Here is a 144,179-nt window from a genome sequence, read left to right as displayed (position 1 = left end):
TGGAGAAACTAGGGGAACTAAGATCCCGCAAGCCCCGCAGGAAAAAAAAAAAAAAATCCTCATATCAGAAAATTTGCATTAAACATGTTCTTCCTAAGACTTTAATTTTTTTCCTAATATACTGGGTTTTTCTTTTAACTTCCAATCCAAATCTTAATGAAAAAAAATGAGACAAATCCAGCAAGTTTATAAAATTTATCTTATTTGCCCCTTCAACCAGATCCTCTTTCTGACCCCTTTACTTGTATTATGCCATTGCTGGCATTATTCTCCTAATCAAGGTAAAGACTTCAGAGTAACAGTATTCTTGTCTTTTCCTGTCTCTTATACCTTTACTCCAAGTTTTACGACTTACTGATGGATTTTGCCTAGGGCTTCAAATACCGAACTATTCCTCTGTTCAATAGGCCAAGTATTTTTCTAAAATAGTGTGGATGGGCTGCTCTGAGCCTTCCACATTCTTCTTCCCTCTCTTTCTTTTTTACTAGATTAAAGATTTAGTCCATAACCTCAAAACAAAGATTTACTTAAGCCCTGTCTGTATACCTTTGATGAATGAAGCTGGGATATTCCTCACTGAGTATTTACATTGAGATAAAAAAGAGACCCACTTGGGGCTTCCCTGGTGGTGCAGTGGTTAAGAATCTGCCTGCCGGGCTTCCCTGGTGGCGCAGTGGTTGAGAGTCCGCCTGCTGATGCAGGGGACGCGGGTTCGTGCCCCAGTCCGGGAAGATCCCACATGCCGCGGAGCATCTGGGCCCGTGAGCCGTGGCCGCTGAGGCTGCGCGTCCAGAGCCTGTGCTCCTCAACGAGAGAGGCCACAACAGTGAGAGGCCCGCATACCGAAAAAAAAAAAAAAAAGAATACGCCTGCCAATGCAGGGGACATGGGTTCGAGCCCTGGTCTGGGAAGATCCCACATGCCTCGGAGCAGCTAAGCCCGTGTGCCACAACTACTGAGCCTGTGCTCTAGAGCCCACGAGCCACAACTACTGAAGCCTGCGCACCTAGAGCCTGTGCTCTGCAATGAGAGACGCCATCGCAATGAGAAGCCCTCGCACCGCAACGAAGACCCAACACAGCCCCAAAAAATAATTAATTAATTAAATAATTAGGAAGAAAAAAAAGAGACCCACTTACGCCAGAATGTATAATGGAATGTTCAACCTCCACCCCCTTCTTCCTCCAAAATTAGTTGTAGAATATAGATAAAACACCCACCTATTTTCCCCTGACTCAAACTGTGGGATAAAGGAATGGATGCAGAGACAAACCATCTTAAGAGAACAGAAAAGAAAAAAAAAAAATTCATCTGGAAGAAAGTGGTTCTATCCTTGCAGTCCTTGATTTATTAACTCAAATATACAGAACCTTATATCTGAAAGAAGGCACTTCATTACTCAACCTGAGTAGTGAGCCTCTGTCCCAAACTTAAAGTGAAAAAACAAGGCAATTGACCAGATAATTAATTCAATTTCCTCTCCAATTCTCTTCAATTGCTAATACAGACATATCTTTACCTTATTTAATTCTGTTCATGTTAATGCTATTTAAACTTTTATATGTTGTTCATAAGTATGTAATATCATTTATATATCTAAAGACTGCTTACAAACTTTTCAAGGACACAGACTCCCTTCATTTCAATCATAGTAAATCCCGCTGACATTAACAGGAATTCCACATAAGTAGGGAAAGGATGAAAGAGCTCTTAAAACTTATACTGCTATAAAATACACTGCTTGTTGGGCTCCTTTATTCACAGAGTTCAGTAAAAAACTGTATCCAAAATGTGGATCTAAGTTAAATAAAGATATAAAACACAAGGCCAACTTGAGATAATTTTCTGAAGATCAGATTTATCTAATAAATTTATATTCTGGCCAAATGTGGCTTGAAACATCCCTATTAAGTCAGTTAAAAACAATTTCACAAGAGCAAGTAAGAGAGATCTGGACCAGTCTTGGGAAAAACCATGGTATTACTTTTCAATTATTTTCTACATCATTATGCCTTTCCCCTGCCTCCTAGCTGGCCCTCTGATCAACCAGGGCTCCTCTGTGGAGACTCGTTGGAGCTTAGCACTAGTACAGGCTCCAGGACTGCACTCAAGTATAGTTATAGTAAAGGATTTTAGAGCTGGAAGGAGATAAAAGTCTCAATTCCAAATACAATTCTGAAGCTTGAATAACCAGAGGACAGAAAATTCAAAGATTTTTCCAGAAATCACAAATAAGCTAACACTAATACCAAATCTATGGTTCATTTTTTCGTACTCAGGTCTAAGACTCATTTTGGAAAGTCCTCTTTTCTGGTTCTGAAGTAGCAAACTAATCTGACCTGAGATAATAATGGTGGTTTAACTCACATTGCCCTGTGTGAGTTAACATGCGTATATGTGTATAATCTATACTCTGAGTAAGAAACCAGTTAAAGGAGGTTAACAATGCAACTTTAGGGCTTCCCTGGTGGTGCAGTGGTTGAGAGTCCGCCTGCCCATGCAGGGGACACGGGTTCATGCCCCGGTCTGGGAAGATCCCACATGCCGCGGAGCGGCTGGGCCCGTGAGCCTGCGCGTCCGGAGCCTGCACGTCCGGAGCCTGTGCTCCGCAATGGGAGAGGCCACAACAGTGAGAGGCCCGTGTACCGCAAAAAAATATATATATATATATTTTGGTTACTTATTATAGCTGTTTATGTCAAGCCAAAGCAGTTTAAAATAACACTTTGATTCCTATCGGTTTGTATTAACATAGCGGAGAAACTGGAAAAAGCATGGAGAAAAAACTAGTGTTCCAAGTAGACTACGTCCAGGAAGTTAGCCTCCCCAGGTACAAATTACACAGCTGGCCATAAAAGCAGACGGTCAGAGCATCTTCTTGACAGTGGAGCCAGGGTAGTGAGAGAAAGAAGGTTGGCACAACAGAGAATTCTGATTTGGTAGGTCTAATGTGGGTTCCAGGCAGGCAAAATTTGAAAGGTCCCCCTTTTGCTTCTGGTACTAACCCTTTGTTCATAATCCTTGTTGATAGGCAAATAAAGAAAAATCTCTGGAATTATGAAAATACTCTGCAATTCAAAAGTAAGATACCACCTAGGAAAATGGTCAACAAACGTTTTCTATAAAGGGCCAGATAGTAAATATCTTAGCTTCTGCAGGCCATACAGTCTGTGGCAACTAGACAGAGTGGTATTGTAGCAGGAAAGCAGCGATTGTAGCCTTTATAATGCAACAGCAGCCCTAGACACTATGTAAATAGAGGGGCGAGGCTGTATTACAATAAAACTGTTTTCAAAAACAGGCACCTGAGAGCTGTAGTTTGACCACCCCTGATCTAGAATGATCAGAGGAATGGATCCCTCTAAAATAAATTTAATAGAAAAACAAGAAAAGTCTAGAAAATTTTCTGATTCTTTTTCTCAATAAGATCGAAGAATTGATTGTTTATGAGAACAAAATAAGCATTCATGAAAATGAAACACTTTGAGAATAGAAAAGATTGGATTTAAAATTGCATTGAAGACAGTACACAACAAAGTTAGAAGCAGAATTAGTAAAGCCCGAGGCAAACTTAGAAATTTAACCAAAATAAAGAGATAAAGGATAAAGGAAAGAAAAATATGAGAATAAGGTTTAAAGAAGTGAAGGAAACAGTTGTTGATTACGAATTCCTAAAAGGGAGAGTAAAATATGCAAAAGAAGGACTAATCAATTAAATGAAAAAAATCTTTCTGAGCTGATAATTTAGCATTAGTGGGAGTAAAGCATATATCAGATGAAACAAGAAAGGCCATCTGTTGGTAATTGTTGAAGCCAAATTATGACTAATTTTCTTTCTATGTTTGCAAAATGAGGTCTAGTTTTTTCTATTTTTGTAATGGTATAAAGTAACCAGATGAGGCCCAAGCTGGAGTCGCTCATGCTAAGCCCCATGTCAGCAAAACAAAACTTCACTACTTTTCTATGCTTGGCTCTCCCAAGAAAGGAAGTCCTAGGTCAACCAATCAGTACTTGCCTGCTCAGCACAAGTTACCCGACCTGCTCCAAGATGCTCTTTTGCTCCATATAAGGAAAGTAACTTTGCTTTAATCAACCAGCTAATGCCCAGTATAACTTCCTTGTTCCCCTCACTTTAGTCTATAAAAATCTCTCATCTTGTGCAGTTATTCAGAGCTCCTCTCTATCTGTTAGTTTGAATGCTGCCTGATTCATGAATCGTTGACCAAAAGCCTACTAAATCAGTAAATAGTCTGTGGAAATGTTTCTTTTAACAGTAAATTTCCATTTTAAAAAACCCAGAAATTTAAGTTATTACGGGTTCTTCTTAATTATGAAATAATACATGTCAATTTTTTTAATGTCAAAATAAAGCACAAAGAAATCAAACTTACATTCCCACTACACTTATTAGTGTTTTGGGGTTTTTTGGGGTTCTTTTTTGTTTTGGGGTCTTCGTTGCTGCGTGCGGGCTTTCTCTAGTTGTGGCGAGCGGGGGCTACTCTTCGCTGTGGTGTGTGGCTTTCTCACTGTGGTGGATTCTCTTGTTGTGGAGCACGTGCTCTAGGCATGTGAGCTTCAGTAGTCGCGGCAGATGGGCTCAGTAGTTGTGGCTCGCGGGCTTAGTTTCTCTGTGGCATGTGGGATCTTCCCAGACCAGGGATTGAACCCATGTCCCCTGCATTGGCAGGCAGATTCTTAACCACTGCACCACAAGGGAAGTCTGAGTGTTTTTATTCCCTATTCTTCCAGTACTTTTTTCTATTCACCAATATGTGTATAAAATTGAGAATATTTTATACATTCTGCTTTGTATCTTGCTTTTCCTTGCTCGATATAATGGAAATATTTTCAATCTATAATTCTATTTTAACTTTATTGATTAGGTCCAATAAAAAATATGTGGTTGACATTATCCTAAATGCTATATACAAAGGCTTATGATTTTGCAGCTAGACTTCAACTAATATAGCAGAGAAATTTTTTTAATTTAGTGCAAAATTTAAATATCCTAAGTATACAGGACAACTTAGTGATTAAAATATGATCCCTTTGGGACTTCTCTGGCCGTCCAGTGGTTAAGACTCTGTGCTTCCACTGCAGGTTTGACCCCTGGTTGGGGAACTAAGATCCTGCATGCCATGCGGTGCAGCAAAAAAAAAAAAAATCATGTCTTCAAAAGCAGTTAGATTAAGAAAATCTGTGCTCTTGTGTGCAAGTAATTGAAATCAACTCTGGCTAACATAAGCAGAAGAGGAATTTATTGGAAGGGCATTGGGCAGCTCACAAAATCAATGAGAAACCTGGAGGAGGAGATTCAGAAAATGGGCAGAAGCCAAGGAAGCTTCATCATCAGGAACCAGAACCCAGATAACACCAGAGGAATCACCTGGCTAGGACGCTGGGAGAGGTCACACCACAGAACACGATTGACAGCAGACACATAACACCGTTGTAGATTCTGGCTGTCTTTGCTAGTATGTACAAGTAATTCTTAATTGTTTCTGCATCTGTGCGTTACTCCCTCAAGATTCAAGGCCCTGACCAAAAAAGTACATGAAAAGATGCTCAACATTGCTAATTATTAGAGAAATGCAAATCAAAACTAAAATGAGGTATCACCTCACAACAGTCAGAATGGCCATCATCAAAAAGTCTACAAATAGGGCTTCCCTGGTGGTGCAGTGGTTGAGAGTCCGCCTGCCGATGCAGGGGACGCAGGTTCGTGCCCCAGTCCGGGAGGATCCCACGTGCTGCAGAGCGGCTGGGCCCATGGGCCGTGGTCGCTGGGCCTGTGCGTCCGGAGCCTGTGCTCCGCAGCGGGAGAGGCCACAGCAGTGAGGGGCCCGCATACCACAAAAAGAAAAAAAAAGAAAGAAAACAAATTTATGGTTACCAAAGGGGAAAGGTGGGGGAGGGATAAATTAGGAGGTTGGGATTAACATATATACACTATTATGTGTAAAATAGATAATCAACAAGGGCCTACTGTACACAGAAAACTCTACTCAGTATTCTGTTATAACTTATATGGGAAAAGAATCTGAAAAAATATATATATATGTATAACTGAATCACTTTGCTGTACACCTGAAACTAACACAACATTGTAAATCAACTATAATGTAAAATAAAAATTAAGAAAAGATAAAAGGGGACTTCCCTGGTGGCTCAGTGGTTAAGAATCCTCCTGCCAATGCAGGCGACGCGGGTTCAAGCCCTGGTCCGGGAAGATCCCACATGCCGCAGAGCAACTAAGCCCGTGTGCCACAACTACTAAACCTGCGCACTGGAGCCCACGAGCCACAATTCCTGAGCCCTCATGCCACAGCTACTGCAGACTGTGTGCCTAGAGCCTGTGCTCCGCAACAAGAGAAGCCACCTCAATGAGAAGCCCGTGCACCGCAACAAAGAGCGGCCCCTGCTCGCTGCAACTAGAGAAAGCCCGCGCACAGCAACGAAGACCCAACGCAGTCAAAAAATAATAATAATAAATTAATTAATTAATTATTTTTAAAAAAGATAAAGATTCAAGGCCCTGAACTAGAATGTCCAAATCCTATATTCTGGATAATGTGCCCTTACTCTGGCTGCCCCAAGCCAGGGAGAGGGGATATCACTGCCCTTTGGTTTCAGTAGTGGAAGGCAGATCCCTGCATCCCACTAGGGTTGTGAATGGTAGGGAATTTCCCCTAAATAGGAAGTGGGTGGGGGAGGAAAAAAATATATATATATATATAGAGAGAGAGATCTAATCTTAATGTTCATGACAAAAATTACTGTATGATCATGACCTATGATCATTGACTTTTCATATTCTCCTCTAAGTTATGAGAACAATACTTCTCCTACTAGCTTCACTGATATGTTATAAAGATAAATGATTTAATACCTGCTAACTACACTGAACACCTTAGGAAAATAAGGCATTATAGATACAAGTTACTTTAATTAGGAAAATTATAATTAGTAAAGATCATAATATCTGCTGTGCTTCAGACACAGAAGATAATAAATGCTATAAAGTCAAAGATACTGGAAACTGTCTGCAGGTATTTTGCTCTAACTACAGTACTATATATAAACTTAAGTTTGAAAAGACATTCGTTTTTAGTTAACTATTTAAACTTTGTTTATATAAAATATAGTTCCCAGGCTTGGAATGGGAGAGGGGAAGAAAGATGCATAGACCGTTCAGTTGGTTGAATCTGTTACATTAATTTCACAATCTGTGAAGGAGTGGATTGCCCCTTGAATGGTAATGGAAAATTAGTTTCTTTATTTCTTCATTAAGACTGTGGGAGGAAAATTAATACTCTCTTCTGCTTTTCCAAATTAATAGAATATATCTTTATTAAAATGATGAATTTTAATGAATTAAAATGATGAACATGCCTACTTTCTTTTTGGTTGAGAGGCTCTCTAACTCACAGAATGACTGAAGTTAAAGCTGAGCCTTAGAAATAATCTTGCTAAGGAAACTGAGATTCAGGGAGACAAAATTCGTTACCCTAGGTCACACAATTAATTAGGACAGAGCAAAACTAGAAACTTGGTTCTCTGACTCTTAATCCAGGGCTCTTTCAAATTTATCAAGCCATTTAAAGGGGAAAAAAGGAAATTCCTTTATTGTACTTTTCACATTGTTAATGTATGTAATGTTTGCAGTTCCTATGCCCTGAGGGGTAGTCATCTCTTATGCAAAATAATTTTTTTAAATGTACATTTTCCCAATTCTTTGTGACATTAAGGTGTAAAGAAGTAGAATCCTTATCTTGGAAAAGGCCAACCTTAGGCAAAACTGTGAAGTGAAGACTTTCTTCAATACCTCCCTTCCGCATTTTATACTCCTACACAAACCCAGGTTCCCAATTAACCCATTCCTCTCCCCACTACCCTTCTTCATGAAAACTTCTCTGAGATTTTATTATACTACTTCATACATAAACAGCATGTGTATACACACACACACACACACATACACATCCCATTTGTATACGACTTCTTCTTTATCCCTTCTTGACTGCATCTTTTCTCCCATGCTCAGAAGTAACTGTCACTTCTTTTCTACTATTTCTTTGCTTTTCTTTATAGTTTTACTACATGTGAATGTTCCCCTAATCAATACACTATTTAGCTTGTGCATGCTTTCAAACTTAATAGAATTGGCATAAATGTAAATATGTTCCTATAACTTTCTTTTTTCACTCATTTCATTTGTTAAAAATTTTTATACGTTGCCTTAAAGTATTGTTTTCAGTGCTGTATTGCTTGTCATTAGATGAATACACCAAAATGTATTTTTTAAAATTTATTTATTTAATTTTATTTATTTTTGGCTGCATTGGGTCTTTGTTGCTGCGTGTGGGCTTCCTCTAGTTGCAGCGAGAGGGGGCTACTCTTCCTTGAGGTGTGTGGGCTTCTCATCGCGGTGGCTTCTCTTGCTGCGGAGCACAGGCTGTAGGCGCGTGGGCTTCAGTAGTTGTGGCACACGGCCTCAGTAGTTATGGCTTACGGGCTCTAGAGCGCAAGCTCAATAGTTGTGGCACACGGGCTTAGTTGCTCCGCAGCATATGGGATCTTCCCGGACCAAGGCTTGAACCCGTGTCCCCTGCATTGGCAGGCGGATTCTTAACCACTGTGCCACCAGGGAAGACGGCCAAAATGCATTTATGCATTCTTTGGTTGATGACCAACCCAATTTTTTTATTACAAACAATACTGCCAAGAATATTGTTGTACCTCTATCCTGTTTCATGGACGCAAGAGTACTCCAGCAGTGGAATTGCTGAGTGGTAAGGTATGGGCATCTTCAAATCTGAGAAAATGCTAAATTACTTTCTGGAGTTATTTTTACCAATTTCACTCTACGTAGCAGTAATTATGAGTTTCCATTGATTGATATCCTTTCTAACACCTGGAAGTGTCAGATGTTTTTATTTCTTCCAATCAGGTACTAGTTTTATTTTACATCTCTCTGATTAATAATGATATTGAACATGTCATATATTCACTGGCCATTCTGATTTCTCCTTTGCACATTTTTTATTGGGTTGTTTGTCTTTGTCTTATTGACTTGAAAGAGGTTTTTAAAAATATATTCTGAATACCAATTTTTTGTCAATTATGTGTTTTGAAAATATTTCTTCTTGTTCGTAAATTGTCCTGTCACATTTTTTCATTATGTCTTCTTGCTGAAAATTATTTTATTTCACTTACCTATATTCTTCTCTGAGGATGTGCTTTTTTTGTGCGTTTTGCTTAAGAAATCCTTTCCTTCCTTGATGTTGTATATTCTTTGATATTTGTTCTTAAATATTTTAAACTTTTGCTTTTTACATGTAGGTCTTTAAACAGCCTAAAATTTATTTTTGTATATCATATGAGGACTGAATTTTTTTGCCACATGGATAACAAATTGTTTCAGCACCCTTTATTGAAGAGTCCTTTTATCCTTATGATTTGTAATGCCAGATTTCTTCACATACTAAGTCATGTGTTAATCTGGTAGGGCAACTCTCCCACCACCATATTTTTCTTCAGGAGTGTTTTAGTTTTTCTTGGCCTTTTGCTTTTCCAAATCAATTTTAGAATTATTTTGTCAAGTTTCCACAAAGAAGCCTGTCAGAATTTTTATCATATTGCACTGAAATAGATTATATTAGGGAGAATTAAATCTTTCTATCCTTGAACATATTATTTCTCTTCATTTATTTAGGTCTCCTTTGATTTCTTTCAGTAAAGTTTTATAATTTTCCCCATGAAGTTTAGGTACCTCCTCTATTTCTATGTGTAGTATATTATATTTTGCTCTGAGAGTCAGTATTCACAATTAAGTTATGCCAAATGGCTTTAACCAGGACCTGAAAGATCAATTATCTATGGAGACAAGTAAAAACGAACAACGTGGAAAGCGACCCAAGTGTAAGACAGTAGAAGATGATGAAGACTGGAGAGTCTCTACTCAGCTCCAGCCAATTGCTGCCCAGTATTACCAGAACTTCCAAATATTCTAGACTTTCTAGAAATGTCTTGATTTTTAAAACACTGTGTAGACTGCCAATTTCAATCATCCTCAGATGATTTAAAATAAAGAATGATAAGTGAAATATCAGGTTTCAGCCAGCAAATTAGATAGGACTTCAGAGGGAGGAAAGGAAAGGAAGGCACTAGCATGGCTGTAAAAACAAAAACAAAAACAAAAAAACAGAAAATGACAAGTGTTGGCAAAAAAATGTGGAAAAATTGTAATCTGTTGTTAGGGGGAATGTAAAATGGTGGGCCACTTTGGAAAGTAGTTTGGCAGTCCCACAAAAAAGTTAAACACAGAGTTACCATATGACCCAGCAAGTCCATTTCTAAATATACACCCAAGAGAAGTGAAAACATACATCCACACAAAAACTTGTAAACAAATGTTCATTGCAACATTATTCATCATAGTCAAAAAGTGGAAACAACCCAAATGCCCATCAAGTGATAAATGGATGGATAAAATGTGGTATATCCACACGATGGAATATTATTTGACCATATAAAGGGATGAAGTACTGATACATGCTACAACATGGATGGACTTTGGAAGCATGATGCTAAGTGAAAGAAGCCAGTCACAGAGGGCTACATATTGTATGATTTTGTGTACATGAGCTATCCTGAATAGGCCAATCCATAGGGACAGAAAGTAGATTAGTAATTCCCAAGGGCTATAAAGAGGGAGAATCGGGAATCAGTGCTAGTGGGTCTGGGGTTTATTTTGGAGGTGATAAAAATGTTCAGGAATTAGTTGTGACAGTTTCACAACCTTGTGAAGATACTAAAAACATTGAATCATAAATGTTAAAAAGGTGAATTTTATGGTATATGAATTACATCTTTATTTCAAATTTTTTAATATAAAGAAAGAAAGAGAGAGAGAGAAAAGAAAGTATGTATTGGGCCTTCCTCCAAAGTCAAAATCTGCCAATATAAAACTACTTCTGACTTTGAGATTAAACAAATTCACTCATGACTAAGAAAGAACATTTATGTTTGTATTATTTTTCCTTTTCTAATAACTGCTTTTAATAGTAACACCTTTGATATTGTACATTTAGCAAAACCTATCCTTCCAGATGGGATGGCAACAGTTTTGTAACATCTCTTTGCTTATTAAAAGACTGTGACTGGGGCTTCCCTGGTGGTGCAGTGGTTAAGAATCCACCTGCCAATGCAGGGGACACAGGTTTGAGCCCTGGTGCGGGAAGATCCCCCATGCCACAGAGCAACTAAGCCCGTGTGCCACAAGTACTGAGCCTACACTCTAGAGCCCGGGAGCCACAACTACTGAGCCCGCGAGCCACAGCTACTGAAGCCTGCGTGCCACAACTACTGAAGCCCGTGTGCCTAGAGCCTGGGCTCCACAGCAGGAGAGGCCACCGCAATGAGAAGCCCGTGCACCGCCTCGAAGAGTAGCCCCTGCTCACCGCAACTAGAGAAAGCCTACACGCAGCAACGAAGACCCAATGCAGCCTAAAATAAATAAATAAATTTATTTAAAAAGAAAAAAAACTGCTTCTCTGTGTGCTCTTCCACTTGTTGTTGTGCTATGTCTCTAATAACAAACATTGTACCTGTTTAAAAAAAAAAAAAGACTGACTTATGTTGCCTTGTTGGTATGATTTTTTTCTTTACTAATATTTCTAAAAAAAGATGGCCTGAGTGTTTCCTCCAGGTCCCTGCTTAGGTCCTCACCCCAACCTGCTTGCTGCCTTTGCTCTGAATCCCATCCTCTCCCACTTCTGCAAGGACATCCTTTCCAGCATCTCTTTAAAACCACATGGACCTACCACCCTAATGTACCTGCAGTTTCCTCAGACAATCCAGTCCTCTTAGGTCTCTGTGCCTTTACACATCATGTACTCTCTGCATGGAAACTTCTGGTGTGGGCGTAGCAGTGGATATAAAAAGAGATTGATGGCATTCTTTTGGAGGCAGTACTCAATGGACTTGCAAGTAAATTGGATATGGGGTAGGAAAGAAGGAAGGAATTAAGAATCAAGATTGTCTACTAAGCTTCTAACTTGAGTAACTTTTCAGATGGCACAGCCATTTTCCAAGTTTAGGAAGACCAGGATCAGGGAGGACCAGGTTTAACATAGCAACTCTGAGCCGTCTATGAGACATCAAGTAGAGATACCAACTATACATATGTTAGTCTGGAGTGAGATAATATGTGTCCGGAACACAGAGGAAAGATTTGTGCTAGAGGTATAAAACTGGGAGTTGTCAGCACATAAGTAATGTTTAAAACCGTGGAAATGAATACACCTAGGGAGAAAATGTTTCCAAAGAGTGATCACTCGATAAGTGTTAGGTAGTAACAAGCTGTGCCATAATTTATTCAACAAATCCCTCCTATTTTTTTAACATATGTTTCCCAATGTTTTGTGTAATTCATAAGTAATTTTTATATCCTCCATAAATAGTTATGATACTTTTTTTTTCTAATAGAAACCAGCTTTTAAAAAAAGAGGCCCACTTGCAATAGACTTTGATTCCCAAAATCAAGCAGAAGAAGTAATTTGGAACGGTAAAAGAGAGGAGGGGCAGCAGGGCTAAGTTCTGTGTAGGGAAGGGGCAGAGCGATGAGGCTCCCTGCTCAGCACTGCGGAGGAAGCAGAAATGTCTAAGGAACATTTATCAAGTTTACTGAATTTTTGAAAAATTTATTTATTTTATTTATTTATTTTTGGCTGCGTTGGGTCTTCATTGCTGCGCATGGGCTTTCTCTAGTTGCAACGAGCGGGGGCCGCTCTTAGTTGCAGCGCGCGGTCTTTTCATTGCGGTGGCTCTTGTTGTGGAGCACGGGCTATAGGTACGCGGGGTTCAGTAGTTGTGGCACTCAGGCTCAGTAGTTGTGGCTCTTGGGCTCTAGAGCGCAGGCTCAGTAGTTGTGGCGCACGGGCTTAGCTGCTCCGCGGCATGTGGGATCTTCCCGGACCAGGGATCGAACCCGTGTCCCCTGCATTGGCAGGTGGATTCTTAACCACCGTGCCACCAGGGAAGCCCCCTACTGAATGTTTTTCCATTTTTTTTAAAGCCTTTTTTCCATCTCCCCTACATAATCTTCAGTAAACTCAACATTGCTAACTAAATGTTTTTCATGCAGTGTGTTCTCCACGGTGAATTAAATGCCAAGTCCTGACTCATATGGGCTGGTGACAAGAGAAACTGCCAGCCAGTAACTGGGCTACATTTGTTTTCTAAAATGGCAATGCAATGAACACCTTTGGAGCTACATCTCTGCATATGTTCAGAATTACTCCCTTGGCATAAATTTACAGATACTGAATTAAAAAGAATAAACCATTATTAAGGCTTTTTATACACATTGCCAAAATGTCCTCCAGAAAAGTTGAACCAATGTATCACCAGCAGAGTATTAGAGTGTTCATTTCCTCACACCTACATTTTCAGCTTTAAGGAATTAATGGGGGAAAAAAGGGTAGTTCCCTGTTTTAACATGACTTTATCACCATCTACTAAATTTTTTTAACATTACCCTAACTGGTCTCCTTGTTTCTAACCTTTCTCCATGTCAATGCATTCTGTATGCCACCAGATTAATCTTCTTATAGTAGGGTTCCTATGCCAATATTCCCCTGTTCGAAAATCTTCAGTGACTCTCATTTTCTACTGAATTAAGTACAAACTCATCAGCCTGTCATCTAAAACACTGTGCAATATGGCCTCATCACATATTTCCAATCTTATTTTGGCCTCCACTTTCTTACACATACCCTATGATCCAGTCAAAATCATATAGTCATTGTTTTCCAGAACATGACCCATAATTTCTCATCTCCATAGCATAATAGTCCAGCGATGAAAATTCATATCACGAGGTCTTCAAATCTCCCCTCCCTCACCCATGGCAGATTTTGCTAATTACTCATCATACTCTTTCCCACTGAGCTGGCATACAGTGCTATAGACAGTCACTACCACTGAACTGGAATTGGCACTTGATATAAAACTAACTTGCAGTCCCTGTAATAGTCCTTTCACCTAGTTGGCTTTCACCCCAGCTCCTCTTATTGAACTTGTTCCCATAAATTAAGGTTCCCTTCAAATATTCCCTTTAGAAAGCCTTTCCTGAATCTACTCTGCACCTCTATAATCCTCTTAACACATTACAGGGGACTTATACTTCTTACTTCATTTCACCTTGTTTCATTATTGTGAGCTATCTTCTGCCCATTCGAACCATATGTGTCAAGGCAATAAGTAGTAAAGAGTTCAGATTCTGTCACCAGACTGCCATAGTTCAAATCCTGGATCTGTCCCAACTAGCTGTGGGTCCTTGAGCAAGTTTTTTAACATCTCTGAGTTGCCCTCTTTTGTAAAATGGACATAATAATTGGACCAACCACAGAAAGTTGTGAGGATTCAATGAGAAAATGCAAGTCAAGTGCATACTAAGTGTCACACACATATTGTCTTCAGAAATGTTATGTATCTCTCAAAAATTTAAACATAGAGTTACCATATGTCTTAGCAATTCCAATTCTAGGTTTAAATCCAAGAGAATTTTGTTCACATATGTTCACACAAAAACGTATACAGTACATGAATGTTCATAGCAGCATTATTTATGAGTCAAAAAATAGAAGCAGCCCAAATGTCCATCAGCTGATAAATAAATAAAATGTGGTATATCCACACAATGGAATATTATTCAGCCATGAAATTGAATGAGGTGCTGATGCATACTACAACATGCATGAACCTTGAAAATATGCTAAGTGAAAGAAGTCAGACACAAAAGACCATTATATGAAATATTCAGAATAAGCAAATCCATAGACTCAGAAGTAGATTAGTGGTTGCCAGGGGTGAGGATGAGGGGGAGTGGAGAGTGATTGATTAAGGGGTATGAGGCTTCTTTTTTGAGTGATGAAAATGTTCTAGAATTCGTTAGTGGTGATGATTGTACAATATTGTGAATATACTAAAACCCACTGAATTGTGCATTTTAACATGGTTAAAATGATAAATTTTATGTTACGTGACTATTATCTCAATTTTTAAAAATGTTATTTATATTACTATTCATCTCTGTATCCCCTAGAGTGCCTAAAGAGACATCATTAAGAAAGTGTGCTTTTTTTTTAAGGGAGAAAGATTTAATATGACCTTAAATGCAAAGGTGAAATGATTTGAGCAACTTCTATAAATTACAGTGATTACAATTTGCATGTAGAACAAATCATAGATAAAAGGTAATTTATTGATCTGTAGAAATTCCAAGAATCGACTGGGCCCAACTAAAACAAAACAGTTCCAACAATCTTGGGATTGCACTTGGCTAGAATACAATCCAGCAAAAAATATTAATAGGGAACTCAAAAAAGAAGATCTATAAATATCCACTGAGTATGTTAAAAAAAAAAAACTAATTAAAACAGAAAGGCTATTTTTAAACCATTTAAAAATCATTTTTAAAAACGTTAATATCCACTGTTGACAAGGGAAAATTATGATCTTGCTTGTCATTTCCCACTGCATGTAGGTGGGCATATACATTTATAAGCTTTCTGGAGGTTAATTTGACAATATGTATACTACATACATATATTTATGGCTAGAAAAAGGTCTAAGAATTATGTCCTCCAAGTGGTACACTTGGAGGTGGAATAAGGCAACTTTCTCCCTTGTCTTTATCCCCTACATTTTTCTACAGTAAACATAAATATTGCTTTTGTAACAGAAAACAATAGAAGTATTTCTTAAATTTTTGAAAAGTAATGGAGGCAGGAGAAATCAGTTCACTTTGTTGAAGTCAACTTGTTAATTTTTTTAAACTGTTATGAATAAACTAGAACTTTATTGAGGTTGTTAGTGATATACCTAGAAAATGATAAATAGGTAAAATATAGAAATAACTGAGGAGACATTAGTCTACAATTAGATAGATGACCCATGAGATATTATCTTTACAAACCATCAGTACAAAAGTGCAATAGTTAGTTTGATGAAAATGGACATGGCAATAATCTCTCATGATGTTTAAGAGCAGAATCTCCACATTAATTGAATTGCTAAATTGCCTTCTAAAATGGATATTTCAGTAGTGAACAAAGAATGTCCTTTTTACCACACCCTTCTCAGTACAGGATGTAACTAACAAAAAAGGAATCTCACTTACTTTTCATCTCTTCAATTATTAGTGAAACTGAACATTTTCTAAGGTTTATTTATTGGCTATTCATATTTCTTCTTCTGTGAGTTGTCTGCTCATGTGTCATGTGTATTTTTTAAGATTTTTTTAAAGCCTTTTTTGAATTTGTTACAATACTGCTTCTGTTTTATGGTGCTTTTGTTTTGTTTTGTTTTGGTTTGGTTTTTGGTTTTTTGGCCATGAGGCATGTATGTGGGATCTTAGATCCCCAACCAGGAATCGAACCAGCACCACCTGCACTGGAAGGTGAAGTCTTAATCGCTGGACTGCCAGGGAAGTCCTGTCATCTCTGTTTTTAGGTGATCTTTTTTTTTTTTTTTTTAATTTTATTTATTTATTTATTTTGGCTGCGTTGGGTCTTCATTGCTGCACGCGGGCTTTCTCTAGTTGTGGTGAACAGGGGCTACTCTTCGTTGCACTGTGCGGGCTTCTCATTGTGGTGGCTTCTCTTGTTGCGGAGCACGGGCTCTAGGTGCACGGGCTTCAGTAGTTGCAGCACGTGGGCTCAGTAGTTGTGGCTCACAGGCTTAGTTGCTCCATGGCATGCGGGATCTTCTTGGACCAGGGACTGAACGTGTGTCCCCTGCATTGGCAGGCAGATTCTTAACCACTGTGCCATGAGGGAAGTCCCGATCTTTTTTTTTTTAATATAAATTTATTTGTTTTTATTTATCTAGTTTTGGCTACGTTGGATCTTCCTTGCTGCGTGCGGGTTTTCTCTAGTTGCGGCGAGCGGCGGCTACTCTTCATTGCAGTGCGCGGGCTTCTCATTGCAGTGGCTTCTCTTGTTGCAGAGCACAGACTCTAGGTGCACAGGCTTCAGTAGTTGTGGCTTGCGGGCTCTAGAGCTCAGGCTCAGTAGTTGTGGTGCACGGGCTTAATTGCTCTGCAGCATGTGCGATCTTCCCGGACCAGGACTCGAACCCGTGTCCCCTGCATTGGCAGGCAGATTCTTAACCATTGCACCACCAGGGAAGCCCGATCTTTTTTCTTGTTGATTTGTTACAGTACTTTAAAGGGTAAAGATCTTAACTCCTTGTCTGTCATGTATGTTTCAAATATTTTTCCCAGTTTGTCATTTGCTTTTTAACTTTAATGGTGTCTTATAATGTCTAAAAATGTTTAATTTTTATGAGGTCAAACATATCAGTCTTTTCCTTTATCATTTTTCCTTTTGCTTTTGCTTTTATTATTAGACAGTTCTTCACTCTAGGAGAAGATATTCTCCACCTGTATTTTCTTCCAATTCTTTTATGGGGTCATTTTTTTTCATTTCATTCTTAAAGCCATCTGGAGTTTATTTTGGAATAAGATGTGAGAGAGACAACTCTTAAAAACACATTTTTAAAACATTACACATTATAAAAGAGTCTGTGCAAAGAAAATATTTGCAGTATTAAATGTGCCCAAGGAGTCACCACTTAACATAAAAAAAATTTCCCATGACATAGCATTTAAACAGTTCTTCAGAGTTCACTAAAAAAGGATTGGGCTGTGTTGAAACCTACTTTAACAGTTTTCTTTTGGAGCAGTTGTCTTTTTACTAATTAACTTTTATATTATTTGAATGTTTCACAAAGCGTACATATTGCTTTCTTAAAAAAGAAAGAAAAAGTATGCGCTTCATTGCATGAGAGGTTGATGCCACATGTCAGAGACAGATCTTGAATTTCACATTTTCATGACTAAAAGAAAACAAAAGAAACTCTTCATGATTCCTAGGGCATGAATCATAAATGAAATTACTGAATGATTAAGTAAGTCTAATGACAACGGAGTAAAGTGGAAATCCTATTGTGTAGAAACCACAAACCCGAGTTTCAATGTGCCCCCTGATTCACTTGCTAAATTTCCTTAGATAAATTTCTTAAAATATCTGCACCTGTTCGTCAGTGCACGAAACAAAGATCTTAGTTGTCAGAAAAGATGGGCTTATGAGTTAACATATTAAAGTATTAAAAGCATCTTGAACTAAATATCTTCATGAACAGGGTCAGCAATTCTAGTCATCAGCAACTCAGGAAACCTAAAAATTTCCTCATTTAATGTCTCCTCTTCAAGGCTCAGCTGTTCTTTCAGTGTGCGTAAATTCTCAAAGGCTCACTGAGGGTAGCAGAATATCAGAGGTGAATGTTTTGGGAATAACAGATATTTCATGTTACTGCTAATGAGGCTGAAATAGTATTTTAAGAAATCTAACCTTCCTTTCTATTTCTGCTACTTCTCTTTTAACAGATTTCAGCTTTTTGAGATGCTAATCATATTCATGTCCACAAAAGTTCACAAGAAGACACATGCTCCAGAAATTTATGCTTACTAACATTCATGCAAATATGTATATAATACCACAGATGTGGGTAACCACATTCTTGTTCATAAGCATATCCTCAGGTTTACCTTGAGCACATTAATGAAAAGAACTAAGAAGACCAGGTAATGAGTAAATCAGTAAGATTATTGATGATTAAAAATTTCTGAGTCCACAACTGGTAAAGAGTTCTCTGCTTAATGTTATCCAGGCCCTCAGAGAAACCAGTGAAAAGAATTTATTTATTAATTCATTCAACAAATATTAATTGAGCATCTGCCAAGCACTGTGCTAAGCACTGAGGAAAACTATTAGGTTGAACCACATGAAATTGCTGATAGTCAAGCATTTTTTTAACATACAGCAATGGCAATTTCATGTAGTTCAACCTAAGAAAATTACAGAAATTCCTTAGAGAGGGAAAGAAGACAGAGTTGAAAATCATGAGAAAAAACAAAATTTTCCAAAATAGCAACTTAGAAGAAATAAGAGGGAATAAAAGGAAAAAGAAAAAAATAGGATTGGGAAACGGGGAAAAGGGAACATATAAACAAAAATAGAATAGAACAATAAAAACATATGGAGGGCTTCCCTGGTGGCACAGTGGTTAAGAATCTGCAGGGGACATGGGTTCAAGCCCTGGTCCAGGAAGATCCCACATGCCACAGAGAAATGAAGCCCATGTGCCACAACTAGTGAGCCTGTGCTCTAGAGCCCGCGTGCCACAACTACTGAAGCCCACGTGCCTAGAGCCTACGCTCCGCAACAAAAGAAGCCACCACCATGAGAAGCCCGAGCACCACAATGAAGAGTAGCCCCCACTCGTTGCAACTAGAGAAAGCCCATGCACGGCAACAAAGACCCAACCCAGCCAAAAATAAATAAATAAATAAATAAATAAATTTATTAAAAAATATATGGCAATAAAAACTAATAAATTATTTTTTAATTTTTTAGATTGAAATATAATTGACATACAACAATTAGTTTCAGGTATACAACATAATGATTCAGTATTTTATATACTGTTGTGAAATGATTACCATGATAAGTCTAGTGAACATCCATTGCCATACATATTTACAGAAAAAATTTTTTTCCTTATGATGAGGACTTTTAAGATCTACTCAGCAATTTTCAAATTTGCAATACAGTATTATTAGCTATAGTCACCATGCTGTACGTTACATCCCCAGGACTTATTTATTTTAGAACTGGAAGTTTGCACCTTTTGACCCCCTTCACCCATTTCACCTACTCCCCACCCACTACCTCTGGCAACCACCAAACTGTTCCCTGTATCTATGAGCTTAGGTTTCTGTCTGTTTGTTGAAAACTAATAAATTCTGTTTCTTTCTTTCTTTCTTTCTTTCGTTATCTTTGGCTACATTGGGTCTTCGTTTCTGTGTGTGGGCTTTCTCTAGTTGTGGTGAGCGGGGCTACTCTTCGTTTTGTGGTGCGCGGGCTTCTCATTGCAGTGGCTTCTCTTGTTGCAGAGTACGGGCTCTAGGTACGCGGGCTTCAGTAGTTGTGGCACATAGGCTTAAGTAGTTGTGGTTTGCGGGCTCTAGAGCGCAGGCTCAGTAGTTGTGGCACACGGGCTTAGTTTCTCCGCGGCATGTGGGATCTTCCTGGTCCAGGGCTCGAACGTGTGTCCCCTGCATTGGCAGGTGGATTCTTAACCACTGCGACACCAGGGAAGCCCAATAAACTTGAAATAATTTAATTCATCCAATGTATATTGTGTCCAACACTATATAGATAATCTCATGGTAGGCACAACGTGTACCTCAAAAGAAAGAGAAAGCATTATTCTCCTTAGAGAAGAAAGACAGATCAATGTGCCCCATATTTTAAAATTCTAAATTCTAATGATACAAGAGAAAATGAAAAAAATATTGAGGCAGTTGGAGAGCCAAAGCAGGGAAAATGATAGTAGAAATACCAAAAAAATAGATATAAATTCAATATAAATCCAAGAAAAAGCAAAGTTGGAAAGAAATAAAATAGGAGTCCTGATAATAGGAAAAAGATTCTGCAGCAATGTCTCCTGATAACACAAGAACGAAAAGTGTAAATCAAGTTATCAGAGAAGCCAAAGAAAGTAAATTTAAAAAGGTTTTACTATCTCTTTTGCCACATAGAAAATTATATTAACTTCCCATTTTGTACAATTAAGGGTGAACAAATAATAAAATAGGTAATTTGTGTATATAGATAAATTCCAAATTTTATATTTTGATATAATGGCTTTATTTGAAATAACATAAATTATATAAAAGCAAATAATCCAAAACTATCCAGACAGGAAAGAAGAAATTAGAAAATTACTTAAATAGAGCCCTCTTTATACTTTCATGATTAAGAATGGTCAAAGACCCATACAATTTTAGCATAAGAAGGAGTCTTAGAGTTCATTCACACCAAACCCTCAGTGTCTCAGAAGAGGCAGAGAGAGTGATGAGAAGTGATTTGTTCAAAGGTAGAGAGAAGCAGACTTAGGACTAGAACTTATTTCTTCTTTCATTCACTTAGTGGTCAGGAAATCCTGCCATGTGCCCTACAAGGTACAAAAACTGGTGAACTTTGTTCCTGGCTCTCAAGTTGCTGTCAGAGTGGCAGTGTTGAGGGTGGGTAAAAGAGACCCATAAACTCTACTAAAGCCATTAGTGTACATCAGTAAAATAAACAGTGCTTTAAAACCCACATTTTATATGTCAAAACTCAGTCATTGAGAACTCTCATTTTGAGAGCTTCAAACCAGGGTGGTACATAAAATAACAAAGAAGAATCCTTCACCAAAGAAGGATAAACAGGATCCTAGGCTGTAGATTTCCTAACAGGTCTTCCATATAATGTATGTCTTTAATCAGTACCAGCAACATCAGCACTCCGTTATTACCCTTCTTTGATGCAGAATAAGTGAATGATTCTCTTTTAAAAAAATATTTATTTATATATTTGGCCATACTGGGTCTTGGTTGTGGCACACGGGCTCTTAGTTTCGGCGTGCAGGATCTAGTTCCCCGACCAAGGATCGGACTCGGGCTCCCTGCATTTGGAGTGCAGAGTCTTAACCACTGGACCACCAGGGAAGTCCCTGAATGATTCTTAAACACTGTCAGCTGTGTAGCTAAAAATACATGATTTATCTAAACTCTCTTTTCAGACATTGTGCATGAAAGTATGGTTTTGCAACTGATGCCAAATAAACTTGTGTATGAAAAACAACAACAACTGTTTACTTAGCACATTATTATCTGAACTTGGGTTTACAAAAAAGAGGCCCCAAAAAATTGTGTGGCAATCAGAGAGTAAGATTATGATGATAAAATGAGTCCAGTGAGTGAAAGAACTAATCATAGCTGTAAAAACGCCAAGGTCTGAACAAAGAGTGAGAGTTTTGTGACCAGCTATGACACAGGTCCTTGTCACAGGGCCCAGAGGGCATCTCAGAACCACACTGATTCAGGTTCCTATGTGCCCTGTAAGGACTCTAAGGATTACTATTTTTTTTAACATGACATGTAATTCTTGTTACTAACCACAGTATGACATAAAATCAGGTGACCAGGAAACCAGATAACCTCTCACACTGTTTTTTATTTTATTTTGTTATTAACAATCATTGTTCTTAAATGATAGAATTAAATGTGAGCTATAGTCAAAAGTTCCTTTAGAGGGCTTTAAGCAAATGATTAAAATAAAATCTTTAACCCCTCTGCCTATTTGTTGAATCTGAAAATACTTGCATAGAGATATATAATCAGCCTTGAACAGTAGGAGTCTTTCATTTTCCATCTACTGATTTTACGGGGATAAATTAAAACAGCAAACAACCAACGTTGAAATGTCAAGGCTAAAATGTCACAGAAACATAAGTTCAGTAAAGTAGCATCTTCTGTTCTGAGTAGTCTGATGACACAGCTAACGCTGTGCCTTTAAGGATGTGGATGTGACCTTAACATCGCTGAGCTTCATGGCTGCAACCTTAACATTTCCTGTCACAGTCTTTGAGTCAATTCTCATGCCCACACAATAGAGCGAGTTTCCATTTCATTCTTGAGTTCACACAGGTAAGTGGGTGGGTATGTGCTCAAACTCAGAGATGCATTATCATACTAATCCAAGTCCATTAATCTCATTGCTCTGATTTTTTTTTCTTTTGAAATTAAATAATTCTTTACCTCCTGCCCTCCACTGCTTGGTAATAACTCAAAAAAGCACTGGAAAGAGTCAAGAGCTGGGCTACTACTTGACCAATGACTCTCCAAGATCGTTTACTTCTTCATGCTTCAGTATCTTTTGTAGAATGAGATTCATAATATCTGGCCCAATTCCACAGATGGCCAGAATAAAAGCATTTAAAATGTTTTGGGAGAAAAGCATAAGAATACTGTGACTTTAAAAAAGCAAATGATACAAAATAAGAAGATGAATACAGCAAATAAATAACAGAAGAAATTGACAATCTTGAACAATGTTGTTACTGACTAGTCTCTTCTCTCTTTGCTACCTAATCACAAAATATCTTGCAGCTCCATAGTGGCTGAAGTTTGTGTTCATACTGCCAAATGCTATAAGTCATTATAGGTGGTGGACCCCAAAGAGCTTTTACTTATGTGAATTCTATCTAATGGTATTTATCATATTACCTGATAAACTGAGAAAATTTCAAAATATTATTTCAAATCAAGACAACAAAGTGTACTTAGTTTTTGTTGTCTTCCTGCCTAGGCTCAAAGAAAAGCTCAAGATTTCAGATGATTACTTGTTTGAAAAAATGATGTTATAGCTATCCTGCCAGGTATGACTAAAGATAGCGAATAACAGTACAGAAAGCACTAAGAACAAGCAAATTTTATTAATCTCTTTGAATCTCTATAAAAATGTACATATTGATACTTAAACCTACTACCATAGAAAATACTGGAAAACACAATACACATGCAGGCGCCCTGTTAACTGAGTGATGACATCATTACACGTCAAACAGCCTCTGGAAATTTCCGCTGTATATTCATGAGAGAATGAAAGTGAAAAAGGCAAATCATGTCTTTGTACCATAAAGGAAATCATTTTGACCTCGGAGACCCCTTGAAAGGATCTTGGAGATGACCCAGACCTGGGGGACCACGATTTGAGAACCAGCATAATCGATTAATTTTAAGGTCACTTCCCAGTTCATAGTACTGCTCCGATGAATGTTTTGCTCTCCTTCGCGGACCACCCTTTGAGACCTAAGGTCTCAAGACAGAGCCCCTAGCCTAGTGGAACCCAAAGCAAAAAGCCCCGGCCGCTCCGGGGGACGCTCTGCTTAGCTACTGGGAGCCGAACACGCTCCCCTGAGTCGGCGGAGGACGCAGGATCTAGAAACCAGTCCCAAACCTGCCCCCCGAGCGCCAAGGCGGGGCCAGAACTGGCTGCGGGCGGCCAGGCTAGCCCAGGGCTCAGGGCAGGAGCGGCGGCGGCGACAGCGACAGCGAGGGACGGCTCCCCGGACACGCCTGCCAACTGCCCGCCCGCCGCAGGTGAGCCGGCCCCCGGGAGGAGGAGCGCGGCCAGGTACTCCCAAGGAGCTGCTTCCTCCTTTCCCACAGCTCCGCGGCCTCCCGGGATCAAGGCTGGACCTGCTCCGCGCGTCCCCGTGCCGGCCAGGGCGGCGCTCCGCTGACCCCAGGCGCTTCCTCGAGCGTGCGGGCCACTCCGGCCCTGCGGAGAGCAAGGCGAGGGTTTTGGGGGCGCCGAGACGGAGGGTCTGGCGGCCGCAGGGACTACCCAAGCACGGGGCTCCGGCCCGGGAGCTGCTGGAACATGCGCCCGGAGCTGCAGGTGCGGGGCCCGGCGGCTCGGCCCCGACGGGGAATGGGCGACTCGGAGGGGGCCACCTCGGCGGACCGGGCTCGATACCAACGGAAAGCAGAGGGCGGCCGCGGCGATAGGTGCCCGCTCTGCCGTCGGCAGAGCCCGGAGGGTGGGGTGGGGAGGCGAGGGGTAGGGCGGAGGCGGCATTTGTCCCCGGGCACGCTCTCGGGGCCGCTTTCCGGGCGCGGGTCGGACGCCGGCGACCGAAACCGCGCGCGGGGCGCAGTCGCGCGGTGGCTTTGAGCACAACAGGTAGGTGACTCAGTTCCCACAGGAACTCAAAGTGCTGAGCCGGGGCCTTTTTTGACGTGTTTTTTGTTGGTTGGTTGCTTATTTTGTTTGTTTCGGTTTGTCTGACAGTTGCCAGACTATGTTTACACTCCTGGTGCTACTCAGCCAACTGCGCATACTTACCTTCGCGTTCCCTCATCGCACAAGAAGTCCAGAGGAGTCTAGGCATGCGGGAGAAGAAGGTAAGCCTGGCTTCCGGCTCCAAGTAAACCCTCCTGGAAACCCGACTCGGATTACAGAGCTCAAACCAGAAAGTGCAGTCTTTGAAACTACATGCCCCCATCAATCATAGAAGCACTAAAATGTCCTTTAATTTGTGGTTTATTTGGTAATGTTGTGGTTTGTTATGTTAAGTGCAATTTATACACATTCATTTCTGTGAGTTACTTTTGCTAAGTATATATTTAAGACCAGGTTGGTGGTTAACTGAATGGAAAACCTATTTCAACTTCTGAAAATCAGTGAGTGCCATTTTTCTAGATGAAGCTATGTGGTAATTATAATGAGCATAATTCTTCCAGTTCTTCCTGGAAAGATGGACAGGGAGACCAGGATCTAGTCCAGATGTGTTAGGAGACTCTGGGCAATTTACTTAACCCCTTTCAGCTTGTAAAATGATGCGGGATGGGGAGTGGAATGATCTCTGAGGTCCTTTTTTACTTTTAAATGCCTGGTTATCTGAAGGTATGAGAAGATTAGGTTTGGGGCTTGCTAACCTAGAATTTCATACCTTGTGGACTCCAGGTCTTAGACTGATTCCTGCCCATATTTTGAAAGCCTAACCAGGAAAAACAGAAAAGAAAAAAAAAATTGGCTTTCATTTCTCCCTGCGTAGTCATTGTGCTTCCCTACCCAGTGCCAGTGCTTTGGATCTACCTCTCCACACATTCCTGTCCCTTATTCATTCTCATCAGATCCTACTCTCGTTTCCTTTTGGGAAGGATCTGTTACACTAATACTCCTGGATGACTTATTAATGATTAATACAGCTTAGTGTCTCAAACCTTCTAGGAGTGTGTGTGTGTGTGTGTGTGTGTGTGTGTGTGTGTTAAGATAGGGCAATATCTTAACCTGAAGGAATCAAACACTGATGGCAGAATTTTAGGCAATTGGATAGGCTAGCCAGTGGGATGGGGGAGATTTGGAAGGAAATCCTTCTTGGTGCCTCCCAAGTTGCACCATATATGTAAGTCCAATCATATATAAGGTGGATGATCCATACTCAGCAGGACCAGATGCTGATCTCCAGAATGCTTGTGAGTGTATTCATTCATTCACACGATACAGCATAAAAGACAGTCTCAAGGACATCACAAACTATGGAAGGAATTTAGAGATCATACTTGAGTGCAGAAGGCTGGAGATATCTGTGGGAAGTGTAAATGAAGAATCCTGTATATTTAAAAAGCTGATTTGTTCCGTAATAACCTCTTTATTAACATATACTATGTGCCAAGCCCTCTGCTAGGCACTGGAGATGTAGAAATGAAAGACTGTAATCCTGACCGGGAGGACTACTTCATCTAGTGGGAGAGGCAGGGTGTAAAATGATAATCTCCATAAACTCTATGACAGAAGTTAAAACAGAGTTTCAAGAGCAGAGGAAAGCGTGAGTTAGCAGTAACTCTGTCTCCGGAGAGTCGTATGGCACAGAAGCCAGTGCTCTCTATCTGCAAATGCGATATAATAAATGTAGATATGAAAAGTAATTAGGAAAATAAAGGACCTTCAGCTGCATTCTGATAAAGCCCAAAGGTGGGGTTGAAATGACCTAAAAAGAATTTATTTAGAAAGCATGGGGAGACAGGAGAGAGGAGGAAAATGGAATATCTCAGTTGGTGGGCTTAAAATAGGGGAATGCACAGGTAACTTCCTAGGATGGTCTAAGACAGGAGACATGGAGATGGAAAGACAATCTGAGGAGGCAGATACCAAAGTGCAAAGGCCAGTGCATCCTTCAGCAATGGCCAGAGGGAAAATAGGAACTCTTGCTGGAAGTTCGGGATGCTCCAGGGGCAAGGAAGTTTGCCTCTTTCAATTAAAAGCAAATCCAGGACCACTTAGAACCCAAATAACAAAGGACAGTGTTTCTCCTAAGATCATAAGGGAGGCAGGAAGATGTTTGATAAGGCACTGAAAGTCTAAGGTCAACCACGGACTGAATCAGAACTTTCACACTCAGGGAAGTGGTAAACAGCAGCCCCTCCTGGAGGGCATGTTTTATACATCAGTGAAGACTTTCGTTGGCATAAATATCATTTCAGGAGCAATACAAATATTTATGACTCGCTTTTTTATTTTCCTTTTAAGTTGAAAGTCCCCTTTGGAGGGCAGGGTCAGTTTATAACTCAGATAACTGACTTGAATAGGAGACCAACAATGAGAAATTTGGCACTGCTTTTCTAGCCAATAAAATGTAAAGATCTGGGCATATCTGAGAAGTGGCAATACAGAGGCAGATTCTAATTCTCCATTCTGAAATTAGATTTCATGTAGTAAGTACAATATAGCTAAGTTAGGCAGGCTCAGAGTTACTTCATTACTGGTTTAATATTTTAAACCTATGCCAAGCTGAGTAACGGACTATATCTCTGAATTGCTTCAACTGGTAGAATTTAGGTCCAAGAGTTCCTTCCTGCTACAGGAAAGTCAAGTTCATTCATTTATTTTTGTAAGTAACTTTTTTGGCATCTCTATGTGTCAACATCCCTTGCTTTAATGGAACTTTCCTTCTAGCTAGGGGAACAGAGTGGTAACAAGTAAGTAAAGCATACGAACACCAGATGGTGATAAGTGCTATGAAGAAAAACAAAGTATAGTAGGAGATGGGGATTGCCAGAGGTGGGTGAGTGGGGATGGGGATCAAGGTAACGTTGAACAAAATCCTGAAGGAAGTGAGAGAGCAGAGTGAAAGAATAAAGTTCTATTTAGAGGAAACAGCAAGTTCAAAGGCAGGAGAGAACCAGGCACACTGGAAACCAGTGTAGCTGTAGGGGACAAGGAGAGCCCTTAGAGCAGCCGTCCCCAACCTTTTTGGCACCAGCGACCGGTTTCGTGGAAGACAGTTTTTCCACGGATGTTGCGGTGGATGGCTCAGGCAGTAATGCCAGTGATGGGGAGCGGAGCGGCAGATGAAGCTTCGCTCGCTGGCCCGCTGCCCACCTCCTGCTGTGCTGCCCGGATCCTAAGAGGCCTCAGACCGATAGTGGTCTGTGGCCCGGGAGTTGGGGACCCCTGCCTTAGAGGGCCATTGCAAGAATCCCAATGAGAGATGATGGAGACTTGGAAAATTTTGCATTCTGTCTCCATTAGGTGGTAGTGTAAAATCTACAAGAAGACGAAGAAGAACAAAAATATTTTATCACACTGATCTACCTTTTAGAATATTTCTCAAAACACCTATCACCAATGATCCCATTCTGGCTTCCCCCTTGGTTCAAATAGCTCATATGTGTTTTTTCTAACATAGAAATGAATACACTAGAATAGCACTGGCCGAGAAAAATAAAATACGAACCACATAAAAAATTAAAAATTTTCTAGAGCCATATTTTAAAAAGCAAAAAAAAGTGAAATTAATTTTAATTATGTAGTTAATTTAACTTAATATATCCAAAATATTTAACCCAGTATTTCCAAATATAAGCAATAGAAAGCACTGAGATATTTCATATTTTTTTAAACCATGTCTTTGAAGTCCCCTGTGTATTTACACTTACAGCACATCTCAATTCACACTAGCCACATTGCAAGTGCTCAATAGCCATATGTGGCTAGTGGCTACTGTATTGGACAAATCCAGCTCTGTTAAGATTCAGACCTGCTTGGAAAAGTGATTGATTAGTAGGGAAAATATCTTGGCCAAGGTGTGACTGGTCTCAAAGGCTAAGAATAAATGGCCAACCTGAGGTCACTCTCAAATCAGTATTAGTCTTCCAGACCATGCACTGTCGTCAGTCTTTTATTTTTTGGCTGCATTGGGTCTTATTTTTGGCTGCACGTGGGCTTTCTCTAGTTGCGGTGAGCGGGGGCTACTCTTCATTGCAGTGTGCAGGATTCTCATTGCAGTGGTTTCTTTTGTTGCACAGCCCGGGCTCTAGGCGCGTGGGCTTCAGTAGTTGTGATGCGTGGGCTCAGTAATTGTGGCTCGTGGGCTCTAGAACACAGGCTCTGTAGTTGTGGCACAGGCTTAGTTACTCTGCGGCACGTGGAATCTTCCCAGACCAGGGATCAAACCCATGTCCCCTGAATTGGCAGGCGGATTCTTAACCACTGCGCCACCAGGGAAGTCCCTGTCATCAGTCTTGATCCATCTTTCAGTTGCCCACTTTAATATATTCTTCCTTTAGTATTGGTTAGCAGTGAGAAATACCAACACTTTTAAATTCTTATAAGCAGTTGGGGTAGTTCTCAGAGAGTTTCTGAATTCCAGTCTCAGTAATATGATCTGGAGCAAGATCGCTTCAGCTTTGTGTGACACCAGAACAAGTTTGAAGTTTTCAGGTTTTGAAAATACTGCCTTGGTAGGATATTTTGGTTTTGTGTCAACCTGTGCTTAGCTATGGTGTTTACTTACCATTTACCTTCCCTACATGCACATGTAGACGGAGTCTTATAAAACTTTGTAGACACATGTTTAGGGGCTGATGGGAGGGAGCTACTCCTTTGGGAGGGACTGAATGGCTTTTAATTAATCTTATAAGTAACATGATTTTATTAGCTTAGAAGTTTAAAAATTTTTGGTATAAACCTGATAGAACAATTTTAATATAAATGTATGAATTATAATTTTAAAACATAAAGAGATCTTAGTTATAATTTAGTTCATATTCCCATTTTCCAAATGAGGAAATGGCAACCCAGGGACTTCCCTGGAGGTCGAGTGGTTAAGACTCCGTACTCCCAGTGCAGGGGACATGGGTTCGACCCCTGGTCAGGGAATTAAGATCCCACATGCCACACAGTGTGGCCAAAAAAAACCCAAAAAGTGTTTCAGGAAATGGCAACCCAGAGATATAAGTGACTTATCCCAGGATATAGCTGATAGCTAAGCCAAATCAAAAAGAAGAGTCTCTGTCTTCTAACTCTTAGTCCAGTACTCTGTCCATTACACCAGACTAATTTTTCTCAGTCAAGATAATAGGAAACCAATGCTTTAGAAATAGAATAGTCTGGCCTGTCATTTATTGGAAAAATAATTGTCTAGAGGGAAAAGTGATACTCAAATAATTTTTATTTATGCTGATAATTTTGGACATAATCTACTCAAGTATGTTCTGGAATTTTGTTAGTATCTGTATTTCATATTTAGCAGGAATTATTTTTACTGATGATATTTCTTTTTGTCAGATTTTAAAACCACACAAGAAAGTTTGGTATAATTTAACCACATCAAAAGAACTATATGCTTTTACCATAATTAAAACAGGAATTTTCTGCCTTATTTTTTATCAGTGTTTGAAATCTTTCTATTTTTTTGCTAGTTTTTACATCAAAAGAAGAAGCAAACTTGTTCATACGTAGACACCTCCTATATAATAGATTTGATTTGGAGCTCTTCACTCCCGGTGACCTAGAAAGAGAATGCAGAGAAGAACTTTGTAATTATGAGGAAGCCAGAGAAATTTTTGTGGATGAAGATAAAACGGTAATTTGGTTGATGATGTTAATTGGCTAGACATCTATTAAATTGTACTTAAGAAAGTGGCACTTTCAGTCAGTAGAGATTATGTGCCTTAAATAAAATTCAGATTGTATACCTGTTATCTCTTTCTACTTTCTTATATTGTAATTAGCCCATTTAGACTTGGCTTTATACTTAACTGGGCTTATAGTAATTAGCAAATTATCAATTATGTTGTGATTTTCTGTGTTTAACATTATGATATTCAAAGACAATCACGAAGCAGAGTGAATTAAACTTCAGGATATTATCTGAGTTGGTTCTCTGACTCAGGCTTCAATCATTCAAGACTCAGAGCAATTTTTTCTATTAGGACTTACCATTTTTGATTACTGTATTTATATTTCAAGTACTTATTGATGACCCACTATGTGCCAAGTGCTCTGTTAGAGACTGAAGATAAGATATATGGTCCCTGCATTCAGGATTTTATTGCTTGGCAATAAACCTTTAGACGTTCTCCCTTAAAATATAATTAAATCCTATCTGTTAATCCTGAAAAGGTACAAAACAAACAGCCAGCACTGTCCCTGTTATAATCTGGCATATTCTTTAAGAATGACAAGTGACCCAGATTTTGCACTTTTGTAGATTAAATAACCCCAGCTCCTTTTCCCCTTCCTCAAGAATCCCATTTTACTCTTTGGTCAATAAGAACCTCTCTAGGTATCCTTTAAATGCAGGTGCTATTGAAACTTAGTTCTTTTTTCTTCCAAAATTGTGCCCAGATTCCATTCCCTGCTATTATCTGCTGCATCTATTAGAGAAGGGAAAGAAAGTCTACTCTGCGTTGTAGTTGTGCCTGTTGAAATTCTATTGTTTTTCACAAACCCGTTTTCTAATTTTATCACAGTTCCTTAAAAATGGCTTCCATTCTCTCAAGTAACACTGAACTTAAACAGTCTCAGGAATGTCTTTCCAAATCAATAAATAACTTTCAATAACATTTCCTAGGAAACTGAGGGCTCACCTAATGTAGAAAAAAATCAGACTCCTTTTCAAACATGATAATGAGTCCCCTGCTTCAACTTCCACCTCTGCTACTTTCATCGACTCTCTAATGCGATAGTGTCCCCTGATGCCTGAGCGAGAGCTCTGGGCAGGTAAAGGGAGACTATCAGCACACAGTAGTGGAGAGCTAGCACTGGCAATAATCCCCTGGCCAATTCCAGAGTTGGAAGAAACAGTGGTGGATGGCAGTACTTTATTAGAGTGAGTCACACCCTCCAGCATGAATGAACTGGTATCCTACCTGTGGCACATGCCAAGCGTTTACCACCCCTAGTCTAGGTCATTGAGACCAAATGAAATGATAATAAGGAAATTAAATAAACTTGGAAATTTTACCTTTCTCTTAGATGACATTTTGGCAAGAATATTCAATTAAAGGACCAACCACAAAATCAGGTAAGGCAAGAACTGATCAATTTTCATGTTTTTTCCCACCCTCTATCAGAGTACATTTTTAGTTTCATTGTTTGAGTTTGGTTGTTGCGCAACATACATACCTTGTAAAGCCAAGGAAGATTTCTCAGTTATACACTGGGCTATCTAAGACAGAGAAGGCCACATTCATCTATTTACACACTGAAAATCAAGTTTGGTGAGACAGTAGGGAAATGAGATAATAGGCTTAATGCTATTTTAAACAGTTCAGCTAAGTCAAGACTTGCACAGAATAAAAGTAGAACTCTATTAGTTTCAAATAGTAAACTATTTTAATTTTTTTTTCTTTTTTACCATTACAAGTAAATGGAATACTTATGCTACTAGGTAAATTAGGATTGTTAGGGAGAATTAAGTAACTCCTAGAGAGGGGAGATCCTTTATTTTATCTACATTTATCATCTCTAGCTGCTTTTTAGTCAGGTTTGTTTTATTTTGTTTTGTTTGTGTTTGCCAGCTCTTTTTTTCATTCCCCCTAGGTAGGGCCCCAGCTATAGGGAGACTGTATTACATAGCTACACCGGAATTGCTTACTTCATTTATCTTAGTAGTTAATACCAAAATGTGTATAGTTGAACAAAGAACATGTTTATCCCACTTAGTCTTGACTTTCATTCAGTTAATATAACATTTAAAATAAATGAAGCTGGGCTTCCCTGGTGGCGCAGTGGTTGAGAGTCCGCCTGCTGATGCAGGGGACATGGGTTCATGCCCCGGTCCAGGAAGATCCCACATGCCATGGAGCGGCTGGGCCCGTGAGCCATGGCCGCTGAGCCTGCGCGTCCGGAGCCTGTGCTCCGCAATGGGAGAGGCCACAACAGTGAGAGGCCTGCGTACCGCAAAAATAAATAAATAAATAAATAAATAAAAAATAAATAAAATGAAGCTAATAAATAAATAAATAAAATAAAATGAAGCTAAGGACTTCCCTGGCGGTCCAGTGGTTAAGACTCCATGCTTCCAGTGCAGAGGACGCATGTTTGATCCCTGGTTGGGGATCCTGCATGCCGCACAGTGTGGTCAAAAACTTAAAAAAAATTAAAAATAAATGAAGTCAGAACTAGGGCTTTTAGGAAGTGTATCTAAATGTTTTCTGGTCATGTCTGTAGCACAGACTTGTAAAAGTAATCAGTATTAATTATTAGATGCTTAATAGCATGCTTACACCCAGCCTTGAATTTATTGAAATCATAGGTGGTGCTTTTCAGTTGTTATATTCATGTTATTTTAATGATTTATCTTAAGATGCTAACAGAGAGAAAATCGATGTTATGGGCCTTCTGACTGGACTAATTGCTGCTGGAGTATTTTTGGTTATTTTTGGATTACTTGGTTACTATCTTTGTATCACTAAGTGTAACAGGCAACAACATCCAGGGTAAGTACCAAATAAAAATATTTAATTCACTATTATACATTCTATACTGTCATTTTTAAATGGCTAAAAAAAATGGCTGCCTTTTTTTAAAAATACACTTTTGATTTTGGAATAATTTTAGATACACAGGAAAGTTACAAAGATAGCACAGAGAGTTCCCTTATATCCTTCACACAGCTCCCTCATTGCTAACATCTTATGTTACCATAGTACATTTGTAAAACTAACAAACCAACATTGGTACATTACTATTAACTGAGTTCCAGCACATTAGTAAAGCTTCATAAAGGCCATAATTGTTTGCATAATAGAATCTCAACATCCTTATTAGAATAAAAAGTTATTATCTTCTCTATTATCTTATCTGTAAGTAGAGATGAGAAAGTGAAGAGCTAACCTTGTTCAGCAAAAAGTACCACATGCGAAGTAGGCTATCGAAATTAATGCTTATATATCCCTATTTACACTTTCAAATTCTATGGGGAAGCTAATGATGGTAACCAGGTGATAAAATGATTATGGAAATAAATAGTGGTGATGGTTGTACAACATTGTGAATATAATTAATACCATTGAATTGTACACTTGAAAATGGTTATAACGACAAATTTTATGTTACACGTACTTTACCATAATAAAAACTTTTTCTTTATTGTTAAGGTAAGAGTTTAGGGCAACAGATATGGAATTTAGATAAATCCATTGGAGGATAAAAGCTGAAGCCATGAGAGTAGGCAAGTTCTCTGAGTGTGATGCAAGGACAGAAGGCAAGTGACGGAGTCTTAAAAGATGCCCACAGTAAGCGTGCAGAGGAGGACATGCCAGCAAAGGGGGCAGAGGACAGGGGCAAAGTATAGTGTAATTCTATCCCCAGGCTGGAATTCCTCAACAACTCCCTGAGGCATTAATGTGATCATGGGCAGGGACTAAGGAGATTGTCTGAGACTTCTGTAAATCCTATAAAATTTTGAAAAGTGAGAGAAGATAAGGAAAATTTTGTGCAATTTTTCTTGAGCCACTATGTTTTAAGCTGAGAGGCTTCCCTTACTTAACAGACAGGAAATGAGCAAGTTCTTCCTGCTTTCTAGGGCTTTTGACTAAGATTTTATTCAATATGTCCTTCTCCACAAGCTGCAGCATACCCGGAAACTCACAGGTTAATGAAGAAATCGGAAAATATGCCTTCAAAGACTCTCCTTTTATCTTTCCTTCTTTTCCACCCCATTTATAGTATTTTCCCCAAAAAGTCCCTGTGTGCCCTCACATTTAATAATTTCCCTCAAGGTCTGTGAGCACAACCATTGTTCAGTGTCCTCATGCTCGACATTGTCTTCTCTCTTCTTTCTGGTTTTTCTTCATTTTTCTACTTTTCTGCACCACTACACCTTCTTACCTTATGCCTTTTTTCTCTGAAACCTTCTAGCTTCTTTCCTGCATGAGGTTAGAAGCAGAATTCAAAGACACAGGGAATAAAGAGGTGCCATTATTATGCATATTTTCTATGTATGTTATTATAAAATTTTGAAAACCTGGATATCTCTTATTTTAAAAGTTTAGTTATACTTAATGTTAGTACAGTATAATGCTGTACTGTTTACAGGTCATTTTTACATCTGCTGTCTCACTTTGATTCTCACAGAAACCCTTTATAGGGGACATTTCAAACTAGGTTAACCAGACATTCACTTGTGTTAAGATTAACTTTTAAATACTTAGTGAGTACCGTTCATCAATTGTCCCAAGAAATTCTTGCAGCAGAGTTATGTGTTCTCTTTCTACATTTTGCAAGTCTGGAAGTGGGGGAAGGGTGAGGAATATTTGAAAAAGAAAAGAGTAAAAAATAAGATCATTGTTAGAATAGTTTGTCTCATTCCTCTGTAAAAACATGCCAAGAAATGGGAAACAAGATCTTTTCATTTCTTAGTCCCTATATTTTATGGAGGAAAATAGGCATAATATAATGCTGTCAGCTTATTTGAGATGTTCCTGGTGCATACTTTCTGATTTCAATCATGTAAGAAATCACTGTGGAGACACTTAATGACTTTAATATAATTATACTGTTCCTGTAACTTAAATTTTGAAGGTCAACATGGAAAAATTCATTTCTTCAAATAAAACATCTGTCTCTCCTGTTTCCTATAAACAAACAAGTAGAACTTTTCGTCACAAGCTAATGAATGTGGCAAGTGACAAGCCTCCCATGAATACATTCCAGATTTCTGACAGAGGAGGAATTGTGTTGACTCCTCTAAGTAAACTTCTGAGGCTATCAGTCACCTCTCAACTATTGAAGGGCTGATTATCCAGTTCCTAGATTTACACAGATTTTTTTCTTCTCTTCTCTCTGCAATTTTCCTCTGTCCTTCCATCCAATTCCAGATCTCATTATAACCTCCAAAGGAAAAGGCATTCTAAGGGGCAAATTGATTGATTTAGTTTGCAGTATATTGGGTCTGCTAAGCTGTCTCTTATTGGGAAGAATACTGTAAATATTGACTAGATGTTGGGGATTACCTATACATTTTAATTATCTTATTAGTCATAACTATAATAGGTTAATTTATGCCTAGATGCTTCATAGGCAGCCAACTTCACAGTCTAAACAGATCAATTTACTAATGTCTGAATTTTAATTTGTAATTCACAAGTGAGAAGGGAAAATGTAGTTTCAAAACACCAGACCTGTGTTGCCTTTCAAATTTCATTGGCTGGTGGTGTAGGTGACAGAGTTTTGTGAAAACAGTGGCCATATTGAACTAGGCCATGTTTTTTTTTTAATTAAAAAAATTTTTTTTGTAATTGTTGGACTTAAATCAATGGAGATCAATGGGGAAAAGATAATAATCTGAGAAAGGGAACAGTACAGGTGAAACCACAGAGATAGACCAGAGAATTCATTGCACATACAGAGGAGAGTAAAGAGGCTACCTTGGCAAGAGCAGAGAGCTATAAAATAAAGTGAGGCCAGAATAAGGGAGGCTTTGAAAAGGAGGCACAGGAGTTAGAACTTGATTCGGTAGAAAGTAGGCTGCAGGTTAGACTTTTGCGGAGAAGAATGATATGATAGAAGTCCTGTTTAGGAGGGATGGCCCAGGCAGCAGGGATTCAGTGGGGAACAGAGGAGAGAGAGACGGGCATCCCTGTTGTGATTATCTCTGTGGCATCAATTTCCTAGGCTTGGAGTTATGCTGCCTTTCAACAAAGCCTGGATTTGGTTTCACACCATACTTTGAGAAAATTTTAATTCAGGAGCAGGAGAAAAAGGGAATTCACGTGTTTTGACAACAGAATAAAAGTAGGACTTGCCAAGGACTTGTTACAGTGTTCCAGACATTGCTTAGATGCTTTACGTAAGGCATCTTTCTCAATCCACACAAAACATCTCTGTTGAGGTAGCTATTGTCATCCCCATTGTGTAGAGGAGGAAAGCTGAGTTAGGTTACCTTGCCTCTGGTCACATAGCTATGAAATGACAAGATCCTGTTTCTTACCCATGACTGACTTCAAAGTTCTTGATCTTTCCATTATATCAAGATTCTTTCAGAGTTTATGGGTAAAATAAAACTGTTGTTATATTAATAAGTCAGGTTCAGGGACTTCCCTGGTGGTCTGGTGGTTAGGATTCAGTGCTTTCACTGCCATGGACCGGGTTCAGTTCCTGGTTGGGGAACTGAGATCCCACAAGCCACGCAGCACGGCCAAAAAAATTAAAACAATAAAAATAAATTGGGTTCACCTTTATCAAAATGGTTGGATTTTTTAATATTGCCATCTTAACCTAAAAATGCTGCCTTTCCTAGACCTCAATGCTGTCTCTGTTTAGTTCTTCAGCCACCTACGCAAGAAGCGGCAGACACACTCCCTCCATCATTTTCAGAAGACCTGAGGAGGCTGTCTTGTCTCCATTGCCACCTTCAGTGGAGGACACAGGGTTACCTTCTTATGAACAGGCAATGGCACTGACCAGAAAACACAATGTTTCACCGCCACCACCATATCCTGGGCCAGCAAAAGGGTTTAGGGTATTTAAAAAATCTATGTCACTCCCATCTCACTAAGCCCACCTTGTTGTCTTGGTGATATAGGACATTCACATTATTTAAATGGTTTGTTTTCCCTGAACCAAAAAGACATGTCAATTCAGCCCTTTATGACAAACTGCAGAGAGTAAAGGAGGAATAAACACGTGTACTATGCCACTGGAGATCTGTTAGCATCCTGGACCTGAACTTGATCATAATCAGCTGGATAAGGAACTTTGTATCTTTGCAGTTAAGAAGAGAGCACTTTTTGGTTCCTTTTAATGGTTCAAAAAATCTGTTATGGATGTCACAGCTACAACTGGGATATCTGTATCCTCTGTACAGAAAAAGTTTGTAGATTTCTTGTATTGAATACTAAAAAGGTAAGAATTTCTAATTGTTAGATTATCCCAAGTCATAATATTTGACTTACTCTTTTTTTAGGATTTCTTTTTGGTTGGAAATACTTCACAGAATTTGGCATTTAAATATAAATTGGTGGCCTTTATATAATCACTTGTTTTTTTATTTTAAATTATTGCATAGCATTCACCATATTTTGCACATTTTTATTGTGAACTCTTGCTATCAGTCATGTTTTATTATGGGGAGTGGGGTCAATAGTTTTCTTTAAAAACAAAACAAAACAAACACTTGCTAGAGAGTTAGTTCTTCAGAGGGAACAGGGTTGCAATGTTACGGATTTGCAAGGGTTGTTATACCACCAAATAAAGATACAGGCCTCAAATCTAGGAGTGACAACTTGATAAGTTGTGCATATTAATGATGAGTAGACACACCCATTTTCATTGCTACGTTATCTGTATCTGACTATAACTATTAATCTGGAAAATTTGTTGAATTTTATAAATAATAGTTTGAGAACCTGGAAGAAGTAACTTACTTTTCTGCTATCAAAATAATATTGATTAAAGTTACCAGCAACCCCCTGTATCTCTTAATGTCTAGACACAGAACACCATAGGTAATCATTTTGACCTATATTTTGTATTTTCTTCTAATTGTATATATGACCAATCTCCCCTTAAGAACATAGTGGAGTATAAGCTATAAACTTCTGGAATGAATGTTTGTGCACAAATTTATTTGAGTGGGTGTGTACGTATATGTGAATTTGTTTCCTCTTTGCAGGAGCTCAAAAAAAAAACATACTCCTGAGAAATAGAAAATTCTGTTCTTTATGTTTTTTGCCAGGCGTTGCTTTTTTCCTATTTAAGACCATTTATAAAATTGTATTTTGTTTTATAATTTTTACAGAGGTGAGATTAAAACTCACATGCATTTGATAATTCCTTCCAAATTAAATGTTTAGAAAATATAAATCATATTATACTGTGTGTTTGGGTGTATGTCTCTCTTTTAAGACAGCATGATCTTAATGCAGATAAAAGAAAGATCTTAATCATTATAGACTGCTACAGACTTTACCTTTTATATTTTCAGAGTCTCTTTGGTTGCGTGTTACAAAGAAATCATCTGGCAACATTTAGATATAATTAGGAAGAAGTCTTTTTAAAGTCACCTACATTACCTATAAAAATTTTACTATTTGTCATACCTTGGCTTACATAAGCACTTTTCCTCATGTAACTTTGCACTTTGCCCTATTTTAATCCTCTTTAAAAGGTCGGAGGCAAACTCTATTCACTTTAGCAATCACACTGAGGCATAGAAGGATAGCTTGACCAAAATCTAACATGTTGATGAGAGCTAGGTTTAGAATGAGCAAGCACACTTTTCTAGGCCCATCTCATACCTATAGAATTACACTGTCTCAAATTATGAAATTATAAAATAGAGACAATTCTAAGTCTGTATGAGAAATGTATAAACATTTGTCATATATACATAAATGTATATAGGTGCATATATTACATATCTGTATATGTATTCTCACACATGTGTTTCTTAGGATGAATAAAAATATAAGATATGATATATCTTTTATTGAATCACAATTTGAAATATTCCATGAACTTGTTTACTCCCATTGACTCACAAGAATCTAACTGCAAATCTAGCTTCAGAGCCTGTGACAACTCCTGTCACCCCAGCAGTAGCCTACATTTGTCATGTGCCATCATTAAGTGTGAAACTGTTGCTCTGACTTGAACAAATCTAGAATTTATCATTAAGATAATGAAATAACTGGTATTTGTAGAGCATCCAATGTTGAGCTCATAATACTTTAAATATAAAAAAGAAAATGTGATAGAACCATAATCAACAAATACTTATAATAATTAAAAGGAAAATATCAATATAAAATTATTGACACATATTTCTGTCCCATTCAAGCTTTTCTATTCCTTGTATACTTTTGGTGGTGGGTTTTCTGGTTTGATTAATTTGTTTTGTTTGTGCTTCTTCCCTGGGTAACTGATTAGTGTTAACCATTAAATCTATTTTTGACACAAAGCTTTCTAGTTAGGTAGATCAGTTTTCCCCTCTATCACAATCAGGAAATGAATGTAATATGGGTATGAAAAGGGAATAAACCTAGAAAAAGACAAATACACATTAATAGGGTTATGCCTTCAGTAGGCTAGATAATTCTACACAGAATATTCTCTTTTCAAGATGAAAAAAATCAAAGAGAGCACAAATTATGACTGTGTCAAAGTTTTGCACCTGTTAATATTGTGCCCTCTGAGTGATTATACAGAGCTGGGTGATAATTCTCAGAACAATTAAAAACTAGAGCAACAGCGTCCTCTGTGTCTGGTTTCCCGTTTGCCTGTAAAATTCTAATCATTTTTTCCTATTTCTCAGATAAGTTATGTATGTGTGTACTTTTCCTATATGTACAAGAGAATTTTTTAGTGAGAAAAAGTTTGTTAGTGCTGTTTAAAAGCTTAATTTCATATTATTCATTTTCCTTTTGTTCTAACTGAATGTGAAATAAATTAGTTACCAGTTTGATTTGAAATGTTGTATGTGACATTTATACTACTAGAAGAGTGTCTAGAATTTCTGTAATTTTTTAAAAAACTAGATTCTTTTGTAGATCCTGCCTGTGTAGCATTTGGAACACTATGACATATAATGATGCCTTCAATCTTCTGTATTGTGTGTTTCCTTCAACATTTTTTGTTGTTTACAGATGTTTCCCTAACAGTTCAAGAGTTTAAGGCAATTCAGTACAAACTTATCAGCATTTTCATTATCTGGAAAAAGCAACCCATTTTTTGAATACATATTTTTCCTACAGGTTTGATTATATTTTGGTTTTAACGGATTTGTTATCACAGACACTGTTTATACATGTGAATAAACTTTATGCTAAGTAAATATTTGTTGTTTGTTTCAATTAAATATTCTTCTTCATATAGTGGCATATAATTATATGAGTTAAATGTGAACAACATGTTGCATGTTTTCAAAACAATGTTTACAGCATGGTATTGCTGTATGTATCTTTCACCCAGTGGTGCTAGCTTTCTATTTAAACAGTTTAGTTGCAGTTGTGAAAGTGCAATATTCCTTAACACTGTTTTAATATTTAATATATTGTTTGAGGCAAATTTATAATATATTACTCCTTAAAACTGAATTTACTTCTGTGACCTATATCTATGCATAAATCAAAAATCAAAAATATATAGTAATGTTATACTAAATTATAGGAGTAATAGTACCCCCAACTTAAGAGAAACACAAGTAATACTATGTATCATACACATAAATAAACTGATTATTATTAAACATAACTTCATGTTCAACATTTAGACCACCTTAAATTTTTTTATCCAATTGAATAATCCATAAATGTTAATACTTATACTCCTTAAAATTACTTTAATCAAGGAAATGAGAAAACAAGGTAGTGACTAGGAGAAAACATTTGCAAAAGACACATCTGATAAAGGACTGTTATCCAAATTATACAAAGAAGTCTCAAAATTCAACAGTAAGAAAAGCAACAACCCGATTTAAAAAATGGGCAGAAGACTTGAACAAATACCTCACCAAAAAAGATATTTAGGGGCTTCCCTGGTGGCGCAGTGGTTGGGAGTCTGCCTGCCGATGCAGGGGACGCGGGTTCGTGCCCCGGTCTGGGAGGATCCCGCATGCTGCGGAGAGGCTGGGCCCGTGAGCCATGGCCGCTGGGCCTGCGCATCTGGAGCCTGTGCTCTGCGGCGGGAGAGGCCACGGCGGTGAGAGGCCCGCGTATCACACACACAAAAATATTTAGGTGACAAGTAAGCATATGAAAACACGTCCAACAGTGTGTCATTGGAGAATTGCAAATCAAAACAACAAAGAGATACACACCTATTAAAATGGCCAAAATCCAGAACTGACAACATTAAATGTTGGTGAGGATGTGGAGCAAAATTAACTCTCATTCACTGCTGGTTGGAATGCAAAATGGTACAGCCACTTTGGAAGACAGTTTGGCAATTTCTTATAAAACTAAACATACTTTTACCATTTGATCCAGCAATGATGCTCCCTGGTACTGACCCAAATGGGTTGAAAACTTATGTCCACACAGAAACCTGCATATGGATGTTTATAACAGCCTTACTTATAATTGCCAGAACTTGAAAGCAACCAAGTTGTCCTTCAGTAGGTGAATAAACTGTGGTACATTCAGATAATGGAATATTATTCATTGCTAAAAAGAAATGAGCTATCAAGACATGAAAAGACCATAGTGGAAACTTAGATGAATGTTACTAAGAGAAAAAAGCCAATCTCAAAAGGTGACAAACTATGATTCCAACTATATGACATTCTAGAATTGGCAAAACTCTAGAGGTATAAAAAGATCAGTGGTTGTCAGGGATTGGGTGAGGGGGTGGGTGTGGAGTATGAATAGGTAGAGAACAGAGGGTTTTTAGGGCAGTGAAACTACTCTGTATGATACTGTAATGGTGGATGCATGTCATTATACATTTGTCCAAACCCATAGAATGTACAGCATGAAGAGTGAACCATAATGGACTTTAGCTGATAATGATGTGTCAATGTAGGTTTATCAATTATAATGCATGTACCACTATGATGTGGGATATTGATAGTGGGAGAGGTTGTTCATGTGTGGGGATGGGGTATATGTGAACTCTCTATAGTTCCCACTCAATTTTGCTCTGAACTGCTCTAAAAAGTAAAGTTTATTAATAAAAAAAATTACTTTTAAGAGGAAAAGTTTTCTTAGGGCCAACTGAAAGTTTTTGTTTTTGTTTTTGTTTTTTTTTTGCGGTATGCGGGCCTCTCACTGTTGTGGCCTCTCCCGTTGATGGAGCACAGGCTCCGGACTCGCAGGCTCAGCGGCCATGGCACAAAGGCCTAGCCGCTCCGTGGCATGTGGGAACTTCCTGGACCGGGGCACGAACCTGTGTCCCTTGCATCGGCAAGCGGACTCTCAACCACTGCGCCACCAGGGAAGCCCAAATTTTTTTTTTTAAATACTTCCTTATATTCTTTTGAAGAGTAGGAAAAAAAGAGTGTATTGTTTTCGTTATCATTTTTATGTAATATTTAACTAGGTGAAGTCTATAAGTAAAATTTCAAGAAATTCAAAAATATATCCTTGGACTTCCCTGGTGGCACAGTGGTTAAGAATCTGCCTGCCAATGCAGGGGTTCCGGGTTCAAGCCCTGGTCGGGGAAGATCCCACATACCGTGGAGCAAGTAAGCCCATGTGCCACAACTACTGAGCCTGTGCTCTAGAGACCTTGAACCACAACTACTGAGCCAGCAAGTGACAACTACTGAAGCCCGCGTGCCTAGAGCCCATGCTCCACAAGAGAAATCACCGCAATGAGAAGCCCACGCACCACAACAAAGAGTAGCCCCTGCTCACCGCAACTAGAGAAAACCTGCACACAGTAACAAAGACCAATGCAGCTAACAATAAATTAACTAAAAAAAAAAAAAAGAATCCGCCTGTCAATGCAGGGGACATGGGTTCGAGCCCTGGTCTGGGAAGATCCCACATGCCGCGGTGCAACTAAGCCCATGTGCCACAACTACTGAGCCTGTGTGCCACAACTACTGAAGCCCACGTGCCTAGAGCCCATGTTCCGCAGCAAAGAGAAGCCACCACGGTGAAGAGCCCGTGCACCACAACAAAGAGTAGACCCGGCTTGCCGTAACTAGAGAAAGCCTGCACGCAGCAATGAAGACCCAGCACAGAAAAAAAAAAAACCAATATATGAATCTCTAAAAAAAAATGTTATAAAATATATGTATATATCTCCTAGATTTTGATTGCTGTGACAAGATAATGAAACACAGACACAAACTCTAAAAAAGGTGGAATAGCCACATTTCATCTAAAGATAGAATCTGTCCTAACAGCTTATTAAATATGCTTAAGAAGGAGAACTTAGAGGGCTAAAACCACAGAGATTTGGAAGGTGAGGGTGATTAGAAATGTCCTTACAAAGTTAATGCAGGAGTGTCAAGTCCATTGCTGACTCAGCGTATTTTTCTCACTGAGGGACCAGAAGAAATGATGTCAGGGTCACTGGTAAATAGATTAGGAGGCAGAGTCTAAAAGACGCTATATAGGGCTTCCCTGGTGGCGCAGTAGTTGAGAGTCCACCTGCCGATGCAGGAGACACAGTTTGTACCCCAGTCCGGGAAGATCCTACATGCGGCGGAGCGGCTGGGCCCATGAGCCATGGTTGCTGAGCCTGCGCGTCTGGAGCCTGTGCTCTGCAACGGGAGAGGCCACAGCAGTGAGAGGCCCGCGTACCGCAAAATAAATAAATAAATAAATAAATAAATAAATAAAAGGTGCTATATAAGTCGGAACTCTAGTTGAAAGTCACAAAAACTTAATTCAAACTGGTCTACAAAACTGGGAAGTCTGCAGTTGGAACTGTCCTAAGGGACTTAATATCTCAAGTTCTAAAATCTGCTTCTTTGTGTTAACACTGTCCTGCTGCCCACAGGCTTTCTCCATTCTCAGGGGAATGCACAGCCACAGGCTTACATTGTACCTGCTTAGTGACTGCAGAGAAGCAATTTCTCCCATCCAAAGCCCACAGGTTACCACCAAGATTCTAACTGGCCATGCTTGGGTCACATGACCTTAGCTGGGCCAATGAGTGGGCAGGCCTGGTTCATGTGCCCACCCTGTATCCAGAGGATAGCATACCATGATTGGAAGTTGGAGAGAGACAGTCCCCTAAAAGAAGATGATGCTGTTACTAAATCAGGGGCAAGCAGATACTGGGCAGAAAAACTAGCAGCTCTCTACTTCAGACATCAAGAATCATCCCAAGGCGGGCGGCAAGATCAATCAGAATCTCTTGTCACAAACCAGATGACGTGGGGCAGGGGTTAAACAATGCAGAATCAAGAGGATGGTCAGAAAGAAGGCGATTAGACAGTAGACCTAACCTCATTTACATTTCAAATCAACATTTGTTGAGCACTGTAGTAGTTTTCTTTCGCTGCATAACAAATTACCACAAATCTAATGACTTCAAACAAACACACATTTATTATCCCACAGTTTCTATGAGTCAAGAGTCCAGGCACCACTTAGCAAGTCCTCTTCTCAGGGTCTGACAAGGCTGCACTCAAGGTGTTGGCCAGGCTGTGTTCTCATCTGCAGGCTGTATCGTGGAAGAATCCACTTTCAGGCTCAGTCAGATTGTTGGCAGAATTCATCTCCTTGCATCTGTAGAACTGAAGGCCTTTATGGACTGTAGGCTAGAGGCCAACCTTAGCTCCAGAAGCCACTTGCAGTTCCTAGAAGCCACCAGCAGTTCCCGGCCACATGGGATTCCTCTATACTGCTGCTTATTTCATCAAGCCAAGAGAGAGATCGCTAGAGTGTGTCTGCTAGCAAAATAAAGCCTTATATAATGTAACATAATCACAAGGGAGACATCACATTATCTTTGCTATATTCTGTTGGTTAGAACAAAGTCGCAGTTTCCACCTGCACTTAAGGAAGGAGATTCTACAAAGATTTGAATACCAGAGGTGAGAGGCCATTGGGGATCACCTTAGGGTGTGTCCACCATAAGGATCTATCATGTGCCAGTCCCTAGGCCAAACACTTACTTTACAGCAGGGGTCCCCAACCCCTGGGCGGCGGACCAGAACACGAACCTGTTAGGAACGGGCCACTCAGCAGAAGGTGAGTGGCCAGCGAGTGATTGAAGAAGTTTCATCTACTGCTCCCCGTCACTCCCCATGGCTTGCTTTACTGCCTGAACCATCCCCTGCCCCCACCATCCGAGGAAGAATTGTCTTCCAGGAAACCACCGGTCCCTGGTGCCAAAAAGGTTGGGGACCGCTGCTCTACAGGATCTTTCATTTCTTCTGACCATGTTAAAAGCCTTTCAATTGTAAAGTTTTATGTAAACGTGAGTTAACACCTAATAGTAGTATTATTACAGCTTTCGAAAACTTTGTAATGTTTCATTATTTACCATTTTCATTTCATTTCATTCTTGTTCATTTTCCAACAATTCCTAGCATTAAATAGCATTAAACAGATTAAAGTACTTATATCAGAGATTATAATATTGAGAACAATTTGAGAAATTGGTCCTATTCCTTAGCCAGCTAAGGCACGCCCAAAGGAAAAGTAGTTGAAAAGAGTGGATCAAATCCCTCATCCTTGCATGACCTTGGATGTTTTCTGTACTCTCACATTTGATTTATAATTTAGCTAAGTGTAGTGTTCTAGGTTAAAAAATCATTTTACTTGGCATAATGTGGATATTGCTCTAACATCTTCTAGCATCTAATCGCCATTAAGAATTCTAACAGTGTTCTGATTCCATTCCTTGACATATTTATTTCCCTCTGGAAACTTTTTTTTTTTTTTCTTAAACGATGGAAATTTATTTTCTTACACTTCTGGAGGTAGAAGTCTGAAATTAAAGTGTTGGCAGGGTTGATTTCTTCTGAGGCCTCTCTAGCTTGCTTGTGGATTAGCCATCTTCTTTCTGTTTTTGCACAGTCTTCTCTCTCTGCGTCTGTCTTAATCTCCTCTTCTTGTAAGGACACCAGTCATATTGGACTAGGGCCCATCCTAAAGACTTCATTTTAACTTAATTACCTCTTTAAAGACCCTATTTCCAAATTCAGTCACATTCTGAGATACTAAGGGTTAGGATTTCGAATCTAAAATTTTAGGAGGACACAATTCACTCATAACACTGGTCTCCCTGTTTTTGATCTTGTCTCCTGAGGTCTAGTTTCCATCCTCTGGTAACTTGCAAATTTTCTTATCCCTGGTGATCTCAAATCCACAGTTCTGGGCCTTGGTTTTCATTTATTGTTCATGGCAACCAGTGCCTCCTTTTAATGTGAAGATCTGTGCCCCGTAATTCTAGAAAACTTTCTTGTATAATTTTTTGCCACTTTCTTCTCCTCAGTTTTCTCTACTTTTTGTATGATTCTTAATGGTTGAATATTGGACTTTCTGGATTGATCCACTATTTCCAATTTCTTTCTCCAGACATTCTTCTTTCTGCATAAATTCTTATACTTTGACTTCTAACTCTATTAAATTAAAAATTTTTAGGTTGTCATGTTTTTAATTTCCAAGAGCACTTTTGTATTCTCTGATTTTTTTTTTACACATATGACAACTTCACTGGTGTATAATTTACATGCCATAAAATGGAGCCATCTTCACCGAGCAGTTCCATGAGTTTTAACAAATGTAGACACCCAAGTAGAAATCATCCCAACTAAAGAAAGTTCCCATCTGCCCCTTTACTATCAATTCCCTGACTCTCCAGCCTCAGGCTACCACCAACCTATTTTCTGTCACTATAGATTAATTTGGCTATACTAGAATTTTATATACTAAATCAAATAATATGACATGTATTCTTTAGTGTCTGGTTTCTTTTACTCAGCAGAATATTGTTGCATATACCAGTAGTTTATTCCTATTTATTGCTGAATAGTATTTCATTGTATTGGTATATCACAATTTGTTTATTCACCTGTTGATAGTATTTGTGAATAAAGCTACTATGAACATTCTTCTACAAGTCTTTGTGTGGACATATAATTTCAGTTCTTTTGGGTAAGTACCTCAGAGTAGTACTGCTGGTAATAGATGTGCGTATGTTTAACTTTATAAGAAACTACCAAATTATTTTCCAAAGTGGTTGAACCATTTCATATTCCCAACAGGAACATATGAAGGTTCCAGTGGCTCCCACATCCTTGCCAACACTGGCTGTTACATTCTTTTAATTTTATCCACTCTGGTGGAATGTAGTGGTTTTAATTTGCATTTCCCTGATGACTGATGATATTGAGTATCTTTTTTTTTTTTTTTTTTTTTTTTGCGGTACGCGGGCTTCTCACTGCTGTGGCCTCTCCCATTGTGGAGCACAGGCTCCTGATGCTCAGGCTCAGTGGCCATGGCTCACGGGCCCAGCCGCTCTGCGGCATGTGGGATCTTCCCGGACCGGGGCACGAACCCATGTCCCCTGCATCAGCAGGCGGACTCTCAACCACTGCACCACCAGGGAAGCCAGTTCTACTTTTTAAATTAGATTCCTTAGGATTTCCTATGACATAAACATGACATTCACAAATAAAGAGAGTTTTTTTTTTTCTTTCTGTTTTCCTCACCTTATTGCTCTGGCCGAACCTCTAGTGTGATGTTGAGAAGAATGGTGTGCCTGAGAGTTTGAAAGCAAATGTAGTAAATGTTAGCATTTATGAAATGTTAATGAATGATATAGGATATGCTTTGTATTATTCTTTATTCTACTCCATGTCAAAATAAAAAGTTAAAAAAATTGAAAACTGTGTGCCAAGCACTGTTCCAAGCAAATACTGTTATTTAATTCTCTTAATACCTCTATGAGGTAGGTATTATTACTAAGTAATAATTTTACAGGCAGGTATTTTACAGAAAAGGAGACTGAGGCACAGAAAAGGTAAGTAGTCTACCCAAGTTCACACAGTAAGCAGCAGAAGCAGTATTTGAGTGAATGTAGCCTGGCTCCAGAGTCTATACTCTTAAGCATTATGCTATTCTGTCTCTCCAAAGAGTATATCTTTAGTTTTTATTTGGGGGGTGGGGGAGGGCATATAAGCTTTTGTTAGGAAGGACTACAGTTTTGTTTTGTTTTGTTTTTTTAAAGACCCCAGCCCACTTGTTTCACCCTTGTATCATAACTTCTTTGGAATTGTCCCAGTTCTGACCTCTTGAACATGTTTTCAAGATGTAGCTTCTAGCACTTTTAGGAACATTCTTTCCTTCACTCTGCCTTGTCCCCTTAGCCAATACATAGCTGATAGGAGAAGATTCAATAACTAAGACTTGGGACAGCTCATACATACAAATTTAAATCACAGCACTAAAATTAAGTAGTTATATCAAACAATAGTATAAGACATGTCCCCCCAAAAGCAGAACAATTTGGGCGCAGGTAGTTTAATTGGGAGGGAGCAAGAATGACAGTGAAGGGAGAAAGGCAGGACAGGAGAACAAACCAAAGGGCATATTATCAAAGTTGCTGTTGTCGGCAGCAGGGGCTCACTTCTATAAGGACCACTCTCTGAGAAGGATGAAAAATGCCTCCCATAACAGCCCACCTGGAAGCTGGGAGGCTGGACATCCATTCTCCATTGATTGAGGATTTCTCCCGATGGGGAAATACAAACTCCCCTGCATTCTGGGGAGCTCCAGTGATGCCCAAGAAAGCAGAATGCAGAAAGATGCATGGCAGGGTCTTGGGGTAGGCTGCTATGCCCACAAGGTAAGTCAGCACTGTCTCAGAGGTGAGCCAAGGGATGTGATGTGGGCACCAGAGGAGTCTGCTACAACATGTCATGACCAATGCTCCCTCTGAGTTTTTAATGTTGTGAGCAAGCAGCCATGTTACATGAGTAGCAAAAAAAATGAGTATGCATAAAACTAATAAAACTAGTATAATGAATAGTCTGTGCTTACTTTGTTACTTTCAAAAATGTTCTCTATGAGTGTGTGTGTGTGTGTGTGTGTGTAACTCTATAAAGAGACAATTTCAATTTCTCACTTGAACAGAGAAACAACTCATGGAAGAAGAAAAAACTTGAAGACATGTTGAACAAGAGACTATAAGTGGGCTTCCTTAGTGATGCAGTGGTTGAGAGTCCGCCTGCCGATGCAGGGGACACGGGTTCGTGCCCCGGTCCGGGAAGATCCCACATGCCGCGGAGCGGCTGGGCCCGTGAGCCATGGCCGCTGAGCCTGCGCGTCCGGAGCCTGTGCTCCGCAATGGGAGAGGCCACAACAGTGAGAGGCCTGCGTACCTCAAAAAAAAAAAAAAAAAAAAAAAAGAGACTATAAGTTTCCCTAGACTTTGCAGAAAATTGTTAGAGGGTTTTGGACTTCCACATGATGTTTGAGCCTACTGTATCTGGATCTTAAGTAACGGAGAAATCCCATTTGACAAAATTGAATCTGATACCAGGTAATGATACGCTTAGTAGTTAATATACATATACTAACATTAACATGCATGACAATTAGGTGAAGTCTAGAGCTCTCCCAACAAGCTTCCTTTACCACCACCATATCTGGGGCTTTGTGATAAAGGGAACAGAGAAGCAACAAGAGAAGGGAGAGGATATAAACCAGCTATGCAGGGGGATTTCTGCTCAGGCAGAGTGTGTTTAGTGCCCTACTCTTAGGCCATAGATGAGAAACTGGAGGCTTGAGAACACATGCTCTACCACCCTTGGTTTGAGGTTCAATCCTCCAGCAGCAAAACCTCTGGAAGATATCTGCCTCAAGTTGTGTTTGCAAATAACCAGAACAGGAGTATAATAGGACTGTCTTAAGTAGTGGAATATTGTTTTCTTTTCTTTTTGTTGTTGTTGTTGTTGTTGGTGGTGGTGGTGTGTATATGTGTAAACCTATGAAGGGACTGTACTTCTCATGTTGATACACTGATGTTCCATCCAGGCTGAAGATGTGGAATGGGGTGGGACTTTAGGAAGGGCAAGGGAATGTTTTCCATAGCTTTGATCATTTACTCCCTGTTTAAGAGATTCACATGGCTCCTTTTTGTGAGGAATTATACTAAAGTAATTATATGTTTGGGTATTGGGCCAAATATGGCACTATTTGAACATCAAAGTAAATAAATATGGTAACAGACTATAATCCTGTGTTCAAGGACTCCCAAAACCACCCTGTATTCAATGATTTGCTATAAGAACTCACAAGGCAGTCAAGTTGCTATACTGATGGTTACAGTTTGTTGCAATGAAAGGATACAGATTAAAATCAATAATGGAAAAAGGCACAGAGTATAGAGTCTAAGGGAGACCAGGTGCAGCTTGAAGTTGTGCTCTCCCAGTGGAGTGCTGTGGACATTCATCACATGATGTGTTGCCAACCAGGGAAGCTCACCTGAGCCTTGGTGTCCAGGGGTTTTTTTTTGGGGGGGGGGCGGGGAGGTTGATCACATAGGCATGGCTGACTCCCTGGTGGCTGACCTTAATTCTCTAACCCCTCCAGTGGTCAAGCTGATACTGTGTGGTCCAAAGCCCCCACCATAAATCACATTGTTAGCATAGCTATCTAGTGTAGTCCAAGGCCTTAGGTAAACAAAACCACTCTTAACAGGCAGGATATTCCAAGCGCTTAGAAGTTATGGCCCTGGAGCCTGGCAAGGGCCAAACCTTTCTTTGGAATACTCAGAGTTTGGACAACTTGAACCTGCTAAGTTATTTCTATACTGCACAAATCCATTGAATAAAAAAATTCATGAATCTATACTGAAATAGATAGATAAGTAGATAAATAGGAGATAAAGAAAAGTTCCTTCTTGTAGAAGAATGATAACTAATTATTATAGAAGAAAGGATGGAGATACAAAAATTACAATTTGGTAACCATAATAATAATTGATTTCATCAAGAATCATCAGTGGGGCTTCCCTGGTGGCACAGTCGTTGACAGTCCACCTGCTGATGCAGGGGACGTGGGTTTGTGCCCCGGTCCGGGAAGATCCCACATGCCACGGAGCGGCTGGGCCCGTGAGCCATGGCCGCTGAGCCTGCGCGTCCGGAGCCTGTGCTCCACAACGGGAGAAGCCACAACAGTGAGAGGCCCGTGTACAGCAAAAAAAAAAAAAAAAAAAAAAAAATCATCAGTGGATATGCTGTAGTGAGCTGATTTGTGGTTCTCCCAAAGCTGTGTCCATCTCCTAATCCATAGAACATGTGAATGAGACCTTATTTGGAAAAAGGGTCTTTGCAGATGTCATTAAGTTAAGGATCTTGAGATGAGATCATCCTGGATTACCCGGGGGGGACTCTAAATCCAGTGACAAGTGTTCTTATAAAGGACAGGTGAGAAAGACATCCAGAGGAGAAGGCAATGTGAAGACAGAGGCAGAAACTGGAGTGAGGTAGCCGATCCAAGGAATGTCACCAAAAGCTGGAAGAGGCAAGGAAGAATTCTCCCCTAGAGCCTCCAGAGGGAGCACACAGAGCCCTGCAGACATCTTGATTTCGGGCTTCTGTCCTCCAGAATTTTGAGACCATAAATTTCTATGGTTTTAAGCCACCCAGTTTGTGATAATTTGTTGCTGCAGCCACAGGAAACTAATACAGATAATAAAACCAGTGGTGAAGGAATGATGCTTCAGGAGTTTACAGTCTTAAAGTACCCACAAAACATTCATTAATTATAAAAGAAAACATAGCAACTCTTTAGTGGAGATACCTGTCAGTAGCACTTTAACCAAGCCTATTGGGTTCTGGAGTCAAACATAGCTGGTTTGAAGCTCTACTTGCGCTCTTATCAATTTACATTAGTTTATATGATTTGGGCAGTTAATGTCATTAAGCCTCAGTTTCCTATAAAATGGAAATAATAGTGACCAACACCCACATTGTAAGGATATTTTGAAGATTAAATGAGATAAACCATGCAAAGCCCATAGCACAGGACCTAGCACCTATGTATTCGATACATATTGGTTATTCTTGCCCACCCACCTCCCCCAGCAAAAGCAGCTGGACTTTATTGCAGGGAAGCTACAGAGGAGCAGGGCAAGTGAAGGTCTCTGCAGGAACTCCCATCACTGAGCAGGATTGCCAGGTCTTAGATCTGTCTGGAAGGCAGGAGAGGATCAGAGTTGTGTCTACGTTGGTCCATCCTGCAGGCTGGAGGCCCAGGCCCTCACTACTTGGATCCAGGGTAGGAAACGGCCTTTCCTGTTTTCCCCAGGGTCTACAGCAGAGTGTCCACGCTGTGCTCAGAGTTGATGCAGACCTTCTTGTTGGGCAGGTCAATGTCAAACTGAACTCCTCCCAGCTCATTGAGAACCTGAGTGACTGCATTAGAGCAGCCTTCACAGGTCATGTCCACAGAGAACTCGTGCTTTGGCATGACTGAGGAAGTGATGGCAGCGGTGCTGGCGACACCTCCCCTGCTCTGCATATTGGTTATTCTGATGACAAGAGCTATCATCCACAGAAACAGGTGTAAATTTCCTCTAATCTATTCGGGGAGATAAAAGATATCACTCAATGATAGACTTCATGATCAGGCCACACCCCTGTCTTTCCAGTTCATACTTAAACTGTGCTTTATCCCCAGATCTCTTGGTCTCTAGTCATTCAACCTGGCTTCTTCCAGACCCCTATCAGCTAAACCAGTCACCAGAGTTCAAGAGATCATCCATATCCGTAGTTAGGCCCTTTCTCTACATACAAAATTGATGATCAAGTATGTTTCTTGAAGTTCTCCTCACTGGGAGGAATGTCACTCATCACTGTCTTTCAGTGACACCTGTGGCTTCCAAAGAAGCAGGCTTAAATGCAGCTCTTTTGACTCCATTGCTGTCACCCTGGAGCGTATGATAGGCAAGAGAGAGAGAGCAGCCAAAGATGACAGGTATGGTCAAGCCTCAGAGAAAATGATAGTGGGACTTACTTCATTTCTGATGTTTTAATTTCTGATGTTGACCTAAGAGACTGAAATGAGTTCTCCCCTGGCAAAGACAGGGCTTATAGCTCCCCCTCCCAATGCCAGAAGAGAAAGGAAAAATGGAAAATTAAGGCCCCCTCCCTTAACCAACCTACTTCCCACAAAACTTGACCTTCTTGTATCTTTCGAATTCATGGTTGGTCTCTTTGTAACATTGGAATATAGAGAGTTACTGACTACATTTCTAATCAGTTAACCCTAAACTCTGCATTTCCCCACAAGCTAATAAACAAGGCTGCCTCAGTGGAGATAGAGTTCCATTACTCCCTCCCCCAACTGATTGCCTCTATCACCTTAAAACAAGCTGAACCCTGGGCTTCAGTTTCATCAACAACAGAATGAGGGTGATGAACTACTCCAAGCTTCCTACCAGTTGAAATACTCAGTGATTTTCTAATGGGATGGAAGGAAGGTTGGGAAATGCGGGGAGAGTGTTCGCGGACATTTTCTAAGGCATCACTAACTTCTCTTCAATAAACTCAGAAGGAAGTGAAGATGAGAGTGGGGGAGGAGGAAAGGCTCTTTTAAGTGGAGGGTCTCAATTCATCTTGCAACCAAATTGTCTTTGTTTGTTTCTAGAAAGGAGTATGTAAATGATTAAATGGAATTTCTGAATGGGTATTTTAAAAATTGTATTTATTCATTCAATAAATATGTATTTAGAGCCTAATATAATGTCAGGAGTAGTGGTAAGTACTGAGGATACAAGGATGAACTAAACACAACTCCTGCCTTTAAGGAACTCATGATCTGTGAGGGAAAGGGGCAAATACACAACGAATTGCAATGCAACAAGATGGTGTTAAATATAATAAGCACCATAGAGCAATTGAAAAGGAAGCAATTGGTTTTGCCTTGGGAAGTTGGGGGAATGTCATGGAAGACATAACAGTTGACCTGGATCTTAAGTTCCGCAGGCAAAGACTGGAATGGACATTGTTACTTAAAACAAGAACAACAAGGCTCATTGTAGACTTTTGAGGCGGTCTAGATCAGACTTAAACAGCGTGGTTGTGGATTATTTGAAAGAGAACATGAAACGTTTGCAGTGTTGGGAGTATATTTTCAGTAGGGAAGAAGACATTCTTCAGATAATGCCATCAATTTTACCAAAAAGATTTTATGATGTTATTTTGTAGACATGTTGTAACATTGGAAATATACTTGCATTGACTTAGGGTAAACTAGGGAAATTTCACTTAATGGGCAAAGGAACATCATATATGGTGACAGAGTAATATTATTTTAAAAATACTACTTCGCTGTACAGTAGAAACTAACGCAACATTGTAAAACTATACCCCAATAAAAAATAAAAATAAAATAAAATTTACTGTTAAATAAATAAATAAAACACTAAAATTTCCCCTTAATATCTTTTCTCTGATTTATGTGACATAAACAAACTACATAATGGTGTGAGGGACTATAAAGGTTTTTTTGCCACATGTTTGGTATTGCCTGCATAACTCATTCTGAGTACCAGTTGTGGGTATCAAACTAAGTGCCATAAAACATTTATAGCATGCCACTCCACTTCCTACACCTTCCATACAGCCAAAACTTTAGTGCTCACAAAAATACTTATAAATGAATAGTTAGTAGTGAAAAAAAAATTTTTTTAAATTTAGATTACAGATCTCCAGTCTGCAATAAGAAAAGTAAATGTTGTAAGGAAGATTTATGTTACTTCTCTGCAGGATCTCATATTATCTGGCAAATTCCTTCCCCAAAGAAAACCACTTTTCAAAGATATCCTCAGTAAATGCATACTTGGATTAACATAAAATTGGCAAAGTCACTTGTGTCCACACATTTGAATTCATTTGTAAATAACGACTACTCACTTCCTTGCTTCCCCATCCCGGACCAGACTCCAAGCATCACAGGTGCCGAAAGACTTACAAAAAGGAATGAATAGGAACAAAAGGATGTAGGCGCCAGGAGGAAAACAGAATCTCCCAGAACAAAATTAATCTCAGAAGGAATAGCAGATCCAATACCAGGTATTACCGAAGTTTAAACTGCTTTTTAAATGGTGAGATAATGTATCAAATTTATTACTTCTACTATGCCTGTCTGATTTGCTTAACCTTTATGTCAGGCTTATCTTGAGGGATAGATTTCTCTGCTAAGCACATAAATAGGTGTTAAACCTGTATTGATTTTTTAAGGGTGGTGGTCAATAAACTTTACGGTTTTTTTTAAACTTTTACTTTATGCCTTAAGGACCAAATGGTGATTTCTATGATCCCTAAGTTTCACTACTCGTGAGTTACTAAAGAAACACAGCTCTGACATACACTAGAAGAACCGCAAATAATCTTTAATTTACCTCCCACCAAACAGCTTGGAGGTCTGACCGGAAATGTCTGGGTAGAGTCCTGCTGAAGTTCCAAGTCTCAAACAAAAAGTCCAACACAACGTGTGCACAGTGAGTTTAAATTTATGGTACTTAAAGTCATCCAGATGGTAGCTGCATTAATCAATGAAGAGGCAGTATTTATCTTGGGACAGACGATTCTGAAACCCAGAATGAGAAAAATCGCCAAGGAGGGGGTGGGGACAGTTAATAAGAGCCCCTGGGAAAAGTCCTTCAACTAGGATTGGAAAATAATACGTTTGAATTGCAATCTCTTTGAATGTAAATCTCCCCTAACAGCAGGAAAAGGGTCCTCTAGCCCACCAAGCTTTGGGCAGGAAGGGAGTAAACGGAACTGTAAAACAGCCCGCTCAGCTGTTTCTGGTTTGGGACGAGGCGCAGAGAAAGGAATCGCGATGTGGGAACCGAGTATTTGAGTCGCTCAAAATAACTCGAAGGGTCAAATAACGAACTCCAGGCAAAGCGCTGACAAGCCTCCCCCTCTGCAGCACCCTGCGCTGGGTTTCCGTTCAACTTCCCCTCCCTCGCGAGGACTAACGGCAGGCGCGGCCCCTTCCCACGCGGGGCGCGGCGAGCGCGGACAGCTCCCCTTGGAGCAGACGAGGGCGGGAAGTCCGCGGCCCGTTGGGCTAGGGCTGGCGGGCGCCCCTCCGCCTTCCCGGAGCCGGCTGGGCCGGACAGGCCTCAAGCCTTCTCCGCCCCGGCTGGCCTTCCAGAGGCGGCGGTGGCGGCGGAGGCCTCACGGGCCGCCCGCCTGGCCCGCGAGCGGCGGGCGCGGGGCGCCGAGGGGAGGCGGGGCGAGGCCGCGGGGCGGAGGGGGGCGGGAGGTGCATCCTGGGAAATCCACCAACATGGGGCGCAGCGACCGCCGCCGCCGCCGCCGCCGCCGTGAGTCCCGGCCGCGGATGCCGCCGCTTCTCTGACGCCCAGCTGGGGCCTCGCCGCGCACCGCGGCTCGGGTTCCCCCGACACAGACCGGCCTGCGCGCCCTTCGCCCGTCCGCCCGCCGGGGCCATGTGAGGGGGCCAGCTCCCTCCGCCGCCGCCGCCGCCGCCTCCTCCTCCTCCTCCTCTTCCTCCTCCCGCCCCCTCCCTCCCCTCCCGCCCCCCTCTCGCTGGGCCCTAGAGGAGCCCCCGCTGCTGCCCGCCCTCCCTACGCAACCCCCACGATGGACAGGAACTACGCGACCTCCGGCTTCGCCGACCAGCCGCCGCCGCCCGCACCCCCCGCCGCCCCCGCCAACGCCACCGCACAACCCCCCGCCCCCGCCTGGGCCTACGAACCCCGAGCCGCGGCCGCCGCCGCCGCCTCCAGCAGCAGCTGCAGCAGCGGTAGCAGCCCCAGCCTCAAGGCCAGGTAGGGAGGGTGGGCGGCGGGGTCGTGGTGAGCCAGGAAAGGCCAGGGATGCGTTTGGGGCCTTCGCCCCTGTGCAGCCCCGCCCAGGGGTCCGGGCCGGCTGGGAGCCCTCCGCTCGTCTGCTCGCCCTAGCCCTGGCCGGGAGAGACGGCTGAGGACTCCTGTGGGGTGGTCTCGGGGTGGGTGCGGGCGCCCAGTGCGGGACTCGCAGCCGGGGCTGGTCGGGGACCGTGGGTAAAAGGGAGGATTGGGCGGGAGTCGTGGGTCCCCGTCACCTCCCGGGTCCGGGCTCTCACATGGTGAAGTTTGGGTTCGTGGCTGAACTCGGTGATCAGGGAGACTCGGGACTGGTTCCGGGGGTACGAGGGGGCGCCGAGGGGTTCGGGGCAATGACATTCCATTGTATTGGAACCGACAATGTGGTCTTAGGGGCCCCGGCGGTGAGTGTGAGGGTGGGGGAGGCGGGAGAGGAAGAGGCGCGGAGCCGCGTCCCTGACATTGGGGGACCCGGGAGGGCTGTGCTGCGGGAGAACCCCGGGGGCGTGGGCCCTAGGAGGGGGCCCGTTGGGGCGCGAACGCTGCGCCGTGGCTGGGTGACATATGTTTGCAGTGGTGGCCAAGATGAAGCTATTTCTCGTATACATGTTCAAAGTTACTCTTGGGTGTCCTCCTCTTTTAACAACAGCAGGAAGTATGGAATCTCTCTTTGCCTTGGGGTGACTAAAGTTGGGAAGAAATTGGAGGTGAGGGGCGGTCGGTGAAGGCCGTAAAGGTTGAAGAACAGAAGCATGCTTCTCCATCTCGGTTTCTGAAGCCCCGATTCATTATGTAGCGTGGGGTTCAAGAGTTCATCTTTGCTCCAGCATGACCAAGGGAATCTAAAATGTTGACTCTTACTAGATATTTAAGCTCGCGGGAAATGTGTAGTAGTGCCACACTGTGAAACGTGAAACGGTCCATTTGAATGATAACTGGAAGGCGTGGTTTGGTTTGGACCATTCGGGAGCGGGGTGTTTTAAAGACACCTCTGCCGAACAATGAAGAATCTGGTAGGTGCAGCTTCTGATTACAAGGACCAGGGAATCCTGGGTTGCTAATGACTTCATCCTCAGCTACCAACAGGAAGCTTCGTGGTTTTATGATCTCATCAGATTTCTTTATTATTGTCACAACAGAAGTGAACTTTTTTTTTTTACTTTATATATTACAGTATTCTAGGTTATCTTTGTTTTTATAAAAGTTCCACGTTCATGATTTGGAAAATATGTGCGAAGAGTAGCTGGTCTTTGTCTTAGATAGTACCTTGGGGTGATTGTGAGAATGAGAAAAAATTTGTTCAAGAAAAGGGAAGTACGCTTTCTTAGAAAATTTTAGGTCCTTTGTTTAAAAGACATGGGGTTAAAAAAAATAATGTGATATGCCAATTTGGAGCTAAATAATTAAATGCTGAGACTTTTCAGAAATAGTCATAACTTTGTATTATATACAATTAAGACATTTGAAGGAGTTTTATGAAAAAATGTATGGCACTTTTTTCCCCTTTTTTTGGTTTTTTTTTTTGGTGGTAATTTGACTATCATTTTTAAAGTAGCTTTTGCATCAAATACCATAATTTACAAATTAAAATTACTTTCTCTTCAGGGAATAGCAGTGATAGGTATTTGTGCAGCATATTTTATGTTTTAAATGACAACTGTTTTATTAGGTACATGAAACAAATGCTATCTAGTTATTTCTGTTATTTCTTTTAGCAGAATACTTCTGAGTCAAGAAACTAAAATCTACTTGTCATATTTTCCAAATGTTATTTATCAAAGTAACAAAGAATGACTTCCCAAACACATTTGAAAACAGTAAGTAGATTTATTTGGAACACATAATCTAAAAGGGATTTATTTTCTGTTTATTGGAAATTACTGATTCTTAAATGCTAAGCCCCTCCCCTCTTAAAATATATTTTGGGGGTGGAGTTAGCTAAATTATAGCATAGAAAAATGCAGGCTTTCCCCCTCCCCCATCAACTTGCTTTGTTAACATCTTGTGTTAGGATCAGGCCATCTGTACAGGGCTACACACACTTCTTAATTGTACCTCATTTTATTCCTCAAACTGTGATGTCCTCGCTCATTTCAGTTCTATAAAAAATACTGAATCTGAAATATGCCCTTTAAGTATTCTGTGCTTTCAGGAGCCTACTCATATTTTTGTAACATTTTAAAAAGCTGTTTCGTAATTTGTGTATCAGTTGAATATTTTTGTTCCCCCTTTTGGCAGTTTTTCTTGAAGGTGGAAATGAATACTAGTTGTGATGACGTAGTATGGATACTTATCCATAAGGAGTTAGCCTCTCACCTTGTTTCCAGTAACCTATTCAGAAGCTAACAGATGGTAATGACATTCAGTTGTTACTGACATGGGATCTTACATCCTACCTTGTCTTTACTTGGTCCTGAAATGAAACATTTTCATTAGTTGATAGGAAACAGCATAGTAAACAATTTTTTGGTATAACAGCTCCATAAGATATTAGGTATTTCCATTGTTTTAACAATTGAAAAATAAAGCACTAATGGGAAAACTCAAGCATTTTATTGATACCTTAAATAGAGTGTATAGAGAGATTTCTGAATGTTTCTAAAATAGTGCTTGGTACGTATATGGAAGTTCAGAGATAGGACCTGGTCATATATTGATAAATCTCCATTTATTTGGGATCTTCTCAGTTTCAGGGACCAAATGAGCATATCTTTGCCTATCACCATGTGGTTGGAAATAATCTTTATGGCGCTAGTTTAGATAGTATAAATACCTTTCCATGCTTTTGGAAATAAGATGATCATCAGGAAGCTACAGACCTGTGTCTTTTCTCTCCCTGACATTTATGTCTTGTACAGAACAGGAAGAGACAGACTGTTTCATCATGGTGATGATAGATGTTGTGTTTAGTCACACCAGAAAGTGACTAAATGGAAATATTTTGTTTTAAAATAGAATTATATTTGTTTTTTGCCTTTTTGACTTGAAACAGCCTTTTTTTTTTTGCCACCAGTTTTTAGAATTTCCTAATACATAAGTTCTTTCTGATTATAGTATGAATGTGCAGTGAGTGTGAGAGGTACCCTTCCGTAAAAGAAAACAATGATTAACTTCTCTAAAAATGGTCAGCTACTATATTGAGGACTTTTTGAGTAAGTTTTAAATCTAATGTTTCCCTCAAGGCTTTTGTAATGAGACCTGTAAGATCACAATTTATAAGGAGTAGAGACAATCCCAAATTAGTGAAAGGTTATAAACTTCTGTTGTTCAGAAAATATTTTCCCATAAAAACAATGTTGTAAGAAATAGTAGCTATCATTTACTGACAACTGATTTGTGCTAGCTACTGTTTTAAGTGATAAACACCCACACTAGTTTATTTAATCCTCACAGTAGTCTTTTGAGGTAGGTATTATTTTTACCTTCTCTTTTAAGAATTGGAAACTGAGGAGGCATCGTGACATTAATAAACTTAGACCCACATAGCAAGTAAGTAGTGGAGCTGGGATTTAAACCTGGTCATTGTGGATCTATAAAGCCTGCATGTTTCATTACTGTACTGCATTACATCATGGTAAGATAGTCTGATGCTGTAATCTACCTATGTAATGGGTTAATGACCTTTTGTAACTGGCCTGGAAACCTAACCGTCATTAATATCCTTATTTCAGTGTTCTTTATCACCATTGTCCATTTGTTTTCCTAATTGAAACATGCTTCCTTTCACTTCCATAGCACTGTATATTCTGGTTTTCCTCCTTTCTGGCCCACTGCTTTTTCCTGTTCTTCACTAGTTCTTACTCTTCTTATCTCCACATGTTGTTTCCTTGGGGCTTGGGATTGATAGGATTTCTTGTCCATTCTGTGCTTTCTCCTGAGGATATCACATCCATGCCCGTTACTTTAAATACCACCTCTGGAGATGCCCATATATGTGTCTAAAGCCCAGACCTCTTCTGAGCACCTAATCGCATATCCATCTCCCTCTCTGAGCTTTTACTTGGGTGTATAGCGAGAATCATTAGTGATGAGCTCATACTTTCCCCATCCACCCCACCTCTGCTTGTCTAGCGAATCCTTTCTCAGTAAGTCGCACCTCTGTCCACCTAGCTGCTCAGGCCAGAACCTGAGAGTTGTGTGTGCTCAGTCACCAAGCCTTGCTATTTTTTTTATCTCTTAAATATATCTTGAAATTGTCTACTGTTTCTACTGCTCCACCCTGATCCAAGCCATTATTTTTCACTTGGATAACTAAGTAATCTTAAACCTTTTCTTTCCTTCCTTCAATTCATTGTTTTATTTTTTTTTATTCTTTATTTTTTGATTTAAGTTGAGTTGATTTACAAAGTTGTGGCAATCTCTGCTGTACAGCAAGGTGACTCAGTTCTACACATATATATATATATTCTTTTTTAAAATATGAATTGGATATAGTTCCCTGTGCTTTACATTAGGACCTTATTGTTTATCCATTCTAAATGTAATGTTTTTCATCTACCAACCCCAAATTCCCAGTCCCTCCCTCTTCCTCCCCCCGCCTTCAATTCATTCACTTCATAGCATTCAGAGTGATTTTTAAAAACACAGATCTACCAGTTTGATCGTGTTGCTCCTTTGCTTGAAACCTTTCCATTGCTACTCCTACACCTTAAGGTAAAGTTTTTAAAAATCTGGAATGTGCTGTGTATGGCCCTGCATTTACTGGCCAATCTAAAATTCCTTGGATCATCCTAAATTCCTTTCTACCTTAAAACCCTGATACATGCTGTTACCTCCACCTAACTAATTCTCACCCCTTCCCTATCTCCCAACCTGACTTCTTAAGGTATTTCATGTTAGAAACCTCCTGCCTTCCACCCTCGGCCCCCTGTTATTTTGAGCAATGGTATATGTTTACTGTGCTTCCACAAAATTCTTAGAAGTATAACTACATACCTATATGCTATTTATGTAATAGATACCTTCCTCTTTAGAATGGAAGTTCTTTGAAGGACACTATATGTTTTGCCTACTGCTGTATACCTGGTACTTAACTCTAGTGTCAGGCACATAATGGGTGCTTAATACATATTTATGACATGAAAGCCAGAACTCTGCTTTAGTGTGAGAATTGAAAGCCCTTCTTTTCCTTGCTGCAGTCTCTAGTACCATTCCCCATCTTCCCCTGCTACCCTGTAAGAGGGACCAGGATGAAGGGTTTAGGGCATTTTTGATTGTCATTGGTTGGAAGTATGGAGATGTAGGCTGTTGCTTGCTTGCTACCTTTCCTTGCCATGCTCTCTGGGACAATTTGAGTACTAAAATGTGTATAGCAAAACACAGTCCAGGATTTTTCTTTCATTCATTAAACAAATATTTGAGTGTCCATTATATGCAAGGCACTGTTGCCTTTATCGAGTATTATATTTCTTCATTGAAAGCTTGAGAAATCAAATGGCAAACATTCATTCACTCATTAGAATGTACTGAGCATCTCTGAGTTTCTGTTACTAAGCTAAGTTCTGCAGGGTACCATAAAGATGAAAGAGACACTGTCCTGCCTCTGAAAGAACTTGTGATCCAATGGATGGAGTGTAACCTTTAAAAATTGTGAATCACTATATTATACACCTGTAACATACAGGTGTAATATAATATTGTATGTCAACTATACTTCAATTAAAAAAACAACAACAACAAAACTTGTAATCCAGAAGGGTGACAGGATGATATACTTGCTGCCTGTCTACTTGGCTTCTAAATGTTGGAGTGCCCTTCAACAAGTGACACTTGGAGCTCCATCCTTTTTCTTCTCTTTCAACTCACCCTCGGTGAAGTTGCCATATAAAAAGATTTTCAAATTTATATCTCTAGATTCATATCTAGGTGTCTTCCTGTCATCTCCATTTGGATATTGAATAAGTATTTCAAACATAATATGTCCAAAACATGATTATCACCCTAACCCCCCAACCAATTCCTCCTTTAATCTTCCCTACCTCAGTAAATAATATTACCGTTTACTTTGTAGCTCATGCCTAAGAGTTTGGAGCCATCTATGATTCATTGCTTCCCTCTCATATCCACTCCCTCAGTAAATCCTGTTGGTTTGATCTCCATATATATAATTTCCCACATGGACAATTGCAGTTGCCTCCTTGTTTCTTGCTTTCCTTGTTTCTACTTTAGCCTTTCTAGAGTTTATTAAACATGCATCAGCCAGAGTTAACATTTCAAAATATAAATCAAGTAATGTCATTACCCTCCTTAAAACCTCCTAGTGTTACTCAGAGGAAAGTACAAAGTCCTTATCGTGGCCTACAAGGCCTTGGCTAATTCTCCAACCTCATCATTCCGCTCCCACCACCATCCTTTAGCCACATGGGCCTTATTTCTGTTCCTGAAACATGCTAAGATATTTGTGTCTTAGGAATTTTGCACTAGTTGTTCTTTTTATCTGAACTTCCTTTACAGGTCTTTGCTTTGCTGCTTCTTCTGGACATTTAGGTCTTCTCCCACATGTTACCTCCTCAGCAAGGCCTTCTCTGGCTGCCCTATCTAGAGTAACTTCTCGTCACTGTATTACAGCACAGAGTTTTATTTTCTTCATAGCATTATCACTCTCTGAAGTAATTTTATAGATTTATATGTATCATTTATCACTACCCTTTCCCCATACCACTAACCACCACTAGTAGAATGCATATTCCATGAGAACAGGAAGCTGTCTTGTTCACATCTGCAGAAGGCAGTTTAGAGAAATGGTTGATAGCATAAGCTCTGAAGTTAGAATTTGGTGGGGTTTATATTTTGACTCCAACACTTGCAGTATGATCTTAAACAAGTTTCTTAATTTCCCTGTGCCTGAAGTTCCCTGTGTGAAAGGAGGGAGCTTTTTTGAAGATTAAATGAGAACACAGAAAAGTGTTTAGAATGGTGTCTAGCATATAGAATAGCGTATAGACTATTAGTAATATTGGGACTTCCCTGGTGGCGCAGTGGTTAAGAATCCACCTGCCAATGCAGGGGACATGGGTTCAAGCCCTGGTCCTGGAAGATCCACATGCCGCGGAGCAGCTGAGCCCTCGTGCCACAACTACTGAGCCTGTGCTCTAGAGCCCACGAGCCACAACTACTGAAGCCTGCACACCTAGTGCCCGTGCTCCACAACAAGAGAAGCCACTGCAGTGAGAAGCCCGCGCACCTCAATGAAGAGTAGCCCCCACTTGTTGCAACTAGAGAAAGCCGGCGCGCAGCAATGAAGACCCAATGCAGCCAAAAATTTAAATTAATTAATTAATTTAAAAAAATAGAATATTAGCGATATTGTCAGCACTTAGAACAATGTCTGGCACATTGTAAGTGCCTGTTAAGCATTCAGTGAATGAATGAAATAACTATAGTACTAGGCAGAATATTTGTTTCTTTTTAAGAAGTATGAAAATGTTTGGGGGCTTCGAAGGAAAAATTATAATCGAGTTCAAGGGGATCAAGGGAGCATTTTTCAGGTGTATTGCATACAAACTGATCTGAATTATTGTTAATGTTGAGTAAATGGAATAAAGTATTAGCAGAAAGAGGGAGCTTCCAAGAGCAGGTGTTCCGAAGAGGAAGGAAGTGGAATCTGCTGGACTAGTTAGGGCTGGTGCTTGAACTGGCACAGCATCACTTCTGTCGCAGTCTGCTGGTCAAAGCAGTCCTGGGCCTGGTGAAGAGTTATAGGAGGGAGACTACACAAAGGTGTGTTTCATTGGGGAGGTCACCAGGGTAATACTCTTGCACAGGGTATCAGTACTAGATTTTGGAGGGCTTTTGATGACAGGCCATGGAGTTCAGTCTCTACAGCTCAGTAGGGAGCTTTGAAATTCAGGTTTTTGAGAAGAATGATGATTATGATGACAACGATGATGATATTAGCAAGAAAAGTGTTTTAATAAAATTAATTTGGCAGTCAAGTACAGAATGGATTAAAATTGGCAGAGGTAGAAAACAGGACACCAAATGAGAGGCAGTTCATCAGACCAGCCAGGAGGGAGGTGGTATGAGGGTTCTCCAGAGAAGCACGGCCAGTAGGGGATATATAATATAAATATGTCTGCTCTCTGCAGCCTTGAAACCAGGGAAGCCTGTGGTGTAATTCAGTCTGAGTTCTAAGACTTGAGAACCAGGGGAGCTCACGATGTAAATCCTAGTCCAGGGGCAGGAGAAAATGAGATGAGGTGTCGCAGCTCAAACTGAGACAGAGACAGGCAAAAGAGGACAGATTCCTCTAGCCTCTCCATGGATTGGATGATGCTGGCCCACACTGGGGAGGGCAGTCTATTTTACTGACTTCACTGTTTCAAATGCTAACTCATCCAGAAACACTCTCACAGACACACCCGGAAACAGTGGTTAATCTGGGCTTCCCATGGGCAATCAAGGTGACACGTAAAATTAATCATCACAGAGGGGATAGGAGACTGGTGATACTGGTATAGAAAGGAAGGAGTGGATGTGAGAGACATTAAAGATCAAATTGCCTGAGATTGTTGACAAGGGTACATGTTAAAAAGTAAGAACAAGGGAAATATTGTTGACCTTTTTCTGGTGACTGGAGAATGATGCAGTGAAGAAAAATACCGAAAATGTTCACTCATTTTGGTCAACAGATATTCCACGTACCTCTTCTAGGCATTGGGGATTCGATGGTAATTAAGATAGACAACATCTGTTGTTGTGGAGTTTACTTTCTTGCGGGGAGTGGGAGTCAGAAAGTAGACAAACAAGAAAATTTCCTGCTTGAAGAAGTAGCATTTCCCTGAAATGTGAGGAAAGAGCACGTGCGGATGTCCTAAGGCTAAAACAAGTCTGGTAATTCCCTTCTCTGACACAATCTAACCCTAGACCAGTGGTTGTCAAATTTAAGAGTCCTTCAGAATCACCCAGAAGGCTTGTTGAAACACAGGTTGCTGGGTCTAACTCCAAAGTTTCTGAATTAGTAGGTCTGAGGCGGAGCCCAATAATTTGCATTTCTAACTAGTTCTTAGGTGATGCTAATGCTGTTTGTCATCTTATCACCCTCTTTTTGCCATTTTTGTCTCTGCTTAAAAATCATCTCTTCATAAAGGTCTTCCCTTACTGCCAAATCTAAGTAGCCCCACCAAGTTTTCTTTTATAACACTTGTATATTCTTTAAAGTATTTGTCCTCGGCCGACAAGACCAGAAAGGTGAATTTAGGGAGTCTGAATAGACATTTGTATAGAGACAGCGGTGGAATCTCAGAGGTTAAGGTTTCTGGGAAGGAAGGGTAGAGGGCTGAGACCTGAGCCTTAGCTGTTAGTGATAACTAGCAGATCCTGAATGCCTACCATGTGCCAGGCACTGGTCTAATAGTACATGCGTTATCTCATTTAATTCTCACAACTCTGTGAGATGGGTAGTGTTGTTAGCCAGTTCACAGACAAGGAAACTGAAACCGAGAGCTGTTACATGTTCAAGGTCACTGCTAGTCAGTGACAGAGACAGGATTTGAACCCATGAAGTGTGACTTCAGAGACTGTTAGTCAGTGTCCTGGCTCTCGGGGAAAACTTTTGGCTGTGGGGATTTAGAATGAAGTAGAATTGGCAGATGAAAAAAGTCAAAGGCATTCGTGATGGGAGACTTTTTTTTTTGCGGTACACTGGCCTCTCTCGCCGCGGAGCACAGGCTCCGGACGCGCAGGCCCAGCGGCCACAGCCCTCGGGCCCAGCCACTCCACGGCATGCGGGATCCTCCCGGACCAGGGCATGAACCCGCGTCCCCTGCATCGGCAGGCGGACTCTCAACCACTGCGCCACCAGGGAAGCCCCGTGATGGGAGACTTTTAAGAAGGGTGTTGGGGGGAGGAAAGATGTTGGGTCTCTTGGGTGTTAATGTTTGTGCTGGAAGGTTGTACTTTCTCAATTACTTTAAAAATTAGAATTATTTTCCCAGAGCATACTTTGACTAAAAGTTTTTGGAGAAAAACTTGGGAACATCGGCTTACACCAGTTTGAATGGTTGCCGTAAGGTATGGGAGTTTTAGAGATGTTTCCTGAGCACCTCTCATATTAAACACTGCTTTGGGAGCTTGGAATACATCAGCGAACAAAACCAAGATCCCTGCCCTGATGGAATTTAAACTGGGTATGTGGAGTGAGACAGATGATAAATAATAAACATAACTTTGTGAATTATCTAGTATGTTGGTAGGTGATATGAGAAAACACAGGCTTATGAAGAATGGAAGGTGGATGGGGGAGGCATTGTAGATTTAAATAGGCTAATTGAAATAGTGATAGTTGAACAAAGATTTGATGATGGTAATCTTCAGTAAGAGAATTTTTTTTTCCAGTGATTCAAATGAGACTGCAGGTTTTGTTTAAAAACATATTGCCTGCTCTTTTGCTAAACTTGCTTACAAAAAATCTTATTTCTTTGTTAACTGTTTATGCTTTGTTGCTGCTACGGCGGTTTTAAATTTTAGGAACATGCTAGATAACTTGTTACCAGGCTGCTACCAACACAGTTTCTGAATTTTCACTTGGGCCAATCTAGCTAGGCCTTTTCCAGCCTGGGCCTTTTTGCAATCCGTTTTTCTTTTTGATCAGTAGTAAGTATTTGTTAATCATTGTGCAAGCTGTGTTAGAAAATGTGTGAAGATATTATGTGAAGAGGTAAATGGGAGGACATGGATCTGGTTTTAGCATATCCACTCATTTTTCTTTCATTTTTTTCTAGAATCATGACCACATACTCTCCCTTGCCCTCTGTCTCTTTTATCTCTGAGTGAAACTTGCCATTTTTCCATTGTTTCTTGAACAGTAGCGGGAATGCTCTTATCTCTGGGTCTTTGAGCTATTTCCTCTACTAGGACCACTCTTCCCTCTGATTATCTACATGGCTTTCTCCCTCACTGCGTTCAGTTCAAAATGTCACATTGTTAGAGAGGCCTCTCCTTAGTACCCCTGCCCCCATCAATACCCTGCTTTATCATTGTGTTGCCCAGTTCCCTGCTTTAAGTTTCTTCATAGCACTTATCAGTCCTTGATATTAAATATTTCTTTACTCTTGTTTATTGTTGGTCCCCACCCATTAACCCTTGGATGTTTCTTAACAATCCAACTTGAGCTGCTTAGTCCTCCCTTCCCACCTTCCCCCTCCCCAATATATCTGTCACATGATAGTCTTCAATAGATACTGATTTTAATAAAGAATATATTTAATACTAGAGTATATTCTGCTTTGACTTAGTATCTAATATTTCAGAGTTTAAATTTGCCCTCCATAAGTTTACGGTTCTTTAGGGATCCTGAGCATGTAGCCTAACCTATGTTGGTAAGCCTGTAGGCATTTATGGGATATAACAGAATAAAATAAGGACATTTTCATATGATTTAATGCCATCATTCTCATTACTGTGTGATCACTGATCTTATTTAAATAACTTGAGACCAGATTTGTCTGACCCAGTGAAGCTTGGCAAACACAAAAATGTGGATAAGCTAAAGTACTTTTGCTTGGATCTGCTTAAATTAGATGGCTTAAGATTTTAAAACATATCTCATATTGAGCAAGCTGCAAAAATGAGTATTGATCTGGTAAAAACAGCTGATACTATCCCCACTTAAACAGACAGTAATCTATTGAAGTCAGAGTTTGATTTGGTATAGTGCCAAAATAAAAGTGAACCATTTGGAAGGACGGGATTTAAGTAGAACTGTGGCTGTACAAAAAACAAAAACTAGAGATGGTCTTTTGCTGTTAGTTAATATCTTTGTATTACTTTTTTCATTTTTAACAAGAGCAAGTTTGGGCTGAATATGATCCTCTTTAACTTCCTGGATTTTAGTATGGCATAGAAGATGATGGTTCCAAACTTGCTATTAGCAGCTAATGTAGTATCAGCTAATTAACATTTATGTATTGTGCACCTTTTTATGGACATTTTAGCATCCTCCTCCTAAAATATACTTTGGAATGAGTATGTCTGTTATTCACGCTTAATGGACTTATTTATTAAGAAATTTTAAGGTACTTCAGCTTGTAAATTATGGCACTTGAATAACATTTTATGAAATCTTCTTTAACTGTTGTTTCAAAATATATACCTTTTCTCTAATGTTCATTATAATTTCTTCCTCTGCATTAACCTTTGTTGTGGACCAACAACAAATCTAGAACACAAATTAGCCACTTAGAAGTTGATTTTCTCTACTACAAACAACAGCAACATTTTTATTATGGAAAATTTCAAAACAAACACATTTAGAGAGACTGGTATAATGAATCCCTATGTATCCTTTAGCCAGCTTCGACAGTTTCAGCACATGGTCAGTCTTGTTTCATATATGTCCCTACCAACTTTGGCTCCCTACTTTATATTTGCTTTTATTTCAAAGCAAATTTCATGCCATGTATGTGCCTCTTTCAACCATAGCATGTCTCTGAAAGATAAAGGCTTTAAAATTTATTTTATTTTATTTTATTTTTTCAGTACGTGGGCCTCTCCCGTTGCGGAGTACAGGCTCCGGACACGCAGGCTAAGCGGCCATGGCTCACGGGCCCAGCCGCTCCACGGCATGTGGGATCTTCCCGGACTGGGGCACAAACCCGTGTCCCCTGCTTCGGCAGGCGGACTCTCAACCACTGCGCCACCAGGGAAGCCCCAACATGTAGGATATTTTAAGGCTATCTATAAATATTCTACCTGCTTTGGTATCTGAAGTCAGTCTTTTTCTAAAAAATATATATATATATAATTTTTTAAAAATAAATTCCTTTATTTTTTGCCTGTGTTGGGTTTTTGTTGCTGGGCGCAGGCTTTCTCTAGTTGCGGCAAGCGGGGGCTACTCTTTATGGTGCACAGGCTTCTCATTGCCGTGGCTTCTCTTGTTGCAGAGCACGGGCTCTACGCACGTGGGCTTCAGTAGTTGTGGCACACGGGCTCAGTAGTTGTGGCTTGCCGGCTCTAGAGTGCAGGCTCAATAGTTGTAGTGCACAGGCTTAGTTGCTCTGCGGCATGTGGGATCTTCCTGGACCAGGGTTCAAACCCATGTTCCCTGCGTTGGCAGGTGGATTCTTAACCACTGCGCCACCAGGGAAGTCCCTGAAGTCAATCTTAAAATAGTATAAATAATATAATACAATTATAATTGTATAAAATACTAGTGGTTTTATTATAAGTCTTTGGTTAATGGGCTTGTGGATTTCTGGAAATTTCCTTAGGAAAGTCTTTTGAGCATCTGGAAATTTTCTGATTAATTTTTATTAAAATTTATAGGGAACACCTGAAACTAACAAAACATTGTAAATCAACAAAAAAAATTTTTTTTAAGTTTATAGGGGATATATAATGGAATATTACTCAGCCATAAAAAGGAATGAAATTGGGTCATTTGTAGAGATGTGGATGGACCTAGAGAATGTCATACAGAGTAAAGTAAGTCAGAAAGAGAAAAGCAAATATATAATAACGCATATTATGTGGAATCTAGAAAAATGGTATAGATGATCTTAGTTGTAAAGCAGAAATAGAGACACAGATGTAGAGAACAAATGTATGGATACCAAGGGGGAAAAGGGTGGGGTGGGAGGAATTGGGAGACTAGGATTGACACATACACATTATTGATACTGTGTATAAAATGGACAGCTGATGGGAACATGCTGTACAGCACAGGGAACTCACCTAGTGCACTGTGGTAACATATAAGGGAGGGGATATCTATATGTGTATGGCTGATTCATTTTGTTGTGCAGTGGAGGCTAACACAACATTGTAAAGCAACCATACTCCAATAAAAATTAATTTTAAAAAATTTATAGGGAAAGAAGAAAAAGTACAATGAGTATCAAAATGAATATTAAGCTTTGGATTTTGATTCTCCTGAAAATCTTTTTCCTTCCTCTAAAATGTTGTTTATTAAGTTCTTATATTAAACCAAAGATGTATAAATGTTTGTCTACAAAACTATTCACAAGTGTGAATTATTGTGATAAGTATATATCTTTAGAAAGACTTCCTTACTTAATGCCAGAAATCCTAGACCATGTTAATATTAGTGAAGAAAATTGTGATGACTAAAAATTCAGCTCTACTAGTTTCTCAAACAAGGAAGAAATTTAATTTGGTAAGGGAAAGACTAAGCCACAAACAATAAGATGCATTGAAGAAACCAAACTAAAATATTTCATAGCACCTATACATTTGAATCATGGAAATATGGACTCTATTGTGTATTGTAAGGAGTAACCAGCTATGTATTAATTCATTTTCAATAATCCCTTCATAGCCTGAAATGAGAGAGAATCATCCAGGGCCCACATGACCATTTTTGTCTACCTCTTAAATGAATGTTAATGCCTGGACATTACAGATAGTTAATACATTACTACAGCAGTTCAAAGCACAAAATAATTTGCTTTGACAGACGTATTTCTCTTAAAAGAAAAGTGTTCTAGAAAAATATTGGGGTTGGGAAAAATTGGACCTGAAATGTTTTCTTTGTTCAATGGAAAGGTCAGTAATACAGATGATGACGGAAATAAAAAAGGAAGATGAGATGGAACTTTGGAATTGTGTCTAATCCAGGTCTTGGAGACTCTTGTTATCATGCATATAGCCAAGCATATGCCACATCACCAACACATTTCATTTATTTTCCGACAGAACAACAGACGGAAACTCTGAGTAGCATTGACTTTGGCATTGTCTTTCTTGGGCATCTGTTACAAATGCCAAAATCTCTCTCTCTTTGTTGTGGATAATGTTTGGAACTGGTAGATTGGTTTTTGAATATTGAATATTTCCTGCTCCACTAGGCAGGAAATACCATACTACTCATTTCACCTTGTTAGTGAAAACAAAAACACCTTCTTTTTAATAAACTTAAATGTATCGTTTACACAAAATGAAGTAGGATTTTTTTATAAAGATCATTAATGATGTATATAAAATTAAAATACATTTACTTATCTCAAGAAATCATACTTGATTTAACAGTAACTTGTTGGTACAAAATACCAGTTGTACCTCCTTTATACGATTATCAGTTGGGGGCCTGCGTGAAACGTAATTTCTCTTAGATGATTCATTTGCAGTTACTTTGGTGAAGGGCTCAGTATTATGGTTGGGAGCAGAGTTCAGGGAACCAAAAGGGGATATTGAGACACCGAGTGAGTAGCAGCAGTGTGAAGCCACTTCTGGGCCTGTGAAGGGCCACTTCTGGGCACCAGTTATTGGAGCCCAGAAGGAACTGTAGTTGTGTAGAGATGCAGCATGGCTGGAATCGTGGTTGTGATACAGGGAGGGAATGGACAGATAATACTCAGGCTCCTCTCTTCTGCCTTCTGATCTCCTGCAGAACCTACCCCTAATGGCCCCTGAAGCGCCAAGGTGATGCAGTATATAGAAGTTACCTGTGCTGTGAGGTAGTCTTTAACAAAAGAAAAATGAAGGCCCAAAGAAGCTGTAAGTTGCTGAGGTCCCATTAGAGATAGTGATTCCAGGCCATTTGACTCCTCCAGCACTTTTAAAAAATTAACAGCTTTATTGAGATTTAATTTACATACCGTAAAATTCTCCTGTATTAAGTGTACAAGTCAATAATTTTTAGTATGTTTATGTCACCACAGTGTCACCACAGTCTAATCTTCAAACATTTTCATTCCCCCCGAAAGAAACCTCATTCCCCATTCTCCCTAGGTAACCATTAATCCATTTTCTGTCTCTAGATTTGCCTTTCCTGGACATTTAATAAAAATGGAATCAAAAAATGTGTTTGGCTTCTTTGCCTAAGCGTAACGTTTTTGAGATTTATCCATGTTGTAGCGTGTATCAGTACTTATAAATACTTATAATGGAATAATATTCCATTGTTTAGATATAGCTCATTTGTTTATCTGTTCACTAGTTGATGGACGTTTGGGTTGTTTTCACTGTTTGGTTCTTGTGCATAAGACTGCTGTGAACATTTTCATAAAAGTATGTAAATGAAAACATGTTTCACTTTCCTTGTGCATGTACCTAAGAGTAGAATTGTTGGGTCATATGATAATGGTGTTTAACATTTTGAGGAACTGCCAGGCTTTTCTAAAGTGACTGTATCATTTTATTTTACATTCCTACCAGCAGTGTATGAGGATTCTAGTTTCTCCACATCCTTGTCAACACTTGTGATTATAGCCTTTTTTTTTTTTTTTAAACTATAGCCATTAATCTCCTGAAAGGTTCACTGTTTTTAACACAGAGTTGTCTCTTCTCACATGATATTCTGCAGTCGGGTTCAAGAGAAGAGAGGTATCTTTTACCATCGACAACTTTATTATTTTCACTGTTTTTTAAACTACAGGACATCACAGTGGAATTACTCAGCAGTTGGTAGCCAAGTTCATTAAGCTCTACATCCCTTAACACTTGCTTTTAAAGCAATTTTTAGTAAAACTTGGAGCTACTTACATAGTAATACTTGTATGAACGGGCTGTTATGACAATGAAAGGCTTATTTGAGTTTAAGATTCCCTTTGCTTTCAATTTTAGTTTGGGAACTGAGGGTAAGTTTTGTAGCACATAGCAGCTAGAGTCACCTTTTAAAAATGTATTTAGTCACTCCCTTGGTTAAAAATCCCTCAGTTGTTTTCCATTGCGCATGGAATAGAATCCAGACTCCTTACTGTATCCCCATAGGTTTTTCATGTTTGCCCCTTGCCTACTACTTTACAGGTGAATGGGTCTCCTGCCACTCTCCCCTTCCCTCAGTACACTTGAAGCATGTTAGTCTTCTTTCAGCTGCTCTATATAGTAAGCTTTCCAACCTCAGGCCATGCATAACTCTTTCCTCTCCTCTTCCTGTGGTTTGGCACAGGGTTGGCTTAATATCCCCTTTCCATGGAGACTTTCGCTGATTGCTGTGTCTTCCAAAAGTAATGTCTCAATCGCTTCTGCCCTCAGCCCCATTTCTCAGGGAGGACACTCTTTTGGCAATTTCATGACTTCACAAATAACCCAACTGGTAATGATACCCAATTTTTAATTTCCAGCTCTAAGTGGTAATGTTCACTAGCCCTCTTTTGAGTATTTCCCACTTTATCTGTTATGAACACCTTTTAAGAGTTCTCAAATGTCTATAACTATTGCCACTGTTCGGTCCTTCTAATTTTTTACCTGGATTTCTGCAGTAGGATCTTGGCCTTCCAACTTTCAGGCTTGCTCTTCTTCACAGTGCTTATCAGATTATCCTTCTAAGAGTGATTCTCTCCTCTTGGTATATGGCAGAATTGCTTTAAGAGCTTTTTCAAAGTGAGAACTGGGAGTGTATAGTTTGAAAAAACCTGCCAGATGATGCTGATGAGCACCTCTGGTTAAAAACCATTCTTTTAAAATACAAATTTAATCATTTAACACTGATTAAAATTCTTTAGAGGCTCTTGATTCCCTTGAAGATAAATGTGATTTTGTCATATAATTTTCTATAATCTGGGTCCTGTCTGACTCATAGCCCCATCCCTAGTACACCCATGCAGAGTTACTGAAAGGTCTACTAATGTACCATCTTATTTACATTTCTAGGTCTTTACATATGGTATTATCTCTTCCTGAAATAATCTTTTTCTTTCCTTGAATACTTTCTCCTCTTTCTTTCAGTACTCAGCTGCATTTCCTAGAGGTAAGCCTCTTATACTATGTAATGTTTGTTTGGTTACTTATGCCTTTTTACTTCTGTGCCTTCTAGTGCCTAGCATAATGCTTGGCAGTCAGTAAATGTCAGTTGTATAAATTCAGACCTCACCTTTAGGTGCAGTAATAATAGCATTGATTGAACATTATGAGCCAAACATAGTACTGCGCTAAATGCTATATATATATGCCTTATTGTTTACTCTCACAACTTTATGAATGTGCATGTTACTATTCACCATATTTTACAGTTGAGGAAACTGAGACATACAGAGACTATGAGGTTAGCCTCAAGTTGCAGAATTTGTAAAGTACAGAGCTGGATTTGAATCCTGTGGCTTATTTGCAAAGCTTGTGTGGGTTTTTTTTTTTTTTTTTTTTTACAGCTGTTACATAGTTGTTTCATGGTTCATTACTTTATTTTTTCAAACTCACAATAAATAATTCCTTAATAAGGGCTGATTCTTCTTATGCTTCAGGGTTTTTTTTTTTTTTTTAATCCTCAGACTACAATACATGCAAAGTTACATACATGCAAAGTTAATTCAGTGAACTTGGTGTTATCACTGTACTCATTTTTTTTTTTTTTTTTTTTTTTTTTTGCGGTACACGGGCCTCTCACTGTTGTGGCCTCTCCCGTTGTGGAGCACAGGATCCGGATGCACAGGCTCAGCGGCCATGGCTTATGGGCCCAGCCGCTCCGCGGCATGTGGGATCTTCCTGGACTGGGGCACGAACCCGTGTCCCCTGCATCGGCAGGCAGACTCTCAACCACTGCGCCACCAGGGAAGCCCTCACTGTACTCATTTTGAGGACAGATTTTATACTGAAGAATACTGTGTGATAGATGAAGTAAAAATATTTAGCTTAACTCAGAATATTAGAAATATGCAGAACATTAGGCTTCATAAAGAGGAAAACTAGGACTTCCTGTGCTTTGCTGAAAGTCTTGAAGTACGTAATTTGCAGAATCAGGACTGGAATCTGGGCCTCCTAACTTCCAATCCAGGGTTATCTTTCTCAACTCTGAAAAGTTGATAATACCCTAAGACTAAAGCAATATTTTCCAAATTCAAAGAAAATTGTTTTTATTATATTAGAATATATATTTTTTTCAGTGACCAAGTTCTTTAACAGAGAAGAAAATAATATGACTACTTAAGGCAAAATCATTCAGTCCTGGGTAACTTATTACTTGTGTGCAAGTACTGGCTTGTTTACCTGGGATTTAACATATTTCATGGAATTTTTGCTGATTGATTTTAAAACTTGGAATGTGTTTTATTTCTTAAGTATTATGGACATAAGCGTATGCTACCCAAGGAGAAGATCTGTACATGTTATTAATATCTGGATATAAACCATAAGACAGCTTATTCTCAGTAATACACTCAAAGCATTTTTTTCTTATGATCATATGCCATCTTCACTGCACAAATTTGCCATTTTAGATGAGATTTTTGTCACAGCTTTCTCATCTGCCTTAAAACTTAATTTTCTTTGTTAAACATATTAGATTAAAATTAGGAAAGAGGCTTATGGAAAGAATGTCATACTTATAGAAAACAAGGTAGAGAGTGGTAACTGAATAATCTCTTTTGGTTTGTTTTAATTTTGAGGAAAACGTCAGTTTTTAAATTTGGAATTTAAGTAACAGCAACTGAAGGAAAATGTTACTTCCGCCTGCAAAATTCTGACCGTTCTTATCCTCAAGATTAAGTCTGTACCCGACTTTGAAAGTATGGGGAGGGGATGGAAGATGGAAGTTTTGTGCTTGGTTGGGAATCTGAAGATTGACACAACTGTCACTGTTAACCCGTCGCTCCTTCCTCTTCCCTAGACCTTAGCTCCTGTAGTGCTTGGAGTATGTAGGGGTAGTAAAAGTCCTCTTTCTCACCCTACCACCCATCCAGGCCTTGGGGGCTAGAAAGGGCTATACTACGTTAGGTACTATTATATTAAATAAATGTACATTTATTCAAAGGAGCTCATATTTAGGTAAAGGAATTAGAAACAAAGACCATGTTTTGAGGCCTTTTTTTTTTCCAGGATAAATTTTTATTTTCTTAAGCTGGCTTTTGTTTGAAAAAAATAAACAACTTCAGCAAGCCAGTGACCATCAGATTATTTTCAAACTTATTTTAAAACTATAAAAAAATATATATATATTTGAAACTTGTTTTAAAACCTTAAAAATATTATATACAGATTAACAAAAAAAGAATCCTTATATGGTATATGGAGATGGGCCAACCACAGGAGGGAGATTGAATACATGCATGACAGCAAGCCTATCTGTAACCACCTTCTTGTTTGATGATGTTGCACACTTCATGAAAAATTACCCATAATCACTAAGTTTGGATGATTATAACTTTTATTGAGCTATAGTTCACAAATCATATAATTCACTATTTTATTTTATTTTTATTTTTTAAAATTATGCTGTTTGCGAATAAAGACTGTTTTGTTTTTGGCCGTGCCGCATGGCTTATGGGATTTTAGTTCCCCAACCAGGGATCGAACCTGGGCGCTCGGCAGTGAGAACACGGAGTCCTAACCACTGGACCACCAGGGAATTCCCATAATTCACTATTTTAAAATGTACAGTTCAGTAGTAGTTACATGAGACTGTGTAACCATCACCACTATCTAGTTCTAGAACATTTTCCATCACCTCTGAAGGAAACACATGCTCATAAGCAGTCTTTTCCTATTCTCCCCTTTCCCTAAACCCTGGCAACCACAGTATCTACTTTGTGTCTCCAGGGATTTGATCATTTAGTACATTTCATAGAAATGGGATCATACTATATGTGGACTTTTGTATTTGGCTTCTTTCACTTAGCATAGTGTTTTCAAGGTTCATCCATGTTGTAGCATGTATTAGTATTTCATTTCTTTTTATGGCTGAGTAATACTCCATTGTATGGCTGTATCACATTTTACTTATCCATTTATTGTTGGACATTTGGATTGTTTCTGCCTTTTGACTGTCATGAATAATGCTGCTGTGAACATTTATGTACGAGTTTTTGTGTGAACATATATGTATTTCCAGTTCCCTTGAGTATATATACCTAGAAATGGGACTGCTAGGGCCTATGGTGACTATGGTTAATTTTTTGAGGGAAGCATGGAATTTTTTTTTTTTCTTCTGGTTTTCCCAATGAGTTTTGTGTGGGCAGACCTGGGGATGGGGAGGGTCTGCATTTAAAAGAAGGTGTTGGGCCTCTTGGTGATGAAGTGTGGCTTGTGCTAGTGACAGAGGACCTGGTGGGGCAGTGGGAACTTGATCTTGGAGTCGTGGAACTGCTCGGCTGCTGCTCAGCGGCACTTGCTGGCTGCGATCTCCTCTACCTCCATGATCTGGATCTATTGGGCCCGGGCAAGGCGCTGGGTGCCCATGTCTCGGTAGCACTGGGTGATGGTGCCGGCTGCGGTTAGGTCCCGGTACTGCCGGTACATGTTGTGGGGGCCTCTGCGGGAGTCACAGTGCAGCCAGATGCGGAAGTTCTTCAGCCTTGGGAGATTTCTTGAACACCTGTCCACAGTAGACAGTTTCCCCTGAAGACTTCTTCATCTTCTTCAGCTGAGACACAAAGTACCAGAAGCGGGACTTGGCAGCATGATTAGGTGCGAAGATTTGCATGCGACAGAGGGGTGGTGTGGGCCGTTTGGCGGGCAGCGCCCCACCACTTTGTACTCTTGAAGTGTGCCCAAGGCCTTCATGGCGCTCCATCTGCGCTCGCTGCCACCCTCAAAAAGGCGGGAAGTATGGCATTTTAACTGGTTTTTAAAAATTCATTGAACTGCTGTTTCACTCAAAGCTAATTTTTATATCACGTATAATCTTTATCCCATTGTGCTTTATATATAAGTTGTTTTTTTAAAAAAATCCAATTTATTTATTTATTTTTATTATTATTTTTTGTGGTACGCGGGCCTCTCACTGTTGTGGCCTCTCCCGTTTCGGAGCACAGGCTCTGGACGCGCAGGCTCAGCAGCCATGGCTCACGGGCCTAGCCGCTCCGCGGCATGTGGGCTCTTCCTGGACCCAGGCACGAACCCGTGTCCCCTGCATCGGCAGGCGGACTCTCAACCACTGTGCCACCAGGGAAGCCCAATCCAATTTTTTTATATGTAGTTATTGAGAGGGTATTTATCTGTATTGCTCCCTCTATGACGTATGGTGTAGAACGTTCTTAATTTGGGCTTCAATAATTAAATCCATTGAATAGTGGCCCAGTTAGATCTCTACTTTGTATTGAAAACTCTCGTACAATGCCTAAAACTGATAGAAGTCTCCAGGTATTCAGTTTTCTAGAAAGGGCTGACCTACTAGCTTGATCCTTCATTTTTTTATTTCCCAGTTCTTATCAGGATGTCTGGCAATCAGGTTAGGTACTCAGTACATATTTGCTTGAGAGGTGATTGAGCTGTAACTTAAAGGTGATTTCTCTTCTGAAACTGAACATAGACTGTAATTATTTATGAGTATCTACAATGTGCCAGATACTATTGGGTTGCCCAAAAAGTTCGTTTGGTGTTTTCCGTAAGACGGCTCTAGTAGCGCTTAGTTGTCTTCAACTTCATTTGAAACAGTTTTGTTCGATTGTATTGTGACAGCTGTCATGTCAGCGTGCATTAAAAAAAAAAAACTTATCAAAATTGGTGAATTTTTGTGTAGCCATTTTAATATTGAATATGGAAGAAAAAAGGCAACATTTTCAGCATATTATGCTTTATTATTTCAAGAAAGGTAAAAACGCAACTGAAATGCAAAAAAAGATTTGTGCAGTCTATGGAGAAGGTGCTGTGACTGATTGAATGCGTCAAAAGTGGTTTGTGATGTTTCATGCTGGAGATTTCTCGCTGGACAATGCTTCACGGTCGGGTAGACCAGTTGAAGTTGATAGCCATCAAATCGGGACATTAATTGAGAACAATCAACGTTATACCATGTGGGAGGTAGCCGACATACTCAAAATATCCAAATCAAGCATTGAAAATCATTTGCACCAGCTTGGTTACGTTAATTGCTTTGATGTTTGGGTTCCACACAAGTTAAGCGAAAATAACCTTCTTGACCGTATTTCCACATGCGATTCTCTACTTAAATGTAACGAAAACATTCTGTTTTTAAAACAAATTGTGATGGGCAATGAAAAGTGGATACTGTACGATAAAGTGGAACGAAGGAGATCGTGGGGCAAGCGAAATACACCACCACCAACCACACCAAAGGCTGGTCTTCATTCAAAGAAGGTGATGTTGTGTACATGGGGGGATTGGAAGGAAGTCCTCTGTTATGAGCTCCTTCCAGAAAACAAAACGATTAATTCCAACAAGTACTTCTTCCAGTTGACCAACTGAAAGCAACACTTGCGGAAAAGCGTCCAGGATTAGTCAACAGAAAACGCATAATCTTCCATGAAGATAACACAAGACTGCACGTTTCTTTGATGACCAGGCAAAAACTGTTACAGCTTGGCTGGGAAGTTCTGATTCATCAGACATATTCACCAGACATTGCACCTTTGCATTTCCATTTATTTCGGTCTTTACAAAATTCTCTCAATGGAAAAAATTTCAATTTTCTGGAAGACTGTAAAACGCACTTGGAACAGTTCTTGCTCAAAAATATAAAAAGTTTTGAGAAGATGGAATTAATGAAGTTGCCTGAAAAATGGCAGAAAGTAGTGGAACAAAACAGTGAATACATTGTTCCATAAAGTTCTTGGTGAAAATGGAAAATGTGCCTCTTTTTTAAGCTTAAAAACCGAAGGAACTTTTTGGCCAACCCAATATTTTGGGTGTTCAGGTTATAGCAGTGACGAAAGCAAAGACCCTGTCCTAATGGAGTTTTCATTTCAGTGGCTAATAGGCAAACTAGTAAATAATGTTGAATGTTTATTAGTGCTATGGAGAAAAATAAAGCAAGAAAAGAGGGTTAGGCAATGTGTAGAGAGGATAGAGGAAAGATGTTATTTTGTATCAGGTGGTCAGGGAAGTCTTCAGTGAGATGAAGTTTGAGCAGAGACCTGAGGGGAAATGAGGTGAACCAACTTAGTATGTTTGAGGAAAGAGCCAGGAGACCTGTGTGGCTGGAGTGGAAAATAGATAAAATTGGAGGTTTAAGGGGGCAGCAGTTAGGTCACTTAGTACATTGAGGATTATTGTAAGAACTTTGGCTTTTAATAGGGTGAGATGGGAAGCCATTGGAAGGATTTGAGCAGAAGAGTTTCATGATTTGGCTTTACTTTTTTTTTTAAAAAAAAAAAAAACATAATTGACTTTACAACACTGTGTTAGTTCCAGGTGCACAACATAGTGATTCAGTATTTCTGTACATTATGAAATAGTTACCATCTGTCACCGTACAAAATTATTACAACATTATTGACTATATTCCTCATGCTGTACATTTCATCCCTATGACTCATTTATTTTGTAACTGGGAGTCTGTACTTCTTAATCTCCCTTACCTATTGTGCTCATCCCCACCACCTACCACCTGTTTATTCTCTGTATCTATGAGTCTGTTTTTGTTTTGTTATGTTTGTTCATTTGGTCTTTTAGATTCCGCATATTTGTCTCTCTGACTTATTTCACTTAGCATAGTACCCTCTAGGTCCATCCATGTTGCCTCAAATGGCAAGATTTCATATTTTTTATGGCTGAGTAATATTCCATTTTATTTATATATTTGTGTGTGATACGCACATTATATGTGTAATATATACACACACCCCACATCTTTATCTTCATCTGTCAATGGACATTCAGGTTGCTTCCATATCTTGGCTATTGTAAATAATGCTGCAGTGAACATGGGGGGCGGGTGCATAGATCTTTTCGAATTAGTGTTTTGAATTTTCAGAAAAATACCCAGAAGTGGAATTGCCAGTTAGTATGGTAATTCAATTTTTTAATTTAATTTTTAATTTTAATTCTATTGATAAGGGGTTAAAATGCAAAATATACAAAGAACTCATATAGCTCAATGTTTTTTAAAAAATCAACCGGTTTTTTTAAAATGGACAGAGGACCTGAATACACATTTTTCCAAAGAAGACATACAAATGGCCAACAGACACAGGAAAAGATGTTCAGTAACACTCATCAATGAAATGCAAATCAAAAGCACAATAAGATATCACCTCACACCTGTCAGAATGGCCATTATCAAAAAGACAACAAATAACAAGTGTTGAAGAGGGTATGGAGGAAAGGAAGCCCTTGTACCCTGTTGGTGGGAGTGTAAATTGGTGCAGCTACTATGGAAAACAGTATGGAGATTCCTCAAAACACTTAAAATTGAACCATCATATGACTTCATTTTTTAAGGGAGTGACTCAGGCTGAGCATAGGGGGTGGGAGGGGTTAGGGCAGAAGCAGAGAGACCAATTAGGAGGTTATAATTATTCCTTGCCGGTTAAAGAAGTGAAGTTAGCATGGATTTCTAAGAAGCAAGACCAGACAAAAAAACCACCCCTAGAACCTCCTGATATTTACAGTTTATCTTGATCATTATTCTTACTCTTAAAGAGGTTTCAAGATTTGACATGGCTTACAAATTTTTCTTAGCGTAGACTGTATTTTTGAGAGCCTCTTTTGTTTTTTGGGGGGTTTTGGGGGGTTTTTTGGCCATGCCACATGGCTTGTGGGATCTTAGTTCTCCAGCCAGGGATTGAACCCCAGCCCTCAGCAGCGAAAGCATGGAGTCTTAACCACTGGACTACCAGGGAATTCCCTGAGAGCTGTTTTAGATTTACAGATAGTACAGGGTTCCCATATACACCCTCACCCACTTTCCCCTATTACTAACTTCTTATATTCTTATGGTACATTTGTTACTAGTAATTAACTGATACATTGTAGTCAACTGAAATCCGTAGTTTATTCAAATTTCCTTAGTTTTTACTTAATGTCTTTTTTTGGTCTCTCCAGGGATACCCCTTTCCTTTGTTTATCTTGTCTCAGTAGATTCCTCTTTGCCATCACAATTTCTCAGACTTTTCTTGTTTCTGATGACCTTTATATTTTTGAGCAGTGCTGGTCAAGTATTTTGTAGAATGCCCTTCTCTTGGAATTTGCCTGATGTTTTCTTTCTCATAATCAGACTGGAGTTATGGGTTCTCCAAAGGGAGATCATAGAGGTAAAGTGTTACTTTCATTACATCATATTAAGGGTATATCTTATCAGTGTGATTTATCACTGTTGATGTTGATTTTTACCACCTGGCTGAGGTAGTGTTTGTCAGGTTTCTGCACCGTAAAGTTATTCTTTTTTTTTTTGTTTTTTTCCTCCTTTCAATACTATTCTCTTTGGAAGAAAGTTGCTATGTGCAGCCCATTAAGGAGTGGGGAGTTATGGTCCACCTCCTTCAATGTAGAGTTGCTACGTAAATTATTTAGAATTCTTCAAGGGAGATTTGTGTTTCCTCCTCCATTTATTTATTAATCATTTAATTTTATCAGTGTGGACTCACAGATATATACTACTAAATTTTTTTGCTCAAAATGTTCCAGTTTTGGTCATTGGGAGCTCTTTCAATTTGCCTCTTTGTCCCTTTGACATATCCCCATAAGTGTAAGGTTTTTCCCCCTCTCTCTTTCTGTTTGGTCAGGAAGAAAATGCAAAGATGCTCAACATCATTAGGTAAATGAAAGTCAAAACCACAATGAGATACCACTTCACACCTACTAGGATGGGTATTATAATAAAAGTAAAGACACAGGCAATAACAAGTATTGGCAAAGATGTTGAGAAATTGTAGCCCATTAAACGTTGTTGCTGGGAATGTAAAATGGTATAGCCAGTTTGGTTGGCCATTCCCCAAAATGTGAAACATGGAGTTATCATAAGACCCGGCAATTCCACTCCTAGGTATATACCCAAGAGAATTAAAAATATACATCCACACAAAAACTTGTATGTGCATGTTCATCACAGCATAATTCATAATAGCCAAAAAGTGGAAACAACCCAATGTCCATCAGGTGATGAATGGCTAAACAAATGTGGTATATCTATACAATGGAATGTTATTCAGCCGTGAAGTGAAGTACTGATACATCCATGTTTGTAACATGGATGACCCTTGAAAACATTATGCTAAGTGAAAGAAGCCAGTCACAAAAGCCTGCATATAATATAATATGATTCCATTTATATGAAATGTTACAAGTGGGCAAATGCATAGAGAGAAAAATTAGTGATTGCCAGGGACTGGGTAGAGGAGGATATATGGGGTGTGATGCTAATGGGTACAGGTTTATTTATGAGGCAGTGAAGTGTTCTAAAATTAGATTATGGTGATGGTTGCACAACCCTGAGTATTCTAAAAGAGCTCTGATTTGTACACTTTAAAAGGGTGACCTTTATGGTATGTGAATTATATATCAATAAAGCTGTCATTTAAAAAAATTTAGAACAAAAGAAAAATGAGATATCTAGGGATTTATACTTGTAAGAATCATACACTAAACACTACAAAAGATTGCTGACAGGAATTAAAGACCCAAATAAATAGATATACTCATGGATTAGAAGACTCAATACTCTTAAGATGGTAGTTTGCCCCAGTTGATGTATAGAGTCATTGCAGTGTTTTTGTAGAAATTGACCGGCTGACTCTAAAATTTGTATGGGAATACCTGGCATAGACAAAATAATTTTGAAAAAGAACAAAATTAGAAAATCTGTACAACCTGAATCATTTATCAGACTGTGTGTTATTGGCCTAAGAACAGACATTGATCAATGTAACACAGTAGTTAAGAACAGAACCACAAATATATGGCTAGTTGACTTTTTTGGACATAGGTTCAGATAGGTTCAATAGGTGAAGATTCAGTAGATAAAGAATAATCTTTTTGATAAGTTGTACTGGGATAGTTGCATATCCAAATTTAAAAAAAATGAATCCCAAGCCTTACATCACACCATGTACAAAAAATGAATTCCAAATGAATCATAGACCTAAGTGGAAATATTAATACTATAAAACTTCTAGAAGAAAACAGAAGAAATCTCTGAGATGTTGGATTAGGCAAAGATTTCTTAGCTACAACATCAAAAGTACAATTCATAAAATAAAAAAATGATTTTGCTCTTCTAAATACATTGTTAGGAGAATGAAAGCCACAGATTGGGAGAAAATGTTTACAAAATATGTATCTGTCTAAGGATTTGGTTCCAGAGTATATAGACAACTCCTAAAACTCATTAATAAGAAAACAAACAACCCAATAAAATATGGGCAAAAGATTTGAGTGGATACTTTACCAAAGAAGATTTCTGCATGGTAGATAAACAAATGATGCTCAACATTGTTAGTTATTAAGGAAATGCTAATTAAAACCACAGTGAGATACCACTGCACACCAATTAGAATAGCTCAAATTTTTTAAAAGAAAAGGAAAAGAAACAACTTACAAACTTAAAATATTTGGTGCCAGTGAGGATGCAGAGTAACTAGACCAGACGTACATTATTGGTGGGAATGCAAAGAGGTATAGCCACTTTGGAAAACAAGCAGTTTCTCTAAAGTTAACATATTACCATATAACTCAGCCATCCCCCTCCTAAGTTATTTACTCAAGTGAAATGAAAACTTATGTTCAGACTAAACTTTAGGCATGTGTTTATAGCAGCTTTATTCATAATTACCAAAACAGGAAAGAACCCAAAGGTCCTTCGACTGATGAACGGATTTAAAACAACCATCAACCTTTGGTACATCTATATAATGGAGTGCTACTCCACAATAAAAAATAATGAATTACTGGAAGTGGGCACGCTCCACGCCTTGAGGGCATTGGTCTTTTCCCACCTGCCTTGCGCCACTGTGGGAGATTCTGAGAATCAAGCGGAAGTCATCTGGGACATCGCCAGGCAGCTCATCCAAGTAGCAGACAGGATGGAATGCGGCATCTGGCCAGGGCTGGTGGGCAACCTGGCCGCGCAGTTTATGAATGGGAGCCTGTCAGAGGAGGACAGGCATATCTATTTGTTCAACAGATACAAAGCTTTGGTTAATGCAAGATGAGTAAGCTCTTCATCGTTCATGAACAGATCTGTGGTACAACATGGTGCACATAGTTAACAATACTGTATTGTATACTTTAAGTGGGTGGATCTCATGTTAAGTGCTCTTACCACAATTAAATTAATTGGTTAGAACTTCGGCCTGGAAGAAAACATTCACAATACATCTATCTGACCAAAAAAAATGTGGATCCAGACTGTATGTATGTATGTATGTATGTATGTATGTATGTATTTATTTATTTAAAAACATTTTATTATTTAAAATTTTTATTTATTTATTTTTTTGGCAGCATTGGGTCTTCATTGCTGTGCACGGGCTTTAGTTGTGGCGAGCGGGGGCTACTCTTCGTTGTGGTGTGCGGGCCTCTCATTGTCGTGGCTTCTCTTGCTGCAGAGCACAGGCTCTAGGTGCGCAGGCTTCAGTAGTTGTGGCGCACGGGCTCAGTAGTTGTGGCTCGTGGGCTCTAGAGCACAGGCTTAGTAGTCGTGGCGCATGGCCTTAGTTGCTCCGCGGCATGTGGGATCTTCCCGGACCAGGGATTGAACCCGTGTCCCCTGCATTAGCAGGAGGATTCTTAACCAGTGCCCCACCAGGGAAGTCCCAGACTGTATTTTAAAAACTTTTTACAACCCAGTAAGATGGCTAACAACCCATTTTTTTTAAAGGGCAAAATCTTTGAACAAACTTAACAAGAGAAGTTACAAGAATAGTTTATAAGCATATAAGAAGATGCTCCTCATCATTTGTTACTAGGGAAATGCAAATTAAACCACAGTGAGATACCACTTAACCTACCTAGAATAGCTAAAATTAAGAAGACTGAAAAGATCATGTGGTGACAAGGATGTAAAGCAAAAATGGAATGTTGATAATTACTGATGCTAATGTAAAATGGTACCTGCACCTACCTTATCACCCAGTAATTCCATTCCTAGATATTTAACTTAGAGAAATGAAAGTATATGTCCACAAAAGACTCGTATACAAAATGTTCGTAGTACATTTATTCATAGTAGCTTCTAACTAGAAACAATCCAAATGTTCATCAGTAAGTGAATGGATAAACATAATTGTGATAAATTCATAGAATTCAATGAAAAGGAATGACCTACTTATGTATGCAACAACATGGATGTATCTCAGAAACATTATGCTGAAATGAAAAAAAGCCAGACACGAATACAGACTGTGTGATTCCATTTATATGAAATTCTAGGACAAACAAGCCTAAATTTTCATAACATTAGGTTTCTCAGTGGTTGTCTGGGGCCAGGGGTGAGATGAAAAAGATATTGACTGCAAAGGGGCATGAGAAGCCTTCTGTTGTGATGGAAATGTTCTGCAAGTTGGTTGGGATTATGGTTATACTGGTGTGTGCATTTATCGAAAAATGTGTACACATTGAACTGTACATTTAAAATGGGTGCGCTTTACTGTATGTAACTTACACCTTGATAAGGTGATTTATGAAGTTTAAAATAGATTTAAAATTAATCCTAAAATTGAATCTTCAAACTAAAACAATCATTTATTTAACTTTCGAATCAGTATTCTAACTGTATATATATACTTAATGGGACATGACCTTGAGACAGAAAGTACTGTGAAGAAATACTTAACTTTACGTGGTGGTTTTGTTTTTGAAAGAGGTTGTGTTACAGTATTTTCGGATAGAGCTAATGAGTAAATATGTTGTTGTATCAATAGTTGTGAACCGGGATTCTGACTGTAGGAAAAGGGAAATACATGTGAAATGGAGGAAGGTGAGGACTACATTGGATTTGAGTTAGAGTTGTCATTATGAACTCATGTTTTTAAAAAGACATGTATATCCTAGCTTTGTCCACTTAAAGGGCCTAGAAGCAGTGACACCTCAGGCATTGAATACACCTGACACCCAGATCTTGGTTTCAAAATGTCATTGCCCACTAAAAAACTCCTAGTAGAAATGGTTGATTTCAGGTGTGGTACAGGGTTAAAAAACCAAGGTGAACCTGAAGCATCTTGTGCTAGGAGGTAAGAATGTGTCTGAGCACCAAGGAGGATATGTCAAAAGGAAACAAGATTGAAGGGACACTATAAATTAAATATGAAGAGTCTACAATGATATTTTTTAAGCATAATGTATATACATTAAAAAACATATTAGTATATATTTTATATATTTAAGTATGTATATGGATAAGAGAGAGAAGGGGAAAAAAGCTAATTTTTATTTTATAGAAGAATGCTAACTTTTAAATATGGAAGGTAGTGTAATTAGAACACTACTGTTTCTAATCTTCAGTGCAATAATTGAAATGAAGATCATGAATGCAGGGTGTCTGAAACCATTAGCTGTTGGGACAAGATACTGACACTGTCTTAAGTAACACCTCACAATTGCATACTTATTTCAAAGAGAAGAAATAACTACATTGAGAGATCTGACAGTACCTTAACCACTTCAAGTTTAGCATCACCAGTGAGACAGACTGACATTATGTGTGTCTTCATGAGTGCAGTAAGAATTACGAAGCATCATTATGTACTTCTCATGAAGTAGCAATCAGACAAATCCAGAATTTGGGATAGCTTACATTCAACTGACTTGGATTCCTCAAAATAAAAAGTCCATGTCCATGGAGTCAAGGCAAAAGGGGTTTGGCATTAGAGGCAGAGTGGAGGCACTGTTCTAAATGTAAAGAGACATAACCAACTGTAATTGTTGAATTTTGATTGCATCCTACAGAGAGCTTTAAAATATCAAACATTTTGACAACAATTGAGGAAAATTGGAATGTGACCTCTGTATTACATGTTATAATGACAGTGTTGAATTTCTTCAAGTCTAATAATGATACTTGGTTATACAGCTGAATGTCCTATTCCTAGGAGATGCAACTGAATTATTTAAGGATACAGTTTCATGATGTCCACAAGTTATTTTCAAGTAGATTAAAAGAAAGGAGTATATATGTCTGTATAAATATAAAACAAATATAACAAAATGTTACCAGTTGTTGAAACTTAAGTGATGGGTATACAGGTTATTCATTGTACTGTTTCAGTTTTTTTGGGGTTTAAAATATTCAGAATAAAAATCAAGGGGAGAAAAATATCTTGTTCTGAATTACTCTCAAGATGTATAAGCTTGAAATTTTCTAGGAGAGTTATTGGGAAATAGTGTTAATTTTCAATTCATTTGAACTGTCTACTATATTCCAGAGACTGTTAGAATTAGAGGGACTTTAGAGATTATCCTATCTGGGTCCCTTATTCATACAGGTGAGGAAATAAGTCCAACAGTAATAGAGTCACTTATTGAAATCACATGGTAAGCCAGTGGTAAGCCATGGTAAGCACTTGGACAGTGAATTCAGCTCTCCTATTTTCCAGGATATTGTTCTTCCCAATGTACCATGTTACCTCTTCCAGTAAAAGGACTTTGTTGTAGGTAAAGTTGAACTAAGAAAAATACTCTGTATTATTTTTCTTCCCAGTGTATCTTCAATATGTTCCCCCGCATTTTGACAGTATTGTCAGACTGTGTTTGATCTCTTGATCTGTAGGTCAGGAATTTAGTCAAAGACTTATGCTACTTTTGATAATTGCTCTCCTAGAAATTTTTTGATCATCTGGTTTGAGCTCTGTGTTTTTTGTCATTTATTTTTATCATCCTCTAGTTTAAGCTATGAAGAAGGACATCCTTCTCACTCTGAAACAGATCTCCTTCAGAGACAGACTTTTGCAGCCTCTCATCAGCTTCCTGGATATGCTGCCACACCTCAGCCAACCGGTAAAAATTCTCTTATGAAATATACCACAAATCTGGGTACATTTAGTGAATAAGAAGAAAAATCAATTTTCACATGTTGGGTTATGAAAGTATACAGAACATAACAGTCTCATGGGAAATGTTAAAATGAAAATGAGATTAAAAGCTTTGTCTTTTACTGCTAGGGAATATCTGTATAACTAATTAGTAGGGAGATCTTTTTTTCATGCATCTCTGTAGATTTTAAGTTATAATTATGCTTGAGCAAATTAATATTTGTTGCTATTCATAATAAAACAGTTTAGGGTTGTAGAACTTCTGGCCTCAAATGTCAGAGATTCCTTTTAAAAATAGGATCCGGAGTATCATTTTATATTAACATATATTTTTACTTTGGGATACATTTTATCTTCAAATGTAGGTCTTTCTGGAATATTTGATACTAGTGTGAACAATGCCAGCACTAACACTAAAGAATCTTCAGTGATGAATTTTCTCTCTGCTGTTGAATCCCGAACTGCTCAGGCTGCTTCTTCAGGAACTACTCTTTTACCACAATTCAGGGCCCCATCCTGGCAGACAGGTGATTCTTTGTTTTCAGAATTTTTAAGTCCTTTAAAAATATGGATAAAATTTCACTTTTGATAGTCTTGTCATTATAGTAGTGTGGCTGAGAGTGATGTTAATTATTGATTTTCCAGTGAACTTTAAAACCTGGAATTTTTCACTATTTTAAGGTGGACAAAATTCAAGAAATTGTTACTAGCAGAAATTCGGTTTTAGCACTCTGATGAAAACTAGCAAGTTGAAGAAGGTAGGTAATTGTTAAAGATAAATCCTAGATATAAAGTTTTTATCTAGCAATTTAAGTAGTTACTTGTTTACTTGAGAGGAGGAAACGTTAAATTTTTTTTTCCTATTTCACCTTTATAGAGGTGTAATTGACATATAAAACTGTAAGATAGTTAAGGTGTACATTGTGGTGATTTGATATACATTTACATTGTGAAAGAATCCCCACATCTGGTTAATTAACACAGCTATCACTTCACATATTTATCTTTTGTGGGGGGCGGTTGGTGAAAGATTAAATTTCATTTCTTTTAGTGACTTTGGGCTGGATAGGTGTGGTATAGTAAAAAAAAAAATCTTGGAACTGATTTCATCATTAGAGTTATGTAAAGTTATCCTTAACTGAACAGAGTAAGTCAATCTTTAATAAAAGCCATTCCAAGTTGATATATTATGTACTTTTCTTTTTAAATTTTATTTATTAATTTTTATTTTTGGCTGCGTTGGGTCTTCGTTGCTGTGCACGGGCTTTTTCTCTAGTTGGGGTGAGCGGGGCTACTCTTTGTTGCGGTGCGCGGGCTTCTCATTGTGGTGGCTTCTCTTGTTGCGGAGCACGGGCTCCAGGTGTGTGGGCTTCAGTAGTTGCGGCACACAGGCTTAGTTGCTCTGCGGCATGTGGGATTTTCCCCAGACCAGGGCTCGAACCTATGTCCCCTACACTGGCAGGCGGATTCTCAACCACTGCACCATCAGGGAAGTCCTATTATGTAGTAGTTCTCTATTTTATTTTTCTTATTTCATTTTTCAGCTGTTCCCCCCCCCCAATTGTTTGTATATATTTTTATTTTTTGCAGGATGATGGAAAGGTTAGTTTTTTTTAAGGTTTCATTTTAAAGAATATATTTTTAAGTAATAGCTATAGGAAATAATATTTTACATTCTGATATAAACTCCATCAATAGAGCTTCTCAGTATGTCTTAGAAACATTTTTCTGCTTCCAAAGAAACAAAATTTTACTGTGAAATAAAACAATATTAAAAAACACAATAGGGGACTTCCCTGGTGGTCCAGTGGTTAAGAATCCGCCTTCCAATGCAGGGGATGCAGGTTCAATCCCTGCTTGGGTAACTAAGCCCACACGCCGCATCTAGAGAGCCCACGGGCCACAACTGGTGAGCCTGCACGCTCTGGAGCCCACATGCCACAACTAGAGAGAAGCCCATGCGCCACAACAAAAGATCCCATGTGCTACAACGAAGATCCCGCGTGCTGCAACTAAGACCCAGTGCAGCCAAATAAATAAATATTAACAAAATAAAACTACACAATAGCTTTATTTTTTGCTTCCTGGAATAATTTTACATTACATGTATTGAGTTAGACTTTCTATCTCAGTTTCTATAATTACATTATTTTAAACATTAATTCTAAGCGCTATTTATTCCTTCAAGAGTAGCTAGATATTTTCTGTCCTTGTAACGGTAAACCTTTTTCTTTCTGCATTGCGAGGCTTGTGGGATCTCAGTTTCCTGACCAGGGATTGAACCTGGGCCCCAGCAGTGAAAGTGCCGAGTCCTAACCACTGGACCGCCAGGAAATTCCCACTTTTTTGACATTTAATGGAAAGAGTTGAAAGAAGAATATTTTTGAAAAGGACCAGAGAATCTTTTTTCCCCAATTTTTCCAAAATGAAAAAGAATTTTTTTTAATGGAAATTCACTAAAAAATATGTAAACAGACTTAGAGAATGAACTTATGGTTACCAGGGGGGAAGAGTAGAGGGGAGGGATAGACTTGGAGTTTGGGATTGACATGTACACACTGCTATATTTAAAATAGATAACCAACAAGGACCTACTGTACAGCAAAGGGAATGCTGCTCAATGTTCTGTAATAACCTAAATAGGAACAGAATTTGAAAAAGAATAGCTATATGTATATATATAACTGAATCATTTTGTTGTACACCTGAAACTAACACAACATTGTTAATCAGTGGTGCTCCAATATAAGATAAAAATTTTTTAATGTAAACAATAAAAAGGTGTATAAAATGGAAAGTGATAGTTCCTAATTACAGTCCCCCTTTTTAGAGAAGAGTTAACAGTTTGGTATTTACTCTTCTTTAATATCTTTGTACATCAAAACTTTTTTTGTATATCCACCTAAGCAATGTTTATAGCATCAGTATTATTAGGATATGCCATAATTATTTTACCAGTTTCCTGTTGATGGATATTTAGGTTGTTTCTACCTGTTATTCACAATAACTATAATGAATATCTTGTTTGAATCTTTGTGTCCACTTATTTCCATAGGGTAGATTTCTAGAAATGGAACTTTTGGATTGCATGCATATAACATGTTTTTACTTTTGTTGTATGTGGCAAGAATGCTGTCCTGAAATGTTAATACTCTCTTCTTGACAGTGCTTTATTAATTTCTGATCAGCTTTTTTTGATAAGCATGCATCTATTGTTATGAGAAGTTGTTCATAGGAAGTCAAAACTTGAAATGCAAGGAATTTAAAAAATGCATTTATTTTGATAAAAGAAACTTTGCACTATTAATCTCACTATTATTTTCAGATTTATTATGTTAAATGTAGGCAATTCAGTTTCAGTTTTAATGTTATGAACATTTTAGTTTGTCCATTGGTATTTTGTATTGGGATTTCATGGGAAATTAATCATTAGAGATTATGTACATTTTCACTGTTAATTATCAAATGACCTTATCTGACTATATATATGTATAATCTCATATTTATGTAACAATCATACATATGAATTGCTGATACCTTTGTAATTTTGTTCCTGCCTTATGAAAGCTAGCTATTTTGAAATGTGTTTTTGAAAATTTATGTGCAGAACTAATTTGTCAGGCTTTTCAGTTTTAAAGAGATTTTGATGGATTGAAGGTTATATAAGTTTTATAAGTCTGTATTATGAAAGCAGATATAAGTGTTTGTGCTGTAACTGCATGAGCATACTTGTTTTCTTTTCATAGGTATGCATTCCTCAGCAGCAACTGAGCTGTTTGTTACTGGACCTTTGCCAACCACTGGAGCACTTCCACCCTCTGCCCTCTCTGCTTATCAGCATCCCACCACCTTCAGCAATAGAAACTTTGCCACCACCTCACCTTTGGTGCTTCAGGATTCAACTTTTAACACTACATCAAATGGAATTTTAAATCCTCATGATCCTTTGCTGCAAATCAAGACTTCCCAGGGAACTGTTCCAACCGCTTTGGCATTTGAGCGCCTGGGCAGTTCTGCGATAAGTAACAGCATACCACCTCAGTCTTCAACATACCGCTCAGCTCAAGAGTCTGCACCCCATCTTTTACAACCTCAGTTTAGTTTGTTGCCTTCAGCACTTGGAGGAGCCCAGCAAACTCCTCAAGCCTACGGTTCAACTCTCTTTACTAGTTCTACTGCTTCCATTGAAAGAGCTCTTCTTCGAGAATGTAGTGTTATTAAACACCATCAGCGGCCTTCAGGTACCCAGTCTATTCAGGCACAACTGACTGGTTCACAGCATTCCTTACACAGTTATCTATCAAATGCAAGTGTGGTTAATTTTCAGGAAACAAGCAGGCAGTCATCTTTATCCTGTAACCCAATTGGAGATTCTACTCAGGTGAGCAATGGAGGATTGCAACAGAAGACCTCCCAGGTCTCAGTGGAACTTGCTCAGTCCTATTCATCTGCAATTCCATCATCAGGGTATCCTCCTTCTACTACAAAAGTAAAAAGCTGTTCTACAAAACAACCACTAACATCAGCCAAGTCCCCCAAACCTCAAAGTATAATTCCTCCTGTGCAAACACTAAGCTATTCCAAACCTTTACATAACCAGAGTTCTGTAATATCAGGCCAAGCACAAATTTATTCTACAGCGCAGCTACCAAGCCTTTTATCAGTTAGTCAGTCTCAAAATTATGGTTTAGTACAGCCACATAATGTGCCATCTATTGTTCATTCACATGTTTATAGGTCCAGCAAAGTTGAGAAGTTGCCATCCTTATATAAAACATTGACTTTTTCTGGGTCATCTCAGACTATAACTTCTGAAAATCCAATACTTAATTATTCTTCTGATCAGCAAGAGGTATTATCTTCAGTTACAAATGAGAATTACCCTGCTCAAACAAGAGATCTATCTTCAGTTAGCCAGTCTCAGAGTTACTCATCTGGTCACTCTCAGGGTTTATCACCAGTTAGTCAGACACAGGTTAGTTACTCATCTCAGTCACAAGTTTTGTCAGTTGTTAGTCCTTCAGAAAGCTATGCTTCAGGGCAGTCCCTAACATTAACAGCCCCTTCTCTTTCTTATTCTTCTGCCTCTCGGGCTCAGAATATGCCAGATTCTAGCCCAACTCAGAATTATATTTCTATGCATTCTTCCCAAAATGCTCAAACTCAAGGGTCATCATCTCCCCAGTCCCAAAAGTTTTTGCCTGTTGTCCAGTCATCATCTTTTGCATCCTCTACTCATTGTCAGACATTACAGAATAACATACCTTCCCCTGATCCAAAGTCTTACGCTGAAAGAAAACTTGACTCAAACGTGTATACATCTTCAAAGCAAGAGGATGATTTTCCAATGCAAGAGTTACAGGTATTACAGCCGCAAGTATCTCTTGAGTCATCAACCCAAAGGCTATCTGATGGGGAAATTAATGTTCCAGAATCAGCTTATAAGGTGTCAAAGACAGATGACAGATATTCCCAGAGCATCATCAGAAGTAATTCCCATCTTGAAGATCAAGTTGTTGGGATTGTTCTACAAGAGTCAAAAAAAGAAGAAAACATAGTTGGTTCAGTGGCACAGCTTAACCAACAAGTTGGCCAAGTCAATAATGCAGCAACCCTTGATATAAAGAAGACAACTAATTTAATGCGAACTCCACAAATAAGGTTGAATACTAAAGACCTAAACCAGCAGCATTCTCTTATACAGAAGGTACATGAAGCCAAGGTCCAGGAGCAGCATGATCAAATAATTAATGCCTCATCTCAGATTCAAATTCCAAATAATGCTTTAGGGCATGGCCATCAGGCATCTCTTCCTAATACACAGGTCCTTTTAGATTCTGCCTGTGATTTACAAATTCTTCAGCAGTCAATACTACAGGCCGGTTTAGGACAAGTAAAGGCATCTCTACAAGTACAGCGTGTTCAAAGTCCTCAACAAATAGTACATCCTTTCCTTCAAATGGATGGTCATATTATTCAGAGCAATGGCGATCATTCTCAGCAACAACTCCATCCTCAAAATTCTGAAATTATGAAAATGGACCTCTCTGAGTCTTCAAAACCATTACAACAACATCTAACAACAAAGGGCCATTTTAGTGAAACAAATCAACATGATTCAAAGAATCATTTTGTTTCTCTTGGATCAATATGTTTCCCAGAGGCAATGCTCCTCAGTGATGAAAGAAATATTTTATCAAATGTAGATGATATCTTAGCAGCTACAGCAGCAGCTTGTGGGGTCACACCTCCTGATTTTTCCAAGTCAACTTCAAATGAAACCATTCCTGCTGTTGAAGATGGTGATTCTAAATCTCATTTTCAGCAATCATTAGATGTCGGGCATGTGACGTCAGATTTTAACTCCATAGCAGCTACAGTAGGAAAGCCACCGAATATAAATGATATTTCCTTAAATGGAAATCAAGTTACTGTAAACCTTTCACCAGTACCTACTCTTCAGTCAAAGATGACTCTTGATCAACAGCACATTGAAACACCTGGTCAAAATAAAGCTTCTAAAGTAACTTCACCAGTGGTTGGGCCAGGTCATGAAGTCCAGGAGCAAAGTTCTGGCCCATTCAAGAAACAGTCTGCTACCAATCATGAACCTGAAGAAGATAGCGAAGTACCTGTTGATAGTACATTAAATAATAACAGAAATCAAGAGTTTGTTTCTAGTAGTAGAAGTATAAGTGGAGAGAGTGCTACATCGGAGAGTGAATTCACTTTAGGGGGTGATGACAGTGGTGTGTCAATGAACCCAACTAGGAGTACACTTGCACTGTTGGCCATGGCCCAACCTGGGGAGCCAATCAGTGTCAAGATTGAAGAGGAAAGCCAAGATTTAATGCATTTTAACCTTCAGAAGAAGAAAACTAAAGGGAAAGGGCAAACTAGAGAGGAAGACAACAGTAATCAAAAACAGCTGAAAAGACCTGCCCAAGGCAAACGCCAGAATCCAAGGGGAACAGAGATATATTTGCCGTATACTCCCCCTTCCTCGGAAAGCTGCCATGATGGTTATCAGCATCAAGAAAAAATGAGACAGAAGATCAAAGAAGTAGAGGAAAAACAGCCAGAAGTCAAAACCGGATTCATTGCCTCTTTCTTAGATTTTCTGAAATCTGGGCCCAAGCAGCAGTTTTCCACTCTTGCTGTACGAATGCCTAACAGGACTAGACGACCAGGAACCCAGACTGTTCGTACATTTTGTCCCCCACCACTTCCAAAGACTGCATCTGCAACACCCACACCTTTAGTGTCTGAAACTGGGGGTAACAGTCCGTCAGAAAAAGCTGAGAACGAACTTAAAAACTCGGAACATTTATCTTCACTTTCTTCTGATGAAGATGATCCTGGAGTATGCAGTCGTGATATTTATAAAAGCACCTCTACCACCTTAAATACTTCGGATGCCACTTCTGATAAAAAGAAGAAAACAGGTAAAGTTTTAAAATTTAGAGTCATAATTACGGCTTTCCACTTTAATTTTTCTGGCTCTATACCAAGTTTTATGCTTTCTTAGCTTGAAGCAGGTCTGCATTTTTCAGGACAAAATGCATAGGTAGGTATCTTGGAGACTTATTTTTTTAAATGTTCCTTGCCTATAGGAAAGTTCTGGGTTTTAGGCTGAGTAGTTCTGGTTTTTCTCAGCTTTTTACCACATGCAACATAATTTACATAGTGCACTATCCAGACTTTTCTAACCTGAGACATCTTGAAGTGGCTCATGGATATGAGGCATTGTATTGAGGGCCATGTTGTTATATAAACTGGCATATTTTCTTGGTATGCTGATTTTACCTAAAGATTAACATTTTACTATTAAATATGGTTATTTTATGTGCAGCATGCAGATTAATATAATTAAGTTAAAACTTTAAAAATTTTGTGCTGGTTCCAAAGTATATGCCCAAATCCTTGGGTGTGTGTTTCACTTTACTCTGTAGTTAAGGGAACATTTCGAGGAACTGTTTTGAGAAGCACTGCCTTATGTAAATGATTGACAAGTAGTATAAAAGTTACTATTTTAAAGAGCATGCTGGGCTTCCTTGGTGGTGCAGTGGTTAGGAATCCGCCTGCCAATGCAGGAGACACGAGTTCGAGCCCTGGTCCGGGAGGACCCCACATGCTGCAGAGTGACTGGGCCCGTGTGCTACAACTACTGAGCCTGCACTCTAGAGCCCATGAGCCACAACTACTGAGCCTGTGAGCAACAACTACTAAAGCCCGCGCGCCTAGAGCCCATGCTTCACAACAAGAGAAGCCACCGCAATGAAAAGCCTGTGCACTGCAACGCAGAGTAGCCCCCAGTCGCCACAACTAGAGAAAGCCTGTGCACAGCAACAAAGACCCAACAGCCAAAAATAAATAAAAATAAAATAAATAAATTTGGAAAAAAAAAAAGCTTTAAAAAAAAATCATGCTAAGGAAAAATGTACTTATAACAATAAAATAGCTACCACCTCTGTGCCAGGAACTATTAGCACTGCTGTAAGATGTGCTTTGTTATCTCCAATATACAGGTGATATAACAGACTAAATGAATTTTCCAGGTCCATACAGTCAGTAAATGGCAGAGCTGAAATCCAGACTCAGGTTTATCTGGTTCTAGAACCTGTATTCCTGCCTACCTCTTTTTTTTTTTTTTTTTAAATTAATTAATTAATTAATTAATTTTTTGGCTGCGTTGGGTCTTTGTTGCTGCACGTGGGCTTTTCTCTAGTTGCGGTGAGCGTGGGCTACACTTCGTTGCAGTGCATGGGCTTCTCATTGCGGTGGCTTGTCTTTGTTGTGGAGCACACCTGTGCAGGCTTCAGTAGTTGTGGCACATGGCCTCAGTAGTTGTGGCTCACGGGCTCTAGAGCGCAGGCTCAGTGGTGGTGGCGCGCGGGCTTAGTCGCCCCATGGCATGTGGGATCTTCCCAGACCAGGACTTGAACCCGTGTTCCCTGCATTGGCAGGTGGATTCTTAACCACTGCACCACCAGGGAAGCCCCTGCCTATCTCTTTTGTATGAATAGAGTGGTGCTTTATGAGTAAAACCTTGTTTTGTGATGTACTTTTCAGCTTCTCTCCAGATTTGAGACTACCTTTTTAACTACTAGAGTAATATGAAACAGCTGGTATCCCAAATATTCTATCAGCATAAATTTCTGCTAAAACATTTGTAAAGAATTCTCATTTTGTTATACAAGGAAATTAGCATAATGGAAAATCATTGTTAGAGTCAAAACATTATAGATGTGGCTAATCCTAGTAAGGTTTTACACTCTATTCCCCCAATTCAGAGTTCTTTGCTATTACTGTTATATTCCCTCCTATGTTCCTAGAGCAAACATTTTATAATCTCTGTTATAAAACATGAATCTAGAACTAGTTTCTTCCAGGCAACAGTTATTATCTCATTTTTAGTTAAAAATCACCACCATCAACCCAATCCTTACTAATAGGTCTTTGAAGTTCTCCCTTTACCATCCCCATTGCCTCCTCATCTGTGAGAACTCATCATCTCTTGCTTGGACTATTGCAACAGACTTCTCATTAGAATCCTTCCCATCAGTCTCTACACCAGTCCATCCTCCACATTGTCATCACACTTTATAAAAAAGGAAAACCATTTGTTACTTCTCTGCTTTGAAATGCTTCTTGTTGCTCCATGGGAAAAAATTTAAATAATGTGTAAAAATTCTCCCTTTCCATGTTTCACTCTTGCTCCACCCTTTCCACTTCCCCTCTTCTGTGACAACTGAATTTCTCATTGTTCCTTGGACCTGTGAGCCCCTGTCACAATTGTGCTCCTTTGGGGCAGGTTTTTCTCTACCTAGGTCTTCCTCTTGATTTTTTAGCCCAGCAGACACTTGGTTATCTTTGAAGACCATCTTCAAAGTCACTTTGTGGAAGTTACTCCTGGCAGGATTAGTGCTCAATCCTCTAAATTCCCACAGCCCTTAAATATTTCTGAAGGGCAGAAGTTTTAAATTGCAGCAAGTTCTAGTTTATCCATTTTTCCTTCTATGGTTTGTGCTTTTTGTATCCTAAGAAATCTTCGCCTAGCCCATAGTCACAAAAATTTTCTCCTGTTTTCTTCTAGGAATTTTAGTTTTGCATTTTACATTTAAGTCTAGGGTCCCTTTTGATTTTTTTTTTGGTATAAGATATGTGATATGGGTTGAAGTTAATTTTTTTGCACATAGAAGTCTAGCTTTTCCAACACATTTGTTGAAAAGACAGTTCTTTCTCCGTTGGGTGCTTTTTGCACCTTTGTCAAAAATTAATTGTATGAATTCATATTTGTGTGAATCTATTTCTGGACTCTCAGTTCTGTCACATTGATCTATGTGTTTATGCTTTCACCAGTACCACACTGTCTTAATTGCTATAGCTTTACAGTAAATCTTGAATGAAATAAGGCAGTGTGAGTCTTCCAAATTTGTTCTTTTTCAAAATTGTTTTGCCTATTCTAGTTCCTTTCCTTTTCCATTCAAATGTGCAAGTCAGCTGTTGGTATCTACAAAAAAATCCTTCTGGGATTTTCATTTCCTTGAATCTGTGGCAATTTGAGGAACACTAAACTGTTAACAATATATTGAGCCTTAATTCATGCACACATTTGATTTCTCTCACTAGTCTTGTGTAGTTTTGGGCATATAGATCCTGCTTTGTTAGATTTATTCTTAAGTTTTTTGGGGTGCTATTTATTGTAAGTGACACTTTCTAAAATTTTCAGATTCCAATTATGCATTAGTAGATTATAAAAATAGTTATTTTTTATATGTTGATCTTAAATCCACACAACTGATTTATTTTAAGATTTTTTTAATGGGAATTCCCTGGCGGTCTAGTGGTTGGGACTCCACAATTCCACTGCAGGGGGCACAGGTTCGATCTCTGGTTGGGGAACTAAGATCCCATAAGCCATGTGGCATGGCCAAAAAAAAAAAAAATGGTTTTTAAAAATTAGATTCCATAGGATTTTCTATGTAGAAAATGATGTCATCTGCAAATAAGGATAGTTTTATTTCTTCTTTTCCAGTCTAATGCCTTTTTCATTCCTGTCTTAATATACAGGACTTCCTAAACAATGTTTAATAAGAGTGCTGAGTGTGGACATCCTGAACATGTTCTTGATCTTTGGGAGAAAGAAATCCATCTTTCACCATTAACTATGATGTTCACTGTAGATTTTTGTAGATGCCTTTTTTTATTGCATTAAAGAAGTTCCTTATGTTTTATAGTTTGCCAACAGTTTTTATAATGAATGGAGGTTGAGTTTTGCCAAATGCTTTTTCTTCATCTATTTAAATGATCATGTAGTTTTCTTCTGTAGTCTGTCAGTATGGTGAACGAATTACATTGATTGTTAAATATATCTGTGGCCTTGCATTCTCTGGATAAACTCCACTGACTGATATATTATCTCATTTATACATTGATGGATTCAGTTTTCTAATTTTTTTGCATCTGTGTTCACAATGAATATTAGTCTGTAGTATTATTTTTGTAATGCCTTTGTCTGGTTTTGGTATCTGGTTATTGCTGACCTCATAAGTGAGTTGGGGAGTATTCCCTCTTCTCTATTTTCTGCAAGAGATTGGGTAGTATTGTTTCTTCCCCAAATGTTTGGTTGAATTTGCTAGTGAAACCATCTGGACCTGGAGTTTTCTATGAATTAAATTTCTCTGACAGAACTATTCAACTAGTCTGTTTCTTCTTGACTGTGTTTTGTATCTTTGAAGGAATTGGTCCATTTCATTAAGTTGTCAAATTTATGAATATAGAGTTGTTAGTAGCATTTCCTTGTTATCTTTTTAATTTCTGTAGGTCTTGTCATGATTCCCACTCTTACAGTCTTTTTTTAAAAAATAAAATATGGCCTTTTAAAAAAAAAATTATTTATTTATTTTTGGCTGCACTGGGTCTTTGTTGGTGCACATGGGCTTTCTCTAGTTGCAGTGAGTGGGGGGCTACTCTTCATTGCGGTGCGTGGGCTTCTCATTGTGGTGGCTTCTCGTGTTGTGGAGCACGGGCTCTAGGCACGCGGGCTTCGGTAGTTGTGGCACGCAGGCTCAGTAGTTGTAGCGCATGGGTCCCACTCTTACAGTCTTGATGTTGGTCATTTGTGTCTTCTCTCTTCATCTTCGTTAGTCTGGATAGGAGTTTATTAATTTTATTGATTTCTTCAAAAGACCAGCTTTTAGTTTCATTGATTTTTCTCCTTTGTTGACAATTTCACTGATGTCTGCTATTTTCATTAATTCCTTTTTCTGTTTGATTTTGGTTTATTATGCGCTAGTATTTTTTTTTCTAGTTTCATATGGTAGAAGCCTAAATTGCTGATTTCAGACCTCTGTTATTTTCTGCTTTAAGCATTTAATGTTACAAACTTCTCTCTAAGGCCTGCTTTAGCTATATCCCACAGATTTTATTTTTATTATTTTTATTTTCTTTTGTTCTAAAAGTTTTTTGTTTTTTTTTTTGCGGTACGTGGGCTTGTCACTGCTGTGGCCTCTCCCGTTGCGGAGCACAGGCTCCGGATGCGCAGGCTCAGCGGCCATGGCGCACGCATCCAGCTGCTCCGCGGCATGTGGGATCCTCCCAGACCGGGGAACGAACCCGTGTCCCCTGCATTGGCAGGCGGACTCTCAACCACTGCGCCACCAGGGAAGCCCTGTTCTAAAAGTTTTTAAAATTCCATTTGGTGCATTCTTTTTGATCTATGAGTTATTTAGAATCATATTTTAAGATATTCAAGTATTTGGGAATTTTCCAGACATCTGTCCTTTATTGATTTCTACTTTGTGTAAGTTCAATTCTTTAAAATTTTTAAGGTTAGCTTTATAGCCCAGAATATGGTTGATCTTGATAAATGTTCCAGTGCACTTTAAAAGAATGTGTATTCTGCTGTTGTGTGGATTGTTGTTTAAATGTCAATTAGATCAAGTTGGTTGTTAGTGCTGTTCAGATTCTTCTCCTTGCTGATTATCTGTTTACTTGTTCTGTCAATTACTGCGAGAGGATTTCCAAAGCTTCCAAGTATGCTTGTAGATTTGTCTGTTTTGCTTTTCATTTCTATCTGTTATTGCTTTGTGTATTTTGACCTCTGTTTTTAGATATGTACACAGTTAGGATTGTTAAGTCTTAGCGAATTGACCCTTTTATCAGTATATAATATCCTTCTTTATCCTTGGTAATAATCTTTATTCTGAAGTCTACTTTGTAATCAGTGTAGCCACTCCAGGTTTCTTTTGATGAATTGCATGTATATCTTTTTCCATCCTTTACCTTTAACCTATCTGTGACATTATATTTAATGTGGGTATTTTGTAGACAGTATATAGTTCAATTTTGTCTTTTTAAAAAAAACTCTAATCTCATAATCTCTGTCTTTCAGCTAGTATGTTTAGACCATTTACATTTAATGTAATTATTGATATAGTTCAATCTTCCATTTTATCCTTTTCTGTTTCCCCCCTTTTTTGTTCCTGTCTCCTCTTTCCTATCTTCAAAAAAAAAATTATTTGAACTTTTTACTATTTTATTTTTAAATTTATCTTTTTTTTTGGCTGTATCTTTTGTATTATGTTTTTAGTGGTTGACATAGTGATTACAATCCACTTAGTTAATATTTTTGCTACTTAAAATGTAAAAACCTAAAAACCATAGAGATCTCTTTACCCTTGCCCTTATGTTATATATATTTGTCCTATATATTACCTCTACATATATTGAAAACCCTGATAGAGAAGTAATTTTTGCTTTCAACAGTCATATATATTCTAAATAACTTAACAGGAGCAAAATAGTCTATTATATTTACCCAGATATTTATAATTGCTGTTGCACTTCCTTTATTCCTGCTGTTCCAGGTTTCCCTCTGGTATCATTTCCTTTCAACACAAAGAAGTTTTCCATTTTTAAGAATTTTTCTTTGATTTTCAGGATTGTAATTATTTGTCTGAATAAGGTTTATCCTGTCTGGAGTTCATTGAGCTTTTTGAATCTGTAAAATGTATATCTTTTTCCAAATAGAGAAGTTTGGGGGCGTTATTTTTTTCTGCACCAATCTCTTTCTCTCCTATGGGACTCCAATGACATAAATGTAAAATATTTTTATATTGTTACTCAGGTTCCTGAGGTTCTGTTTATTTCTTTTTCAATCTTTTTTCCCCCTCTGTTCTTCAAATTGTATAATTTCTATTGGTCTGTCTTCAAGTTCATTGACTTTTTTGCCTTCCCAATTCTGCTACTGAGCCTATCCAGTGAATTTTTTATTTCAGATATTTTTTTCAATTTAAAATTTATATTTGGTTCTTTTTTCTAGTTCCAGTGTCTCTGCTGAGAACTTACATATTTCCATTCATTTTCAAAAGTATGTTCACCTTATCTCAGGGAGCATGGTTATGATAGCTGCCTTCAAGTCTTTGATAATTTTAACATCTGAGTCACCTTAGAGTGGCATCTGCCAATTATCTTTTCCCTTTGAAGATTGGTCACATTTTTCTGGTTCTTAATATATTGAGCAGTCTTGGATTATATCCTGGACATTTTGAGTACAATACTGTAAGACTCTGGGTTCTATTAAAATCCTCTGCAGAATGTTGATTTGTTTTGTTTTAGCAAGCAGTCAGACCATAAGTTCTGTCTCATCTTTGAGTGATGGTCTGAAGTTAGTTGAGTTTTCAAAGCCTTTGCTCTGGTGCTTTGGATCTGTCGGAGCAGTTAGTCTGGAACTTGAGTGGATGGTAGACTGTTATAGTTTAGATCTCAAAGACTTTGCTATACTAGTTTGGGTGTATTCTGCATATGTGCAGTTTAGGCATGAAACTAAGATTTGTGTGGGTTCATGCACAAAATTAGAGGACACCACTCTCCAGTTCTCTCTTCCCTGGGAATTTCCCCTACATGCCCAGCTCTCAGGGTTCCCTTTCCCAGACATTTGGCTAGAAAGCTGGAATTTTCCTTGGATTTTTTTTAGCTGCTTATGCTTTAACACAATTCTGTACAACTAGGACTGCCCTTGCGGCAGCACACTGAGAGAAGAGAAAAAAGGACAGGGAATCCTCCTACATGTTTTTCCCCAACTTTATTGAGATATAATCGACATACAACATTTTCTACTCTCTTCATGCCATAGGAGCCCATGCCCCATCCAGGTGCCTCTGGTACACCAAAAAGACAGGTCTTCTGTTTGGGTTTAAGATGTCAGGTTTACTGCCTTTGCGTTGCAGCTCTGTGACCTGGGTTGCCCTTGGGGCAGGGCTGGGAGAGAGAAAGAGAAGAAAAAAGAAATGACAGTGGCCCCCCACATTCTTCCTTTGCATGGGGCTCCTTTCCCCACTCCTCTGTCCAGAAAGACAGATTTTCTTGGAGTTTTTGTTGTCTGTGTCCTGTACAGTTCTGCATAAGGGCCACCCTCTAGTCAATGCTAGGTGGTAAGAGAGGAAGGAAAGTGAAGAAACACCTCTATACAAAGATTATTTCAGTTTGGGCTTCCCGCCCCAGTCTGCCTGCAGTTACTAACTTTGCAGAGTCTTCAGGTAGTTGCATTTTATGTTTTGTCCAGAGTTTTTATTTGTAATAGGTTGGTCTAGTGGACTTAACTTCATCTTGGTTGGCACCAGAAGCCTTTCATGAATTTTAAAATATTTATTGTCTTACAGGTTACAGTCGTTATTTCTGATGCTCAAACTGTCCTGTAATGGGCCAGTAGGGGCCCCTTCAATGTTTTGAGATTTTGATTGTGATTACATTGAATTCATAAATTAATTTTAAGGGAGAATTGTTATCTTTACAATATTGTCTTCTCATCCACTTATGGAATGTAGTGTTTTTCTACTTATTCAGATCTTATTTTATGTCTTTTAATATCATTTTTTTCCAGATAGATATTCTATATTATACTATCTAAAAAATACTAGTTTTACTAGTATTTTAAATATAATTTTCCCCATAGTGTTCTCTCATTGGTTACTGATAATATATGGCAATGATTGATTTTTGTGTCTCCATCGTGTGTTTGTTGAATTTCTATTTTAACAGTTTTTCCACCTGATTCTCTTGCACTCTTAAGTAGATGATTATATCTTCTAAAAATAATGGTAATTTATCTGTTTCTTTTTTTTTTTTTTTTTTTTTTGGTAACTTATCTTATTGGCTCAGGCCTCTGTTGTTTAATAGTAGCAATGATAGCAAGCATGCTGGCCTCCTTCTTGATATTTAGTAAAATATGTAGTGTTTGACTATGAAATATATTTGTCAGTTTCTAGTATACCATACTCTTTAAGAAGATATCCTTATGTTTTGAAGTTCTTAAGATTATTTTAAAATTAACAATGAGCATTGAATTTTGTCAGATGCCTTTTTGAGCTGGTTCTGATAAATCTGCTTTCTTTTACCCCCACATTCATCTATTACTTGATTTCTTAATGCTAAACCTCTTTTTAAAAATTTCTACTGTGAACTCTGCTTGGTCATGATGAATTGCTTTAGTCCACTGTAAGATTTAAGTTGCTAGTATTTTATTTGGGATTTTTACACCTAGATTCATAAGTGAAGTGAATGTATAGTATTTTTTGTCTTAATCTTGTTCACTTTTGTATTCAGGAATATGCTGACCTTACAAATTGAATTAGGAAAGTTTTTATATTTGTTTAAATTTGAAAAAGCTTATTTTATATAATTGGGATTTCTAAGAATATATCTGGGACTTTCTCATTTTTTCCTGTAAGTTTGATCTATCTGGGCCAATTTAAGAATGGCATATTTTCTAGTAAAATCATCTCTTTCATTTAGATTTTAAAATTTGTTATAAAGTTGTACATACTGTTACCTCATAAGTTTGTAGTCTCCTCTGTTTCTGTAGGTATGTTCTCTTTCTTGTTCCAAGTGATTATTTGAATCTTTTTCCTTATCAATCTATGGAAGATTTGCCTATTTAATGGTTCTTTTCAAAGAACCAATGTACTTTTCTTTTTTTTTTTTTTTTGCTCTTATCATTTTTTACTCACTTTTTCTTAATTTCTGCTTCTATCAGTTCTTTTTCCCTATCTTCTCTGGATTGAATATTCTCTTTCTGGCTAGTTTGTTATTTGTTTGCTGTCTAATGAATGGCATTAAAGTTGTACGTTTCCTTTTTTTTTCACCACACTCTGGCTCTATCCCTCTGGTTTCAACTTTTAATGCTCTCACTGTCCTTTCTAAATGATTTGTCATTTCATTTGATTTCCTTTTAACCCAAGAGTTATTAAGAATAGTGGGGTTTGCCTGTTTCCCAGTAGATTTTTGGTTTTTTGGTTGTTTTTGATATTCCTTTAATACTAACTTATGGCCCTGTTGTATTGTGGTCAAAGGAATATGGCTTAAGTAATGTCTACATTTTGAAATTTGTGGAAATTTTGTTAGTAGCTTGGTAAATGGTCAATTTTTATAAATATCCCATGAGTACCAGGTGCTAATAGATTTTATTTGTAATATTGTTCAAGTCCTTTATATCTTTTTATCTTTTGTGTAATGTAATAAATGATATTAGGTTATTTAACAAAATGTATATGTACATGTTGCAAGTAAATGATATGTCTGGAATTTCCCTTAAACTATCCCAGCAAATAGAAAAGAGGTGGGCTTCCCTGGTGGTGCAGTGGTTGAGAGTCCGCCTGCCGATGCAGGGGACACGGGTTTGTGCCCCGGTCCGGGAAGATACCACATGCCACGGAGCGGCTGGGCCCGTGAGCCATGGCCACTGAGCCTGCGCGTCCGGAGCCTGTGTGCCACAACGGGAGAGGCCACAACAGTGAGAGGCCCGCGTACAGCAAAAAAAAAAATAATAATACATATATATAAAAGAGGTGACAGAAAGATAAATTTATCAAAACGTTTGTGGTTGTTACAGTTGGGTTATGGTATGTGAGGGTTTGTATACTCTACTTTTATGTACGTTTTAAATCTTTAATAAAAAGGTTTTTTTAAATCCTCCCTATCCTTATTTGTTTTTAGATTGCTTCATCTGTTGGTTACTGAAAAGGGTGTGTTAAAGTATCCAACTATGTTTTATTGTTTTTCTATTACTGTGTAGTTGATGTTTTGAACCCATGTAATTGGGTGTTTGAAATTTTACTACAGTTAAATTCCCTTTTATCATAATAAAATCTCTCTTTTTCACATTTAATTTCCCATTTCGGTTTTTAATATTACCATACTAATCTTATTGTTATTGTTAGCATTTTTAGTATATTTTCCATATCTCTTCTTTCAGAACATTTTTTCTTGTGAGATATAACTCACAATGGAAATATGATACACATAAGCAAAACACACAGAAAATTCCCATAAATTTGAAAATGCAGATATTAGTTAAGACATATTCCCTGACCACAATGCAGTAATTTCATAAAAGAATAGCAGAAAGGAAAAAATAGACAAATAAAAGTAAGTTTTTCTTTCTAAAACTTCTAAATAACTTCTAAATAACTCATGGCTTTAAAAGGAAACCAAAGCTGAAATGACAACTCACTTAGGACAGTGGAGCATTATATTTTGGAACCAAGGGGATGTGCCAGGAATGTGTGGGGCAAAGGATAAAATTTATGGTGTTAAATGCTACTCATTAGAAAGCAAGAAGTTCAAAAATAAATTGAGTGTTAAAGTAAATCCAGCTCATAATCTGTAGAACTAACCACTGTCTGAGTTGGATGGTAATCACTTCCTTGCTTTTCTTTTATAAATTTTACCACCTGTGTATGTATCCCTGTACTTTTGTTTGGCTCATTTTAAAACTTCTCATAAAGAGCATCATACAGTATTGATAAGTTTTCCTTCCACTAACTTGGAAGCTATTCTTTTTATAAAATATTTCCTTAACTTTTTATTATGGAAATTTCAAACATAAAGTTACAAAGATTGGTATAATTAAACCGATCTATGAATCACTCAGTTTCAGTAATCATCAATACGTGGTCAGTCTTATTTCATTCTTATCTTTACCTACCCTCTCACCCCCCCGATGATTTTGATGCAATATTTCTGTTCTTTACCTGGAGATAATAGGGATTACAATATGCACTTTCACTTTCTCAAAATCTATTAGTATCTTACTCTCCTCCTGAATAACATAAAGACTCTGAACACTAAAACTCCATTTTACCCCCTCCTAACTTTAATGTTACCATGTATTTTAATATTTGCGTTTTTTCTTTCTGGCCACGCCATGTGGCTTGTGGGATCTTAGTTCCCCAACCAGGAATCAAACCCTGTCTCCCGGCAGTAGAGGTGTGGAGTCCTAACCATTGGACCACCAGGAATTCCCCCACGTATTTTAATTCTATCCTGTTTTCTAATACTCAACAAGAAATAGTGTATTAAATAATCAGTGTTTGCTTAGGTTTATTTGTGTATTTACCATATTGCCCTCCATTCTTTCTTGCACCTCACATCTCCTTGGGATGACAAGCTTATGACTAAAGCATGTCCCTTACAGTTTCCTTTTCTGAGGGTCTGCTGGTGGCCGTTATCTGTTTTTGTTCATAGATAGCTATGTGATTTGTTTTGCCATGTAACTTAGAGTGTATTTTCAAAATTCAGTGACATTGCTATAACAAAATTCCTTTTATTTCTTCATTCATCCATTATTTATAAGAACAATGTTTCCCAGTTCCTTTATCAATAAAAATGAAGGACAGAAATAAAATTGGTTGTAAAACCTATCTCAATAAGTAATATTCACCCATGAGTCCACCTATCTCAATAAGTAATATTACCCATGAGTCCATAAACGGGTAAGTTTTAAATGCCACATCCACTCAAAAGAAGCATTCTTTTTACATTTACATTTGTTTTCCATTAACTTTGAAAAAATATTAATTCAGATCTACGGTATTATAATGTATTATAAGTATTATAACGTTAGAAGTGTTTAATATATAGAGCCTTCCGGTCACAAGACATAAAAAATTGATTTCCATTTATATACATTTTTGAGGCAGAAAGTATGATGTATAGTTATAGTAGCATAAAAATATATTACATCAGGATAAAATTCTATAATCTAATCTTGAATGATTAGATTATTTTCCCATTGTTATTGAGATACGATTGATGTACAAACTGTATAAGTTCAAGATACACAGCACAGTGACTTGATACTTAGATTATTCATTTGTATTTCCTCAACAGGCCTCTCCCTTTGATTGGGAGGAGTCATATAAATGTATGAGGATAGTTTTAATTTGGGATACAGATCAGGTAGGCTGGCTGGTGACAGCTATTAGACCACCCCCCCAGCCCCTCCTCCCCCCTAATTAGCTAGAATAAGGGAGAGATGTACTCTAGTTGCCAAGCACTGTAGTTCACTCATTTCCCTTGCCTATCTGCTTTTCCATTTTCTTCTGTGTTTCATAGGTCTGGATTTGTGTTGGGCTCTGCTTTGATTCCTTCTCAACCCCTCCTGTAGGCAGGTAGAGTTCACTTTCTTCAGGGAACAGTTTTTCCATTTTGGCCTGTGATCAAGCCACCCCTGCTGCCTACAGCTCAGCATAAGCAAGGGGATCACTGCCCTTCCTGTTTTATTTACTTATTATTGTATATGTTATTATTTTAGTTCATCAGCACTACTCAAAATTACCGCTGCAGTGCTACATGTTCTTTATATTTGTTTCTCAGCCTGGAGCTTCTCTATCAGCTCTAGGCTTCAAAGTTCTTTTTTAACAGCTTTGTTAAATTATAATTCACATATCATAACATCCACCCATTTAAAGTGTACAATTCAGGGCTTCCCTGGTGGCGCAGTGGTTGAGAGTCCGCCTGCCAATGCAGGGGACACAGGTTCGTGCCCCGGTCTGGGAAGATCCCACATGCTGCGGAGCGGCTGGGCCCGTGAGCCATGGACGCTGAGCCTGCATGTCCGGAGCCTGTGCTCCAAAAAACGGGAGAGGCCACAACAGTGAGAGGCCCGCATACCACACACACACACACACACACAAATATAAAAATAAAAAAAATAAAGTGTACAATTCAGTGGTTTTGTAGAGTTGTATAACTGTGACCACAGTCTAATTTTAGAATATTTTCATCATCCCAAAAGAAACCCATTATTAGTCAGTCCCCACACCCACGCTCACACCCAATGACAGGCACTAATCTATCTCCTCTATAGATTTGCCCTTTTTTGAACATTTCGTGTAAAAGAAATCATATAATATTTGACCTTTTGTGACTAGCTTCTTTCATTTAATGTAATGTTTTCAGTGTTTATTCATGTTGTAGCATTTATTAGTACTTCATTCCTTTTTATTCCCTAATAATGTGGATATACCACATTTTGTGTATCCATTCGTCAGTTGATGGACATTTGGGTTTTTTCCACTTTTTGGCCATCAGGAATGATGCTGCTGTCAATATTCATATACAGGTATTTGTGTGTATTTATTTATTTAGAAAGTGGAATTTAGAAGTAGAATTCCTTGGTTATATGGTAACTTCATGCTTAACATTTTGAGGAATGGCCGAACTGTTTCCCATAGTGGCTGTACCATTTTACATTCTCTCCAGCAAGGTACAAGGTTTCTAGTTTCTCCTCACGCCTGCTAGCATGTTACTGCCTGTATTTTTTGTAGCCATCCTAATAGCTGTGAGATTGCAGTTATCTACTGAAGTTGCATTGAGCTAATGACTTATAGTGTTGAACGGCCTTTCATGTGCTTATTGACAATTTTTATATCTTTGGACAAATAGGTCGCTTGCTCACTTTCTTTTTTTAAAAAAATAAATTTTATTTATTTTATTTAGGCTGTGTTGGGTCTTCGTTGCTGCGCACGGGCTTTCTCTAGTTGTGGTGAGTGGGAGCTACTCTGTTGTGGTGCACGGGCTTCTCATTGCGGTGGCTTCTCGTTGTGGAGCACGGGCTCTAGGCCCACGGGTTTCAGTAGCTGTGGCACGTGGGCTCAGTAGTTTTGGCACACGGGCCCTAGAGCACAGGCTCAGTAGTTGTGGCGCACGGGCTTAGTTGCTCCGCGGCATGTGGGATCTTCCCGGACCAGGGCTCAAACCCATGTCCCCTGCATTGGTAGGTGGGTTCTTAACCACTGTGCCACCAGGGAAGCCCTTGCTCACTTTTTAAATTGGGTTATTTGTCTTTTTTATCATTGAGGTGTAAGAGTTCTTTATATATCCTGGGTACAAATCTCTGGCAAGTACATACATGATTTGTAAGCAGTGTTTCCCATTCTGTAGGTTATCTTTCCACTTTCGTGATGGCCTCAATTGCAGCACAAGTTTTAAATTTTGATGAAGTCCAGCTTATTTTTTTCTTTTGTTACTTGTAGGGTCATGAAAATTTACACCTATTTTTCTTCTAAGAGTTTCATGATTTTAACTTTCACATTTATGTCTGTGATCCACTTTCAGTTAATTTTTGTATACGGTGTGAGGTAGACATCCAAGTTTATTCTTCATTCCTATCCAGTTGTCCCAGCACCATTTGTTAAAAAGCTTTTTCATTCTTCCCCCGTTGAATGGTTTTGGCACCCTTGTTGAAAATCATTTGACCATAAATACAGAGTTTATTTCTGGACTTTAATTCTACTCTTTTGATCTATATGTCTATCCTTATGACACCATCACACTGTTTTAATTACTAAAGCTTTGTGGTAAAGTTTTGAAATTTCTGAAATGTGAGTCTTCCAACTTTATTCTTTGTTTGCAGGATTTTTTTGGCTATTCTGGCTCTCTTGCATTTCCATATGAATTTTAGGAATAGTTTGCCAGCTTCTGCCAAAAATGCAGCTAGGATTTTTATAGGGATTATGCTGATTCTTTTTTTTTTTTTTGGCTGCACCACACAGCATATAGAATCTTAGTTCCCTGGCCAGGGATCAAACCCACACCCCCTACAGTGGGGGTGGAAGCATGGAGTCTTAACCACTGGACCGACAGGGAAGTCCTTGATTCTTTTAATCAATTTGGGAGTATTGCCATCTTTACAACGTTGAGATTTCCTATCCATGAGCACAGGATGTTTTCCCACTTATTTAGACCTTTAATTCTTTCAATAATGTTTATAAGTCTCAGAATGTAAACTTTGTACTTCTTTCGTTAAATTTATTCCTAAATAGTTTCTTCTTTTTGATGATATTATAAATGGAATTTTGTTCTAAGTTCGTTTTTGGATGGCTCATTGCAAGCATTTCGAAATACAATTGATTTTTATATATTTATCTTATGCCCTGCAAACTTGCTAAATTTATTTATTCTAATAGTTTTTTAGTGGATTCCTTAGGATTTTCTGTATACAAGATCACTTCATCTGCAGATACAGTTTTATTTCTTCAGACATCCTTCTTAGGGGGAAGCATCTCATTTTTTACCATTAAGTATGATGTTAGCTGTGGGTTTTTTGTAGATGGCCTTTATCTGGTTGAAGAAGTTCCCTTCTATTTTTGGTTCTTGAGTGTTTTTATCATGAAAGTGTTTAAATTCATGATACTGAATTTTGCCAAATGCTTTTTCTGTACCTATTCTGATGATCCTGTGGTTTTGTCCTTTATTATATTAATATGGTGATTGATTGATTTTTAGCTGTTAAAACCAAGCATGGATTCCTAGGATAAAAGCCACTTGGTTATGATGTATAATTCTTTTATATATTGGTATATTTGCTCATATTTTGCCGAAGGTTTTTGTGTTTGTATTCATAAGGGATACTCGTCTGTAGTTTTTTCATGATATTTTTGTCTGGTTTAGGTATTGGAATAATACTGGCCTTGAATGAGTTGGGAAGTGTTTCCTCTTATTTTTTAGAGTTTATAATGGATTGGTATTAATTCTTACTTAACTGTTGATAGAACCCACCTGTGTACCCATTTGGGTCTGTGCTTATCTTTGTGGGATGTTCTTAATTTCTTTTATTACCTTGTTATTGGTCTATTCAGATGTTCTCTTTCTCCTTGAGTTCTTTTGGTAGTTTGTGTCTTTCTAGGAATTTGTCCATTTCATCTAAGTTATTTGTTAGCATACAGTTTTTCATAACATTACTTTATAATCCTTTTTATTTCGGTAGCTTCTACTGCTATTTCAAAGTATTTGGGGGGTGCTGTTTTTGTTTTCCATGTCCAATCAGCTTTTCTTCTTCTAGGAATTCACAGTTTCAGTTGGCTGACCCTTCCTTGTCTTGCATCACTTTTTTGTCTCTATTCTTTTAAAAATATTTTTGTGCTAAATACTTAAGTGGAAGTAGGGGTGAGTTTAGGTCGATGGAGGTTTTTGTCTAATTGTCATCCAGATGTAATTCTCACCACTTTGGTTCTTGGAAGTTAACAACCATTCTTTAATTTCATTGTTTCAAACAATTTGATGGCAAAAATAATAAGGTCTTTCTTTGTAAACTGTTCAGATTTTACTCAAAGCAAGTAAATGTTTAATAATTTGTATTACTAATTTGCATTTGCTTGATCTAGTTTCAGAAGCCCTACAGGTGGCAACTACTAGTCCAACTGCCAATACTACTGGTACTGCTACTACTTCCTCCACCACTGTGGGTGCAGTTAAGCAAGAACCTCTCTACTCTACTTCATCTGCAGTAAATATCCTGGAAAATATAAACTCTGCAGAACCCCCAAAGTCCATTGAACTTGATGGTCTTCCTTCAGACCAGTTTGCAAAAGGACAGGACACTGTTGCCATAGAAGGTTTTACAGATGAGGAGAACACAGAAAGTGGAGGAGAAGGCCAATACAGAGAGCGTGATGAATTTGTGGTAAAGATAGAAGACATAGAGACTTTTAAGGTGATGTGAATGTTCACAGGTATAAAGGTCATAGCTTAATGGGCATGCCCTATGGTAGCCTTCATGATGATTTTTAATACCATGCATCTAGCTTGAATTGTGAAAAGTTATATTTTTATAATTATTCTGTTGTCATAATTGTTAAATAATGAAATCAAACTAGAGATGTTAGGTATTTTGAAAAGGAAAATAGCTTAAAATAATTTTAACTCATCTCTGAGTTTTGTGTATTTCTGACTGGTCAGTATATTGCATTTAGCTACTAGTAATTAGAGTAGTTTTGAAATGTTAATTTTTTTCAAAGCTTCCAAGTCATTTGTATTATTAGAAGTTTGGAGAAAATGGTTATTTATCTAATTTAAAAGTTTAAAGAAAATAACAGGAATACAATGTAAAAGTAGAATTAGACTTTTTTTCACAATTTCTAATTGCAGAATGTTACAATTTCATATAAGAAATTTTTAGCAGTGTTTAAGAAAACTTATTTTGGGGTTTTTGTTTGCTTTTGATTTTATTTTTTAATTGGGGTGGAGAGAAATGGTATTAAAAATACAATGAAGAAAATAATATTTAAATTATCCATATTCCTTCCATTCACAGTTAACTATTGTTAATATTTTAGCATATTTGTTTCTGGTCTTTTTGAATATGTACATACTGTTATAAAATTGCATAAATAATGTATGACAATATCATTAGTGGAAAACTTTCCAAAGGCTATACAAAAGGGTAATGGGTTACTTTGCATGTTTGTGCTCCCTGTTTCTGGAAGAATTAAAGCAGAGATTGAATAGCCCACTTAAAGGAATTACTGCAAAAGTTCAGCTAGGTAAAAGATAAAAGGTTGAGCTAGGTAGGTCTTTTAAGATTCCTTTCAGCTCTAAGATTCTATAAATCTAGAATATGTTGCTAGTTTCTATAAATGTTGTTAATACTTCTTAATACTTTTAATACTTTTAAAGGAGGCTTTAAAAGCAGGAAAAGAACCCCCAGCTATTTGGAAAGTACAAAAAGCTTTATTACAGAAGTTTGTTCCTGAAATTCGAGATGGGCAAAGAGAATTTGCTGCTACAAATAGTGTAAGTAAAACGCTTGTTTACATTAACCTTCCTATTTTTTGACAGTGATCCTAGGTAAAATACAGAATGATGTAAATTTAAATGTATTGTTTAAGTATTGTGTAATGTATGTATATTGAGCATTTCTGAGATAAAATATTAAAATTGAACTACAGAGTATATGATACCGATTTTAAAATAAAATTAATGTCTAAATACCAGCTACTTAAATTGCTTAACTTTTTATTTTTTAAATAAAGGAAAGGAATTAGTGTTAGTCTGTGAAGAATTCAGATGGACTCAGAGACTCTTATACTGATTGTTCTGCCAGTCAAATACCCTGATTTACCAAGAAGACTTACAGAATTATTTTCTACCTAAGTAGTTGTTTAATAGCACTGAGTAAGTGAGCATCTGATGATCAGCCAAATAAGATTGCATCTATATATGGGCTTGCAGTTAAGAGTGAGGCTGGAATCATTTTTATTGAGGGTACAATTAGCCTGACCAGAGCTGCATTTTGAAAAACTTGAAGGATGGCTCTATGACAGTCTATCAAGACAACAAAGTAATATTTTATGTACAGAATGTACAATTATGTAATTCAAAGTGTTTCTTTCCTTAGTACCTTGGATATTTTGGAGATGCAAAGAGTAAATACAAAAGGATATATGTGAAGTTCATTGAAAACACTAACAAAAAGGAGTATGTCAGAGTGTGTTCCAAAAAGCCAAGAAATAAGCCTTCACAGACTATCAGGTATTTATTATTTTATGTAATATGTTTGTAGTAATTATTGGAAGGCTTATTATTGGCAATGTCTTGTACAAAGAATTACATCAATTAAAGAGGCTGATTTTTTTTTTTCCATTTGTACAAGTCTGAAAATTCAGTGCCTGATGTAATAAGTGATTCTTTTTGAAGTAATGAGACAGGAACTGTAAAGCCCATGGCTATCATGGTGGGATGGGTACCCTTTTCTCCCTGAATCCTTTTGGTGTCACCCTAGTATAGTGAAAAAAAATGGATTTACAGTCTAAAGGCTTGAATCCATCTTTTTGTGACCTAGATTAAGATAACCTTTCTAGGGACTTCCCTGGTGGGCCAGTGGTTAAGACTCCATGCTTCCACTGCAGAGGGCCTGGGTTCGATCCCTGGTCGGGGAACTAAGATCCCACATGCGGTGTGACCAAAAAAAAAAAGAAGAAAGAAAAAAAGATAACCTTTCTAAGCCCTCTTTTTTATCCATAAATAAAGTGAAAATAGCAACGGAATGTCAAATTTAAAATGAAAAAAAATTGAGCCTGTACATTACAAGTACAGTAGAATTGTCATCATGTATTAATGTGACTCTGGGTTGTCTGGAGCGTGAATTTGGAAAACACATGACCTAGCCACATTCCCTTTGATCTGTATGGGAAAGGGGGTGTGAACCTTGATATTCTCAATCTAGTGCTAGGAAGATCTAGTTTAATGAAGATTCCAGCTTACTGGACACAGCCCACCTTAGTTTTATGATGCAATTTTATCTACTCCCTCAAATCTCCAGAACTAGTATATAGCAAATCTTATTGAGGGGCTCTAGAACAGGTGCAGTTGGGATTCCACATCAAAACCTGGCACCACCAGAGCCTGCGAGAGTTTCTGACGTGACTGTAAGTCCATTGATCATCTGCCGTTTACAGCCTCATAGTCAGGAAAATGAATTTACAAAGGGAAAGGAAGAGTGGAGGGAGAGAGAGAAATAGGGATGGAATTAATATAGTCCCTTATTAACTGAATATTGAATGTCAGTGGTTAAAGAGTGTATTTCAAGAGACTTTTGGAGGAATCACCATTGGAGATGTGTAGGACTTAGACTTTATTTCGGAGATACTGGTGAGGTAAATAAACTTTTCTTCACCAGTGTTTCTCGGGTTTTTGTCTAATTTATTTTATTTTATTTTATTTATTTTTGGCTGCATCACATGGCATGTGGGATCTTAGTTCTCTGACCAGGGATCGAACCCGCACCCCCACCTGCAGTGGAAGCGCAGAGTCTTAACCACTAGACCGCTGGGGAAATCCCTTGTCTAATTTATTTTAATTTGACAAGATTTCAGTGCGTTAATGAAGTCTGTTTGTAACATTGCAGAACTGTTCAGGCTAAGCCAAGTAGTAGCAGTAAAACTTCTGATCCTCCAACACCAAAAACTACAACGACAAAAGCCCCTTCCATGAAACCCAAAGTTAAACAGCTAAAAGTAAAGGCTGAGCCACCACCAAAGAAAAGGAAGAAATGGAAAGAAGAATTTTCATCATCCCAATCTGACTCATCTCCCGAGATGCACTCTAGTAGTAGTGATGATGAGGGTGAGTTCTCCATGAAATGAATACCTTGATAACTTTAGATTATGTACATTAATGGGGAGGAGCAGTGACGCTGACAATTCAAAATGTATTTACTTTTACTTAATTAGGGAATTTAGCTACCTAATTAAGTTCTGCTTAGGCATATATTTGCCCATGACTAAGCTAGATAACTGCCTTAGTTTCTCTTTTATAAAGTGAAAAGGTTGAAATAGATAGCAGTTATCATACTTTTTGACCTTAGAACCCTTCTAACACTGTTAAAAACTGTTGAAGACACCAAAGAGCATTTATGTAGGCTATATATATTGAAATTTACTTCATTAGAACTTAAACCTGAGATAGCTGTGAAACACAGAATATACCAGGAAACATTCCATCAGCCATCAAACTTGTTGTGTAATATATGCAAGAAATTTCTAGCAGTTCAGTAGTCTAGAGCAGAAGTAGGCAAACTACTGCTAGTGGGCCAAATCTGATCTGCAGCCTATTCTTGTAAATAAAGTTTTATTGGAACACTGGGATTCATTTACATGTTTTCATACAGTTACTTTCCCATTACAGTGACAGATTTGCGTAGTTACTACAGAGAGTATATGACCATTAAAGCCCCAAATATTTACCATCTGGCCCTTTACAGAAAAAGTTTGCTGACCCTTCTTCTTCTAGAGCATACATTTGAAGGTAGTCAGGAAAAGACGAAAGGATGATGGAAGGCTGCATATGCCATGCTGAAGCTAAAAAGCTTGGGGTCCTGTAAGCAAAGGGGAGTCCTTGGAGGGATTTAAGCAAGGGAGCAACATGGTAAAATCTGATTTTGAATTACGTGACATCACAGTTCAGGTATAAATTGAAAGTCTGAACCTAAGTTTTGGCAGCAGGGATGGAGGAGAGAGGACACATTTGAGAAATTCAGGATGTAATCTTGGCAGAACTTGAATGATGAATCGGGTGTTGGGGGCACTGTTGAGGTTGATGTCCAGGATGGTTTCTGACATTGTAAGTATCACTGCTTGGGAGCTGATCTTAGAGATTACTTGGATAGAAACAGAATTATAATAAAAACTCTTCAGTATGAAGTTTACTTTAAATGTATTGTTTTTAAAAGCTACTTGTGAACTGTTGTTTAGAAGTAGGCACGTCGGAATTTATAAAGAAATTTAGTGCTTTGAGTATGTGTGGAAGGCATTATACGTAATTTCGCAGTTAGCATTGCTGCCTACTGTTCAGAGAAGTTTGGGTTCTGAAATTGCACTCAGTTATTTATACAGCTTCCTCAAATGACAGTCAAGGTGAAAATTTTCTTTCATTGGTACCTTGAGTTACCACTAGGTGTCACCAACAGGCAAGCATTTTTAGTGCTTCTTAAAAAGAAGGCAAATATTGATAATAAACATAGATTTATAGGCTGGTGATTTTCAAGCTATTTGTTTCAAGACTTCTTTATAATCTTCAAATTTACTGAGGATTCCAAAACACTTTTTGTGTGTGTGTGTGGCCTGTATCTATGTATATCACCAAGTATCAGTTAAAACAGACAATTTTAAGATATTTTAAATAAACCCATTACATATTCACATAAGTTTTTTTTAAACAATTGTATTTAGTTAGAAGAATAGCATTTTCATATTTGCTTCTGTATTCAGTTTGTATATATATTATTTTGGTTAAAGTATATGAAGAATACCCAGCCTCACATTAGCTATGTAGTTAGGAAAGAGAGGAGTATTTTGATTACCTTTTCAGATAATGATGAATATTTTTCTTTGATACTCAAAGGATTTTATTTGATAAACTTGACAAGTGGTAGCTTCTTCAACTTTTCATGCTTGTTACATTAAAATCTATTGGTTTGTTTTACCCTTTGAGGTATCTTTCATCCATGAATGATTTTATAACATTTTTTGGTAATGTGAAAATATCTGTTAGCTCATTGATGTACATAGTCTATTTCATTGTTTTTCCACATTTTAAAATGTGGTAAAATATATATAACATAAAACTTGCCATTTTTAAGTGTACGATTCAGCAGCATTAATTATATTCACACTGTTGCTCAACTGTCACAGCTATTTCCAAAACTTCCTGATCACCCCAAACAGAAACTTTGTAACCATTAGGCAATAACTCCTCATTCTCCCTTTCCCCCAGCTGCTGGGAATCTCTAATCTATTTTGTGTCCATGAATTTGCCTACTCTACATATCTCATATAAGCGTGGCTTATTTCACTTAGCATAATGCTTTTAAGGTTCATCCATGTTACATAGCATATATTAGAACTTACTAGTTTTTATGACTGAATACAATTCCACTGTAAGTTTATCCATTGTATGTTCTTGTTTATCTTTTTATCTATTGATGGACACTTGGGTTGCTTCCACATTTTGGCTGTTGTAAATAATGCTGCAGTGAACATTGGCATATAAATATCTGTTTATGTTCTTGTTTTCAATTATTTATATACCTAAGAGTGGAATTGCTGAGTCATATAATTATATGTTTAGCTTTTTGAGGAACTGCCAAACTTTTTCCAGTGGTTGCACCATTTTACATTCCCACTAGCAATGCATAGGGTTCCAATTTCTTCACATCCTCACCAATACTTGTTATATTTTGTTTTTTGATTATAGCTATTCTAGTAGGTGTGAAGTGGTAATCTCATTGTGGTTTTGATTTGTATTTCCCTAATGACTAATGATGTTGAACATCTTTTCAGTTGCTTACTAGCTATTTGCTTATCTTCTTTGGAGAAATGTCTATTCAGATCCTTTGCCCAGTTCATGTCTCCTTTTGTTCTTGAGTTGTAGGAGTTCTTTATATATTATAGATGTTAAACCCTTATTAGACATATGATTTGAAAACATTTTCTCCCATTCTGTAGATACTTCAGTTTTTTGTGTTTTTTGTTTTTTGCGGTATGTGGGCCTCTCACTATTGTGGCCTCTCCCGTTGCGGAGCACAGGCTCCGGACGCGCAGGCTCAGCGGCCATGGCTCACGGGCCCAGCCGCTCCGTGACACGTGGGATCTTCCCGGACCGGGGCACGAACCCGTGTCCCCTGCATCGGCAGGTGGACTCTCAACCACTACGCCACCAGGGAAGCCCTTTTTTTTTTTTTTTTTTTTAGTATATGTGCTGCTGAAGTGAGCACAGTATTTCATTTTTTTTGATAGTGTCCTTTGATGCACAAAAGTCTGAAATTCTCATGAAGCCAGATTTATCTATTTTTTTCATTGCTCATGTTTTTGGTGTCATATTTAGAATCCATTGCAAATCCAAGATCATGAAGATTTATCCTTGTATTTTCTTCTAAGAGTCTTATGGTTTTAGTTCTTACATTTACATCATACATTTTTGCAGTATCAAAGAAATGACTTTTTTTTTTTTTTTTTTTTTTTTTTTTTTTGCATTACGTGGGCTTCTCACTGCTGTGGCCTCTCCCGTTGCGGAGCACAGGCTCTGGACGCGCAGGCCCAGTAGCCATGGCTCACGGGCCTAGCCGCTCCGCGGCATGTGGGATCCTCCCAGACCGGGGCACGAACCCGCGTCCCCTGCATCGGCAGGCGGACTCTCAACCACTGCGCCACCAGGGAAGCCCGAGAAATGACATTTTTAATATCAACACTGATCTCATCAATGAAATCTTTAAGTATTGGAACGTTGTCAGGTTCACAGTAGTGGAAACAAGTTTTCCGGAATTCTAATTTTCACTTGAAACCTCAAATTTTATCATTGGCAACAAATGTCAGTTGTTTTCCTTGCAGTGACAGGTTCACTTCATTAAGAAAATGTCTGCCAAATACCCAAGTCTGAATAGGCATAGTGTATCTGTCAGTCATTTTTTTCAAATAAAATTGGTATCCCAGTGGGGGAAAAGGTGGCTGGTTCATCTTGTAATTCAAACAATTACATGGATGCTTTTCCTGGAGAAAACTGTCATACTTCATAGCAGAAATGCTTTATATGTACCTCTCATTTCATCCCACAGAATTTTAAGACATTTACTCAAGAGTAGAGATTTAATACAATTAATAATTATTACTGCTTCATCAAGGATTATTCTTAAGGGCAATTGTTTTTTTTTTTTCCTTCAAATTCATGGCAGTTAGATGACAGTCATGGCAAAGTATATGGCTACTAGTACAGTTTGGTGTCACTGCCTCAATTCAGGCTAGGTAAGGCCCTAGCAGTTTTACCCAACATTCCTTTTACAAATGTCAACAGAGTGAAAAAGGTATACAACATCTTAATATTATTAGGAAAACAGTTTGACATCAGAGACCCCTGAAATGGTTATGGGGGGAGACCCTGAGGGGTCCGTGGAACAAAGTCTAAGAACCCCTGTTAAAGGCCGTGATAATAGTTCTGTACTTGAACGAAAAGAGTCAAAATTCAGACACACCTCTAATCTTGCAGTTCTAGCCATTGAATTTGAGTGAAATTTTCTTTATGCACAGGCTATGTTTACATTAAAATTTTTTCTTAGTATGTGTTGACTCTAGACCAGAATTTTACAGTAATTTAAGTGTAGAAGTAAAAAGAAGAGATATGTATATATTAACTCATACATTAGGTGTTTTATGGTTTCTTTACTAATTAAATACTGTAGAGAAACCATCAGTTTTGAAGTAGCACGACCTGGCAGCAGATGTCTGGTAGGGCCAGGGGAGGAGAAACAGGTTCCTATGGGGCAGATGTTTCCAAATGCTGGGCTGGTGTTGGGCTTCAGAGGCACCTGGGAACTTTTTAAAAAGTATAACACTTAAGCTTCATCACCATTACCACCATTACCACCCCAGATTCTGTTTTAATAAGTCCAGCAATCTGGTTTTTTTGTTTTGTTTTAAAAGCTCTCCAGTGATTGTGATGTGCAAAACCACCTTTGAGAATCTCTCACCCAGGGTGTGTTTAAAGGCAGAGTGGGAGAACCTTGAATTTGAAGAAATTTTATCTACAACCTTTTATCTGCTTATAGACACTTGCTATAGAGCAGAGTGTTTTAAAAGTTGTCAGGAAGGAGTATTTAATATTTCATCTTTTCTCCCTCCCAGAATTTAATCCTCCAGCTCCCTTTGTTACTCGTTTTTTGAACACAAGAGCAATGAAGGAAACCTTTAAGAGTTACATGGAATTGCTTGTTAGCATTGCTTTGGATCCTGACACAATGCAAGCCTTAGAGAAGAGCAACGGTACAGTCTGCTAAGTAGTACTTTCTTGGTAGTACTTTCTGGATCTTTTTTATTCTTCTCTGTTAGTTACATGTTTAATATGTGGTTTTTGTATATGTTGTCAGTTAACAAACTGTTGATATATTGATTCTATAAAATGGGGTCATAGCTTTTCATGAATTGTTTGAATATATGAACAATTTTATATTGAATATATTTTTATTGATTTCTACTCATGAGAATATTATGTAACTACCCACTAGTTTCTTTCAATTCTAGAATCTTTATCATCCTCATAACATTTCACCAACTTGTCTGAGTTGCGTGGAAGGTCCAGATGTCAATATATTCTGTTTTCTAATAATTGGAAAGATAATAATGGTGTAAAGATTAAAATTGTATATTCGTATCCAGTAAAAGATACGTCACAGAGTAATTATTTTCTAATCAATTAGTAGTAAAACAATAACAAAAACGCCATGGGTTATATTTATTAATATTATTCCTTTTTTACTCTTCCTTTAGTAACTTTTTCTTATGGTAGAGTAGGGATGAAATTGACATACGAAATAAACTGGTAATTTATATATCTAATGTTGCTCACTAACATTTACCCTTCAGCTACTATAGCATTCACCAGGGACAACTAGAAGAGAGAATAAAAGGATTAACGAGTCAGTTTCCATTATCCTTCTATCAAAATGAGTTGAACAAGTGTAAGATCAAAAAGATAGTAACAATGAATAATCAGTAACAATATACTTCAACAGCAATGCCTAATAATGTATATTGTTTTATTATTTCCACATACTTTGACATACATTATTCTATATGAATCCCAGAACAACTTAGACAGCCATTTTTTGGGTGAAGACAATGATGCTCAAAAAGGTTAAGTGACTTGCTTAAGAGCCCACAACTTGCAAGTAGCAGAGAAAGGATTAAATCCAAGGTCTTCTAATTTCTAGTCTTGCTTTTTTGACTATATAATCAGAGGCAGTAATTCATACATCAGCTATTGTAGAGCTGGAAGAGACGTTAGAGAAGATATTAAATGTGTTTCCTAAAGTTACAGAACAAGTTAGTGGTAGAAGAGCCACAATCAAAACCCCAAATTAATTCCCTAGGTCAGCATTTTGCCAGTAAACGTTTTCTCTCTCAATCAAAACTCCTTGCATGATAAAATATGCGTTTCTTAGTAGTGATCATTTCTGGGTGGTTGTATTTTAAATGATTTTTTTCTATTGCTTATCATTTTTAAAAAAGTTTTTCTCCATTTAAAATGAGGGATGAAAAATTTAATGGTTATATTTAAAAATAATACACAAATGTTTAAAACTTATTTGTGTGAAATGTAAATTTTTGTAATATTTGAATAGATTTAATCACTGCTAGAAAGATAAAAAGAAAGCTATCAGGTGTGTTGTGGTGATCTTAGAAAGCATTCCTTACTGAGGACTTTTTCTTCAATTTGAGGAAAGTGTTCTTTTGCTGGTCTCTGTGCTTGTGTTTATTCTCCAATTATAAAGAGTCATTTTATTTAGCTATGAAATTAGTAACCAGATTCTGAGGGTTATATATACATTTTCAGAAAGGTCATTAAAGCTAATTAGTATTGTAAAATGTTGTTATGCTGATAAATTAAGAAATAGTTTAGTAACCTAAAATATTTAATACAGCACTAAAAGTAATTAACTTATACTCTGAAAGTGTTTCTCTTAAAAGAGCTTAAAGTTTCAGAAGGGTAAAAAAGAAATCATAATCTTTGGGTAAGGAACCTTCATCATACTTTTACTCTCCGCTTTTCTCAAGTAACTATTTTGACTCTTCCCTTGTGTATTTGAAACTGGATTTTGACTATTTTTCTTTGCCCCAAACTATAGTGAATTAAGAATATCATACTCAGTATTTTATTAAAAATTTTAATGTTAAATTTATGTTTTGGAATACTGTTATTGTTCACATGGTAAATGAGGTCTGAAGAGATTAGGCACTTTGTCCACTGGTTGATCAATTCTGGTGGCATAGATGGGGTTAAAACCCAGGACTTTAGATTCTGTCATCACACTATGCTACTCCTTTCTCACTTAGCTATTGTAAACCTATTTTTTCAAGGTAACTTTTGTTCAAAAAGCTTCATGTGCAATATTTTTAAATCAATACTTTACATAATCAGTGAATTTAATGTCAATCTATTGTTTTAAGGAAAAGCTGTATTTCTAACAAGTTTTTTTGTTGATAGTTTATCCTGTCACAATAAATTTTTATCTTGTTTTAGATGAGCTACTTTTGCCTCATATGAAAAAAATAGATAGCATGCTGAATGATAACCGAAAGAGACTCCTTTTGAATCTTCATTTGGATCAGTCATTCAAGGTATTTCCGTCAGGTGGTTTATTAGCAAACTCAGTGGCAATCACAGTCTTAGATATAATAGGAAAGAAAATTTTGGGAAGTCATTCTCAGTTTTATAAGATTTTTCCACCCAACAAAAATTTGATTTTTATTCATTATGAGTCTTGTCTGAGCTTGTTTTTTTATTTTATTAAGTATATTCTTAGTGTTAATCATTTGCTTTTCTCTGCTTAAGTTCATTTTTCAGGTTTTTATATTCAGCTCGTATTCCTTATATATAATAATTTCCAAATGTTTTCAAAAATACTTCCTTTAAACTACTGTATTCCAATCTTGTTTTTCTTTTAAACCTCTTTAAAAATTTCACATTTCATATATACTTAAAATTGGCTTTAGCACAGTTATCAAAATTCCCTTTACTTGCCTGCATTACTCAGTATCTAGGGAAAAATTGATCCTCACCTAATCATAGGAGGTATATACGTCTGTTAATGTATCTTGGCACTATAAATTGGTTTTTGGTGTTACCAGAAATAGAGAACAAAAAACTAATCTAAACTCAGAAAATATATCATAGAAGCTACTTAGTAGTCAAAAATTTCCCGCCTTTTCTTATTCAGAGTATAACATGTGGGCTTCCCTGGTGGCGCAGTGGTTGAGAGTCCGCCTGCCGATGCAGGGGACACGGGTTCGTGCCCTGGTCCAGGAAGATCCCACATGCCGCGGAGCGGCTGGGCCCGTGAGCCATGGCCGCTGAGCCTGCGTGTCCGGAGCCTGTGCTCTGCAATGGGAAAAGCCGCAACGGTGAGAGGCCCGCGTACCGCAAAAAGAAAATAAATAAATAAATAAATAGATAAATAGATAGATAGATAGATAGATAGATAAATAAATAAATAAGAAAATAAATAAATAAGAAAATAAATAAATAAGAAAATAAATAAATAAGAAAATAAATAAATAAATAAATAAATAAATAAATAAATAAATAAATAAATAAATAAATAATAAAAAAATAAAAAATAAAAAATAAAGCCACCGGGACTTCCCCGGTGGTCCAGTGGTAAAGAATCCACCTTAGAATGCAGGGGAGCCGGGTTCGATCCCTGGTCAGGGAACTAAGATCCCACGTGCTGCGGGGCAACTGAGCCCATGCACCACAACTGCTGAGCTCATGAGCCTCAACTAGAGAGCCTGTGTGCCGCAAACTGCAGAGTCCACGCCCTGGAGCCTGCATGCCACAACTAGAGAGAGAAGCCTGCACACCTCAGTGGAGATCCCGCGTGCCGCAACTAAGACCTGACATAGCCAAAAATAAATTAATTAAATTAATAAATGATAAATAAATCTTAAAAAAAGAAAAATAAAGCCACCACTTGGAATTTAATAGACTCAGTAGAAAAGTTTTTTTTTTTTTGCGTTACGCGGGCCTCTCACCGTTGCGGCCTCTCCCGTTGCGGAGCACAGGCTCTGGACGCGCAGGCTCAGCAGCCATGGCTCATGGGCCCAATCGCCCCGCGGCATGTGGGATCTTCCTGGACTGGGGCACGAACCCGTGTCTCCTGCATTGGCAGGCGGACTCTCAACCACTGCGCCACCAGGGAAGCCCTCAGTAGATATTTAAATCTTATGCAATAGTTTATGGTGAACAACTGAAAAATTCATTTTCATATTCTTGTTTTCACAGAAAAAAACACAAAATTTCTAATTTTGAAATTATAGTTATTTAATATAACTATAAATGATAATAGTGATGTCTATGATGGATAGTTTTCATTTATAGCAATTTGCATTTCAAAGCCAAAATGTGCACACAGTATTAAAAGTTAGAATGAATCTAGAAACAAATAGCTCACTATGGTAGGAAATGCCAAAAATTCTATTATTTCTATTAATGAAACAGTTCACTCCTACACTTTTATTTAAAAAATTAAGTTGTTTTCAAATGCACTGTTTGAGGGGTCACAATACCAGGTGCTTGGGAACCTATATAGCGTTTGGAAAAGAGTGGCCTTGAAGGTTGAAACTGTTTATAAACAGTTGAAGCTTACAAATGTCCTTCTTTCCCCTGCCTAGAAGCCAGAGAGGCATTACTACTCTTACTCATTCGGGAGTCCCCATAGTGTCACATCCTGTTGCTTAAGTCAGGTCATAAGTTTGGCCCAGATCCAGGGGATGGGGAAATAGGTTCCACATCTTGATGGGAGGAGCTACAGAGAATTTGTGGCCATGTTTAACACCCCACATATGTTTGTGTATGTATGTATAGATTGTATATATTTACCGCAACCCATCAGTACCCCCCCACATATATTTTTTGTGTATATGTACATGTATGAATATATTTCTATATTTTTTAAAAATAAGTTTTGAATAGCTGGAAGTAGTTGAGATCACTTTTCTTCTGATGTCAGTTATTTTTGCTTTATTTTATTTTAAAGAATGCCTTGGAAAGTTTTCCTGAACTAACAATAATTACTCGAGACTCTAAAACAAAAAGTGGGGGATCTGCTATTTCTAAAATCAAAATGAATGGCAAAGCTTATAATAAAAAAACTCTAAGAACTTCTAAAACAACTACTAAATCTGCACAAGTAAGTATATATTGATTGATGTAATTATACATTTTCTAGTTGTCAATATAAATCCTACTTCAAACATTGAAACAAGCAAATATTTTACTCTGTTGTTAAATGTGAAGTGTTTTCAGGTAAGAATGAACAGCTCTGGCCTACAGAATAGGGACTCGTTCTTACTCTTTGTTTTTCACCGTATCTGGTATATGGTGAGTGCTCACAAATTTTCTAAGTAAGACTAACAATCATCCCATGCTTATAATTATATTTTTAATATTTTTGTGTGTCACTGGGTACAAATGCATACAGATAAGTGGATGTGCACATATTCCATAAGATTCAATATTCCATATCTGTAAAATTATTAAAATTGGAATTCATTTATTTTCAAACATAGTCTAAATTATTGCCTTTTCAGAAAGCAGTTTAGCAACATCAGTTCCCCATCAAAAATGTGTTTTGTAGAATCATTCACAAATGCATAAAACCATATGCCTTTGCTCATTGTAGAATTAGTTGTAAGAACAATTCCAGTTACATATCACCAGCGTGAGACTAAATAAATAAAGAGCCACCCAGATAATGTAATATTATGTACTTTTTAAAAAGAAGAGATAGATTCATTCATTCTTTCAATTAAAAAATTTGGTACCTGTAGTATACCAAATATAGTTTTGAGTACTAGGAATACAACAGCGAAAAATGGTCCAAAATCCTGCCCTCATATAATTTCTGTTGGGAGGGTGGTGCTTAATAAATAGAAAGATATTCAAGTTTTACTTTGGTTAAAGAAAATGTTATAAAAAATAAAATTGCAAAACAATATATATAGTATGATTCCCTTCCCATTACAAAATTAGTGTTATTGATATATGTTATACATATGGAAGCATGTACATGGAAGAATATGTGACATACTGTTAACCTTGTTTACCTCTGAGGCAAGAATTATAGAATTCTTTTACCTTGTAAGTCATCTTCTATGTTTACTGTTTAAATTTTTTGTAATATTTAACTTTTTTGAAATAGTGTATATTTATATTCAGGAAAAAGAATAAAGATTTTAAAATACAATTTAAAATCTTATTTTGAATAAGTCTCTTGTCCATATTAATACATATTAATATCTAGCCATATAAGTCATTTTTAAGATTTCCATTGAGACTTTTGGTCTAGTATTTTCATAAAAGTATTCTTAGTTCAGATGCTCCATGAAATAAATGTATCTATAAACTCTTTTCTTTTTACAGGAGTTTGCCGTTGATCCAGAGAAAATACAGTTGTATTCTTTGTATCATTCACTCCATCATTATAAATATCATGTTTATCTCATATGTAAAGATGAGGTAATTACTTTTTCGTTTACTTAAAAAAGAAATGTATGTTTTTCTGAACTTTAAGAAGACTGTAGCTGTAGCATTTATATATATAATTTTTAAAGATTACACTGCAGTTACAGTTATTACAAAATATTGATTATATTCCCTGTGTTGTACAATATATCCCTGTAGCCTGTCTTACACCCAGCAGTTTGTACCTCTCACTCCCCAGCCCCTATATTGCCCCTCCCACCTCCCACTGGTACCCACTAGTTTGTTCTCTGTATCTGTGAGTCTGCTTCTTTTTTGTTATATGCACTAGTTAGCTACAGTATTTTTTAATGTTTTAAAGAGAATTGTTAAAAATTGTTTTAAAAAATGTGTCTATACTCTAAGCGTTGTGCTCAGATTAATCTGAGGCTCACCAGCACATAGGAGCTGTAAGTGGTAATGTTTTTAAGCTGTTACGTTGCTTTACGTTGCCATAATAAATGGCACTTGCTTTACGTTGCCATAATAAATGGCACTTTATTGCATTTTCTTCTCTCATAATGTATAATGATCCTGCTTTAATTAATTCACGTTAGTCACTGCTTTGAATATCTTGCTGTCCTCCTTATCTGTAGAATGGCCTTATCCCAGTTAATTGCAGAGAAAATGGGAGTTTTGTCCCTTGGCATGAAGAAATGATAGTCAAAATTTAATTGTAACTTTTAAGTATCAATTTAAGTTGCTCAGAAATTATGTATGACCATAATAACACTTGGTGGATAGGATGTAAGGATTAATCTCAGAGGTTAAATGGTTGTAGACAGTAAGCTTTTTTGACAAGCATTATCAGTTTTTTAATTCAAAAGGGTTAAGTTGGCTCAAGGCTGTACAATCATGTGTTTGATAATGGTCTGGTATGGAAAGACGTTCATAAATCTAACCTCTGTCTAGCAAAGGAGAAAGTAAAGATGGTCATGTAAAGTATGTTGGCTATTTTTACAATGCCCTGAAACGCAGAACTTACCCCAAAATTTGTCATTCGGCTTTTAACACAAATGGAAGTAATTGAGAAAGTTTGAACCACTTTTCCTAGCCTTCCTCCCTGCCCCCATGTAGTCAAAAATGATAGGATTAGACCACCCAAATTTATATGAAATAGTCATTCTCCGTGGATGGAATTTTTTAAAAAAAATCTGTACTTGTAGGTGAATTTATAAATCCTCTTTTCATTCAGGATATAGAAACAGTAAGCCCTCATGAAGAGCTTATAACGTGATAAGTATAAACCAATTTGGTATTTCTTTTTATTTTAGATTTCTTCTGTGCAGAAAAAAAATGAAGATTTAGGACAGGAAGAAATTGTCCAACTTTGTATGAAAAATGTAAAATGGGTGGAAGACCTATTTGAAAAATTTGGAGAACTTCTAAATCATGTACAGCAGAAATGTTCCTAACATTTTCACAAAAATTCCATCTATTTTCTAGCACTAATAAGACGGCAGAGGCGGGTGGTCAAAGGGGGTCTAGGGGCCTCAGATAATTGAATGTCAAGCAGTGGTCTCCTGCAAGCACGCCTGCTTTGATCATGAACTTGCATCCTGGTCTCTGCTAAAGGACAGTGGTGCTGCCAAGGAAGTCAGTCCTTTGGAAATGGACCTAAAATCCCACCACGTTTTTATCCTAATGAATGATTTTTCTACTTTGTAAACCATTGGGTAACTGAGTTTTATTTTCAGAAATGTTTTTTGACAAATGATGAAGCATGCACTAAATATAATTTTTCTTTATTGCTAGAGAGATAACACTTAAGTAACACGATTATTTTTTCCTGACTCCGACTAAACACCAGAATGAAAGAGAGGTGGCAGAAAACGTATGTTAATATTCATGTCTGACCACAAAATGGAAAGTATTGTACATTATGTAAACATATCTGGTGTGATGTGACATTCTGTATGAGAACATCATCGGTTTAAAATGTAAAATTCAGAAACTGCATTCTGGTTTATGAACTCCTTTTACTCTTAACATGTTCAGGAAACTGGATGTGGAATTGGTGCAATTCTATGACTGTTTTTTGTGTCAAATTATATGGTGATGAAAAAACAATGACATACTATTTTCCCTATCTCAAAGAAAAGTATTTTCCTTTATACTGTTTTTCCTTTGGAAAAATTTTCAATTGTACGTTTTATTTCACTAATAGTTGTATTTTTCACAAGGAAAGTGTTGTGGTTATAATTATGTTTGATGTATCTGTACTACACTTTTCATTATTTTTCAGTAAATCTTATTTAGTTATATATTGAATTTCTATTGTGAATTCTATCTTGAGGTAACCATTTTTGTTTATACAGATTTGCTTCAGTGTTATCCAGAATATGCATTCAGTACTAGAATTAGTTTAGCTTTATAAATGGGGTTGTGTTAGACACTGCAGGAATTTTCTAATTCATGAAAATAAATTTCTTAGTAAACTAGCACTTGGTTAACTGATTTGTCGAAGTAAAAATTAACCACATTATACATTTTGAAGAATAAAATTTATAATTAGACTACATGCAGTGTTAAACACAGCTTACCCAACTCTTAGAACTGGAAGTGGTAGAGCCCTCCTTTTGGTGCCTTTCCAACCTTTATATATGCTATTGTAGCTCTCTTTAGTTTGATAGCTAGTGTTTCTTCAAGTAGTTTAGCTGAGACCATGAATGTATTAGGTTCAACATGACCTTGTGTTTTATTTGTGTTTGCCAACAGGATGCCTTATTTGTTTGAGAAAAAGATTTACTAGTGTCCTTCTAAATGATCTCCTTTTTTACGATTCTAAAGAAGTTGTTAATCATCATACTTTTGTTTATTTTACCACCATTTAGTGCCTTAAGTAAGTCCTATCAAGAAAGCAGTGTTACTGCTCAATGCCCAAATAAGACGTGCTTATGTGGATATTGCTATTGTCTTGATTTTGAGTTAACAGGCCAACTTCTTACACTTAAAACCTTGGTAAACTGGCAAAGAATTAAAAGTAACACGTGACTTGATTTGAGGATAAACATTGTAGCATTGGGTGAAAAATGAGTATTTGAGTTAAGCTTACATATTTATTTCTGATGGTTATCTTATTGAAAGCAATAATCCTTAATCCAACAATCCTTGTACCTGCCATTAGACAAGATAATCATGGAAATTTCTCTCAAGGATTAAATGTTCCATTTCTGAAAGTCTTTTGAAAACCTGTTTAGGCAGCTTATTTTGAAAACAGAAGCAACCTATTAGATTCATTTTGCCTAACTAACTCAAATGAGAGAATATCAGCAGTGAGAGCATCATAAAATTAATTTTGCTAAGTGGAGAAGAGTAGGAAGCAGCCATATTTCTTTCTGATATTGACTCTGGACAGAATTGGTTTCTTTCATTTCCAAAGTGCAGAAGTAGATAACTACATCTCCTAACGTAGTGTTGTAAGTATACACCTTTACGTTATTTCCCCCAGCTTACTTCCCTGAATCATTGATGGTTTAAACATTTTTAAAAGCCATCCTGCACTTAGGTAACTCTTGAAGTACACGTTTGAAATCACTAGCCACATTTCCTTCATGATAAGACCCATGGAAAACAGAGACCTTTCCTTGTTTCCTGTAGAAAATAACCCATTTCCTTTTCAACTGCAGTTGCCCTTCCAACTGTTTGCAGTTGTATTCATATTAGTCAAATCAGAGGCCAAGTGTGTGATACTGCCTGGAGGAGAGCCAGTTGCTTTGCACCATCTTCTGTCATTTGATCCATATAGCATAGGCGAAGACATCAAACTCAGGCCTTAGTGACGTGGGACTATTAGTATGACATCCATACATGAGTCCTTTCTTTGTACGAAGTTGAATAAATACCTAGCTGGTTAGCATTCACATTCCTTGCCAGGGAGTTTGAAATGTATAATATAGGAATAACCTTAGGTTGTAGATGGAGTTCAAGAGATAAAACACATGTTGCTACAACCCAGGAAAACCTGTTTAAGAAAGATTGGATTTTCCTACCTACAGAAACCTAGAAATGATTTACTCCTTAAAAAAATCACTTTGTATTGGTATTTACTTCTAGTTCAGATTAGTGGTTAGAGAAAAGGGGCCTCCTTATTCCCATTTCATGATGACCCAGTTTCTACTTAATTGATCTTCTAATGAAGTCATGAATTTATAATGATTTATGAATTATAGTAAACAATAGAAACTGCCCATTTTTCTATTATACTATCAGATAGAAAACATTGATGAGATGGAAAAATCTAAAATTAAAATGGCCTAGAAAATATTCAGATTACCTTTAACTTTCTAAATTTCTTTTAATTTCTAAAACAGTGAAAATTATAGATGACTCACATCATTACTGTTTTCAAAGTCTCACTTTCCTTTTAGTATACATATTTATTTTTGTTAAAGCAGCTATTTTCCAACCTGTGATTTTGGAGATATACCCATAAAGCTAATATGGCAGCAGGGTTATTGAATCAGCTTTGGGTCCCAGAAGTTGCTTCAGATGTGCACGTTGTGAATTTAATTGTATCTATAAAATACAATTTTGTTTTAAACTGTAGTTCCATCTGTTTCTCAGAAATACTTTTCGAAGAGTGAAATATCCCAGGATAACTGCTTCTGTGTCAATTACACTTGACACATAACTGCACAAATGAACAATGTACACTATTGATTGTACATTAACTTACACGTACGACTTTTGGCACCTGTGTTCACAAATGCATGTTTTGGCAAATCACTGTTATTTATAAGTGACAATAATTGAAGTTAAGGATACAAAGAAACCTGCATTTGTAGTCCAGAGTTTTAAGTGGTCCATAATACAATGTATGGAAATGTGAAAGACAATTTTGTATATTTGTTTGTTACTAACTCAGATCATTAAAATGAAAACAATTTTTTAAACAACAAGATCAGAATGTTTTGGGGTTTGGTTTTTTTATTTTTAAGAATTGAAAACTGAGGTATTATCCACGCATCTCATGTTGCAGATTCAACATACATTATAGAGTCCTAAGTAAAGTTATTAGGTACAAATGGTAAAGGGCCCACCCATCATTTTCTCAAATGATTAAGTCAATATTTGATGAATTATTCAGCTTCAGCTGACAATATGAGAAAGTATTTAGGAGTTTCTGTGTTAAGATACAACTCTTTTAGCCCTTTTCCTCCTATAAAGAAGTATACGTTCTATAATTTCTAATTTTTATTTGAAAATAATGCATAGCTAGAAGTAGTTTCTGATATCAGATACTTTTTATTATCTATATAAACTGTTGAATAAGTAAAAAGGATTTTGTCTTGACTGATCCTTTAATTTTCAGAATAAGATTCTGCCTTTACTTTCATGTAATATTTTTAAATGTTAAGTATTTCAAGTAAAAATATTGTCAGCATATTTGCTAGGTTTTAGTTTTGATTATAAAAGCACTTTTCATTCCTTGATTTTTTTTACACAGTACAAAAATAAATCTTTAAGCAATGACCTCTATCAGAAATTTTTAAAATTCTGTAACATCTCTGCTTTATTCTCCACTGGCTGCTGAAATTGCTGTTCATTTTAGAAAATGGTCATCATTCATATATTTTAGAAAATAATCATTATTCAAATTATACATATGGCAAACCTAAATAATAGTACTTATACTACACTGCTTTGTTAATGTCTTGTTACTATATGGTTCTTTTTATTAGCATTTTTTTAAAAATATACTTTGTATCTCAGAGAAGCTCTCTAAACTCAATTATTTAACGTGACCTTCTCAAGGAAGATGTGAAAGAGGATACTTCTACTCTTTGCTTTCCATGTGGAAATGTTTTTATTACCAGAAAAATAATAAAACTACTCATTCCTGTACAAAAAAAGTCAGAGAATATGACAACTGTATTTTAAAAAGATATAAGTCACTCTCTACTAAGTCTTGACATCAGCCTAGAACATACTGTTAGTTCCCAGTATGGGATGGGTCACAAGATTTAAGCCTGTATGGATTGGCCCATTTCTGTGGTATGGCTTTAAGTAAAGTCCTAAATTTCAGAGACACCTATGTTCAAATGAAAATTGAAAAGCACATTCCTAAGTGAAATAGAAATTATCTGGATCATTGATCATTTTAGGTTACGTATGTATCTGTTCTTCAGTTAGCATGAATAATTTAGAACTGACTGGTTTCAAATAAAAGGAAGATACAATTACCTATTAGTCTATTGTTAAGCCTTATCTATTTGTGATGTTAATCAGGAGTCAAGAAATTGCTTTATAAGAATAGCGTATGTTTTATGTAATTTACCTATGATGTATATAGTTTATTGTTTTCTCTCAAATCAAATACAGATTTTCTGTTAATTTAGCTCCTTACAGTATTTAGAATAAGGCAACAATGAAAATCATTTAAGACATAGAGTTAAAAATAATGGACATGGTAGAAATTTTTCTTAAATTGCAGCCAAAATTATCTTTCTCCTGTCCTTCCTCTCTTCACAACCTTTCCATGGCTTTTCATTGCCTTTAGCCCAGACTCTGTCACAGTTTACAAAGTCCTCTAAGGAATGGTTCTTCTTTCCCCATTGTGGCCCAGCCTTAAGGAACGTGTGTTTTTTCTTGCCTTCAGGTTCCCTCTGCTGAACTATTCTTCATCTTTTAATCTTCAGATTTCACTTTAACATCACTTCTGTTTAATCAGACTAGGTTTTTTTTTTTTTGAAGTATAATTGATTTACACTGTTGTTAATTTCTGCTGTACAGTAAAGTGCCTCAGTTATAGATACATATACATTCTTTTTTATATTCTTTTCCATTATGGTTTATCCCAGGACATTGAATATAGTTCCCTGTGCTACACAGTAGGACCTTGTCCATCCATTCAGCTTGTAATAGTTTGTATCTACTAACCCCAAACTCCTACTCTACCCCTCCCCCACTTCCCTCCCCCTTGGCAACCACAAGTCTGTTTTCTATGTCTGTGAGTCTGTTTCTGCTTTGTAGATAGGTTCATTTGTGTCGTACTCTAGATTCCACATATAAGTGATATCATATGGTATTTGTCTTTGTCTTTCTGACTTACTTCACTTAGTGTGATAATCTCTAGTTGCATCTATGTTGATGCAAATGGCATTATTTCATTCTTTTTTATGGCTGAGTAGTGTTCTATTGTATATATGTACATCTTCTTTATCCATTCATCTGCTGATGGACATTTAGGTTGCTTTCATGTCCTGGCTATTGTGAACGTTGGGGTGCACATATCTTTTTGAATTATGGTTTTCCCCAGATACCTGCCCAGGAGTGGGATTGCTGGATCATAAGGTAGCTCTATTTTTAGTTTTTTAAGGAACCTCCATACTGTTCTCCATAGTGGCTGTACCAATTTACATTCTGACCAACAGTGTAGGAGGGTTCCCTTTTCTCCACACCCTCTCCAGCATTTATTGTTTGTAGATTTTTTGATGATGGCTATTCTGACCAGTGTGAGGTGATACCTCATTGTAGTTTTATTTGCATTTCTCTTAATAACAAGCGAGGTTGAGCGTCTTTTCATGTGCCTTTTGGCCATCTGTATGTCTTCTTTAGAGAAAAGTAATCAGACTAGGTTCTAACCCTCTGGACCAGATCATATGCCCTGTGATTCCTCTAATGTAGGATTTACCACACTGTTGTGGCTGCTTGGTCCTGTCGTCTGATGATAGGACCATGTGTGTTTTCCTCACCATTGTATTCCCAGCATCTAGTGCAGTATCTGTTCTCATTAAATATTTGATGAATAAATGGATATATGAAAGGAAATTTACAGGAAACATTAAAAAGGTAAAAACAGAAAAGTATACAATGAATTTTGCAATAAAGGTGTTCATGATCTTAGTGAGCAATAGTAATTGTGACATCAGAAGAAATGACAATATCAAGAGTTTGTATAATAGGAAAGTTGCTGGTATTTTATGAAAAAGTGAATGTAGCAGCCATGATTTTCTCCATTTTGCCCTCATGCAGAGAGAGCCCAGGGATGAGGACTTCACATTCCTCTGTCTTTGGGGCTTGAGACTCTCTAGACAGAATAACTAGGGAACAAAGTCCTGGTAAAAATAAATTAATGTTTCTGTTAGATGTACTCACTGTGAGCGAAATACTCTTGGGAGGAGGGTTCATTTCTTGGGGAGGGTCAGGGAAGGCTTCATGGAAGCAGTAATGATCAAGTGGAGCCTCAGAGTTTGGGAGGACTTCTAAACAGGGCTGGATGAAGAAGGCATAATAGTTTGTATTCAGGAGAATGGTTTTGTTTCAGTTCTGTCACTAAACTAGCTCTATCCTCAGGCACGTCATGTGAAGCCTAATCTGGATGTTTTCTCATCCCGAAAGTAAGGTAAGAAAGTCTTCTAAAGCTGTTAATCTCTGAATCTGGATAGAGAGGCTGGAATGTTGGGAGAAATGCAAGGTGGTTCAGTTTGGCAGCACCAAAAGAGAGGGACAGCAGAATGGTAAGAATGGCCTTACTCCATTATTTACAATCTTTTACTAACTTGCAAGACTGTATCACAGTCATTAAGTAGGTATCTTATACATGCACACACCCTAGCAGCGCTTAGTTCATCTGTGACACTAGCATAAGATTAAGTAGAATCATGTCTGATGTCACCAGTCAGTTGTGAAGTACTTAAGGTCAGTATCCACATAGTCTTCATCTTGATATCTCCAATAGCACGGAGACTTTTACACAATAGGCACTTAATAGGTATGTGTTGAGTAGATGGGTGAATGGATAAATGGGGGTTTCTTTGGAATCAGTTTAAAGTGTTTTCAAGTTGACCTCTAAGTAGTTCAAAATACAATACTGTCAGTGGCCCATTCCCTGCTTTCTCTTTCTATTTTTAGAAGAAAACATCTCTTATAGAACGCATCCTTTGCATGTCACTCTGAGTTCTCACTCTGTGCTTACTTCTCAACAGACCAGAGTCCATTCTCTTAATTCTTATATTTAACTTCCATTTAGTCAATGGAAGTGAATGGGCTGTCACCAGAGAGCAGCTGGCTTTAAGCAGTGAAGCAGAGAAATTCAAAACGCTAGCAACAAGCCTAACAGAAAGAACCTGGCTTCAGAATGAATTTTTAAAATTATCCTTGTTTACATAGACTCTTTATCAATGACTTAAAAACTGTTAATGGGCAAATGAGCAGAAGGTCTTTCCAATGCCAGTCCTTCATTGAGTTTATTATAAGATAATGTTATTTGACTAAAGTAGAAGTCAGGAAGTTAAGGTTTTTCACAGCCAACACTAATGCAAATACATTAACATCACCACAGGAGTTTGCAAACAATTCACTATCAAAAAGATTATGTATTAAAGCACCATTCACGAAGCATTGCAAAGCAAAAATTTGCCTTTTTAAGGTATACCCGTACTGCTCATTAACAAACACATGGCCATCCAAATGAGAACGATGAGGAGTCGTCACTGACTGGAGTCTGAACACCACTGCATTAGTCTTCTCGGGCTGCTCTCCCAAAATGCCATAGACTATGTGGCTTAAACCACGGAAACTTATTTTTTCCCAGTTCTGGAGGCTAGAACTCCCAGACCAAGGTCCAGCAGAGTCAGTTGCTAGTGAGGGCTCTCTTCCTGGCTTACAAATGGCTGCCTTCTCGCTGTGTCCTCCAATGGCAGTGAGAGCAGGCTGTGTGGTGTCTTTTATACAGGCACTGATCCCAACATGAGTGCCCCTCACTTCATGACCTCACTTAACTCTAATTACCTCTCAAAGGCTCCATCTCCAAATCCTACCACATTGAGGGTTAGGGCTTCAACATACGATTTTGGAGGGACAAATAACATTCAGTCCATAACAACCACTAACTTATCAACTATGGCATAGAAAAGGTGAAAATCATCACTGATTTTCTTGAAATTATCTCTGGTCTACCAGGAAGCAAGAACACAGTTTATATACACCGCTCTCAAATGCTGTAAGATTTTCAGAGGTTCACAATGAGACTCCCTCATCATAGAGATCAAAGACTTTCATCACTGGGCTTCCCTGATGGCACAGTGGTTGAGAGTCCACCTGCCGATGCAGGGGACACGGGTACGTGCCCCGGTCCGGGAAGATCCCACATGCCGCAGAGCGACTGGGCCCGTGAGCCATGGCCGCTGAGCCTGCGCGTCCGGAGCCAGTGCTCCGCAACGGGAGAGGCCACAACAGTGAGAGGTCCGCATACTGCAAAAAAAAAAAAAAAAAAAAAAAAAGACTTTCATCACTGAGACATATTCTTTGAAATTCACACAGGCAATAACATCCTGTCAGTTCCTAACTAAACCTCACCTTTCCCCAGTTCTCTTCTTCCACTGTCATTTTACCTGTCCTAACCACCATCAACTGTAGTAATGGCCTACTATAGTAATCTATGAATTGCTGTTTCCCCCACTTCCCATCTTGCTTTCCTTTCATCCATTCTCTACAGAGCAGTCGGTGATTTTAAACACCACTGGAAACCCTTCAATGCCGTCTGTTGCTCTTGATAAAGGCCAAAACTTTACTGGCAACCTCCACTTTCAGCCATGATGGAGTAACAGGGACCAGATGTAACTCTGCCTTATAAAGGAGGACAAAATTATGAAAATGGTTTTCAAACATTTAAACAATAGGCAGCACAGGATAGTAATCTGAGAGAAGGGAAACAAATGACTTGAGCCCTCCAGTTGTCACAGCTTACTATCTGGAAAGTTTCTAGGACACAGTACAGGAACAGTGAACCCAGCGCATGTAGGTCTTGCTAAATTGAGACAAACTTCAGATTTTGGGGAGGCCTAGGCACCTAGAATTTGAAGCGCAGAGTACCAGAGAGGAGAAAGCTGCACAAAACTTGAGTTCTGCAGATCTGCAGAGGGTTCCCCTCAAGAATCCAACTAAGTACTGACTGACCAGCTTACATGTGGCAGGAAACTACCAAGGTCAAGTAAAGGACCACCAGAAAGACTCAGAACAATCTCCTGAGCTCACACAGGAACTAGCAGCGTTCATGTTCCCACTAGGCAGATTGAAAAGACTTCGTAACACTGGGCATTAGTAGAATCCTCAGGAGATTTTTGTCTCACTAGTGCAACAAAATTGGGCCTGGAATAAAGGCTGTTCTGGACCCATCTAACAGAGCTTAACAGCAATCCTGAAAAAAATTCAATTGTTTTTGAGTCACTTAATTACATCCCAGAACAAAGCCCAAAAATATATAAAGAGATACAAAAAAATTTCCAATACCCAACAATGTAAAATTAACTTTGTCATCAAATCAAAAATTACCAGGAATGCAAAGAACAAGAAAATACATCTCATTTGAGAAGAAAAATGAATCCACAGAAACAGAAAATTAGTCAACAAGGATAATAAAACAGCTATTCTAAATATATATGCTCAAGAAGGTAGAGACAGGGGACTTCCCTCGTGGTGCAGTTGTTAAGAATCCGCCTGCCAATGCAGGGGGCACAGGTTCGATCCCTGGCCCAGGAAGATCCTACATGCTGCAGAGCAACTAAGCCTGTGCACCACAACTACCGAAGCCCACGTGCTGCAACTACTGAAGCCCGTGCACTCCAGGGCCCACGTGCCACAACTACTGAGGCTGAGCACTGCAACTACTGAAGCCTGCATGCCTAGAGCTCGTGCTCCACAGCAAGAGAAACCACCGCAATGAGAAGCCCGTGCACCACAACAAAGAGTAGCCCCCGTTCACTGTAACTAGAGAAAGCCCACGTGCAGCAATGAGGACCCAACACAGCCAAAAATAAAAAAGAAATGAAGGAAACAATAGCAAAGATCAATCAAACTAAAAGCTGGTTCTTTGAAAAACAAAATTGATAAACCTTTAGCCAGCCTCATCAAGAAAAAAGAGAGGACTCAAATCCATAAAATTAGAAATGAAAAAGGAGAAGTTACAACTGACACCACAGAAATACAAAGGATCATAAGAGACTACTATAAGCAACTATATGCCAATAAAATGGACAACCTGGAAGAAATGGACAAATTCTTAGAAAAGTACAACCTTCCAAGACTGAACCAGGAAGAAATAGAAAATATGAACAGACCAGTCACAAGCACTGAAATTGAAACTGTGATTTAAAAAATCCCAACAAACAAAAGTCCAGGATCTGGTGGCTTCACAGGCGAATTCTACCAAACATTTAGAGAAGAGCTAACACCTATCCTTCTGAAACTGTTCAAAAAATGTTCAGAGGATGGAACACTCCCAAACTCATTCTATGAGACTACCATCACCCTGATACCAAAACCAGACAAAGATACCACAAAAAAAAATTACAGGCCAACAACACTGATGAACATTGATGCAAAAATTGTCAACAAAACACTAGCAATCCAAATCCAGCAATACATTAAAAGGATCATACACCATGATCAAGTGAGATTTATCCCAGGGATGCAAGGATTTTTCAATATCCACAGATCAGTCAGTGTGATACACCACATCAACATATTGAAGAATAAAAACCACATGATCATCTCAATAGATGCAGAAAAAGCTTTTGACAAAATTCAACATCCATTTAAGAATAAAAACTCTCCAGAAAGTGGGCGTAGAGGGAACCTACCTAAACATAATAAAGGCTATATATGACAAACCCACAGCTAACATCGTACTCAATGGTCAAAAGCTGAAAGCATTTCCTCTAAGATCAGTAACAAGACAAGGATGTTCACTCTCACCACTTTTATTCAACATAGTTTTGGAAGTATTAGCCACAGCAATCGAAGAAGAAAAAGAAAGGAATCCAAACTGGAAAAGAAGAAGTAAAACTGTCACTATTTGCAGATGACATGATACTACACATAAAAAATCCTAAAGACGCTACCAGAAAACTACTAGAGCTCATCAGTGAATTTGGTAAAGTTCAGGTTACAAAATGAATACACAGAAATCTGTTGCATTTCTATACACTGACAACAAGAGATCAGAAAGAGAAATTCAAGAAACAATTCCAGGACTTCTCTGGTGGTCCAGTGGTTAAGACTCTGTGTTCCCAAAGCAGGGGGGGTCCAGGTTTGACCCCTGCTCAGGGAACTAGAGCCCACATGCCACAACTAAAGGTCCCACATGCCACAACTAAAGGTCCCACATGCTGCAACTAAAGATCCTGCATGCCACAACGAAGATCCCACAGGTGGCAATGAAGAGCCCGTGTGCCGTGACTAAGACCCAGCGGAGCCAAATAAATAAATTAATTAAAAAATAAGAAACAATCCCACTTACCATTGCATCAAAAAGAATAAAATACCCAGGAGAAAACCTACCTAAGGAGACAAATGACCTATACTCTGAAAACTATAAGAGCACTGATGAAAGAAATTGAAGATGACACAAACAGATGGAAAGACATACCATGTTCTTGGATTGGAATTATCAATATTGTCAAAATGACTCTACTATCCAAGGCAATCTACAGATTCAATTCAATCCCTATCAAATTACCAATGGCATCTTTTCACAGAACTAGAACAAAAAATCTTAAAATCTGTATGGAGACACAAAAGACTCCGAATAGCCAAAGCAATCTTGAGAAAGAAAAACGGAGCTGGAGGAATCAGGCTCCCTGACTTAAGATTATACTACAAAGCTATAGTCATAAAAACACTAATGGTACTGGCACAAAAACAGAAATATAGATCAATGGAACAGGATAGAAAGCCCAGAAATAAACCCACACACCTATGGTCAATTAATCTATGACAAAAAAGGTAAGATTATACAATGGTGGAATGACAGTCTCTTCAACAAACGTTGCTGGGAAAACTGGACAGCTACATGTAAAACAATGAAATTAGATGCAGCAGGTGGGCTCCTTAGTTGTGGCATGTGAGCTTAGTTGTGGCATGCAAACTCTTAGTCGCAGCATGCATGTGGGATCTAGTCCCCTGACCAGGGATCAAACCCAGGCCCCCTGCATTGGGAGTGTGGAGTCTTATCCACTGTGCCACCAGGGAAGTCCCACCCCCACATATTTTAATTCTATCCTGTTTTCTAATACTCAACAAGCAATAGTGTTTTAAATAGTCAGTGTTTGCTTAGGTTTATTTATATATTTACCATATTGCCCTCCATTCTTTCTTGCACCTTACATCTTCTCTTTGGGATGACAAGCTTATGACTAAACCATTTCCCTTACAGTTTTCTTTTCTGAAGGTCTGCTGGAGGCCGTATCTCTGTTTTCGTTCATAGATAGCTACGTGATTTGTTTTGCCATGTAACTTAGAAAGAGTGTATTTTCAAAATTCAGTGACATTGAGTAAAAGGGAATAAAATACCTTTTATTCCTTCCTTCATCCATTATTTATAAGAACAACGTTTCCTGGTTTTTATATCAGAAAAAATGAAGGACAGAAATAAAATTGGTTGTAAAACCTACCTCAATAAGTAATACTGTGGGACTTTCCTGGTGGTCCAGTGGTAAATAATCTGCCTTCCAATGCAGGGGATATGGGTTCGATCTCTGGTTGGGGAACTAAGATCCCACATGGCATAGGGCAACTAAGCCCGTGCACCACAACTGCTGAGCTCGCGTGCCTCAACAAGAGAGCCCACATGCCGCATACTATGGAGCCCACGTGCTCTGCACCCCACACGCCACAACTACAGAGCCTACGCACCCTGGAACCCATGCGCCACAACTGGAGAGAGAAAACCCGCACACCACAACTAGAGAGAAGCTCGGTGCCACAACGAAGAGCCCACACACTGCAATGAAAAATCCCACACGCCTCAGTGAAGACCCCGCATGCCTCAACAAAGACCCCATGTGCTGCAACTAAGACCCGACACAGCCAAAAACAACAAAAAACAAAATAAATATTAAAAAGAAAAATAATATTGGGACTTTCCTGGTGGCACAGTGGTTAAGACTCCATGCTCCCAATGCAGGGGGCCTGGGTTTGATTCCTGGTCAGGAAACTAGATCCCACATGTGTGCTGCAACTAAGAGTTTGCATGCCACTACTAAGGAGCCCGCAAGCTGCAACTAAGGAGCCCGCCTGCTGCAACTAAGACCTGGTGCAACCAAATAAATAAATATTTTTAAAA

General features: G+C 38.2%; 2 protein-coding genes and 2 pseudogenes across 7 annotated transcripts; 2 read left to right on the top strand and 2 right to left on the bottom strand.

Moving 5' to 3' along the window:
• Positions 1-24,762: 24,762 nt before the first annotated feature.
• Positions 24,763-37,251, top strand: PRRG4 (proline rich and Gla domain 4; the record flags this gene model as incomplete). Its single annotated transcript, XM_079709563.1, has 5 exons — positions 24,763-24,865; positions 30,167-30,330; positions 31,725-31,773; positions 33,058-33,190; positions 37,017-37,251. 5 exons carry the CDS (start codon positions 24,763-24,765, stop codon positions 37,249-37,251), a joined length of 684 nt encoding a protein of 227 aa, XP_079565689.1.
• Positions 37,252-52,369: 15,118 nt separating this feature from the next.
• Positions 52,370-52,576, bottom strand: LOC307056492 (copper transport protein ATOX1-like; annotated as a pseudogene). The gene has a single exon. The product of its transcript is annotated as a copper transport protein ATOX1-like (transcript).
• Positions 52,577-56,624: 4,048 nt separating this feature from the next.
• On the top strand, positions 56,625-130,527 carry QSER1 (glutamine and serine rich 1; the record flags this gene model as incomplete). Of its 4 annotated transcripts, XM_079708705.1 has the most annotated exons (13): positions 56,625-56,915; positions 89,335-89,447; positions 89,848-90,009; positions 93,229-96,927; positions 113,938-114,260; positions 115,223-115,339; positions 115,944-116,077; positions 117,453-117,670; positions 122,719-122,856; positions 125,114-125,211; positions 127,629-127,781; positions 129,014-129,109; positions 130,387-130,527. In XM_079708705.1, exons 1-13 carry the CDS (start codon positions 56,728-56,730, stop codon positions 130,525-130,527), a joined length of 5,580 nt encoding a protein of 1,859 aa, XP_079564831.1. In that variant the 5' UTR covers positions 56,625-56,727. The 4 variants fall into 4 exon arrangements, with proteins under 4 accessions (XP_079564831.1, XP_079564834.1, XP_079564832.1 ...); XM_079708708.1 differs by lacking the exon at positions 89,848-90,009; XM_079708706.1 differs by lacking the exon at positions 122,719-122,856.
• LOC307056163 (large ribosomal subunit protein eL20-like) lies at positions 77,823-78,341 on the bottom strand (annotated as a pseudogene). The gene has a single exon. The product of its transcript is annotated as a large ribosomal subunit protein eL20-like (transcript).
• Positions 130,528-144,179: the final 13,652 nt, after the last annotated feature.

The sequence above is a fragment of the Hyperoodon ampullatus genome (assembly GCF_949752795.1).
Source record: "Hyperoodon ampullatus genome assembly, chromosome: 7".
Classification (NCBI taxonomy): Eukaryota; Metazoa; Chordata; class Mammalia; order Artiodactyla; family Ziphiidae; genus Hyperoodon; species Hyperoodon ampullatus.
The sequence above is the reverse complement of the archived record's forward strand: the minus strand, read 5'-3'. Positions and strand labels throughout refer to the sequence as shown.